General features: G+C 45.7%; 2 protein-coding genes across 3 annotated transcripts; both read right to left on the bottom strand.

Moving 5' to 3' along the window:
• Positions 1–35,499: 35,499 nt before the first annotated feature.
• On the bottom strand, positions 35,500–39,932 carry SOX7 (SRY-box transcription factor 7). The gene is made up of 2 exons (XM_059469243.1): positions 39,701–39,932; positions 35,500–37,751 (listed from the first exon to the last, which is right to left on the bottom strand). Exons 1-2 carry the CDS (start codon positions 39,924–39,926, stop codon positions 36,835–36,837), a joined length of 1,143 nt encoding a protein of 380 aa, XP_059325226.1. The 5' UTR covers positions 39,927–39,932; the 3' UTR covers positions 35,500–36,834.
• A 6,434-nt stretch (positions 39,933–46,366) lies between these two features.
• Positions 46,367–107,952, bottom strand: PINX1 (PIN2 (TERF1) interacting telomerase inhibitor 1). 2 transcript variants are annotated; one of them, XM_059469104.1, is made up of 7 exons: positions 107,927–107,952; positions 101,514–101,623; positions 99,690–99,782; positions 99,292–99,370; positions 95,502–95,594; positions 92,932–93,008; positions 46,367–48,760 (listed from the first exon to the last, which is right to left on the bottom strand). In XM_059469104.1, exons 1-7 carry the CDS (start codon positions 107,943–107,945, stop codon positions 48,158–48,160), a joined length of 1,074 nt encoding a protein of 357 aa, XP_059325087.1. In that variant the 5' UTR covers positions 107,946–107,952; the 3' UTR covers positions 46,367–48,157. The 2 variants fall into 2 exon arrangements, with proteins under 2 accessions (XP_059325087.1, XP_059325088.1); XM_059469105.1 differs by lacking the exon at positions 107,927–107,952 and adding an exon at positions 107,836–107,855.
• Between the last annotated feature and the right edge of the window lie 214 nt (positions 107,953–108,166).

Raw genomic sequence — 108,166 nt, 5'->3', positions numbered from 1 at the left:
CAATTCTGATTTTTATTAATGTGTCTTTTACATTCTTAAAAAAAAGTTATTTTACAATATATTAAATCAAATCAGCTCCCTTCACAATCCAACACATATATCCTTTCTCTCTCACTTTTTCAATGTGTATTATTGAATCCATGGACAGCATTTATTCATCCAACAATATCTCTTTCTAAAAATGCTTTTAAATAATTTTCCAAGCCAAATCCAGCACTGCATAAAATCTGATAAACAGTAGAAAGAGTCAAATTTCTCTAGAATAATTTGTTTATCTGGCCTTTTGTCTGGAATTCTTCTGCCATGCAGCTGTACTCTTATTTGGGCCTCAACATTAGCTCCATTGTATTATAGGACACAATTTCTCACCTGGAGTGACTCCTTTTGGTTTTGGGTAATAGGAAGAAAAAAATTATCAGGGAAATTATCCCAGTTTTTTCTCCTTTATTCATCCCAGTTCACATCAGCTGCCTTTGGGAAGTGAGAGTTGGTTTCTCAGTTCATTTTCTAACATCCAACTTGTCAAGATCAGCAAATCTGATCTGTCTTCTTTCCATTTTTTTTTTTTCCAAGGATTCCTCCATTTGTTCTTTACCAATTGCATTTTTTATAGTGATTTTTTTCCTTACTTCAAATCCTGTCCAAATCACTCTCTTATAGTTTTCTTCTTCAGGGGATTTTTTTTAAGGTGTTCAATGACTCAGCCCTTTTGAATTATTGTCCTCCTTATTAATTTATTATTAGTCCTGCTTTTTCTGCTACTTTTCCTCTACCCCCAAGATTTATATCCTTCCAGTTCTTACTTATCCTCGATTTTAGTTCATGTCAGCAAAACTCTGACCTCTCATGCAGAGTAGCATTGCTAATACTGGTACCCTGGCCAAAACCTAAATGTGGTGTTTTCTGCGATTTTTGCTTGCCTACACTTTCAGCACAATTAAACTGTTCTTAATTTCCCCCATCTATTGAATCCCAGTGCCAGACTCTCTGATCAGATGAGACAGCAAGAGCTCAGGGGATCCCTTGGGGTTGAACACCTGCTCTGCTCGGGCACTGTGCAGGAGCAGAAGGGACAATGCTTCCCCTCCGCTGCCAGCTGTGGGACAATGGGGGGTATTTCTGACACAAACACTCCTTTCCAGATGTTTTGGAGAGAACAAAGTGTCCTGGTGGGGTTGTCATTTTCTGGGAGAACAAAATGTCCTGGTGGGGTTGTACAGTCCGATGGTCCCATGTCACAGACATCTTTTATGAAAAATCCTTTCTTTAGGATTTTTCCTCCTGAGAAGCTGGGAGGCCTCAGGAACAAAATGTAAACATTGATTATCTGCTGCTGTGGAATGCAACAGGTGCATCTGTGATGGGTCTCATGTAGTTGTTTCTAATTAATGGCCAATCACAGTGAGCTGGCTTGGACTTTCTGTTCGAGCCACAAGCCTTTGTTATCATTCTCTCTTTTTCTATTCTTAGCTGGCCTTCTGATGAAATCCTTTCTTCTATTCTTTTAGTATAGTTTTAATGTAATATATATCATAAAATAATAAATCAAACCTTCTGAAACATGGAGCCAACATTCTTGTCTCTTTCGTCAACCTGAAACCCCTGTGAACACTGTCACTGTCCCACAACTGCTCAAACCCTAAACAGGGTCAGGGGGATCCTGTGCATCCAGGGAACTGGGACAAGGATCAGCCTGTGCATGGATAATGTGAGGCAAATAAATCCTGCTGGGCAGGGTACTCGAGGCTGGATGTGGATGTGACCAGGAATGTCACTGCAGCTCTCCTTGAGAGTCACCAGAATGATAGAATGTCCTTCAGGCTGTGTTCAACCCATGGAATGGTTTGGGTTGGAAGGGATCTTGAAGCTCATCCAGTCCCACCCCCTGCCATGGGCAGGGACAGCTCCCACTATCCCAGGTTGTTCCAAGCCCTGTCCAACCTGGCCTTGGACACTTCCAGGGATCCAGGGGCAGCCACAGCTTCTCTGGGCACCCTGTGCCAGGGCCTCACCACCCTCACAGCCAGGAATTCCTTCCCAATATCCCATCCATCCCTGCCCTCTGGCAGTGGGAGCCATTCCCTGTGTCCTGTCCCTCCATCCCTTGTCCCCAGTCCCTCTCCAGCTCTCCTGGAGCCCCTTTAGGCTCTGGAAGGGGCTCTGAGCTCTCCCTGGATCCTTTTCTTCTCCAGGTGAGCACCCCGAGCTCTCCCAGCCTGGCTCCACTCCCTGGAGCAACTCTGTGGCCTCCTCTGGACTCATTCCAGCAGCTCCACATCCTTAATCCTTCCCTGGAAGTTTCAAATTAACTCTATCTTAGAACTGTTGTTTCTCTCCACTGTCTGGAGAAGAAGTTCAAGGTGATGAACACAGAGGGTTACAATAAGGTTGCTTCATCTGTTGAGTCTCTTTCCCTATGTCCTGGATCTAAATTATGAGAAATGAGTGCTTGAATGGCTCCTTGTTAACCCTTCAAAGAACATGTTTAAAATATTTTTTAAATTGAATTGAAAAGGACTACTGAGAGTGAACACCTGAAGTACTGAGAAGGAAGGGGGAAAAAGCCCCCCAAAAGCACTGTATTTCCTCCTGAGCTGACCCTTCAAATTCCTTTGATATTCTTGAGAGATGAGAAAGTAAAACAAAATACATTACATTAAATTAAAAGTTTTGTTTCCCCTTAATTACTCTTTCAAAGCATTTGAAAGAATGCTTGAAAAAGAATAGAAATGTAATATTGAGACATGGTTTGGGGTCTTTAAAAGATTCCACATTTGAACTTGTGATTTAAAACCAAAACAGCTAAAAAAGGCATCTCCTGCTCCTGCTCCTCCATGTTAGCTGTAGTTGAAATCCATTTCTCCTACATAGCAATGGACACTGTGTTTTTGACACTTGTTCTGTGTAGCCATGATATTTTCTGAAAAATCCCTTTGCCAGGTTTTTTCTCCTGAGAAGCTGAGAGGCCTCAGGAACAAAATGTAAACAGTGATTATCTGCTCCTGTGGAACGCAGGAGATGCATCTGTGATTGGTCTCATGTGGTTGTTTCTAATTAATGGCCAATCACACTCAGCTGTCTTGGACTGTCTGGTCAGTCACAAGATTTTCTTGTCATTCCATTCCATTCCATTCCATTCCATTCCATTCCATTATTTTCTATTCCTTCCCTTGCTTGCTTTCTTATGAAATCCTTTCTCCTATTCTTTTAGTATAGATAATATAATATAATATAATATAACATAACATTATATAATATAATATAAATCATAAAATAATAAATCAGCCTTCTGAAACATGGAGCCAAGATTCTCATTTCTTCCCTCATCCTGGGACCCGTATGAACACCACCACAGTTCTGCTTTGCTGCCTTCACCCCAGGGTAGGATCTGAATGTCCTGGTGCTTCTTCCTCATCCTCATTCCCTCTTTTCTGACATTGTGATCCCTGTGATGTCATCTGGTGACCACAGCCTTGATATTCACGGTGTCTGGAGCAACCCTCCACTGCTGGGTCTCTCCTTTCCTTCCTGAGCTTCCCCAGATGTGGCCCTGTCAACGCTTTTCACAGAATCACGGAATAATCTGGGTTGGAAGGGACCTCTGGAGATGCTCCAGTCCAACCACACCACCAGGGCAAGGTCACCTGGAGCAGGTGACACAGGAACTCATCCAGGTGGGTTTGGATGAAATCCCTGGGCATCCTTTTATCACAGCTAAAGGAACAGCTCCTTATCTCCCAGCACAGCCCCTCTCTCCCTGCTGGAATAACCCTCACTCACACAACACCCAAGCTCACGACCTCCATGTCATATTCAACACCTTCATCTGCTTCACACACAACACTCCCATCTAGAATGTTGCCAAATCTTACAGATTCCTGGCTGAAATTGCTCCCAAACTCCCTGCCATCTCTTCTGGTATAACACCTGTTTCTGAGTAACTTAAGCTTACATAAACTTATATCAGTTTTCACAATATTATACTAGATCCATTCAAAATCCTGCCTATAAAATTCTTCACTTCTGCAGTCACAGAATCCCAGAATCAGTTAGGTTGGAAAAGACCTCTCCAAGATCATTAAGACCTGTCACCAAACACCATTTCATCACGGAGACCACAGCACTGAGTGTCACATCCAGTGGTTCATTGAACATTATCAGGGTTGGGGAGTTCACCACCTGCCTGGGCAGCCCCTTCCAGGGCTTAACCTCCTGCTTTTTTCCATGTTTTCACCTTTGCCCTTACCATGCTCAGCTGATCTGAAGATTTTTTTCTTCTCTTCCTGTCCTGAGGACTGCAAGTGTTGGCCAGTCCCACTCACACCTCTCAATCCATGGAGCAGGAATTGTTTTCATACCATGGGAATGGGCAGCAAGTGAAGGTCTAGGGAGAGATACAGTCCTTGCTGTCATTCACCTCTTTTCCCTGGCCCCAAACTCATCCCAAAATCACGGATCTTCTAAAACATGTTGGAGTTAAAGCAAAGCTTATATAACACTGCAGTGATCACTCAGCTCCTCAACTCCACCATTTCCCAGCTGATATCTGATCCTGACCTGGATTCAGATGGGAATGCTGTTCCATTGGTCCTGCCTCTCACTCAAAAGCAAATGTGATAAGGAATAGCAAGATTCTTTATTAAGAGGCTTTGCATGTCTTTGAGGAAGCCTGAAAGTGATAGTGTGTTGAAATTGGTGAGTGGATTGCCAGCAGTATGGGAACAGATCTGGAAAAGTACAGCAAAAAAATACCTGGGATTATCTGTGCTGATTTCTTTTTTTTTTCCCATGGGTTGGCCAAGGGCCACGTTTTCCTGACTTCAGTGTTCACTTTGCCTGAACTTTAAATGGCAAGGGCACCTGCCAAATGTGCTCATGGGCTTGCTGAGGTGTTCGTGGAGGGCAAGTCAGAACTCCCTCCCTGCCAGGCCTCATGGCCACATCTCAGTGACACGAGATTGGCTTGTGCAGTCAAGAATCCAGGATGACACCTGGTGAATAAGTCTGGTCCTCTAATGCAGAAAGAATGCGAAATGCAAGAGAAACCTGGGAGCAGTTGGTATGGGACAACTTTAAACAAACTTTGGTGCAGCTGGGAATGTTCCCAGAAGTAGGACAAAATGTTCTACCAGAGTGCTGTAACTTATTGAAGCAGCTGTGGTGGCCTCATTATTCTTAGGTGCAGTTTTAGCACCAAAAGTTGCTGCAAATGTGTTTCTTCCTAGTACCTCTTGATTAAATATTCTACATTTAGGTCACAGAATCGTTTAGGTTGGAAAAAGCCCTCAAATATCATCCGGTCCAACCATTCCTTCAGCACTGCCAAGGCCACCACTGACCCATGTCCCCAGGTGCCACATCCACACAGCTTTTAAGTCCCTGCAGGGATGGGGACTCCAGCATTGCCCTGGGCAGCTGTGCCAGGGCTTGACAACCCTGTGGGGAGAAGAAATTGTTCCTATTCTCTGACCTAAACCTCTCCTGGCACAGCTTGAGGCTGCTCCCTCTCATTCAGGAGCAGAACCTGACCCCCACTTGGCTACAATCTGTTTTCAGGGGGTTGTGCAGAGCCAGAAGGTGCCCCCTGAACCTCCTTTACTCCAGATTTAACCTTTCCCAGCTCCCTCAGCCACTCCTGGGGCTGCAGCCCCTTACTCAGTTTACAGCTTTGCAGGTTATTTTTGTTACCTGCCAGAGCCGCACTGCGCTCTGGGCTCTGAGGCAGGGTCTCCTCTGCTGTCACTCCCAGAATCACCCAGCATCACGGACGTATTTTATGAAAAATCCTTTCCTTAGGATTTTTTCTCCTGAGAAGCTGAGAGACGTCAGGAACAAAATTTAAAGAATAATTATCTGCTGCTGTGGAATGCAACAAGTGCATCTGTGATTGGTCTCATGTAGTTGTTTTTAATTAATAACCAATGACAGTCCAGCTGTCTCAGACTCTCTAGTCAGTCACAAGATTTTATTATCATTCCAGTCTATTCCTTTCTAGCTTTCTAATTAAATCCTTTCTTCTATTCTTTAATATAGTTTTAGTATATAATTTCCTTTTAATATATACTTTTAGTATATAATTTTCTTTTAATATAATATATATCATAAAATAATAAATCAGCCTTCTGAAACATAAAGTCAACATTCTCATCTCTTCTCATGTCAGAGTGACCTGCAAATTCAACAACCCAGTTCAACCCAGCACAGAAACTGGAGGTTAACTGGCATCTGTACACACGATTCCATCAGGCAGCAAAGAGTCCTTTTCTAATTCTGACAGCTTTACTAGCTACACCTGGGTAAAAAAAATAAAAAAATAAAAATAAAAAAAATCCATGTTTGTTTAAAGAGAAGAGCTGGCACAACATGGCTCTGGGATGAGCACCGTATCTGTTGAGCAAGCAGGCACAATTTCCACAGATTTATTGGTCGGTTGGGTTCCAGCAGTGCTCCAAGGCTGGATGGGGAGTGCACACACTGGGACATGGACACAGCCAGGCAGCACAGGCCCAGGCCTGCTGGCAGGAGCAGACTTGCTGTGATCAGGCCTGAGCACACACAGAGTCACCTCTGCTCCCCAGGTGCCACAGCGTGAGCAAACCTCCCTCTGCTGGCTAACATCCAGGTCTTGCTTGGAAGGACCCATGGATACAGGGAGAATGGAGAACTTGGAGAAGAGAAAGCTCCAGGGAGATCTTAGAGCCCCTTCCAGTACCTAAAGGGGCTGCAGGAGAGCTGGGGAAGGACTTGAGACAAGGGCCTGGAGGGACAGCTGGAGGAAAGTAGATTTAGATTAGATGTTAGGACAAAACTTTTGGCTGTGCTGATCAAGAGCTGGCTCAGGTTTCTCAGAGAAGCTGTGGCTGCCCCTGGATCTCTGGAAGTCTTCAAGGCCAGGTTGGACATGACCTTCAAGGTCCAGTCCAACTATCAGCCCAGCACTGCCACTGCAACACCTAAACCACTAAACCACATCAGTGCCACCAGTTCAGATGCCTCTTAAACACCCCCAGTGATGGTGACTCTGGACAGCCCCTTTCAACATCTGACCAGCCAAACAGTGAAAATATTGTTTTCTCTGATATCCAATCTGAATCTCCCCTGTCTCAGCTTTAGGCCATTTGTTCTGGTCCTCTCAGCGCAGTCATGGTAGGAGAACCTGACCCCACCTCACTGCAACCTCCTGTCAGGGAGTTGGAGGGAGTGATGAGGCGCCCTCTGAACCTCCTGTTCAGACTGTGGAATCAGAATGGTTTGTGTAGGAAGGGACCTAAAAGATCATCCTGTTCCACCCCGTGCCATGGGCAGGGATACCTCCCACCATCCCAGGCTGCTCCAAGCCCCATCCAACCTTGCCTTGGACACTTCCAAGGATCCAGGGGCAGCCACAGCTTCTCTGGGCACCGGTGCCAGTTCTTGATCATCACTTCTAAAAGTTTCTTCCTAACATCTACTCTAAATCTATTTTCCTTCAGTTGTCCCTCCAGGCCCTTGTCCCAAGTCTCTCTCCAGCTCTCCTGGAGCCCCTTTAGGTTCTGGAAGGGGCTCTAACATCTCCTTGGAGCTTTCTCTTCTCCAAGTTCCTGCATGGATCCTTCCAAGGACATGGTGGATGCTGAGACCCAGCTGAGATCCAGCACATACTGCAAAAAACTTGGGGAGCCTGAAGGGCTCTGGGCCTCCCCATCTCGGAGCTGTGGAGACAGAAACTTAAGAGATAGTCATAAAATCCTGGAACGGGTTGGGTGGGAAGGGACCTTAAAGGTTATCCCATTCCACCCCCTGCCATGGGCAGGGACACCTTCCACTATCCCAGGCTGATCCAAGCCCTGTTAAACCAGGCCTTGGACACTTCCAGGATTGGGTATCCACATTTTCTCAGAGCATGATACAGAAGACACAGACAGGTTGAAGGGAAAATTGAGGTTCTGGTGGATCAACTAATGTGGTCAGTACCAGTTGCTTGGTCATTGGGACAGCAATAGGAACATGACCTTTGTCCCCTTGGCTGCAATATTTTGATTTACATTTCTGCATAAAAGCAAAGAGTGACACAAACCCAATATCTGACACAATTCCACTGTCTCCAGGTGAGCTGCTTGGAAACAGCCATGGGATGATTTGCTCTCCCTTCTCCATAGCCCACTTTTCCCTCTGAGCACACCATCCAGGGCACCAGCATCAGTGGAAACACTGAAAAAAGCCAGGCAACAAACTCAATTTCTATGCCCTGCAGGAGGAGGAAGACTGAGGGAAGTGCTGGACAACCACAAGCCTGCAGGATGCCGCCAGTTTTGGGAGGTTTTGGGGAAAACCAGCAGAGTGATTGAGGGGTTGGTGAGATGAAGGAGGGAGAAAACAAAATGTTGAAAGAACTAAATATACACTGCTTGGCCAGCTAATGCCCAAGGGAAAATTCAAGAGCCGGCAGGCAGGAGGGAGCCAAGAGCCAAGGAAGAAGTAGGATCTCCATTGTTGAGAGCTCACAGCCCTTGGAAGTGAACAATGAGGAGTGACTGGGAGCCAGGAGATAAGTTAGGCTGAGGGGAAGCTGAGGAATGGAGGCACTGCACAGAGAGATGAAATCAAGTCTCTTCTGGAATATTTCTGGCAGCAGCCAGGCACCTGGGTCTTGATTTTTCTCCTGTATTTTTTTTATTCTCTAAGTAGTCAAAAATGTTAAGGCTCTAATTCTTCCTCTTCCCAGGCGTGCAGAGGAGCAAGAGGGTAAAAATAGATGTGATGGGATAAAACTGAGAAAAGGGCAAGTGAGGTCATTGAGATTGGAATAATCTTCAAATGAGGGAGCGGAAGCCCCTTCCCACAGGTTATTTAAAACTAGACTAAATGGGGAAAAAAGAGATTGTTTTGTTTTCTGGCGGGGGGGAAAGAATCACACTGTGACGGGAAGAGATTAAAAGATGCCTTGTTTATCTCTCAAAAATTATTTAAAATATATTTATACCACAAAGACTTACAAATGTCATTTTATACTTAAATGTGCAGTCTGTCCCTCTTCTAAATTAATTGGCACAAATTACAGTTACAATAACAACTGATAGCAATAAAACTCACCTCTTGGCCAAAGGTTTGTGTTTCTTCAAAGCAAAATAAGAAGACAGCCAGCATTACAGGGAAATAAATTAAAAGAGAGGAGAAAAAGACCTATTGAAGTTCCAAAGGAGAGCCAAGGGAGATCCAATGAAGCAGGGGGGAAAAACCCAAAATCAAAAAAGCAGTAAGAGATGTAAATGCCATCTTGTGCCCTCAGTTGCTGTAAGGAGCAATTTGGGGGGAGTAGAAGATGTGGAAGATGAAGAGAAAACAATCACCAGCACAACAAATAGTTCATAGTGATTGCAGCCAGGCCAAGAACCTACTCAAGTTTCACATTTTCAAAAGCAAATCTTGATCCAAACCCTAGAAGAGTCACAGAGGTGCAGAAATTCCCAGATGAGGGGCATGGCCACCAGAAAACATCCTCCCATAACAGGCAGGTGGAACCAGCTGGGTTTTCAGCAGAAACATCCATGGATTGCCAGGTTCTTCTCTTCAAAGCTCAGTGGGATGCTGACCTGTGGCCCCCTGGTGAATTTATATCAGTTCTCCCTTCCCCTTCTGTATTAATTCAGTTAATGTAGTCCTGCCATGTGTTTCTCCACACAATGTGAAGAGATTAGAAAGCAAAAGAGCTACAGGATGAAATTCAATGCCATTTTCTATACAAATAGTCATGTCTGATGATCTAAATTACCCTTATGTGACCAACAGTATGAATCTCTCTTCAGCCCAAGAAATCAATTCATTTTTTAATAGTAATTCATTAAAGAACTGTCAAGGGTTAATGACCTGAGACTCACATTAGCCAGAAAAACACAAGGCCCCCCTTTTAGTTTGTGCTTAGAGAGACTGAGGGGCTGCCAAGAAAAGAAAAAGAGAAGAGGGGAAAAATGGCCTTGTGGTTATTCAGTTCTTACAGAGAAAATCAGAGCAAAAATTCTGGTTTAGACTCCAGCTGGGGCTGTGGTGACAGTGACATCTCTCCCATCAGGGCCTGGAGCAAACCTGGCTCCCTGCCTGGGCAGCACTGCTTAAAATTGTCAGGAGTCCCCTCTTTGTGCACAGGAGCATGGATCTTCTTATGGGATTGATCCACTCAATCTCCTGCTGTCCCTAAATAGCAGCAGAGGCTTTAAGTGGCCGCCGCAAGTTCCATCAGGAAAACCAGAATCCAGCTCTGGTCAGAAAGGAGACCTGTTTGCCTGGGAAATGCCTCAAAAAGGATGGACCCAGAGTCCTGCAAAGCCTCCCAGGAAAACACAAACACAGCCCTTGGAGGCTTTCCAGGAATAACATCTGCATTGCTCAACAGAGCAAAGCACAGCCACCAGCTATGGCTTGTTCCCATCAGAACCTTTCCCTGCATGCAGAATTCCTGTTGATCACAGGCACCTATGTCTCCCATGTAACCAACAACACCTCAGTTTCCTAGTAAGAAACAGATTAAAAAGGATGACAGAGCTGCTGAAAAAAGACAAGTAGTACTAACATCACTCCTCCAGCACGTCCCTCGTCACTCCTTTCCCCAGTGTTGGTTTAAAAGCTCGTAGAGGCACAGATTGAAGCAGGTTCCACTCACCACAACAAATGTAATCCAGGTACATAGCTTTGCTCAGGTCAATAATCCATCCCAGGCCAGGCCTTCCTCGAGCACTGACTGTGGAGATCAAAAGCCAAGCAGAGAATTCCTCTGACTGCTGCTCCTCTGCAAGTGAAGGGTGGGATGCTTCTGCTCAGTCCCTGCCTGCACAGGGAGATGGGCCCCCACCTCCCTTCCTAAATCTTTACATCTCTCCCCTTCCTGCAGCTCTCCCCAGTGCCAGGTGCTCCCATGCTCAGCCACTTCTGCAGATAACAAAGCCAGCAGGCTCCTCTGCCAAGGGGAGCTGCTTGGAATGGGATTAGGATGAGCAGAAAGGAGCTTACAGCTGGGCACCATCTGTGGTGACGATGATTAGCTAATGAGGTTTTAAAGTTGTGGGGGGTTTTTTTTCTCCCTGTTCCCCATGCAGGTTTGGTGATGGAGAATTTTGCATCACTGTGAGCAGCAGCCTGACCCAGTGCCTCCTCCTCCTCCTCCTCCTCCTCTGTCCATGTGTATTCCAGCCAGGAGCTGGAGCACAGGGAAAAGCTGGCTCCTGCTGGCAAAGGCTTTCTTGCCTTCTCTGATCACCAAGCCCATGTTTTAAGTCTCCAGCCTCTGATATGCAATAATTAAATCAGATTAAGTGAATGCAAAAGCCTTTCCCGACCTGAAAAACTCTCATGGATGACAAAAAGGAAAATTCAGTGCCCAGGACAAAGTTTCAAATATTTCATCAGGGACTCTAAAATTGTATTATAAGCCATGAGGAATGACAAAAACAACACTGGAGAGGTGAGGGTGAGTGTTTTTCTTCCTTCATTGGTTTCATCCTTTCAATGGAGAAGAGGCATCTTCACATTCTTGTATTTTTCCCCACAGTAAGGCCAAGTGCAGACTCCAATGTCCTAATGCCAGGCTCAACATCCCCATCCCAGATTATGCCTCCACGCCAAAATTCTTGTGTTTTCTTAGGCTTCATTCTCACCTGGGCACTGATCAGGCTCCCCAAGGAATGGTGACATTCCCAGGGCTGCCAGAGCTCCAGGAGTGTTTGGACAATGCTCTCAGGAATGCACAGGATGGGATTTTTGGGGTGTCTGTGCAGGGTCAGGTTGGTCCGAGTGATCCTGGTGGGTCCTGTCTAACTCAGGATATTCTGTGATTCCATGATTCACCCTAAAGAATGACTTCATCAGTTCAGGGAATAAGTGAAATTTGAGATTTTTGCTCAGATACTGACCTCTGGAATGGACAGCTGGAATTACATGAGATGGGCGCATCCTCCCATCATGCCCAGTCATTTAGGAGGATAAGCACTTTGCAAAATCTTTCTTCATCCTAGAGGGAAAACTGACTGTAGCACAGAACAGCCATCACAGAATCCAAGAAGAGTTTTGATTGGGAAAGACCTTAAAATTCATCTTGTTCCACCCCCTGCTATGGTCAGGGACACCTTCCACCATCCCAGGTTACTCCAAGCCAGGTAACAAGTGGTAATATTCCTTCCAGGGCAGGACAGACAGCCCTGGAATCCCTACTTTAGAAAGAGCTTAACCATTTTCCAGGCCCTGTTGACCATCTCTCATCCAGGAGGAATATCATCAGATGCAAAACACATGCAGTGGAAGCACAAACAGTTCAATGTTTGAGTTTATTCAATGAATCCTATAATCCTAAATGAGGTGTGGCTGTAAATAAAAAGTCTCAGAAGTTCTTACCTACATTCAGATGCTTCTGTTTCTTCTAGGGGGAAACAGGGAAAGCTCAGCCAGCTCTGAATTACAGTAATTCTTGCCCCACTAATGACAGGCCAGAGGCTACTTGCAATTATTCAATAGTTGTAAAAATCTAAATTCCATCAGAGAAAAATCTGAAATTCTGCATGATTGGCCCAAAATTACACCCCAAAAGACAAGGCCACAAGAACTGTGGTGTAAAATGATTCTCCCTTGGTGCGTTGCACTCCCACCTCCTTCCTCACCCCATCCCTTCTGAGACCCAAAAAATGGAGCTGATTTCAGCCATGTGCGAGGATTCTACACATTGCAGGCTGTAACTGCAGGCAGGTGTCATGTTAAATCTCCCCAGGGATTGGTGGCTGTTTATCATCAGAACAGAGGGAATCTCTCCAGCTTTACCCCGTGCAATGTCTTCATCACCTAAAGCTACACATGATCAGCTTGACCTCACACTGCTGTGGTTGACTGGGGTTTTTTCCAAAAGGAGATTACACAGAGTTGCTCAGAGTGGGATTTCCAGCACTTTTCTCCTCCGAGACCGTCTCAATAATTAATTGTTTATTATAATTAATTACATTTTGGCAACCTCCCTGGACTATTTTACCTGCAAATCTCTGTGTAACTTCAAGGCATTAATGAAAATAGACTCACCCACGAAGGTGGCTGAGGAGCTTTTATTAAGTGTTAAGGGAGAATGCAGGGGGGGAAAAGGCATTTTGGAAAATGTGTTAGGCTTGAAAAAAAACTCCTGCAGGGACCACTGCTCAAATTCAAGGCTGAACCCCAGTAAAATCTACAGGGGAGAGAAGAACCAGAGTGCATAACTGCTAACCTAGATTCCAGCCTTTTTAATAAATTAAAGCTGTAGGTCCCAGCTCCTCACCACAGTGGCTGTTCTGACCCTATTTCCTCCCCAGATAAAAAATTCTGTAAGATTTTGAGCTCAAACACCCAGTGAACATGACAACAGCAGCAACAAACCCAGGGGTCCCCTTTTCTAATCCCCTCCTCCCCTACTAAACACCTCCTGCCCCTCGAGGAGCAATTTAGCAGAAGACAGGAGAAATTTGCTGACTGACACACAGGGAGAACCTAATCCCTTTGACTCCCATAAACCCCTCCTTATGTTTGGCTATGATTAGCACCTGTTTCTAATCCATTATTGAAAGGCTTTACACTTAACAGTGAAATTACCAAGGCTGTTGGGTCTCACTCAGAAAAACTGAGTGTGCTACTACTGGGATTATTTTGGGGAAATCACTTAGCCCCTTAGTTCCCATAGGAATATGAGCCAGCACCTCATTTCCAGGCAGTATTTAACCTCCTCCTGTGTTTTTCTGTTCTGAAAGGGCCTCACTTTCTCCCCATGGAGTTATTTTCCATGTAGTGAAAGGACCTCAACCTCCCAGAGGTGTTCATCAAGAGGTGACTGTGCTGCCCAGGAAAAGAGAACAAGCCTAGACCTCCCTGTGCCAGTTATCAGTTTCTGCTCTCTAAAAAATAATTTCCAGAAAAAATTAAATTCTCACAGTGTGCATGGTGACACATGAGAATTGTACCATATTAGGCAGACTGCACTTAAGGACTGCTTTGCTCAGATGGTCTCAATGGTGTGGGACCAACTTCTAGGGGATCTAAAAGCATGAGTGTTACCAAGACTGTCCTGATCTAGTTGAAAATGTGCCTGTTTGTTGCAGGGGGTTCGACTTGATGAACTTTAAAAGTCCTTTCCAACCCAAACCATCCCATGGTTCTATTGTATAGGACTGCATGAGGAGAATCAAGAAACTTGAGAAATGCAGCTGCAGGCAGACTCCTCTTTGCCATTGAGACTGAAGTTATTTCTTTGCCAAGTCTCCGCTCTTTCCTCACCAAACACACATCCTGCTTCAGCAGACTGAAATTTCTTTGCCAAATCTCTCCTCTTTCCTCACCAAACACAGATCCTGCTTCAGCCTTGCAGGGTCACTTGAGAGAGCTCTTAATTTGCTCTGGAATTTTATAAAAATAGAAACACCTGAAAGCCGAACAAGCCTGAAAATTGTGTTTTGTCCTGAAATGCAGCTGTATGAAAGCATTAAGCTATGAAAGAAGGGTGGTTGGGCACTGACCAGGCTCCCCAGTGAATGGCCAGGGCCCCAAGGCTGCCAGAGCTCTGGGAGGGTTTGGACAATGCTCTGGGGCACAGGGTGGGATTGTTGGGATGGATCAGGAGTAAGAGGCCAAAAGCACTGGTCTCAAAACACAGATTGTGGGGAGGTTTGACTGGCAGGACAGTGCTATTATCTTGTTTTGGCCAATCACAGATGTAAGAGACAACTGTGAAATGCTCAAGCATCTTCCAGACCTCACCTCCTGCCTGGGCCCCTCTTTAAAAGCACCCCCAGGCTCCTCACAGTGGTCTGAGCAGAACCCTCCATCAGCAACAGCTCTTCTGGGTGAGCCTGAAGGAGATCTGGAGCTTTGCTAACCTTGGCTGCACTCATCTCACCTGGAGATCATCATCTGCCATCTCCTCAGGCCTCCATCTCTGGGTGCTGGGACAGGAGCAGCAGATGCAACCTGACCATGCTCTCAATGTGGGGGACTCTGAGATCAGGGTCTCACCTTGCTTTGGGAGCCATCTGAGGATAAATGTCTGGCCTTGCCACAGTTGCACATGCAATGGGCAATGCAGTTTCAGAACTGCATTTTTTCACCTTCCAAGGTGCAGCAAGATGCAAGGGTGTGCTGCACAACACAAACATAGGAGATGAGAGACCTTCTATCCTAATCCCCTTGGGCCCAAAATTGGTCTAAGAGAGGAGTAACTGCTTTATATGCTGAGGCATTAATGGATTAGCACTAAGAGCATTAGGGACTTGATTAATGATGCAACATCCACGCCCCCGGCCTTTAAAGGGCTCCATCCTTGCCTGCTCCTTGTGCCTTCCAGCACTCATTTCCCATCTTGTAGAGCTTCAGAATCATGGAATGATGTGGGTTGGAAGGGATCTTCAAGTTCATCTCTTTCCAAACCCCTGCCATGGGCAGGGACACCTTCCACCATCCCAGGCTGATCCAAGCCCTGTCCAGCCTGGCCTTGGACACTTCCAGGGATCCAGGGGCAGCCACAGCTTCTCTGGGCACCCTGTGCCAGGGCCTCACCACCCTCACAGGGAAGAATTTCTTCCCAATATCCCGTCTAATCCTGCCCTCTGGCAGTTTGAAGCCATTCTTCCTCGCCCTGTTACTCCATGCATTTGTAAAAATTCCTTCTCCATCTTTCCTGTTGGCTCCCTTCATGTTCTGGAAGGCCTCAACTGGATCACCCCCAATCTGCAGCTGCACTCAAATACAGCCATGGGCCAGCCTAGTATTTCCCATTCTCCTCAGGTGATACAATTTTCCAGCAGGAATCAGCTGCTTTGTTTCGTTGCTGTAGCCATAACCCAACACTTCCACTCTGAGGCCTTGCCTTCAATCCAAAGGGAATTTCTGCAAAGCAGAGCTTTTCATGGCTCTTTTTTTCCCACAATTTCAGCTGCATCAGCCTGAATTCACCCAACCAAGCTGTAGGTACTTAAAGAGTAGATGGAGATCTTTCTTAGGCGAGATATTTGCTGGGAAAAATCTCAGGCCATGCAGGGGAGGTGGAGGTGGGAGAAATGTGGAAATCTCTGTATTCTGAGGAATGATGCAACTTCCTTAAATCTTAAACTGAAGATCTGGCCTGTCATGTCAGCACATGGGAAAACCTCTCCCACTCATCCAGGAGCTGTTTGTTTGAACACTTTAATGTCCAAAATACAGTGATGGAAATGATGAGGAGGAAGTTTAAAGCTCTGGTGCTCTCCTGGCTGTGCCACAGGCTGGGAATGCTTTAGCAAATCCTCTAAACCTGGGACACAGACTCTTATTTCATCTCACCTGATCAGCTGCCATGGTTAACCAGAGGACATAGGAGTTGAAGATACCTTTGGGGAATGCTGGAGCATGTCCTGTGTTCTCTGGGATTGTCCCACAAATGACCACAGGAGGCTGGGAAGGGAGAGGTGGGTAATAATCTCAGAATTCAGCTAAAACCACAACAGATTTGTTTCGTTTAGAGAGGATGGGTGATGACAACCACAATTTGCTCACTCTAGAATTTTCATACCTCAGTTTTTAGGATTGAGATGCTGATACAGGACAGGAAGGTGACGTCTCTACCAGGAAACCAACCAGTGCTTGTAGAAATTTTCTGGTCCTGTCAACAATTGTCAAGGCTGGCAATGCCCACAGTGTTGAACTTCCTCCAAAATGAAGTGAATGCTTCCTGTCTGGGATCAGGGATGGGTTTTGGTACCAGTTTGGGCCAGACCTGGGATTGTGGTCAAACAGCTTTTACAGACCTGTTAACCCACTGCTTGTCCCTGACTGTTCTTCTCAGCATCATGACTTTGCTGGATTCAGAGAGCAGAAAAAGCTGGAGATTAAAGGAAAGCCAGGAGCATGATGGAGAGGGTGGAGAACCGTGAGGAAAAGGAAATCTGGCTCTGCTCAGGCCCTCAAGTGCTGGAGGGGATGTGAATCAGGGCAGAAACGCTTCCCCAAGGAAATGACACTGTGTGCAAAGTGGAAGTTCCTTCCCTACCCACCACCCAACTCTGGTCCTCTTGGAAAAACTTTCAGGGGATGAGATTTAGAGATTTAATCACAACTGTGGGACATGACAGCTCCAGGGAAAGTGGCTTGGATTTCTCCTGGCTTTGCTGAAAAGGGAAATGTCTTAAAACTTCCTAACATGACAATGTTACAGGATGGGCCATGTGTTCTTTTGAGATTCAAAATCCACTCTCCCAGCTAATTCACTCTGCTCTTCCCAGGCATTCTTTCCTCTTTTTTCCCCTCCCTTTCACTTTTCTTTCACCTTCAGGAATGAATTTATTTTCTTTTTCCTTGGAAGTACTCAAGAGTGGCTACTCTGGATCATCTACTGTAATTTATGAAATACATTGGGATAAATAAAATACATTGGGATCATCTACTATAATTTTCTAATGGGGTTCCAGATCTTTGCTGCACCTTCTCCAAAGCCTCTTGCAGAGCCTGAAGACCCCTCCCAAGCACAAAAGGTGCCACTGCAAACAGAATTGGCATCTTCAGTGCTGTCCTTTGCTACAGCAGTGAGGAAGATGTAAAGCTCCTCAAGCCTATAGAGGACTGAATTGTGTGGTCCAGCATGAGCTGTTTGCTCATTGTGTCTCCTGAGGTGAGGGGAAGTGGGGAGAGCAGACAGGAAAGATGCCTCCAGAGAGGTTTTACATAAAGAATGTGGGGTGTTCAGCCCAAAATCCAGGCCATAGCAGGTGGAGGGGGTGTGGAATGAGATGGTCTTGAAGGCTCCTTCAAATCCAGAATTAACCAGGCTGGAAAACACCTTTGATATCATCGAGTTCCTCCTGCGACCAAACACCACCTTGTCAACCAGATCATGGCACTGAGTGCCACATCCAGTCTTTTCTTAAACACCTCCAGGGTCTGTGACTCCACCACCTCCCAGTGCAGCCCATTCCAATGCCCAGTCACAATTTCCATGAAGAAATTCCTGATGTCCAACCTAAACCTTCCCTGATGCACATTAAATCTGTGTCCTCTTGTCCTAACCCCAAACCATCCAGTGTTGCTTCAGAGAGGAAGTGTAAACACAGGCAGAAAGGCTCCATGGCAGGCTGAGAGTGGCCCCAGGCTGGGATAAGCCCAGGAGGGAAGGGTTTGTTGGATCTGTGGTTGCTGGGGACACCAGGAGCAGTCATGCTCTGGGTGAAGCGTCTGGGAGCGCAGCCCAGCAGAACGAGTCTGGTGGGGTTGCTGCTGTGCTCACACTGGCATGAAATCCTGCCTGCCCTCACCCTACCTCCCAGTGAGCTGTGAAGAGCTTCCCTGTGTTGTAACAGGGATGACAACATCCATCTGTGCCCTGCCAAGCAGGGATCTGAGAGTGGCAGGGAAAACAACCCCGTGGTGCTGGGCTGGTGGGGTCCTGCCCACGGCCCCTGCACAACTCTGGGTACCTGTGGGGCTCTACTCAACACACACAAACCTCCCAGACAGAGCTCTGTGGGGATTCCTGGCTAAACTGGCTCTTTAACTCCAGTTTTGCACTCAGGTCTTGGGTTTTATCCAGCTCCTTTCCTTGTCCCAGCCTTTTCAGAGCACATTCACAAGGTGCAGCAAATGCAAGGGTGCGCTGCACAACACAAACACAGGAGATGAGAGACCTTCTGTCTCTTTCATTTCATTGTCTCTTTCATTTCATTGTTTCTTTCATTTCATCAGAAATGAAAAATTAATTAAAAACCCTGAGACTTTAGCCCCCTGTATGGCAGTAAAAAATATTGCTACTGATTTTACTTGTATCTTGTATTGCTTTGGACTTATAGATATGCTTGGGCATCAGGTCTGGATACAGATTCTCCATCACAGCAGCATTGATCTGATCAGAGTGAAGATGAAGGAGCTACTGTGGGTTTACATCACTAAAATAAATCCAGAATTCAACCCCTCACTTGATGCTGATCATTATATTCATGTTGGGCATTACAGTCTGTCCAGAGGAGAGAAATTGGCTCTGCTGGGGGGAGTTTGCAGATGCCCGGCTATTCCATTGCTCCAAATTTCAGTGCAGATGGATTCTTCCCAGAGAACAAGGCTTGCATTTGCATTTTTTACTCAGAGAACAAAGGCTTGCCTTTGCACTTTTTCTCTTCCAAACCCCATGTCTTGATCTGCTGGGCCTCCACCCCTGGTGCTGTACAAATGTCACCACCTTGCCCAGCTCTGGCTCTCCACTGAAGTGGTCCCAACTCTTTAATGAGAGGTGGGATGACTCTTAATGGAGCATTTTCTACTCCCTTCCAGTGGTGATCCCTGAGGATCATCAGGAATGCACTGGTAATTTTAAGGAATTAATTAGCCCTGCAGTGTGTCCTGCCTGTGCATGGATAACCTGACTGCTGACTTGAGTCATGGGAACTTTGGCTACCTCCAAACCCAGTGTCAAATCCCTGGCAGGGTTTCAGCATGACCTTGCACCACTCTCAGGAACAAATCCCAGGTGTGGATCAGGAGTCAGCACAGGTCCACCCTGTTTTGAAGGCTGAACTTGACAGGATGGACATGTCCAAACCATGTCAGGTGGATGAAGTCCCAGAGAATGGAAGAGGCACTGTTTGATCTATAGATATTGCAATGAAGGTTTTTTATGCTGCCTCTGTTGGTTTGTGGGTTGTTGAATAAGAGTATCTTAGATACAGACAGAGAAGAGTATCCTGAGGGCTTCCCCCTGCAAGAGCCTCAGTTTTCTTGTGTTAATGGCTTCAGGCTGAACCCACTCAGTCCTTCAGTGCCTTGAAGTATCTGCATTATTGGGCCATTTAAAACCATCATCAGTTTGATTCTTTCTCTCCTGCACACTCTGCCAAGAAATAATCCCAAGTTAACACTTCCCTTGTTTGCCTGTGAGATAACAGAGCAGCTTCACAGCACAGGGTGTGCCCCAACTTGGCTCTCTGTGGTCATGGGGACATCATCACCAGTGACCATGGAGCCTGGTGGGAGCTTTAGTAGAGCTTCCCTCACCTGGGGACATCACCTGTGACCGTGGAGCCTGGTGGGAGTTCCTTGGAGCTTCCCTCACCTGGGGACATCACCTGTGACCGTGGAGCCTGGTGGGAGCTTCCTTAGAGCTTCCCTCACCTCCAGGACTGGGCAGGACAGCTCAGCTGCAGCTGGAGCCATGTCCAGGCTCCTCACAGACAGGAGGTGTCTGATCCAAAACCCAGTTCCAAGTTAGATGCAAGTTCAAAATTAGACTGCTCAGGGTCATACTCAGCAATATTTTATCTCCAAGGATGGAGACCCCCTGTAGCATCTCTGGATCACCCCTCCCAATTTTTATTCTCTTCAATCCCCTAATGTCTAACTGGGATTTCTGCTCTTGCTATTAAAGCCAATTGTCTCTTCTCCTTTTACTCTGGATATCCAAGGAAAATCTGACTCTATATTCTCTATACCCTCCAATGGCTGAACAAACTCAGATCCCTCAGCCTCTGCTTCTAAATCCTGCTCTTTGTTTCCCTAAACATGGCAGTATATATAAAAAACAAAAACAAAAATACAAATATAAATATAATTTATAATTATAAATAATATATATAAATATATTCATATAAATATAAATATATAAATTATAAATATAATGTATAGCACAAATATACATATAACTATAAATACAATTATAAATAATATGAATACAAATATATGTAAATGCCCTGACCTTCTGTCTGACTCTCTTCAGTTTGTCAATCCCCTCCTTGTGGAAAAGCTCAAAACTGGGAAGTCTCCAACCAGGCACAGTATTTCTGGACGTGTCCCACCTGTACCAAAGCCTCCTATAAAAAGGAGAAAAGTCCTCTCTGACACACTGGTGTTGTTCTGTTACACCCCACTGCACTCCAGAAGGAGTAATAAGGATTGTCCTCCTCTTGGACTCTTCCATATCCATATTTTTGGTATTTTTGATTTGTTTTCTTATTTGAATTGAAGCATGTAAGGCAGGAATCAGATCTAAGCTAAGAGAAGGATGAGGATGATCCATTTTCCCTTTGTGCCTCCATGGAGAATGAGAAGAGAGCAAATGATGAGAGGAACCAGTGAGGCTCCATCAATCAACTCAAAAGATTTCCACAAAACAGCTGGGTGAGAAAACATCTCCAGCACTCAATGCAGAGAAAAAAGGGACTTGTGCTACACTACCATGGAATTTTGCACAATATTCTGGTTTTCTTCCCACCTCACCCACGTTTGGGAGGTGGTCACGGCTAAAGAGGGATAACAGGGGGTTGTGCTGATGCTGGTTAAACCTTTGCCCGCCAGGCTTTTAGGGCTCCTCCAAAATAAAATTAAGATGCCACTCATTTATAACTTTACCCAGAATTGGTTCCTCTCCCTAAAAAAAGTGCTGGGACCTTCTAAGCCCTAAGGATCAGGCTGGAGGTGCAGAGCAGAGCTGAAGGGAAGATCCTGTCCTGGATCAGACCCTGCTCAGGGAAGCCAGGTGAGATATTTTGATGCTTACAAAGCGGTTTAATCATAAGATAACATACACAGCCTGTTCACACAAATTAGGGTGGGTCCCGTTTGCATAATGTTGATTCCAGAGACAAATTAATCCCACAGACAACTTGTTGCTGCTGCAGATTTTATCCATTCAGCACATTCGATACGGGGATCAGCTCTCCGGCTGAGGAAATCGTCACAGGCTGAATTTTGAGAGGGAGGAAAGAGGAAAATGGAAAAGCAGCTGGATTTCACTGTGGTATTTGCTGGGTTTAGGGGAACTTTATCCCAGGCTTTATAACTTGGAGGGGATCTTTGCTTCTTGGTGATGTTCCTAATCAGAAGATGCTAAATAATCATTCATCCGTTATTTATTTTGCAAATAACACAAATTCAGCCATGGATCAAACATCCAACCCTCCTTTAGGTTGCTTTTTGCCCCACTGATCTCCCAGTCCTAATAAAAAAGTGTCCATTCAGTACTTTCCCAGCACTACACAGGATCAGGGCACCAATTCTCAAGCATTCCCTTTGAAATAGAAATCTATTCAGGACATCCACTGCTTCTTCACAAATTAATTAAATTTTAATTAAACGTCACTAAGAAATTACATCTCCCTCTGCAGCCAGCTGGGTCAGGAAGGGCCATGGGGCATTCTGACAGAGCTGCAGCTTTTCTCAGCCTTCCGAGGGGAGGGATCTATGCTGATTCATTCATAATCAGCTCACTGAATAATGCATGAGATGCTAATGACAATCCAAAGTCCTGCAGAGGAGCCAGGATGTACTTCCACAACTCCTTTTGGAGAGGAGGTGGGGAGATGGCAATTTAAAAAAAAATAATTTCGGTTTAAGAAATGAGGATAGAAAGCACAGCCTTGAGGGGTTTGTAAGTTCCTGATGAATTTCTGGAGGTGCATTTTTTGAGGGGGTAATTTCAGAAACTGCCTTCTGGGCTCTCACACTGGTCCTGCACTTCTCCTGTAACAGAAAAATTAATACTCAAAAATAAATCCTGAGGCAAATCTTGTTCTCACACATCCCCACAAACACAGGGACCAGTGGAGGGGGCAATGGGGGACTGAGAGAAGCTCTGGTGGGTGAGGAGCAATGAAAATTGGGGGTTGGAGAGCTCCCAATACCCAATACTTGCTTGGGTATTCCCTCTGCAAGCCTTGAAATTATCCCTTTCTAGAAGGGTTTTTTAACAGAAATCCTGAGGTTAATGGCTGTAACCACAGTGTATGGCTTTGATTAGATGGGAATTTTAAGCCACCCTAAATTATTTCATATTTAGAGAGCACAAAGGCTCTTCCTGCTTTGCTCCAGTGAGGGAAATCTCCAGCGAGAGGCTGGAAGAGCAAAGTCAGCTGGAGCACAAGAAGCTCAAAGCTTCCAGCAGCCAACGTTCAGATGAACTTGGACGAAAAAGGAAATTAGTGAGAAGTAGAAAAACAACATTTCTGGTTCATTCCCTGATCTGTCATGTTTTCCTGCAAGGAAAAGGCAGGATAGTCAGTCTCTGGGTTGAGGCTCATTAAACTGTGTCCAGTTCTGGGGTTCTCAGCACAGGAGAGATGTGGAGCAGCTGGAGAGAGTCCAGAGGATCCACAGAGATGCTCCAAGAGCTGGAGCCAGGCTGGGAGAGCTGGGGGTGCTCCCCTGGAGAGGAAAAGGATCCAGGAAGAGCTCAGAGCCCCTTCCAGGGCCTAATGGGGCTCCAGGAGAGCTGGAGAGGGACTGGGGACAAGGGATGGAGGGACAGGACACAGGGAATGGCTGCACACTGCCAGAGTGCAGGGATGGATGGGATATTGGGAAGAAAGGAGGTTTAGATTGGGTATTAGGAAAATGTGCCCCCTGAGAGGGTTGTCAAGCCCTGGCACAGGCTGCCAGGCTCTTTGTGTGTTGTTGGGATTGACTGAACTGCAGGAAACAGCCTGGAGCTGGAGAAATCCAAGCTCTTGTTTCCCTTTATACTTTCCGGAGAATAAAATTGAAAAATAGAGTAAGGACAACATTCTTAGTTTTTGCTTTTCAAAAGGACAAGTTGTTTTATTTTAAAATAGCTGTATAAAATACCCTTATCATATCTGGAGGTTGTCAGTCCTCCTCTTGGACTAGAGGCAAATTAAATTAGCTGAGACCTGGATTTTTTGCTTATTCATCTTCCAGCAAACCAGGAAGTCCCAAGGCCACAGTGCTGGAGCACTCCTGTCCTGTCTGATACAGAGCAAAGGCACTGAAATGTTTTTTTCTTGGAAAACCAGCACAAATCCAGTGTATTCCTGTGCAGATTTTGGGAGTTTGCATTTCCTAGGTTGATTCCCAACAGGCAAAATATGTGTACCATCCTAAAATCTTTAATATTATGATTTTTTTGGGGGCAGGAAATAATCATATTAAACTCATAGAATCATAAAAGAGTTTGGGTTGGAAGAAACTATAAAGACCATAGGTAGGGATACTTTTCCCTAGAATATTTAGATGACTAATGGAGATTAAGTTCTGAGTTTCCATAGTTTAGGTGGGAAAAACAGCACCCTGCATTTATTCTGTGCTCACAGAATCCATAGCATCCTTAAGGTTGGAAAAGACCTCCAAAATTGTGATCAATAGACATATGCTGAGGGTTATCCTGCCATTTTCACTGCAGGGGCATTCAGCAATGCTGTGCACAAATCAGAAGCAGGGGGTGGCTCTCTGGCCTTCAGTTCCCCAGAAATAATATTGTTCCTTGTCTGCTGGGAGATGTGCTCAAAGCTGCAGGATTTGGGGACTTCATTCCTGCAAGTTTTTCCTGTAGAAACTCACAAATGATGCAGACTCCACTTTTACTCTTTTGCACACTTTTACTGAACCTATAATTGCAAAAGGCTGCAGAGAGGTAGCCAGGCACTTTGCACAACAATAACCTGTTCCTCTTCATCCCACAGGATCCCTGAAAGATTTTTCATGCCTAGGCAGGACGAGGCGTACCCAGTCAATTCCTGGTCTCACCCCCTAACCCCATTCCTGGGACATGACTCATTTTTGGACATCCAGCCTGAAAAAAAAGCCCAGGAATGAGCCTCCAAGTGGAATCAGTGGGCATCAGGCTCCTCCAGCCTCCTCTAATTAAGCTGTCTCAGATATTCCCCACCAAAAAGGCATCGAGGGAATGTTGGGCTTAATCATCACATCAGTTTATCCAACACTTCCCCAGTGGGCTGGGCTGGGCTTTTGCCAGGGTTTTGCCATGGATTTGCCTTTCCAGACAAATGTTTCCATGCTCAGCCTCATCTCCCAGGGCTCAGCCTATTCCTACAATCATCTCTCCCTCAAGACACCGAGCTCTCTCCAACTCATTCGTGTCACCTTGGAGCCTGTGCTCGCTTTAGGGTCTTGCAGGGAATAAAAGATGTTCCCAGGTCCCTTAAGAGAGGAATTATCATCCCAGCACTGCTCACAGGTTAGACAGAGCTCACTGGGGTTAAGGGACATGGCAGAGGGTGTGGAATGATTTGCTGGCAGGAGCAAAACCATGTAAATGCAGAGATCTGGTTCCATTGCTAATTATTCTCTTCCATTAATATAATGCAGGCTGCAGAGTTAGGAAGCAGATCCCTGTTTCCCTTCAACTTCCAAACATACTTTTTATGAATATTCCCTATTTCTAGAAAATAGGGAATGTTCATAATAATATTTTTTATCCTATTTGACTGAAGGGACGGACAAAATCAGCAACAAATAACTGGAAAATCCCAGTTGTTTTCCCAGCTGAGATTCTCATCTTTAAATGCTCAATAAAAAAAATTGCCTTTTGTAAAAAAAAAAAAAAGTTCTTATTAAAATCTTTTTTTATAGTGAAAATCATCTTCTTTATTTCAGTTTTATCTTTGTTTAATTGAGAGTAATAATATTTCAATTTTATTGAAAAATCTCTTGTTTTTACTCACAGTTATACACCTGAATATAGTTAATATTAAAGTAGAAAGGGTTTAAATTACAGAATTACTGGGCTGCAAGGGATTTTTGAAGATCATCTATTCTGACCCTTAAAACTAAATAGGTCTTCAGACTGGTAGAATCTGGTGATGAGGATGAAACTTGACCAAGAAACTGGTAAATACAGCTAATGGAAAAGAAAAAGCACAGAACATGAAAAAAAAAGGTCTGTTTTCTATGGATGTTTTGGGAGAGTTTGCATATTGCTATGAAAAACACTAAAAAAATATACATCTTGTCATTTTGAAAAAATCAAACAATCTCACTCTGACTCATCCCTCATCACTTTTATTTTTATTTTCTACGAGAAAAACCTGAAAAGTTGCATAAAATGCACTTTCTTTTTAAGTGTGCTTAAGGGAAACAAATCTAAACTCTAAGTTTTCTTTAAGTTACAGGGCCTTTTTTTTTCCTTAGAAGGATGTTTTCTGCAAGGAAATCATCAATGGAAAATGTTTGACCAGCTGTACCCTTATCTGCAGATCTGGAAGCACAGGCAATACATGGAAATCCCCACCTCACTCCAAGTTTCAAGGGGGTGACTGGGTTTTGTGCTCGTGCCTCTTTCGATGGGAATAAGTGCTCCAGTATTTGCTTTTGTTTGCTATCCATCCACTCCAGCCCAAGGAAAAACACAGGGAAATTTCACCTTGTGCAGGATCCCAGCACAGGGACCTGTGGAGTTGGTGCTGGGTCAGTTTTGTGCAGTCCCCTGAACACAGCCTTGGGTTTGGCTCCTGCTGGAGCCTTCAGGGAATTTGAATCTGGAGATCAACTTGCAGCTCGCAGGAAATGACAGAGACAACCTGGATATGTCTGGATGTGGACTGGACGTCGCTTGTTTGCGCTCCTGGCTTGGGTTTGAGTCTGCTGGAGTGAGCCCAAATGATCCCAGGAGTCAGCATGGCCCAAGGGCCATTCCTGGGGTGTTCAGGTGCAGCCACCTTGCTCTGGAAAGAGTTTTGACCAGACCAGGCCAGCTGGTCACAAAGGCGGAGGATGGGCACAGGTTCATGTGAGAAGCTGTGGCTGCCCCTGGATCCCTGGAAGTGTCCAAGGCCAGGCTGGACAGGGCTTGGAGCACCCTGGGATAGTGGAAGATGTCCCTGCCCATGGCAGGGGTTGGAAATGGATGGTCTTTAAGGTCCCTTCTAACTCTCACCCTTTGATCCTAAGACTTGTCATTGATAGAAAGAGATTTAGTTTTGTTTTCCATCCATTTCAAATTTGGAATTCCTTTCTCCCTCTGGTTTTTCACCAAGCTTTGATAGAAAGAGATCTAGTTTTGTTTTCCATCCATTTCAACTTTGGAATTCTTTCATCCCTCTGTTTTTTTGCCAAGCTTTGATTGTGGGAACTGATCTGAGGCTGAATTCTAATTCCTGACCTTTCTATCTCCTGTCTCTATATCCTACAAAAGGACTGTAGTGCAAAATCTTCCTGGTCTTCCAGGAGAACAGCAGGGAAAGTTAAAATTGTTCAGCCAGGAGAAGAGAAGGCCCTGGAGACTCTCCTTCCAGGAGATCAGCACTCAGCAGGAGTGGCAGGAGCAGAATGTCTGTTCAGTTTGGCTTTTCTCCCTAGTCTGACCTGGATTTTCACCTCTGGCCTGCATTTCCACCTCTGGCTTTATTCCATACCCCAGCCATGAGATGTTGATAACATTTTGGGGAAAAAAAAAAGACCAAAAAAGACCCCAAAAGCCCAGACTCACACACTCACACACATGTACACACACACACAGAGACTTGCTTGGGCTTGCCTTGCAGGTTCTCCGCCCGGGAGCAAATCACTTGGGAAATTTAATTAAAGTTTAATGAGGCACTTTGATTGCTGGGCCGTACGCCTGCTGGAATTAATGTACAGTGAAGGGGTGTCTCGTCACGCTGCTGGCAAGAGCTAGCAATAGCTGGTAAGTTCATGCAGAGCAGAGCATGTCATCCCAAATCACCTTTTGAACCCAGGAAGGCAGCAGGGAAGAGCAACGAGGAAGGTCTGATGGGTCATTTAGTACAGCAGGTCCTTTACAGGGGAGCCCCATGCCTTGGGGAAATTCCCTTGGAGTGGATTTTGGTGCTTTTCAGGAGGTTGGGGATGGAGGACAGGCAGGGTGGTGTGGGTTTCCTTCTCTTCTTTCCCTTGAGTAAAAAAAGGGAAGAGGAGCCTGGATTGGGAGGAGCTCTGGCATGGGAGATGCTGGGAGAGTTGGGACCTCCATGGATCCTCTATGGGACCATGGTACTGAGATACCCAATCTGTGTGTTGTTAGTGGAGATGTGGGTTCTGTTTCAAGTGAAGGGTCTCCAGGCCACCAGGAAAAGGCATTTTGGAATGCCATGCTCGTTCGGAGAGGGACAGCCAACCCCAGGAGACTCCCACCTCCTTCTGCCTCCAAGCCAGGCCTCCATCTAGGAAAAGATCATCAGAGATCCCATATGGGATCTCCAGAGGTGCTTTAGAACCTCAGCATTTCTGTGAGAATCACAGAATCACAGAATATTCTGAGGTGAAAGGGACCCACAAGCATCGTCAAGTCCAAGTTTTAAGGGAATTTCCCACAGAGGGATCACACCCACAACCATGGCAGTATTGGCATCATGCTCGAACCAATTGAGAAAACTGCACCAGGATGGATTTGACCTCCAAATCAGAGTGGAGACAGCTGGGCACACCTGAGAGTTAAATCCCACCTTTAATCACTGATCAGGCTTTCCCAGTGCAGTCACTGGGAAAGAACCTGGCAGAAATTTAAATGTTGAGTGGATGCACCCAAATCTGCCTGAGCTGAGAGTTGTCCAAGGGGGGAGAAAAGTTCATTGTGGTCCTGCAACCACAAGATCCACCAGTGCCTTCCAATGCACTGTCACATCCTGGGAACTCCTGCAACTCCAGCTCTCCTGCAATTCCTGGCACCTGGAAGGAGCAGGGAGGTTGCACAAAGGGCCTTTCCTAGTCCTGGAGCACACAGTTCTGCAACTGCAACACACCTTCCATCTCCCTGGGCATGAGGGAGGGAAGCAGAAATGTTATCTAAGGCAGTAAAAGCCCAGCAGACAAATCCATGCTCCAGAAGAGCCCATCAAGGAACAGGAACAGGATCAGAGGCTTCCCAATGACATTCCAGTTGTTGGGGGTGATCTTGGCCCAGACCAAGTGGCAGAGGTTCAAGGTGAGCAAAGGCCAGAGATCATTCCCAGGACACTTTTTGGGTGCTGCCATCCTCTTTTGGGAGGCTGAGAGGATGGACCAGTGGGGTTCAGAGCTGATCCTTTCATTTTCCTGCATAGGTGCATCCATGAAGGGCGTTGGAGCCTCTGGAACCACCAGGCCATCGGGGCACAACCAGAGGCTGTCACCTCTCCCTGGCCAGCACAGAAGAGGGTGAAAATCACAGAATCCTGGAATAATGAAAGATCCTGATTTAGAAGGGACACACAAAGATCATCCAGTCCAACTCCTGGTCCTGCACAGACATCCCAACGATCCCACCCTGTGAGCATTGTTCAAATGCTCTTGGAGCTCTGGCAGCCTTGGGGCTGTGCCCATTCCCTGGGGAGCCTGGGCAGTGCCCAAACACCTTTTGGGGAAGAACCTTTCCCTGATATCCACCCGGATAGGGCACATGAGACATGGACTCTACTGAGAGTTCCACCAGACTGTGCTGAGAGATATTGCAAAGGAGACCAAGGGATGCTGCTGTCTCTAGGCCATGTGTCCTATGTCCTCTGTGTGAACATGCATAAATATTTATAAAATCATAAAATCATGGAATGCAAGAATGGCTTGAGTTGGAAGAGAACTCAAAACTCCTCTCATTCCACCCCCTGCCATGGGCAGGGACTCCTTCTACTAGACCAGGTTTCTTTCTGATATTTAATCTAAATCTACCTTCTCTTAGTTTAAAACAATTACACTTTAACCTATCATGACTGGCCTTGCTAAAAAGTTTGAACTAGTTTTTCTAATATATATATATAGACAAGGATCTCTTATACATGTATATATGTACATGTATGTAATATCTCCTGTATGTGTTTATATTTATATATTTATGCATAGTTATATTTAGCTATATATAATTTTATATATTTATATTTATCTGTATATTTATGTTTATCCATATATTTATATTATATTATATTATATTATATTATATTATATTATATTATATTATGTTTGGTATCTCCAGTAAATGAGAGGCATAGAGTTGGGAGTATTCATCATTAATATATATATATATATATATATATATATATATATATATATATATACATATTAGGTATATATATACACACATATTATATATATTATATATATACACACATATTATATATATTATATATATACACATATGTGTGTGTGTGTGTGTGTGTGCGCGCGTGTGTGTGTGTGTGTATTTTGAATTATTTTTAATTTTTTTTTAAATCTACATTAATCTGAGGGGGAGAGTTGGAAATGTCTGAGTGGTGTCAATCACAGCCATGTGAAGCTCTAGACATGAAGTCTGGCCCTGAGAGGAGAAAATCACCTAGCTGGTCCCAGGTCAGGGATGCTGAGGAGCCTCTTTTAAACTCAGCTTTTTGGCAGCCTCCCTGAATTTTGGCCGGGGCCCAAATGGGCAGTGTGGAGACTTTTCCCTCAAAAGGGAAGCAAATCCAGCCTTTCCCACTGCAACTTAATGGAAAAAAAGCCCACAAGCCATTCTTTATTTATCAAAACAAACAGAGCAGGGTGATGGTGATGGTGCTGCAGGAGGATTTTTGGTGCCCCAGCCGGTCAGGGGTCGGTGGGACCTGGCATCCCTTGATCCCCGATCCCAATCCCGCTCCCTGGGATGCCGGGAGGAGCAGCGGGATCGTGACTCAGCCCCACATGAGCCAGTTTCCTTCCTGCACCGCCAGGCCTGCCCTTCTGATGTTTTGTTTGCCGTGGAGCTCTGGGGGCCGAGTGGGAGCTCCTGGAAATCAAAGGGAAAAGAAACAACATCTCGGGCCTGGCTGAGGCGGTGTCCTGGCTGGATGGGACTAGGGGGAATTCCAGGGCCTCAGGGAAGAGGGGCACTGGAGGAGGGCACAGGTCAGGGCTCCAGCACCAGGCTTCTTGTCCCAAAATTCTCCCTGAAGGCAGCAGCCCTCCCTGGATGCCCTTCAGATATCAGTGGGAGCCCTCATGGGCTCCTCAAGCTCAGAGGAGGAAAAACAGGGCTTTTCCCTGAGCTCCTCAAGCTCTACTTTCTTCTCAGTTTGTCCTCCAGTCCTCTCTTGGATCCACTGGGTGTGGAATGGGACCTCCAGCAGTCCCTCTTGGATTGAGATGGGAGTAGGAGGCAGCTCAGCTCTTGTTAATCATCCTGGACAGGAGATTGCCAGATTTTGTCTAATTTCTCCTTTTTGGTGATGAAGACAAAACGCCGTGAAAGGCTGTTCAATGTCAGGACCCATCCAAATATTGATCACATCCAAACCCTCACCAGGAATGTTCTCACTTCCCCTGTCCTGGGCCTGGGGCAGGATTTGTGGCCTGGGCACGGCTGTGCTGGAATCTGGCTTAATTTCAGTGGAAATGGTAATGCCTGGGGGCTGAGAGTCTTCCCTATCCTAATTTTTTCATCAATCTAAGTCTAGTGCAGGTGTTTCCATGTTCCTTTTATCATCCAGAGGTGGCCCTGGACATGCACCAGCCCTCAGGCAGTGCACAGAGCACAGGCTTGAGCCTTGGGGATGTTCCCAGAAAGGTGTTAAGATAGCACAGATACAAGTCAAAGAGGAGGCTCTGGCCAGCATTGGATTATTCCACTTATTCATTACGAAAAATATGGAGAAAATCCGTGTTTTCCCTCCATACCCACTGCACAGACCCAACTCTGCCTCCCTCTGCCAGCATCTCTGATTCCCTGGATGTCAGGATAACCCTGGTCTCTGGCCATGGGGACTGCCTTGGCTCTGGCCTCGAAGGGGCTCACCTGAAGGATGAGGAGAAATTCTGATTGGGCCTGGATCTGCTCCAGATGGACACTGGGGTGACACGTGGGGGTCAGCCCCGGTGACTCTGGATTGATGATGAGCCTGACCCCACAGTGCTGACCATGCACTATCCATCCTCAGGCTCTTCTCCCCACATCCATCCTCTCTTTGGCACATTCCCAAGCAGGGAGAGACCCACAGCCTGCCCACATCCCTCCTTGCTCCCCATCACCCTCCTCCTCGCCCGTTTTCCTATTCCCAGCATTTACCCTGCCGCACGTAGCCCTGGGGGAGCCAGAGGATTGTACACAGAGGGAGAAGTTATTTTTCCTTGACATAAACATCCAAGCCTTTCCTCGGCCCCTTCTCTTGAAACGTGGAGGTAGGACCTGGACTCATAACATCCGGCAGGAGGGGTTGGCCTTATCTGCCAGGAAACACTCAGCTCCGGATACATCCTCCCCTGCTCCCGGCACCCCAAGCAGCTCCCATTGGCAGTGCTGGGCAGGAAACCACTCAGCAGCTTGTCTCATTCCCTCCTCGGGAGAGAGAGACAGGAGGGAGGGTCTGATCCTGCCCTCCCCGCTGTGGGGTGCAGCAGGATTCGGAGTTGGGGTGGGGTGGGGGGAAAAAAAGGGATGGAGGGGGAAGGTGAGCAAAAAAGGGGGGAAAAAAGGGATTTAGGATGTGGGGGTTTGGGGGAGTTGGATGTGTCTCTCAAGGCTCTGTTGCTGATTTGAAGTGTGAGCCCCGTCCAGTCACCTCCCCCCCTTCTCTGCCTCTGCTTCCCTCACCTGGTTCTGCTTTGAAAAATCAGGGAAAATTAACTCCCAGCTGATTTCATAGCAGAATCCAGACCTCTCAAATAGGGCAGGGATGCCTTGTGCTAAAGGCAGCACAAGCACATGGTCCTGTTCAAATTCTGGGGAAGAGACGGGTCATGTCCTGACACTGGTTGGAAGAAGGGTGGGAGGGAAGGAAGACTTATCTCTGTTTTACAGACAGGGAAACTGAGGCATGGAGCATCCATGTGGCTGTTTGTCACCACAGCCCACCCCTGTCCAGTGGCACTGGGACAAGCAGAGAGAGCACAGAGGAGTCAACACCTGCTTAAGGGATGCAAGGGAAATTACCCAGGGCATGACACACAGGGCAGGCAGCTCCTGACCAGCCCAAATTCCATATCTCCAGGAAGGTGACCTCATCCCTGCTCCCCATGCCTCCCACCATGACCTGCACAGCCACAGGGGCCAAGGACTGGCCAAGGCCACTGGACAGCAGGGGCAGAGGGAGCCACACCTTGCTCACCTCATGGCAGTGAGGTACCCCTGTCCTGGCCCAAGCTGACACCCCTGAGCAGGAGCCCAGTGTGGTGTGAGGCTGTTTTATCCCTTCCTGCAGCCCTGATTTGATTTTCCTGTTCGTTCCCAGGTTGGGGACAGCAGGCCATAAACCACAATACTCCTCAGCAAGCACAGAGACAGCCATGGCTCCTGGATTTGGGATGGGGAGGGAGGAGAAACATGCCCAGGACTGATGCAGAACAAGTCCTGCTTGAGGTCTAGACACCCTCCAACATCCATAAACGGTGATGGCCAGCAGTCTTTCATATGGATGCCCACTCTCCAAGAAAAACCACTCCTTCCCACCTCTGCCAGCCACTTATTTTCCATCTGCTCCCTGCAGCAATGCCCTGCATCCCAAAAAATTGCTGTGGCTAGAGGGGATTGACCCACAGAATCTCATTTTCCATCCTCCTAGAGGGATGGAAAGCTCCTGAATCTGATCTCAGCTGCAGTGTCCTGGAGGTGGGAGCTGGCTGCTCTGGGTGCTGGGTGTGTGCCTGGATCCAGGGAAAAATTTGCTATGGGTAGAGGGGATTGACCCATAGCACCTCATTTTACATCCCCCCGGAGATGGAAAGAAGGGGTGGTGCTCCTGAATCTGCTCTCAGCTGCAGTGTCCTGGCAGTGGGAACCAGCTGCTCCAGGCACTGGGTGCATGACTGGATCCAGATGTGGCTCCCAGGGAAAAAATTGCTGTGGGTAGAGGGGGTTGACCCATAGCACCTCATTTTACATCCCCCCAGAGAAGGGTTGGTGCTCCTGAATCTCATCTCAGCTGCAGTGTCCTGTAGGTGGGAACCAGCTGCTCTGGGTGCTGGGTGCGTGCCTGGATCCAGGGAAAAAATTGCTGTGGGTAGAGGGGGGATTGACCCATAGTACCTCATTTTCCATCTCCCCAGAGGGATGGAAAGCTCCTGAATCTGCTCTCAGCTGCAGTGTCCTGGAGGTGGGAGCCGGCTGCTCCGGGCGCTGGGCGTGTGCCTGGATCCGGCCGTGGCTCCCAGGGAGCCGCACCTCGCCTTGGCTGCGGCTCCCAACGCCCTCGGGGGGCCCCAGCTCCTGGTTGGGGCCTGTAGCTTTTCCTGGCATGCAGAGAGCACAGGGACAAGCTCCCAGCTCTCCTCACGTGGCTCTGGGTTGAGCAAGTGGGGACAGGCTTGGCTGGCGGGGATCTCCGTTCATCCGGGCGTGATGGGTTCCTTGGGGATGGGGTGTGTGGAGAAACCCCTTTTCCTGGGGAAATCAGACCCTGGGTTCGTTTCCAGCAGCCCTGCATGGGATGAAAGCAAGGAGGGAAAAGGCCCATAGGATTGTGTATTTGATCCCATCGTTGCTCAGAGCATGGGAATAAGGAGAAGGACCAGAAGGAGAAGCCAATGTCCTGGAGAAAGGGTCCTATAGGATAAGAATGTGACATACCACATCAGGCTGGTGGCAATACCCAGAGCTGAATTTCTGAGGAAGCTGGGACAGCTGAGCCTCCTTCCCAGGGCAGTTTCACCATTCTCTGCTGTCTCTCAGGCCTGGGGCACCACAGGGATTGCAGGGAGAGATGGAGAAGGGCAAAGCAGCCCCACTCCTGCTCCTGGCATGGTCCCATGTGAATCAACGCTGCTGGGCAGAGAGGCCAAACAGGATCCTGGTACCTTCCTCCCTCCAGCTCCAAAATCCTCTTGGAAGAGTCACATTTGGGCTGAGCCTACCCAATCAGGGAGCCACCACAGCACCCGGGGCTGGCAGGACACCCCAAGGCATCCATTTCCTTTCTGAAAGGAAAGACCAAGGGTGAATTTGGATGCCTCAGAGATGGAAGAAGGAAGAGGCAGGATGGGAGAGCTGAATCCAGGGGATACAAGTGGGGGATGAAGGAGAACAGGACAGGGTCATGTTGTGCCTCCTCAAATACTCACACAGCCTCCACCTTCTGGGATCATGGGCTTTGTGGATCAGTGACGTAATTTATGGGAGACAAGGGACAGGATTGGGTTGGATTGGGGTGGGTGACCTCTGAAGACCCCTCCCAGCCACCAAACAGAGGTGGCATCACCATAAAGTGCACTAAGAAACGTGCTCCTCCACTTTTTGGGGCCAAGCAGGAGGACCCAGCCTGGGAGGACACTGCTTTGAGAGATGTTTACCCTGGCTTGGATCTCCAGAGGTCCCTTCCAGCCCTGACAACTCTGGGATTCTCTGTGCCTGGCTTAACCTCAAGGACAGCAGGGACACAGCCTGATTTAATGTCTGGCAAGAGCAGGCTGTGATGCTTTTCCACAACAACATGGGTTAAGTTTTCTCTTTGCTGGCCAGGCCTGAAGACCATCATTCAACATCATCTTCATGTGCCTCCCCAAATTTGACCCCCACATATTTCTGAGGCCTCACTGCCTTGATCTACACCTGAAATGAGGACTCTTTTCAAGGTCCCCACACTGTGGAGCACCTTAAAAGGTGAATTACCCAAACTGTGAAAGAAAAGAGAACTTAAATGCAGCTAAAACCCACGCTCCAGGCACTGGCACTCACTCCATAAATTGGCAACATCATCTGTGCTCACCAAGACACCAAAGGCAAAGCTCCTCACTTCACTGTAATATGGAAACAGGATTACAAAGATCACATCAGAGAGATGGCAAAAGCAGGATCAAGGCCAGCACAGTGACCTGAGCTCCAAGACACTCCATGAAAAGTGAGGGTAAGCACTCATCATGCCCTGAGTCTGTTTGTTAGAAAGCAATCCACAATTTGTAAAGATAACCACAGATCTTTGTTTTATTTATAAAAAAATGGAAGTAGAAAAATTTGGCTGAAAATACCAACAACAACGATGACAACAAAAATATAAAAAAATAGCACTTGCACGGGAAATGTTTCTGTTTTGAAAACTGTTGTCAATAGCGACAGCAATTTAAATCATTGAACAATCATCATATAAAAACATTTATTTAAATTAAATATTTTATGCAAACTCGTATCTACACTCATTCAAAATGCATAGAGTCACACAAAAGAGATGCAATGTATTAGCTTAAAAACCAGTGAACTTTTGGGGGTTTTTTAAAAGTTTTCTTTGCAATTAATATTAATACATTTTGGGGACTGAAACCAGGAAATCATAACCATGTTACTAACTAATCATTACCAAGTGCCATACAGTAAACACTAAGATTAATCATGTCATATAACTGATTTAAAATAAAGCTTCATTTTTATGGAAAGGAAGAGAACTCGAGCAATACAAAATCCGAGGTGGGGGGGTGGGAGGAGTAATGGAAGGAATAAATCAATGTACAGCTTTATTACAAGCAATAAAACGCCAGAGTTAGGAGAGGCATTGGGCACTGTGGCTCCAAATACGGAGCCTTCCCCTTCAAAGGATGTTTGATTAAAAAAGTGTCTGCTACATCATCACCTCTTGGCCAAAATGTTCATCCCAGGACCTGCTCCCATCCGGGGTGGATGCCGACTGGATCCTGCCTTTCCAAGCCCTGATCTTACCCCACTCCAGAGCAGGCTCAACCCTCTCCTGGCTGGTGTCCCATCCTCTCTGGGGTTTCCCAAGGGATGAAACCCCCAGTCCATGCTTTGGGACAGGGGATGTGGGCTTTAATCCCCATTGGAGTGCTCAGGCAGGTCAGGGTGGTCAGGCAGCAATGCCACCACCAGAACCCAAACACAGCTCATGGACCTTCACCAAAATCTTCCCTTCTCCCATCCCTGCCTTTCCCCCTTCCAGGGGGAATTCAGACCTGATGTTTGTGGGGTGCTGCAGCACTCCTGACTCCAAAGCAGAGCTGGGGATACCCCAAAATGAAGGGCAGCCTTCCAGTGCTCCCAGGAGCATCCCTGCTTTGGAAGAGGGACTTGGCCAAAGGGCTTTGGCATCGGGAAGTGCCCCCTGGCCATGGTGGGAGCAGAGCACTCCAGGCTTTGCACGGTGGTGACCCAACAACCCAAATCCTTTACCTACAGCACCGAGGAGACTCCAGGGCCCTGTGCTTCGGTCACCCTGAGGGAGCAACGCCTCGGAACAGTGTCGGGTCCTTCCTGGGCCGCTCCAGGCGGCCCCGGCTGGGCTCCTAAGACACGCTGTAGTTATTGTAGTAGGTGGCTGTGGCATCAGCCAGGACGGAGATGAGGCTGTTCTCAGAGCTGTGGGAGCTGCCAGAGCTTGGGATATGCCCATTGGCCAAGGCCCCTCCGTGGTGGTGGTGGTCACCGTGGCCGGGGTTGTTGAGATATTGGTCAAACTCATTACGGTCCATCTCCCCCAGCAGCTCCGCTTGGCTCAGCTGGTCCAAGGTGTCAAAGCCGTGGTGGTCGGGCGGTGGGGAGAGCTGGCCCAGGTGGGCATGGAGGTTGGGAGGGGGCAGGGAGGGGAAGGCGGGTGTGTAGTAGCTGGGAGGAGGAGGAGGAAGGGAAGGGCAGCTGGAGGCCGGGGGGATCATGCAGGTGGCCGGCTGTGGTGGCATGGGGCTGAGTGCGTGGTGGCCGCAGGGCAGGGAACCACCTGCAAACTCCGGTGGGGAGAAGGTGGCACCGGCCAGGTGGGAGCGGTGATGCTCCTCGGGGCAGGGCGAGGAGAAGAAGCTCTGCTCGGGGTCTATGGCATCCAGAGGGGACATCTCCGGCGGGGTGGGCAGCCCGTAGGGGTAGGTGTCCACGCTGGTGCTGCTGCCGCCGCTGCTGCCTGGAGGCTCCCGGTACGCCCGCACTGCCGGCAGCCCCGGGCGGGGGGGGTACTCACCCGGGCCCTCTTTGTCCCCCCCAGCCCGGCTGCAGGTCCGCTTTTCCGGCACAGAGTTCTGGTCGCCCCGTGTGAGGCTGCCCAGCAGAAAGCCGGGATCCACCCGCTTCCCGATGCGCTTGACCTGCTTCTTCCGACGGGGCCGGTACTTGTAGTTGGGATAATCTTGCATGTGCTTCACCCGCAGCCGCTCGGCCTCCTCCACGTAGGGACGCTTCTGCGACAGGCTCAGCGCCTTCCAGGACTTCCCTGAAACGGAGGACACGCTCCCTTAGCACCCACAGCCTCCCAAGGGTGCCCAGTGTCCCACCTGGCACATGCAGAGGACACATCCCAAAAACCCCCGCAGAGGGATGTGGTGGGAGTGGGTGGGAGAAGAAGGAGGGAATCGAGGCTGCTAAAGGGTCTCTGACTCCCTTCATCCCAAGTCCCCACACAAGGTGGGTTTGGAGTTAGTAAATAAATCCAGGCAGACGAACTTTCCCAGCTCCCTGTGGAGCAGGGACAGCCAAGGCTGTGCTTGGCTGAGCAGAGGGTCAGGACGTGCTGTCCTTTAAGGTGCCCCAGTTTGTGCCCTGCCAGGGCTTGCAGCAGGGCACAAGGAGACCTGGGCACTGTGACAGCTGGTCTTGATGGTGGAAGGTGTCTCTGCCTACGGATTAGATGTTTTTTAAGGTCCCTTCCAACCCAAACCATTCCATGATTCTGTAATCCTATGACCTCGTGCCTCCCTGTTTGAAATAAAATGTCCCCAAGACACAGCACAGAGAAGCAGCATTGGGTAGGGGGGTTTTATCCCACAGTGAGGCTGTCCCAGGCTGCTCCTCAGGGTAAGGGGGAGAAATGAGGATACACATCGAAGCCTTTGATGCCTTCCCATGGCCTGAGACAGCAAAAATAACACTAGTAAGCTGAGATGCTGCATGGCAAAGCAGAGAGGAGAAAACCCAAACCACCAAAGAAAACACCACAGAACTGTCCAGGGAAACACAAACTTTGGATAAGAGGTTGGGCAGCAAAGCTCTGTTGCAATTCGGGCAGCTCTTTCTCAGGCTGCCTGGGCTGATAATTTTGGTTTGCCCTCTCAGTTTCACATCAAAATGGGGATTGGGAGGAAGGGAGAAATAGTAGATGGGGAGTGGGAAACAAATGTGTGCTCAAAATGTGATCCCCCAAAAGTAACAGCAGACATATACACACACCCCCTCCAGCCATGTAATACAAAGTGGCACAGCAAGGACAGGCCAGGAAAATTGGGGGGGGGTCCCTCTTTGCAGAGCAGGGCAGCACCCTCAGGGCTTGCAGCAGAGGGGTGGCAGGGTGCCTGTGCCCTGGGGTGCAGGACACCATCGGGCTGTGCACCCTGAGGAGAGGCTGCACACCTGGAGTGTGGGACCCCGTGGGTGACAGAGTGGGTGCATGGTGCTGCTAAACTCCATCAGGTATTGCAGCCCCAGAGTGCTGCACCCGGGCTGGCTTTGCACCCCAAAACCACCCAGAAAGGTGCAGGCGTGCCCTCCTGCTGCGTGCCAGACCGGGTCCCCACCTGGGCAGGGTTGGCACCCCCAGGGATGGCCAGTGGAGCTAGCATTCCCAATCCGGGGCGCTGGATCTGGGTAGGATTTGCACCCCGGGATGACCGGGTGGGCGCATGGTGACCAACATGGGGCGCTGGATCTGGGTGGGATTTGCACCCCAGGAATGGCCAGAGAGTGCCTGGATCCCCACCTCAATGCACTGAATTCGGGTTTTCACTCCCAGGACCGCAGGTGGGTGCCTGGGGACCAAGCCCGGAGCGCTGGATCCCAGCAGGGTGTGCATCCCAATCCCGGGTGGGTGTCGGATCCCCCGTGCCACCGGATCCGGGCAGGATTTGCACCCCCGGGAATGCCCTGCTGGGCTCATGGGCACCGAATCCGAACAAGGTTTGCACACGCAGGGATCTCCGGTGTCACCGAATCCCGTCAGGGTTTGCACCCCCGGGAATGTCCTGCCGGACTCACTGGCACCAAATCCGGACAAGGTTTGCACCCGCAGGGATCTCCGCTGGGTGCCCCTGGGCACTGAATCCCCCCTGGATTGCCGAGTGGGTGCCCGTGTGCTCCCACCGGATCCGGGCAGGGTTTGCACCCCTGGGGATGCCCGGCTGGGTCCCCGATTTCCCCCCTCCCCAACCCCGCGCCCCCCGCGCTGCTCACCGAGCATCTTGCTGAGCTCCGCGTTGTGCAGGTCGGGGTTCTGCACCGCCAGCCTCTTCCTCTCGTCCTTCGCCCACACCATGAACGCGTTCATGGGCCGGCGGATGCGGCTCTCGGAGCCCTTCTCGCCCTGCGACGCTCGGGGGGGTGGCCCTGGGGACAGCCCCTCGCCCGTGTCGCCCTCCAGCCGCTCCGGCCAGGGGAATGTGCTGAGCAGCGCAGCCATGGCCCCCCCGGCCCCCCCGGCCCCGCCGCGCTGCCCTCGGGGTCCCCGCGCAGTCCCAGCCTCCTGCCCGGCCTCTCCCGTATTTATGAGCTCCTTGGAAAAAGCCTCCTCCAATGACACCGAAGGGACTCGCTGCTCCTCCTTGTTTGCAAACTCCTCAGCCCCGGCCGGGATGGTGCTGCGAGGAAAGTTCTCCCCACCCCTTCTGCCCGGCACCCCCCCCGGGGAAGCAGCACCCCCTGCACCCCCCTTTTCTCCTTCCCACTCCCCCCTCCACCTCTTTTATTACTATTTTTTCTTTATTTTGCTCGCTGAAAGGGAGTGAGGAGAGAGCTGGAGATGTCCCGCCCACAAACAGCCCCGCTGCCCTCCTGCACCTCAGAGAGCTTCAAACTTTAAAGGCTGGGGGGTAACACAGAGAGAGAGGAGATAAAGGCACTGAAAACTGGGGGGAAAAAGGAAAATGGCACTGAAAGGAAGATCCCATTGGGGTGCAAAAGTCCCCTCTCCAGGCTTTGACAAGCTGCAGGAACCCTGTTTGCCAAGGGAAATCGAGGCACAGATACCACAAGCAGAGACAACTTTTCCCCACTTCTGCTTAAACCACCGGGCCAGGCTGTGCTTTGCCCACCCCATGTGGGTTTTCACCCCAAATTTCCAGATCCCTTTGTATGGGATGGAAACTGGGACACAGTGAACATGCTGGTGGGTGCTTGTCCAGCCTGGCCAGACTCCTAAGGGAGCTTTTAGGGGAAAACAAGGCAGGGATGGAGCTCAAAGAGGATGAAACATCTCCAGTCGGTCCCCGCTGGACACTGGGAGACAAAGGATCTTTTCCTTGCTGCTGCGTTTTATGGAATGCTGCTCCAACCCAAAAAGGCAGGATGGGATGGAAGTCCCAAAGCCACACAACGGTGTTCCCCACTAACCCCAACTGGGTGGGAAAATCATCCAAGCAGCATTCCTCTCACTAGGACAAAGGATCTCCAGGAAGGTGATGGCACCGAAAATGCCCTTGGGGATTTGCGCTGGGGAATGCATTTGGTGCCTGGATTCCTGTATGATTTTGATCCGCAGATATGGGGCTGCAGGGAAACCGTGGGTTTCCTCTCTGTGCTGCCATAAAAGCAGCGGGACGGAGTTTTGGGATGGGCAGGATGGGGCTGGCTGAGGCTGCCCCATCTGACCCCAAGGCAGGGGGGAAAACCCCGGCGCGGATCCCAGGCCGGGGCGTTCGGGCAGGTTTCCCACGTGCCTGGGTGTTCCTATTGACTCTTGTCAGATTAGGAGTGATGGAGAGAGCTCATGTAAATGTGAGCCGGGCAGGATCCGCCTGGGCTTCCTGGTCTCTCCCTTTCCCTCTGCACAGGAGCGGGATGGTTCTGGTTTCTTGTGGGTAGCAGCGATTTTGGGGTCAGGAGAGCTGGAATCCGCCAGCTTCGCTCGCAGCAGAAGCAGCGGCTGCCCTGCCCGAGCTTTTCCCCGGGACTGAACTAAAACCCTACGGAAGCAGCAACATTTTCCAAAGGAACTGATTAAATCTATTAAGCTATTTACAAGTGGGCTCCATCAGAGCTGCTGTTATCTGGGAATACAACAGGAAGGCAACTTCTCTTAAATCTAAAAGGCGCAGGAGATTTCCTGGTCTCGGGACAGATTTATAAACCCTTTCCACACACACACACACACACACACACACACACATATGGAGGAGCTGCCTTTTATCTGGGGTTTGGAGCTGGGCACGCTCCTGGGGACAGCCTGTTCTGTCCCAGCAGCTCCAGATCTCTCCTAAAATCCTGTCTCACGCCTTGAAGTGCCGGGATGGGACAGGGAGGGAGGATGTCAAACTCCCCACCCTGCCCTGCACAGGTCAACCGGGTGCATTTTGCAGGCTGGAGCTGCTGCAGAGGTTGGCAGTGATATTTTGGGAAGAAAACCTTAATTCTGTTTAGCTCCCTTTAGGAAGGGTGGAAGTGCTCTGTAAAGGAGGCTGCCAGGGTTGCAAAGGTTTCATTTTGAACAGGATGGTACTTTGGGTATGGTGAATATGTTGCATGGCTCACTTTAACTTTTTAACCCTCAGGATGCTCAGGACCTGGCTATCATGAATATAAAAACACCTCTGTGGAGGCCCCAGAGGCCAGGAATTTTTAGTAGTAGCAGCAGAATTTCCCTCTCTGGGAAAAGGAAAGAGATGGATGGATTCCACTTGAGGCCTTTTACAGGATTGCTTCCAGCTTGCACTGTGTTTCCACGTTTTGCAGGATGGGTGGATAGGTTTGGGAGAGGAAAAACCCTGAGCAAGGACAGGACCTGCACCCTCTCCTGCCTCTGCTGCCAAAGCCTGGAAGCTCTCAGAGCACCTCTCTGGGTGTTCCCGATCCTCATTATTCCCTCCACATCCTGGGAGTAACATTTGACCTCTCAAAGGCATCACAGGGGTCAACTCTGTGGCTTTTCAGACCCTCCTGAGACCCAATCTGGGGCTCCTGTGTGCTTACAGCACAAAGAAATCCAGCAGAATATTCCTCATTTGGATTTCCTCCCTTCCCAGGGCCCCCACACAGAATTTTAAGTGCAAACACTGCTACTATTATTAATAACCAATTTTTTTCCCTTCTCCCCCTTTCCTGCAGCACCTGGCATTCTGATGGCATTAGTAAGGAGGGTTTCATTCTGCACCCTGCCTAAAATGCTGGTCAAACCTGTCCTGTCAGAAGCTCCCACGTTACATAAAGGAGGCTGGGGCCATGTGAAAATGCCACCTCTTAATTACCACCGGATCGGGGTAATTAGTCTGGAAAAACTGCGGGATTACCATTTTTTTTCTTGTTTTTGTGTGTGTGTGCTCACCTTCCCCTCTCTGCTGCGAGGCTTCACCTGTATCTGGGGCACAGGAAGCAGCAGAGCTCTCCCAGGGCTTTGGGAACAGGGAAATTACGGCGAAAAAGCCGCGAGCAAAAATAGATGGAGCAGACAAAGGGGGGAAGAAAGCTTTGTTCTCCCCCATTTTCATGGATGGGGAACAGTGGCAACAACTCCCATGGGCCAGGCAGAAAATGAGTGGCTGAACCCTATATGGAACGACCACCTCTTTAAAAATATCCCTCTTTTTTTTTTTTTTTTTTTTGGGGGGGTGGATCCGACATCTGGAATTTTATCCCTGCAAAGGGAGGGTTTAGTTTTACTCCCCCCCTCCATCTCACACCCCACCAACCTTCAGGGACATTAAAATATGTGAGAAAGTGCAAATCCTAAATTAGCTCAATATTCACATGTTCCTTAATTATTGATGAAACTCTTGGCTCCCAAGGGAAGTTTCTGCAGAGAGAGCTGGGGGTTCCCAGCAGAAGATTCCCTCAGTGCTGCAGTTCCCAACTCTGCCCACTGCCCATCCTCCTTGATTCCACCAGGTTTTCCCCAGGGATTGCTACCTGGACCATTTATTTTCTAGGTAAAAATCCCAGAGCTTTCCCATTATACAAAAAAATGCAGAAAAGCTCCCTCCCCTACCCCTTGAAATGCTAAATTTTTCAACATTGTGCTGAATAGTTCTGCCCTTACTACTTTTAAAATGCAGTGTAAAGGTTACAAAAATATATATTTTAGTGCCTTTAGGTTAAAAGGAACTAGGAGGAGTTTCCCTCTTACACTTTTAAATTTATGAAGATGGATAAAGATAAAAAAATGTATTTGTGTGATTCAGAAGCAGATTTTGACTTGCTGAGAAATGAAGCTTCCATTTGTTTTACAATATTCCCACTTCTGCCACCACAAATTATGTATTTGTGCTGCATTTCCCAGTCCTACCTCACTAAAGTTTGCTGATCCAAGACAAAGTTGGTTTATTATTGGATGGAATGGGTACATAAACAAAAGTCTTGGTTATTGCCCCAAGTTCTCTGAGCTCAGATCCTTCCTGGGGGTTCCTGCCCAGGAGTGAGGGGGAATTAGGAAAGGATGGCTTTGGATGCCCACAATCCTCACCCTGTATCCAAAACTATTCCCAGATCTTTTTTTCCAGCCAGGTGTGATGCTGGGCAGTGCTTCCAGCAGACTTTGTGTGGTTTCCCTCTCTTCTTGGAGCTTCCTTCCTTCTCTTGGTGTTGGCAGGTTTGGAGGTTTCGTGACGTAACTTGTGTCTTTTCAAGGTGGATGCTGCAACACCTTCAGTCTCGTGTATTTAAACAGGAGAAAATTGGTTAATTCCACTGATGAATGCAGCTAATTGTCCTTGCTGAGAGCTGAGGAGCTGGAGGCAGAGAGCACCAGGGCAGCTGAAAGGAGAACTGCAGCCATGGGCACGATGCTGAGCTGTCCCCAAACACTCCACAGAGCCACAGAATGGTTTAGGATGGAAAATCCCTCAGAGATCATCGAGTCCAACCATTCCCCAGCACTGCCAAGGCCACCTCTGACCATGTCCCCAAGTGCCACATCCACAGGGCTTTGAAATCCCTGCAGGCATGGGGACTCCAACACTGCCCTGGGAAGCTCCTTCCAAACAAATTCCTCCTGATGTCCAACCTGAGCCTCTCCAGGCACAATTTGAGGCTGTTCCCTCTCATCCTGTCCCTGTTCCCTGGGAGCAGAGCCTGACCCCCCTGGCTGTCCCCTCCTGTCAGGGAGTTGTGCAGAGCCACAAGGTCCCCCCTGAGCCTCCTTTTCTCCAGGCTGAGGCCCTTTCCCAGCTCCCTCAGATGCTCCTGGTGCTCCAGCCCCTTCCCCAGCTCTGCTCCCTTCCCTGGACAGCCTTCAGCCTCTTCAATTCACAAAAGTCACAAAGCAGCTGCATCCCAATGCACTCAAATTCACTTAAACACAAGCACAGGTGGTTCTGAAATCTTTAATGGTGTCTTGCATTTATGCCTTAAAAAACCCTGGTTGTTACTACGGGGCACTTGGGGAGATGGGTCAGTGGTGGCCTTGGCAGTGCTGAGGGAATGGTTGGACTCGATGGTCTTAGAGGGCTCTTCCAACCTTAATGATTCCATGATTTTACAATTCTACCTCTGCTTTACAGCAGCTGTGTGAAGCATCAAAGCTGGAACATCTTGGGAGGAAATTCAAGGAATTCTGCTTTTTCCACATGTCTGGGCTGTCACTTGAGGTACTCCAGTGCCATCTCCCATCCCTGGCTCCAAGGAAAGCTCCACAGTCAGACAAAACTCCAAAAGCCCACAAAGTTCATGCAGATTTGGGTCCAACAGTGGTACCAAGACTATTTTTCCATGGTCTCTACTTCCCAGGGTGGTTTGGTGCCTGCAGGTGCTTACAAGCACAATTCAACCTCCATTATTGCTGCTCTAACACTCCACTTGCCAATCATGTCCTTGGCTGTGGATCCCGCAGTGAATTCCGAGCCTCAAAGCCAAGAACAGCCCTATCCCTGCAAAGAATGGAAGAGCTCAGGAGAACCAGTGTTGGAACGTTCCCAAAGCAAAAAGGAAAATTTCCTCCAGTCACTGCTGACCCGGGGTTACCAAAACTGAAAACATTTTAATATCTGTGCTGCAAGCGCCTCATTCCCCGTTGTGGAGCGACAGCAGAGCAGGGGATTCTCATTTTCCATGGTGTCCAGGTAATTTCACTGGGAGCCACCTCATTCTGTGAGGACAATGGATGAATTTATAACAAAAGGCCTCGGAGTTTCAAAGTCTGATTTTCGCGGAAATGAAACCAAGTCGCTCCTTTGTGCTTGCATTCTGCTAATTCCACCATCTGGGCACTGACGTAATTCTTTTTCTTGTGCTTTCTAAAAAAGGCCTTCTTGCCAAACCCAGAGTTGGGTTAAAACAGAACTCAAAACCCACTAGAAGCAAACAAACAAAAAATATATATGTAATTTATTACTCTGAGACATGTTTCTCTTGTTCCAATCATCCATTTCACTGGACAGTATCTGGTAAGAAGAGCTTTTCACTGAGTAATGTTGACCACAAACACAGAGCAGAGCAGTTAAATCAATTGTTTCTGTCAAATACAAGCAATTTATGATTTATGATTATTTATTTATTATGATTTTCCCCTCCTACAACCACATGCAGAGCTTGGGGCACATTAAAATTCCACATTTCCCAGGGTAAAGTGCTGTGTATTTATTGCAGAAATAGAGAATCTTCCATTGGTAGCTGATACTTCCATCTGAACCAGATTTAAGTCTTGGGTATCCTGAATTTAATAGGAGCAACAGCACAAATTTAAAGGTTTATTCCTGGTTTTATTCTTCCTGTAACTGACACTGGAATGTGGCCAAGCACCCACAAGAATTAGCACACAGAAACACATGAAAATTCACAGAGGGAACAAACAAACTAGCCCAGCAGTATTTGGGGAAGGAAACCTTATTCCTTGAGTAGCACCTTTTTAAAATGAAATCCCAGAGAGGCTGTAAAGTTTCGTTGGCTTAAGAGTTAAAAAATAATAATTGGAAACAATCAGGCTTTTGGATTTTAATAACAAAAATTCCAACTTGTGGTGAGCAAGAAATCAGGAGGGATGCTTCAGTTTAACATAAAACATTATTTTGCTGTCTTCTTTCACTGAGAAGATGATTTTTTTCACCTCAAGCATGGAGTTTCCTCCCAGTTTGACAATAACTGATGGTATTTGGTGGTATTTCATTTAAGGCAGCCAGGGACAAGCAGATTATGGTGAATAATAATTGTACAGCCTGAAAAGGAGATGCAACAAGGGTTAAAATCCCTGGCATGTGAAATCCAGGGAAAGGCATCTTGTTCTCCTATACAAGAAATGAAATTTCATTTTGCTGCAGTGAATGAGCATGTCCTGAAGGCAGCGGGAAAAAAAGGTGCTTTGGAAACCAAGAGATCTTAAAAAACCAGAGTTGAGCTGCAACCAAACCATCCATGTGGTCTGGGTGCTGCAGATGGAGCTTCCTCCACTGCACAATGAAGGCAGCTTAAGGAAATTTTTTCCCTATTAACATCTGCATCTTGACAATGTTCCTCAGACCGTGTTAAGCAACTCCACTGAGCTGAGACAATATAAAAATGTACCCATTTTCTTCAGCAGAGCAGCCAATGGGATGTTTTATATTTACACTGATGAAACCCAGCCAGGCCTGGATGAAATGAGCAGCTCATGGATTTGGATTCTGGATTCTGCCAGGATAACTCTCTGGTCTTCAGGGTTGTGCTGTCAGTTTGCTGTGGCCAAAGAAATATCAGAACAGGACACCAGGAAGGGGAATCCTTCTTCCCATTCCACCACTTCCAAGCCCACCCATCTCTCATGACAGCTCTAAATGACATTAAAATGCCAAAATTCATGCTGAATGCTTCAGATCTCCCACAAAACTGCTTGTGGCAGTGCCCAGTTCCAGCATTCCTTATTTCCAGGCTTACAATGAGAAACAAGCTCTAGTTTGGTTATAAATCCAAATTGCAAGTTTTCAATGTGTGAATGGCAACAGCAATCTGACAGTGCTTTTAAAATCTATTGGTCTCCCAGTTTCAGGAAAAAGCCTTGCTTTATCCAAGGCAGCTTTCTGGATTTCAGAGGTACCAGTGAAGAGATCCTGAATATTGCCTGGAAATCAAAGATTTAGGTATGGTTACTAAATGATAAGGTAAATACATGTTTCCTTTAGCTTTGGTGCAAAGTTACAACTGTTTGACAATAGTTTGGAGGCACAGGGAGGTCTTTTTATTTCACCCTTACGTGCTGACACTTTTTTGAGCAAACTTTTAATCAGAGTAAGCACTTTGGGAAGAAACAACATTCATTTTATATGTAAAAAGAGATAAATGTAAAAATTAGACACCACTTTTCAAAAATCAAGGAAAAAACACAAACAGCTTTGCAAACCCCCTCCTGCTTCCAGAAGCAGAGCTGGGCTCTCACAAGTGAAAACAATTTTAATAAAAAAGGCAGTACTAGGGTGATTTTTAATTTTTTTTTCATGGATTGAGAAAAACACAGTCAGGTGAAGCAGCAGAAAGTCATTCCCTGCCTTTCACAGTCTTGATGTGTTGATCCTCCATGTGGATCCCTTTTGAACATGGACTGAAGCTCCTGTTGGCCCATCACCAGGTTTTCCCTTGGAAAAGGTGGGTTTAGATAGAGTCTGAGTTTAAATCCAGTCTGAGTTTAGATCCAGACTGTGCTTAGATCCACCTGGAGCTGGAGCAGTGTCCAAGCCTGGATTGGTGCTGTGTTTACACAGAGCCTCCTACAACACAGACTCACCCCTGAGCCTGAAAGGGTTAAATGTTCTTGCAGTGCTTCTTTTTCTTTCTGGGTGCTCCTTCCCCACACTCCCCTGTCTCCTCTTTTTGCTTTTTGTGCTTCTTCTTGTGGCGTTTCTTCTGCCTTTCCTCCTGCTCCTCTGTGCTGAGTTCCTCCCCCTCAGACATTCCCACAGAAATTTCTCCATTGCCTGTATTCTCATCACAACTGATGTTTTCTCCTTCGTTCTCCTCTTTATGTTTCCTCTTTTTTTTCCTTTTGTGACATTCATCTAGTGGATCATCCAGTTCTTTTCCATTCAAGCTCCCTGTCTTAGGCTTTTTCCCTGGTTTCTCACAGTCCTCTGTCCTTTCTGCCTCATCATCTCTCTTCTGCTTCTTCTTTTTCTTTTTGACTTTGGTTTCCAGCTCTTCTGAAGGCTCCACAGCTTCTTCAGCTGCTGGGCTGGAATGATCCACCTTTGGTTCTGTTTCCTGCTGGGATCCCTTCAGCTTTGCCATGCGCTTGGCAAAATATTCCTGGACAGTGAGAGCACTCTTCACTGTGTTGGAACCATCTCCAGGGCTGGAGAGACACTTGTTCCTCTCCTCTTCTTGGGAGTCAGGATCAGCAATATCCTCCTGCAAGAGAACACAGAGGAGCAGGAGTGAGTCCAGGAGTCATGGCTTTAAACATAATGCTGGTTTTTTGCACACTAATAAGGAAAATACTGAAAAGCAATGTGGTGCTTTGAAAATTAACTATGAAAGTACAGATTTGGGTGGAAGTGAGGCAGCCCTTAATGTGAAAGATGCTGTAGGTTTAGGGAAAAGAGGTGGAAGGAGGGAAGGCAGCAAGAGAACACAAACCAAGCCAATTTTCAGTTGTTTTGAGTTCCTTAGTTTACCTACTCCTACATAACTCATGTCTACCACTGCCATACTCAGTGCATTACACAGACTTTACAAAGTACATGTCTCTGCAAGACATAAACCAGCATGAAAAATGATCCACTGCAACCCATTAGCCTGTGGCACAAAGGAAATCCCATGCCTGGAATAACTCTTCAGCAAAGAACTTGTAATCCAGGGAGCAATCCAGCATTGAGGCATCTCTCCCATCTTATCTGATCTTTGGAAATGTTTGTTTCAGAGCTGCTCTGCTGTCAGGGTGTCCCAGATGTTGTTATTTAAACAGGCTCCATTTGATCACACGTTATCAGATGGCACAAACAACATCACAGGTTACATCTTACAAGGTTTCTACAGATATGAAATAAAGAGCTGCTCATCTCCAGCTGCAGGTGAAGAGTCTCCTTTCTAGAAAGGAAATATCAAACTAAGAAATACCAAACTGAAAGCAAAGTACAGCTCTGGAGCTGGATGTTATGGATGGCATGAAGAGAATTGACTGAGAAAGCAACAAATGCCACAAGATGGAAATGTATAATTTGTTAAATTATCTGACATTTACAAAAGAAACAAACCAGAAAGGCAGCTGAAATTAAGGCTTGTTCACATACATACCAAAGCACTCAAAACAAAGCCTTTGTGGTATAGCCTTTTGCTTGGCAAAAGTCACAAATGACTCTTGGAAATGTCCCAAATTTTCATAGAATCACAGAATCATTCAGGTTGCAAAAGAGCTCCAAGACTATAGAGTCCAAGCTGTGACTGATCCCCACTTTGTCACCAGCCCAGAGCACTGAGTGCCACATCCAGTCACACCTTGGACACCTCCAGGGGTGGGGACTCCAAACCTTCTTGGGCAGCTCCTTCCAATGCCTGACCACCCTTTCCATGCAGAAATTCCTCCTGATGTCCAACCTGAACCTCCCCTGGCACAATTTGAGGCTGTTCCCTCTCATCCTGGGATCAGAGCCTGATCTCTCTGGCTGTCCCCTCCTGTCAGGAGTTGTGCAGAGCCACAAGGTCCCCCCTGAGCCTCCTTTTCTCCAGGCTGAGCCCCTTTCCAGCTCCCTCAGCTCATTAATTGTTTTTTAAAGCCTTGTACAAACCACAGGGAACCAGGTACCTCCTGTGGATGGGAAAAGCTGGGAAGGATCCTCAAAAGCTGATGTAGAATCCTCACCAACATCTGCCCTACAACCCCTTCCTGAAGGAAAGGGGATCCACAGAGATTACAGTCAGAGATAATTCCCTGATTTCCCATTCATAAATGCACAGATGGGTAAGAGCATCCACTCTGCCCACACATCCTGAATCCTGCCTGCCCAAATCAGAGCAGTCAGATTTCACAGCCACTTTGCCATAACCTGATACTCAGGGAAGGCCAGCAAAGAGCTGGGAGATAAAACCCCACTTATCTCAACATTTTATAGTTATTGTGTGATGCTGCAGATAAGGGACCTGGCTCTCTTGAGGGCATCATTAAACTTGCTGGCTGAAGCTGGGTTTATTAGGGTTTGTGAGTAAGGTTTTCCAGATCTGGTTCCTTATGCATCCATAACCTTTACTCCCATGAGCAAGAATGCAAAAATTGGTGTCATTAGTGATGCATTATGAGTGGTGATTTCCTCATCCATCTGCTTTCAAGAGAGCTATTCCAGTGGAACGAAAGTAAGGCAGCACTTGAGATTCCAGTGATGTTTGTGTGGGCACTTATCAAAATTAGGGACTTTTCTTGTAGGGATATGTTGTAGTGTTCCTGAAGGGTTATGAAGTAACTGAAACTATTTGACTTCTGGCAAAGAAGCCTGAAAAGGGATGTGGAACATGGGGAAAAACAGGATGTATCCACACAGGTTACCTTTGAAAGGGGAGCTGCAGCAGAAGTTTAACAAGACAGAATTACAAGGATAAATGGGTTGAGCTATATTTATATTAATTTTTTTTTTAGTAAGACCTAACCCAACAAGCAGAGAATCCCATGTCATCACATTGGATCATTTAGGTTGGAAAAGAGCTCAAACACCATCAACTCCATCCTGGGACCATCCCTGTCACCCAGCCCAAAGCACTGAGAGCCATGTACAGGTCTTCATTGGACACCTCCAGGCATGGGGACTCCAAACCTCCCTGGGCAGCCCCTTCCAATGTTTAACAACTTTTTTCCATGAAGAAATTCCTCCTGATGTCCAACCTGGTGCAATTTGAGGTTCTGTCCTCTCCTCCTGTCCCTGTTCCCTGGGAGCAGAGCCTGACCCCCCTGGCTGTCCCCTCCTGTCAGGAGTTGTGCAGAGCCACAAGGTCCCCCCTGAGCCTCCTTTTCTCCAGGCTGAGCCCCTTTCCCAGCTCCCTCAGCCCCTCCTGGTGCTCCAGCCCCTTCCCCAGCTCCGTTCCCTTCCCTGGACATGCTCCAGTCCCTCCAGGTCTCTCTTGCTGGGAGGGTCCCAGAGCTGTCCCCAGCACTGGAGGTGCCCCAGCAGTGCCAGCACAGAGGGACAATCACTTCCCTGGTCCTGCTGAAGCCCAGGCAAACAGGGTCATTTTCCTTCCCCCCACAGCAGGACTTTGACAGCCTGGATTGCAAAAGGACAAACAGACTCCCAGGTTTTCAGCCAGGACCGTTTCCCTCCCCACCCCAATGTGTAAAACACACTCGGGTCCAGAACACCCATTGCTCCCTGGCCAACCAGGAAAGGATTTTCTCATTGCCTTGGTGACTTCAAGTCCTGACAACTTAATTACTGTAATTGAAGGCAAATATTACTTGAACTCTACACATTTCTTTCTTTTCATGAAGTACATTAGGCATAAAAACAAATGTTCCTTTGGTTAAGCAGAGGAGTTCCAAAAGTATGTACGAGTTTAGAAAATAAGAACCTTGCTCAGAAACTCCTTTATTGATAAGAATTTTAATAACCACGGGCCACTGAGCACAGAATTAACAGGGCATGGAGACAAGCAAAGAGGTGCCAACCCTAGAAAACCTCTGAGTTTAGGAAAAGCTTATGTAAAACCATAAATCACCTGGAAGGGCTGTTAAATGCCAAGGTACTCCTGCTTCTGTGGTGTACCTGTCCCAGTAGCCATGGGAACACTGTTGAACTCTAACCAGGGGTTTTCTCTAACCCCTCAAAGTTTATGTAATTCCTCCCCTGCTTGACCCAACACAGAGAAAAAATTCAAAGAAAAATAAGGCAGATATCCCTGAAAGTGGATTGTGCTGCCAAATATTCTGAAAGACAAAATTTTCACCAGATAAAAGACAGAAAGAAATATTCTTCCTCCAGAGAACAGATGATCAAGTAAAAGGAAAAGAGCAATTGGGCTGGAACTGGAGGGAAACCTGAAGACTGGGCTTTGGAAATTATGTTTGTCCATGCCATGAGTTCCAAAATTGCCTGAGATGAAGTTAAAAGGAATGGGGAATAGAGAATTGGTAGGATGGTCCCAAGCAAAACAAAAGGACTGCTTGAAACGTGGTGTTAAATGTGGAATGAGTAAGAGGAAACAATAGGAAAATTCAAGGAGAGGTTGGGAAGTGCACAGGAAGAGATGAAGGTCAATTACAGGCAGAAGTTCCCTGTAAATATCATCTGTTTATGTAATTAGTGAAATGTATGGAAAATAATCTAAAGGACATAAAGCACTCCATGTACCACCATGTTTTTCTCTGCCTTTCTTTGCTTGCTGATTAAATCATTAAGGGAGTACACTAAACTTACAAAGGGAAATCCTGGTTCCCTTGAATCCTGCAGGATCAGGATTGCATCTCCAGGGCATCCCACTCTCAGAGCACCTTTCAGTTATTTGGTGAAAGGAAAAAACAGGGAGATATGGACAATTATCAAAGGAATTCACATCAGTGAAAACAAGAAGAGAAGAAGCCAAAAGTGGGAAGGATTTACACACATCATGAAATCAAATGGGTTTGAAACCCAACCTGGTCTAGTGGACGGTGTCCATGGCAGAGATAGGAATGGGATGAGCTTTAAGGTCTGTTCCAACCAAAACCATTCTGGGATTATTATAATTAATATTCAAAAATAAGAGCTGCACCTGCATGTTACCCTGGGAGGGAAAGTGAGACAGAACTCATGTGCAAAGCAAAGGGTTCTTTGGCAACATATAGGAGCAAGAGAAGAAGCCTGGATTAATTCAGAGAAGTTTCCCTCCTCTTCAGAATTCAAGTATTTCCTTTTTCACACTTAAAATCATAAAACAGGGGAATAAAATAATCTCTTATACCATCTCTGTCTGCTACATATGAACTACTATTACTCAAGCCCAGTAATTTCACACGACTCTGCTTTGTTGGTACTAATTCACAATGATTTTGTGAAATCTGATTCACAAAAAATACACAAAAGGCAAAGTCCAGAAGGGATGAGCAAAAAGGCAGAATAAAGCTAAACTATTTCAGTAGGCTCTCACTTAAATGACAAAAAGTGGGCTGGATGAAGCACATGGAGCCTGAGTTCCATGGAAAACACAGGATCACTCAGCTTTAAACTGCAGCCACCGCTGTTCCGCCTTTCTTACCAACTTCCTTGCTGAGAAACTGTAACAATAAGATTAAAATAATCCTGTTCTGTTCCTGCTGCTTCAGATCCTCACTGAGAGGTTGGTAGGACCCTCATGCAGTGCACAAAACTTGAGAGGCAAGAGCTGAGGGCATCCCTGTATCTCTCCATCCCAGGAATGGCTGCAGATGATTCCTGAAGAGTCACTCTGGAGCTTTGCAGACATCAAGGATGACAGAGTTTGGCTTTAAGGAGCTGACAACTTCGAGCTAAGTACAAGCATTAACATTTGGACTGGGATCAAACAGGCGAGAGGGTGAACAAAGACCTGTAGCCTGATGAGTTTAAGCAGGATTAAAATAAATACATGCATAAATAAGGCCACATACCAGCAGTTCTGCAGTTGATTCTGGCATCAGAACAGGTACCCAGGAGGCTCTAATGCTTTTAATTTACCTGATTAAAATTGGTTTATTGCAGACAGCATCTTGTGAAGAGGTGATGAGAACAGACTCCCAATACAGAAAAGGCTGATGCAGAGGGAACACAGGACAATTGCCCTGGTGCTCATGAGGAAAAGGACAAGCAGCAGGTGGAAATTACCCACAGGAAAACTTTGCCAGTAGGAGAAATCAGTATCTTTGTGAAGCCTTAACAATCATTGGGAGTCTCAACCACTGAAAACAACTCAGCTACCAGGGAAGTGTTAGGGGGAATTAATTTTTGCTTGGAATGGAAAATGCAAGATCTGGACTCCAGAAGCATCTTTCAGTCCTGTAATACTTCAAAAACCTGAACAGGGATGCAATTTGACCTCCTGGGGATCACGGAATTGTTAAGGTTGGAAAATCCATCCCAGACCATTGAGTCCAAAAATTCCCCAGCACTGCCAAGGCCATCACCAACCCATGTCCCCAAGTGCCATAACCACACATATTTTAAATTACTCCTGGAATGATGTTTCCACCACTTCCATAGGCAGCCTGTTAAAATAAATGATGTTTCCACCACTTCCATAGGCAGCCTGTTAAAATAAATGAGGGTTTAATGAAAGAGATGAGAAGCAGGGATTCTCAACCTGGACAAAAGTGGTAAAAATTCAGATCTCCTGCAACTTCTGTTTTTTGTTGGCCATGGTGGTGTAATCACCAGGACATGCCACATATTCATTCGATTTTACTGTGATTTATCCTGAGTACCAATAGAACAATGAATCCACTGATGGGAAATGGAATGAGAATCCTGAATGTCCAATACCTGGATGACATGACACTTGTTAAAAGGACAAGTTCCAATAACTACAGAGAAGCACTTTCCTGTTTGACTGTTAAAATAAATTCTGTGCCAGAATATATTGAAACATCAGCTGTGTTGATATTAACTTGCAGTTGATATTAACTTCTACACTCCACATGAGCCATTGGCTGTCTCTAACCCAGCAAGGACAAGAAGAGAGGTAAGGAAGTAATTAATGGAAAGGGGACAAGGAAAAATGTTTTCCATGGAATTATGAAGATCCATTTTTGCTACACTTGCAACTACAAAAGAGCAGATTGTTTCTCTAGCAATCAAAAGGCTGAGGAATTTTATTATAGTATATTTATGCCTAAAATAATCTGGAGGTTATTAATAGGATCATTGACCTCTGGAGCAGAACTACTGTGAGTGCTAGACCAGCTCCACTTTTTTTAGTGGAGTTAAACCTTTTTTTTGGAATTAAATCTCCAAAGACAGAGGCTTTACCATCCTTCAGGATATCCCTGTTGTGATTACAGGATCATGGAATGGTTTGGGTGGGAAGGGACCTTAAAGCCCATCCCAATTCCACCTTCCTGCCATGGGCAGGGACACTTTCCACTATCCCAGACTGTTCCAAGCTCCATCCAGCCTGGCCTTGGATGTGGCAACACATCCTAATGAGGAGGTTTTATCACCACTTAATAACACCCATTTCACCCCACTGCAGCAATCTACAGGTGCTTGATTTTCATTTGCATTGTATTTGCTGATTCCATTTTTATTTCAGTTTTAAATTCTGTGGTGATGCGTTTCTATTAAAACCGCATCCAAATTCTCCCAGCCTGTCTCGTCCTTCTGTTTTATATTTTTGTCAAAAGCTCATCCTGTACCTCAGCAAGTGGCCAATTTTAGCAATTTTCATTCATTCTTACAATTCACACACCAGAAAACCCCTATCTCTCTTGCTGAATAGTCCTGGTATGCAAAATGCCATTTGTTTGTGACACAAACAATCCATTTCCAGGGGTGCAGGATGAGCTGGAGCCCAGCCTGATCCCATCAGTGAAACAGGAGCTTCACAATCAAGCTGTGACACTCAGCCAGGTTTTGCCTCCAGCCTGCAAACACCAGAGGAACAGGAAACAACAGGGTTGCAAAAGTGCAACGGATTAAATTTTGGCCAGGGACGTGATTGCAAGGATAGTCCTGGGGATTCATTCCAGCTGTCCTGAGCAGATCCTGGTCAGGCCACAGCACCTGTATTTCCAAGGGCAGCTTGGGAATCCTGGCACTGTGTCCCACAGGGCACACACATACACTTCCTCCTACTGTTCTTACACTTTTCAGGAAAAAGAACACAATTTATTGAAGTTATTGCACAACAAAGGCAGAGAGAAAAGTCCAGGAGCTGAGGCTAAGGGGGAATACACACCATGGGATAGTTCCCAAGAGGTGCAGAAGGCTGAAAGCACATAAGGAATGAGTTAAAAAACCTCAGCACATGGCAGAGAAAATCTTTTTCATATCTTGAGAGACACTTAGATATCCCTGTGACATCTCATTCCACTCCAGCTCCTCTGCTGAGGCCAGCACAGCCTCTCTTCCTTCACATTTCCCTGCAAATTACATCTGTGCCTAAGACTGGATATAAACAAAACTACTAGGAGAGATTTCCCTTAGGATCTCTCTATTGGCACGAAGCAGAGATCCAAACACAGTGACTTCATCTCCCCAAAAAGCACCTAAATCAATTCTAACTGTTCTGTTCTCACCTTGAATAACAGAGGAAGTGCAGTCCAGCAAAGCAAGCACAGGACTGGGAAGGTCACGTTTCCCAAGTTCTCTTCCCAGCTGCTGGGAAACCCTGGAGAAGTTATTCCCTCCAGCTCTGGCACAGGTTATCAAAGCACAGAACATGCCTGATCAACTGCATGAAACTCAGAGCAGGGCTGAGAGCTTCATAAAGTGTTTGTATGGTGCTCTGAGATCCTTCACAGAGGTATCCCAGATGAACAAGGATGGAAATAACCCTGGAATTCCACTCATGTGCAGCTGGGGCTGGGACACTGAACACAGCCCCGACCCAGCACTTTTGTGACAGATGTGTGAGGAATCAAACCACCAGGAGTCTCAGATACTGTATTTTAAAGGAGTGGGCAGAGAAAAATCATGGAATGGTTTGGGTTGGGTGGGAACCTAAGGCTCATCCAGTTTCACCCCCTGCCATGGGCAGGGACACCTTCCACTATCCCAGGGTGATCCAAGCCCTGTCCAACCTGGCTGTGAAAACTTCCAGGGATGCAGGGGCAGCCACAGCTTCTCTGGGCAACTTGTGCCAGGCCCTCATCACCCTCAAAGCTAAGAATTCCTTCCCAATATCCCATCCATCCCTGCCCTCTGGCAGTGTGCAGCCATTCCCTGTGTCCTGTCCCTCCATCCCTTGTCCCCAGTCCCTCTCCAGCTCTCCTGGACCCCCTTTAGGCCCTGGAAGGGGCTCTGAGCTCTCCCTGGATCCTTTTCCTCTCCAGGTGAGCACCCCCAGCTCTCCCAGCCTGGCTCCAGAGCAGAGGGGCTCCAGCCCTTGGAGCATCTCTGTGGCCTCCTCTGGACTCTCTCTAGCAGCTCCACATCCTTCTGCTGTTGGCCCCTGGGCTGGAGGCAGCTCTGCAGGTGGGGTCTCACCTGAGCAGGGCAGAGCAGCAGAATCCTCCCTTCCCCTGCTGCCCACACTGGGGATCAGCCCAGGATGCAAATCAGTGCAGATTGTTTTGTTAATCCTGAATCCAGACTCTAAATGTCTAAAAAATTCTTCAAGAGTCCAGGACAGTCATCTCTATCCCTGTCCCCAGTTCTGTGGTTACTGTGTCATGCCCAGAAGCAATCCAAGCCTTCTCCACATGTCCTGGGCACTTTTTATTATCCCTTTGCAATGTGTGTGGAATGGGCAACTGCTATTAAGAATTCAGGAGACCAAACCCTTGCTGATTCTCGAGTTCAGGATTTCTTCCTGTGCTCTACAGATAGAGAAGAACCCCAAAACAAGCAACAAGTGGGCTTGGCCAGCCAGACTGTGAATACAAGCAAAGGTATCAATGAGGGCTCTGAAGATTTGCGATGCTGAGAGCAAGAATGGAATAAAAACCATTGGAAGCACCCAGAGGAGAGAAAGGAGTTCTGGTAGCAATTCCAAGAGCAAGCACAGTCACAGCAGCACAGCTTTGGCTTCTGGCAGAGGAAACTGCATGTGCTTTGAAATCTGAAAACAACACCTGCCTATGTCAAACTCCTCTTCTGGCTCTTTTCTAATAATAAATTTAGAAAAGCAGATCTGTGTACAAATAAAGTGCTTCCAGGAGCATTTGAAGCAGGTAACTTAAACCAAAGCTTTGCTCCTTTCCCCTTCCCCTCAGAAAATGCTTCTCAAAAGGAAAATCAACACTTGAGCCTCTTCTGTTCCTCTGATGTGAGAGTGATTTGTGGGAGAGCTGATCCATGGATCCAAACCAGCTCAGATCTCTGGGGAAGCAGAAAGACATTTCCTGTTTTTCATCACCAGCAGTGGCCCAGGAGCCTGAGAAATACCTTGTGTCACTTTGTTGTCACTTTTTAGTGTGCCTTCCTCAGGCTTGGTTCCTTTCCTCTAAGCAGGTGCAAAGGGGGACTCAGAGCACAGGGAAATGAATCAGAACTTCCCAATTTGGGGCAGGACAGACCAGAAATACCTTAAATACCATAAATACCCTCCTGTGAAGGATAAAAGAAAGATGCAGAAACAAAACCAGCAAGAATGAGACTTAAATTTGAAATACAACAGCAGGGCTGTATATGCAGGTTTTTTTCCTTCTTTCCCATCTATAATGGTCTGAAGAAAAGAGTTGGTCTGAGGAATGGGATTTATTTTTTAAGGAAGATCACTCATGCAGTGTGGCTACTGCTCATAAAGATCTTATCCTTGTTTTCAAGGATTCACTACAACCCAGACAGGTACAACCTCTCTGCAGCCTTTTTCTTTTCTTTGATAAATTCTTGCATTTCTTCTTCATTTCTGCCTTTAGTTTCGATGCTTCCTTAAACAACTCTTCTGACAATCAGCTCCTCAGATCAGTTCCAACTGGGACTCATCCTCCCCTCCAAAAACCAACACAACTCTTCTCCTCTCAGCTTCAAAATGCTGCTCCAAGTGTTTCCCTACCCATCTTGCCCGTGTCCTACCTTACCCTCTTCGCTATCTGAGATGTGTAACATCCTGCCCTTGTTCTGTCCATCATTTCCTTGCAAGCTCTCTGGGGAAGCAATTAGCCCACTTGTGAGCACTCTACAACATAATTAACAAATAATAACCACTGAGAAATGTAGGCCAAAAAAGCCAAGTTATCACAGCCCCATTTCTGCAGAGACTTGCATTGTTCCGTGCTCGCTTGCAGCTTCCAAGTTCCTGGAGGCACAAATTCTCCTCCAAGGCAGCACAAAAGCAAAGGTGAACTCTGTGTTTTAAAGGAGATATAAAATGTTCTGACTTTATTTGGATTTCCAGGTTTTGCTGCTTTTCCCTGCTCATTAACACGACCAGTTGTGAGTATTTACACAGTTTGGTTCTAAATTAACTCTGGCAACGGGAGCACCGAAGGAAGGAAAGACAGGATGACTGTAACCATGAGCAAGATGCAACACCAACATCATGACATCATTCAGGATGAAAAAAAAACTGCTGGAGGAGACAAGGACAGAACCTATTCTTGGGTTTCCATCCACACATCCCACAACAGCCTGTAGGGAATGGTAACAATTATCAGGGAAAGCCTAAAAACTCGCTCTTATTTCAGCAGCAAATAAAATATTTCCAACTCCTGAGGCTTCCTACTGTAAGACAGCTCTTCTAGGCCCCTGCACACTTCCTAAGGAGTGTTATGAATCCTGGGTATCCCTTCAATACTGAAAAATAAGGTCCCAAAGCAATTACACAAAGGTTTCTAATAAGGCTGAAGCAGAATGCTGCTGGGGAGCCAAGGAAGCATAAAGGAAGATGAAGAAGGGGAAGAAAAGGATAAATGATCAGTTTGGAATGGTTATTGGGATGGAGAAAGATGGCATTTGGAATGTACAGAGAAGGAATAATGTTGAGGAAAGGAGAGGGGGGAAGTATGTGGTTAAATCTCTACATTTTACAGCCTTGAGTAGGTCAACAATGATGACCACACTCTGAAATTCTGATTTTAGATCCACCCACCACTGATCCTGTCCAGAAACACCAAACTGAGAGGTGATCCCCACTGAGAACAGGAAAGTGAACAGCACATTTGAGCCACAAAGCAGCTGGAAAACCTGTAATGGAGCAGCTGGCACAAACTAATGGATAATCCCTGGAGCCTGAGAGTGCCAGAATGTCTCACCCAGCCCTGCAGCCTGAGCAAGACAGAGCACGTCTGCTGTGACCTGGGACAAAGGATCCTCATGGTCACTTGGTGAAATCTGCCATCCCTGGCACAACTTTGGCTCTGCCAACCTGCAAAACAACTCACCTGCTTTAACCTTAGGTCATTTGAGGAGAGAACAGCTCAGATCAGCACATACAGGATAGAAATTTCCCAGGTCTGCTTTAGTGGTAAAGGAAGTCTTAAATGTCCAAGAGGAGAGGTCTTGTCCTTCAAAACTGATAAAAAGCCATGGAATGGCTGTAACTCGGCGATCTTTAGGGATCTTTTCAACCCAAGCCCTTCTGTGATTCTCTGATCCTATAATGTTGAGCCACTTTGTAGCCTCACAATCAGGATCTTATCTCAGCTTTTTTGCTCATGGGAAATAGAGTCCTGATCTCCCAGGCATTAAAGGTAAAAATATTTGATTTATTATTGTTTCACATCCATATCTGTCTAACCTGCTCTTGGGTTTACACTGAATTCTTCTCCTGACAGTAAGTAGCCTCATTTTCCACCTTCAAATCCACCCTTGGACTTCTTTGCCTTTGGGCTGCTTTCCATGGCCAACCTTTGTGTTTCTGTTCTGCTTTTCATGGAATCACAGAATGGTTTGGGCTGGGTGGAAACCTAAAGCTCATCCAATCCCATCCCGTGACAGGGCAGGGACACCTTCCACTATCCCAGGTTGCTCCAAGCCCCATCCAACCTGGCTGTGAACACTTCCAGGGATCCAGAGGCAGCCACAGTTTCTCCGGGCAACCTGTGCCAGGGCCTCACCACCCTCACAGGGAAGGATTCCTTCCCAATATCCCATCCATCCTTGCCCTATGGCAGTGGGAAGCCATTCCCTGTGTCCTGTCTCTCCATGCCTTGTCTCAAGTCCCTCTCCAGCTCCCCTGGAGCCATTTAGGCTCTGGAAGGGGCTCTGAGTTCTCCCTGGATCCTTCTCTTCTCCAGGTGAACATTCCCAGCTCTTTCAGCCTGGCTCCAGAGCAGAGGTGTCTTCCCTTTTTTTTTTTATTGTTTTGGTGATGACTGCATCCCTGGTTTTGACCTGGCTGAGTTTTAAAGGCTCACTTCTCTTTCATTCCAGCTTTATGGAACTGCATAAAGATTCTGCAGCAATGCAAAAAACCGCCAACGAGAAAATCCCCGTGCCCGCAATTCCAGATAGATTTCCTAGGATTTTATTATTAACACTTTGTGTAATGCCCTGAGGGGAGTGAAGAGCTCTCTGGTTGCCCAGTGAACCACACAAAACACAGAATCTGTGCCCTAAGGGACTTGCAGGTTAAAGGCTCTGAGTGGGTACAAAGCAATACAAATAATTGCCAGGTAGGCGACCCTGCAGGCAGCGCGCGCATTCCAAGCTGGAAAGTCTCCTGGCACAGGAGCTCTGGAAAAGGAGTGGGAATGGGATGCTTATCACAGATCAGCAGCAAACTGCTCCAGGAATAAGCAGCAAAATGAAGACTCAAGAGGAAACGTCAGATTAAAGGGAAAACCAATTTGTTCCCAACGTCTCGTTTGCTCCTAATGCTCTGCGGTCTGAGGAATCACTGAGGTTAGAAAAGCCCTCAGAGATCACCAAGTCCAGACATCCCCCAGCACTGCCAAAGCCACCAGTGACCCATGTCCCCAAGTGCCACATCCACACAGCTTTTAAATCCCTGCAGGGATGGGAATTCCACCACTGCCTTGGGCAGCTGTGTCAGGGCTGGACAACCCTTTCCATTTTTGCTAATATCCAATCTAAACCTCCCCTGGTGCAGCTTGTGGCCATTTCCTCTGGTCACTTGTCACCTGGGAGAAGAACCTGACCCCACGTGGCTGCACCCTCCTGTCAGGGATGTATCAGCCCAACATGGAGCTGGCTGTCCCCAGACCGCTCCTGTTCCTCAGCTGTGAGAAGCTGTTCTGTTGAGAGGGAAGTGCTGTTGGTTGGGGTCTCAAATCCATCATGGAAGGCTCAGGAGAGCTCAGCAAGAAGTTCTAAGTGTCCTGAAGCAGAGAAAAAAACCAGATGCCAGCAAAGAAAGAGAAGAGCAAAGAGCAAATTTCTTTGCAAAGAGCAAAGAAATTCTTGCTCGATGCTGAGCACTAAAACAGTGTAGAAAAAAGGGAAATAAAGAATCACAGAATGGTTTGGGTTGGCAGGGACCTTAAAAATCATGGGCAGGGACACCTTCCACTATCCTAGGTTGCTCCAAGCCTCGTCCAACCTGAGCTAAGACACTTCCAGGGATGGGGAGCGTTCCCTCATCCAGCAGACCTGAGTGGCCCCACGTTTAGCAGGAACACAGAAGCTTCAAGAGATGTTGCTTACCCCCAGTTACACTCTAAAATCCACCTTAAATCTGCTTGCTAATTTTGCTTTGCCTCCTTCCAATTAATCCTCCACTGCCCTGCTCTTTCCTTGGTTTTGCTCTCAGCTGATCCCTCCTGCTGCCTCCAGAGCTGGGTGGTCCCAACACCACCAAGTCATCCCATCTCAGATCCCTGCAGTGACTGAGCAATGCCAGCTCAGGTTCATTCCCTTCATTACCCCACACTTAATGCCCTGAGAAAAGCAGGAGGGTGGAGCCATGGAGTTCTCCAAGAACTCATTCGAAGCACAGGTGAAGGTCATGGCTGATCCAAGGTGGGAGCCCTGTTTTTCATTTAGGAAAGGATGGTTGTGTTTTGGATATTGTGGCTGGATAATCCTGGACCTGATAAAGCTTCTAACAGGTTTTGATAGAAGATGTAACTGTGGTTATGGAGTTTTTAACACTTTAATCCACCTCCATGTGGATTCTCTGATGTCGAATGACACAGTTGAACCCAGCTGGGAAAATGCTTTGTCTTTCCTTTTCATGCAATAATTTATTTTCACAAAGAGTAGGAACATCAGATTTGTCTGCCTGTGGATTGTGCCTCAAATCAGTGAGAGAGGATGGAATAGAACAAAAAAAATTACAGAATCATGGAATGATTAAGGTTGGAAAATTCAATCCAGCAGTGCCACCATGTTCACCCATAAACCACATCCTCAAGTGCCACATCCATGTCTTCCAAACACTTCCAAGGACAGTAAGTGTTAAAAAAAAAAAAAAAAAAAAACATCTATTCTTTAACTGACCTGAAAGTCAGGCTAAAAATGACGCAGTCCTTTAAACAGCTGAAATAAAACCAAAATAATTCAGTGTTCATAAATAAAAAAAATGCACATGGGTAAAATAGAACCTACTATGAAACAGTATAAAATTAAAAAGTCAGGATGTATTTCAGCAGTTCATCCACCCTGTTGCTGGATGTTATTGATGCTTCTTGCATGCCTAAAATATCATATCTAAAAGAAGCTGGACAATTTTAAAAACAAGACATCACACAGATAGAGGTTAAAAAGAAATCCCTATAATGCCAATTGGTCCAAAGCTCCCCAAAATCAAGTGTGCCAGAACTATTTACCTTTAATTCCAACTACCCTTAATCTGATTTCTCAGACATTTTTCACCACCTTCATGCAAACAGGACTTGTGCTAAAAGGAGGTGTTGATTTAAGGTGGAAGTGAGGCTCAATGAGAAACAGGAAAACAGTAACAACAGTATAAATGACCACTAAAGACCATTTAGAATAATATTTGGTGCTGAAGCAGACAAGAAACAGCCACAGACCCTCTTCCAGATAGGAAATCACCTCTGGAAAAGTGGAAACATCCAAATGGAAGCAGTGAGAGTAAGGTGAGGATGGCAACCATTAACATGACTATTTTTGCAGCAATCAACACCTCCTGAAGAAAAAAAAACAAGAATCCATGCTAAGTCATAGGTGGTAAGAAGCCAGCACAGCACTAAAGAGGAGGAATTGTTCAATGATTATCCTGGGTATGAGCATTGCAAATGCAGGCACTGACATCCGTGTTACAACCTGTTGGGGACCGCAGCATGTTGAAGGGATTAAAAGCTAATGACAGGCCACCATCCTCTTAAAATGCAGTGGCAGGCCAGGGGCTTCCACTTTCTCAGCTGAAATATCCACAGTTGCAACATCAGCCCTGTGTCGTTTGTTCCTAATGAAAGAGGTGATTCACTTTCTTTCCAGGAGCTGCACTGTAAAATGTTGATTAGAGTGAGAACCGCCCCCAAAATTTAAAGCAGAGTGGAAAAAAGAATACAAAGTGAGGTGTAAAAGGAGATGGGAGTCGAGGGGGAAATCAAAGCAGGGAATTCACCAGGAGGTAGAGATTTTATCAAAGCGATTGGTTCATTAGGCAGAAAATTTCACTGTCATTAAGACGGTGCTGCAGTGCTTTTTGTTAGTGAGTTCTTCAGGGCAGACACCTTTGTATTTCTACTTGTAAAACACCAATTAGTACCTCGGGCAGACTACAAACAAATCAACATTAAAACAAAGCAGTGAAACAGAACCATTTGTATCTCCTGCTAAGCCTGGAGTCACCAGGGCAGATTAAACTCCCTGGAGAGAGACCACATTCTTCATTCCCTAATAGTCTTCCCCTTGTTTGCTGCACATCTCTAGGAGTTAAAAAGCACAAATTTGGATTTATCTCTCTGCGCGGGCTCAGAGGGAGTTCACCATGGGATGATGCTGTGGGAATTCTTGTTACAAATTCTGTGTGTGTGTATTCAAGCTGGTTTTCAATTAATAACAGTGTAATTGTTGCAAAGCCCACCCAGCACAGCCGGGCATCACTGCTTCCCCAACGTGGAAGTGAAGGTACCTGCTCAACATCCTCTGAAAGGCCACGTTTGGGAATTAAAGAACAGCTGGAAGGGTGGAAGGAGCCAGACTTGGTTCAGTCTAGTCCATATAGCTGGAATGGGATGGGTTCCTGACACTGTCTCCAGAAATTCAGAGGGGGTTTCCTCATTCACTTCCAAGCGGAATTAGGGAGGGAATTTACTTCTATGGAGGATCCATTTCCTCTGATCCTGGTTCTTGTTCCCTGGGAGAAGAGCCTGACCCCCACCTGGCTACAATCTGTTTTCAGGGAGTTGTGCAGAGCCACAAGGTCCCCCCTGAGCCTCCTTTTCTCCAGGCTGAGCCCCTTTCCCAGCTCCCCAAGCTGCTCCTGGTGCTCCAGCACCTTCATCTTTCAACCTGCCCTACCCACCTTCTCCCCCACCTTCTTCCCTCACACACTTTCTAAACAATATTAAATGTCTTTTCCGGTTTAACTCCCTAAAATATGTTCAGAAGAAAGGTCAGACACAGCAACAATCTGCTGGTTCAGGGTCACAGTAATGGTTAAGATGCCAGACTACAGATTCAGAGTCTGAGCCTGCCATGATTCACACTGAGGGCTGGTCAGGTTATACTCACTGTAAGGAGAAAAATGGTAATTTAGCCTTGATGATTGAGAAAACCTGAAAATCTGCCAGCCTCATCTCTGCCTGGAGTGCCAGCAGCTATTAAACCCTTAACCAGGGACACAGGCAGGAATGCATGATTTGGGGTTTATGATACCTGGAGCAACATGAATGTCAAAGGTTGGGAGAGAACGATGGTCTCACCTCCATGTTCTACTCCCTGTGGTAAAGAAATAATGATTGTAAACAGAAGCAGCAGAGATGCATTTTTTATAGAGCTGGAGAAGCTTTTCCCAGTTTAGTCAGGCACACAACAGCCTGTGCAAAGCCTGTGGGGTTGATGTAAAAGAGCACCATAGTGGGATTTTTCAATACATCTGTCAAGACTCACATGAGCAGAGCTGATCCCTCTCAGAGGAAAGGTGATGGATTTCATGAACTCTTAGATCCTTTCCCAAATTACCTCCTATGTAAAGAAACCAGCTTGGAAAAGGATTGAGAGCTCTCCTGAAGGAGTTAACCATTCAAACAGGTAATCTCTGAATTTTGAAAGAATTTGGCCACCAGAGCTACTTCCCTGCAACAGTTCCGAGGAGCTGCTGCCAACGTTAACATCGGGAGGCAGCTACTGACAGGTTTCATTTTGCCCAGTCTGATGCTGCTATTGACACTCATGCAGACAAGCCAGCACAAACAGGAATAAAAGGCCACCTTCCATGGCAACACTTCTCCAGGAACTAAGGAATTTACTGACAGCCCTGAAATCCCTGGCAGGTGGTGGGATTTGCTTCCCAAATGTCCCGGGGCACGGAAAAGCTGATGGGACTCACGTAACAACGGCTCCTACCACGCTGCTGGGCAGCTCCAGAGATGAGTGACAGCCTCTGCAATATCCAGCAGGAATTACTGGGTAATGTAGCCTTTCAGGCGGAGGCCAAGTGATGTGGAAGGTTGGGGATAAATTCCAGTTGCAGGTCAGGGTCCTTCTAAAAGGACAGAAATTTTTGCAGAACCAACAGCTACAGAATTTTTCTTCAGGCTTGACAGCAAATGGCAAATTTCTTACACAAGAGTTACTGGATGGGGCTTGGAGCAACCTGGGATAGTAGAAGATGTCCCTGCCCGTGGCAGGGATTTGGAATTAGATCATCTTTAAGATCCCTTCCAATCTAAACTTTCCATAATTCTAATTTCTGCCTCTGCATCTTCTACCCCAGTTCACCACCTAACCAGGCAACTCTGTGCCAGTGCAGAAGGTAAAAGTGATTCAGAGGGAGGAAGCTGAGCTCATTTTGCCAAGTCCAGGGGAAGGGTGAGCTGTGTACAAGAATGTTCCCTCCCAGACTGGGATCTTCACACTCTGTGCTCAAACCAGTTCCCAGTTTTCCTGCCTTGGAGAAAAGGGGATGTGGGTGTAAGCTGGGAGCTGAACTCCCAGCTCCAGCTCCTCTGCTTCTCAGAAAACTCAGCATCTCTATATTTGGGTTTTGAATCTAAAATTTTGGCCTTTAGTCCATCACTAGTTTGAAGACTGCAGAAAAGCCTAAATCTCAGCAAATTTAACCTGGTCTCAGATTCACAGCACTTTAGGAAAAGCTTTTACAACATTCCCCAGAAGTTGTGCTTTGTCTTTAAAGCAGAGCTGACAATAATGTGAATCCTGGAGAGCAGAAAGTTGTGGAAGAACAGCAGTGTAAAGGTTTGAGGATGATTTTGGAAATACCAAAAGACCTGCAGAGGCAGCTGGGAGCCTGCTATTGATGAAAGATTAGCCAACCCCACAGGGTACAATTTGCATCTGATTCACAGGGACTGGAAGAGAACTAGGAAGTTTGGATTATAATGGGATTAATCACACAACTCCAGGGATCCCATTCATCCCAATGCTGAAGGGTCCTAGAGCTGCTCTGCACTGCCTGAGCTGCATTTGGGAAGTCATTTGAGGTTTTCTGGGACAGGAATATCAGACTGCAAGGAGGGAAGAGATAAAAGTTAACTGGTTTTCCACTCAAAGCCAGCCTTTATCAAAGTTATGTGACCACGAGCTGAGATTAAGGACTGTAGTAAACCTCAAATCCCAGCCTAGAGCTGAAAACCTTTGAGATTTAACACTACTAATTCCTCCAGTCCTCACATTTACTAGAAGTGACTGTTAAAAAAAATACAACAAATCAATCATTCTGGAGGAACTGCTGTGAATCCTGAAACAAAGGGAAAGGATGAGATCATCGCTGTTTCTTCAGCCTTGGTGAGGTCTCCAAGTGAACATATGAAGCAGATGAGACTTGCCTCAGCAAGGCCTGCCAATGTCAGAGAGCAATAAATAAATGTTCAGAGAATGAGGCTGCACCTTCAGCTGATGGGAGCTGCTGTCAGAGCTGGGAAACCTGCAGAGTCCCAGGATTTCTGGGAAAATGAAGATTTGGTGCTGAGCTCCCCTGAAGGGAGACTCCAGAGCAAGCCACTCTGGAAAGGGTCAGGCTGCCAGGCAGGCACTTAATGAAAAGAAAAACACTTCCAAAGATTCTTTGCCATTGTGATCCTCTGTGTTGAACTTGGCATTGCCATGGAGTTCTTGGGCTGTCCTACAGCAGGGACACCAAGGCCTGGGAAGCACTGAAGCAGCTTGTCCCAAACTGTTCAGCACCAATATTTGATTGGGGACTCCTGGTTTTCTTCCCGCATTTCTCTTCCTGGGCTTTGGCCACTGAGGAAGATTTTCACATGGAGCCAGAAGAGCTGGAACTTTCTGTGCCTCTCTTAATGGTGAAAATTAGGAATGAACCCAAACTGTTATTAAGTGTAAAAATAAGTTGCTCTAGCCAATTCTTAACTGTGTTTACAGTTTTCCAAGAATTGGTTCCCAACCTGGAGTCACAGCCCAGGCTTGGCACAGCTCCAGGCACACCGAGACATTCCTGGTGGAAGGTTCTCTTTGCTCCAATTCCCACTCCCTCTGCTCAGACCCTTCAGTTTTAGGTCACTTTGTTATCAAAAAGACAATGCATAAAAGAATGTTCATCTGTGACAACACTGTCCAAATAAACCCTTCTGTGAGGACAATTTCTGTCTGACCTTTGTTCCAAATCTGACAGCAAAATTCTGATTTTACAAAACTCTTTTGGAGTACATTTTTTTCTTTCCCTACTTTTAAACTTAATTTACCTTCTGGTGAAAGTCTAAACAAACAATTAGAAGTCAGGCTGAATTTATGCCCTTTGGGGGAAAAAAAATCACCACAATATCTACAGAGATGGCTATTGACCCAGCAGTTATCAGAACTGTGGTGGGGTTTTTTTTTTATTTTTATTCTTTTTGGCACTAACCCAGCTTTCTAAACAGCCAGTGACCCACTTTCACCTAGCTGGCCTCTGAAGTTGAGAGAAGATTCCTACCCTGTGGACGCTGGAGGCTCTGTTTGAAGTCCCTGCTGTCAGGAGATGGTCAGTTTACGTCTCCTGTCCTAGGACAGGAAAAGGATGCACTCTCAACTCCATGTGTTGCAGGGAGATAAGCACAAAGATTTCTGTCCTATGCCCTTATCAGCTTTTCCTGCTACTCTCCAGAACAGACACCACCAAGGCTGGCAGTAAAAATTAAACTTAAGCAAGAGGAGGACAAAAAAAAAAAAAAAAAAAGAAAAAAAAAAAAGAGAATTAGTTCTCATAACTGTAATTCAAAAGGCTGAAGTTTTGGGAAAAAAACTGTGCTAGGATTTTTAAGAGTACTGAAAACTACCTAAAATCTTCTGTATTCTCAGTGTAAACTGACCTACTGTGACACACCCAGGATGACTTAGGGTTTAAAAGATATCTGAGAACTTAAATAATCTTTACTACATGAGAATTCTTCCCCTTGCAAATAAAACCAATTAGCTGGCAAAAGGACATTCCCTTCATATGGAAATGATAATGGAATTACAGAATAGTTTGGGTTGGAAGAGACCTTAAAGATCAACCTGTTCCACCCCTTGCCATGTGCAGGGACACCTTTCACTAGACCAGGTTGCTCCAAGCCCCATTCTATAAATTTAATATTTTTATTTCATGGTTTCCTTTGCTCCAAAGCCCATTCTATAAATTAATAGTTTTATTTCATGGTTTCTTCTGCTTTTCCTTCTCTTTTTTCTGCTCCCTCCTTCTCTTTATGCTCCTTCATTCCTGCCACCTCATTTTCTTAGTGTGCAGAGGACAGGCTAGACAGAGCCTCCAAGGATTTTGGGTTATCTCCCATCTTTCCATCTCCTGCCCACATAGGATTTAATTTATGGGTGCCTCAGCCTCCACCCTCTATAAACTGGAGTTACTTCTTGTTGAAACACCATCAGGCATAAGTGAGATGGACTCAACATCATTTTAGGAGGCACCTTCAAGTAAGACTTGAACATAAAGGTGATAAATAAATGTTCCAGATGGAAACCAAGTGTCCAGCTCTCCACAAAGCCCCACCTGGATCTACTGATGTAGAAAAAACCAAAAACCATCTAGCAAATACCCACATATAATTCCCAAATGGCTGTTTTAGAAACATCAAGAATTGCTCCTGTGTTCCTTCCCAGCCCTCAATATCATTATTGAAATCATGTCTGCACTGTCAATTTATAAATTGAAACAATTTTAGAAAACACCTCCCATGTAACTGCAGCAGCTGTTAAATCCATGTCACAGATGTCACAGGGTGCCAAAAAATTGGGGGAGGACTTCATGGATGTGACAGGGCAGAGAAAGTTCTTGAGCACTTCAAGATTCCCAAATTCTGGACTTATTTCTGCTATCAGTTCATTCTAGGACAAGGTGTTTGGGGAGACATTTAAAAGAACAGTCTAGTTTCATTTCTAAAAGCACACAAGATCCAAAAATATACTAGTTTTCCAGATGATTGAAAGAGTTTACTCTGTATCTATACAGAAGAACATATGGAGACCCAAAATGAACAGAGGTCAATGAAGAAATAATCAATTTATTGGCATTTTAGGCAAAGTAGAACGTTCCTCTTAGAAGTTCCTGCTCCCTCTCCTCCTTAAAAGAAGCTTCTAAAGTTTTGCTTTAAAATAATTGTGTTGGTGATACATTTTACCCTTAAACATGACTTAGCGTCTCCAATAAATGAAAAACACTTTTCTGTATACATGGCACACCAAAATTTATGTTACTCCTACTGCTATTGAGTAAAAAAATTCAAAAGGCAAATCATGAGATCTCAGCATTTCTCCAACTTTGTTCTGCCATTTCTCTTTAAGTTCTACCACAATAAAGAAAAAATTCCTCACTCAAACCTCCTGAAATAATACAAAAATAAGGAAATTATGATATAATGCTCTTTGGGCAAAACAGGAATTATAGTGATGGCATCAAAAATGTCAAATATTCCTTCAAATTGGAATGAAAGAAGTATTTTAAGACTCTAATCACATGAAAGCAGCACTGAGTCCAGGATTCAGGATAAACCAGCATGTGTGTGTGTGTGTGTTTGTGTGTCTGGGTGTGTTTATCCCTGGATATCAGACAGGACAGGAAAGGAAGAGTTGAAACACTTGTCCAGAAAATGCTCAAAAAGAAAACACAGCCAGGACAAATTTAGCAGCTTTACTTAGCTGGGATATCAAAGGCAGAGCTGACTGGAAAAGCAACCACCTCTCAAGAATGGCAAAATAAACTCAGCACAGTCTCGGGAGGAAAACCCGGATCAGAGGCTGGATTTTGTTAACTGCTGCTGCTTTGGGTAAGTCAGGTCCTTTCTGACACTGCTGAGATAATCTTGTCAAAGAACAACAAGAATGAAAAGCCAAAATAAAAAAAAAAAGGACAAAAAGACAGGCAAGACAGATACCAGCTATTTCAGGGGGAATCTGTTTGGTAAAGTGGCTTTGAGGTGTTGTCTGAAGAAGCAAAACTTGGAATGAACTTCCTAAAACATTTTTTTTAAATTTTCTTTTGGTCTCCTTTGGAAAAGTGAATTTCAATAGGCTGATTGGCAAGTTATTTGTTGATCAAAGGAAAAGTCTGAAACACATCTGAAACAGATTTTCTGAATAAAAAAAAAGCATTTCATGCTCAATTCAGAAGAAAGCTTCCCCAGCAGAAACTAGGCTATTTGAATTTTTTTTTAAAGGAAGCTTCCATCAACTAAAATGAGCCAAAAGTGACATGTTTTAATAAATTCTGTCTTGAAGACATGCAGACCTATTACCTGAATATGATACTGAAATCATGGCTTAGAAATGTGATTTTCTATCCAAAATTCATTAATTTGCTTGTGTTACGCAGAAGAGGTTTTACCTCAGACTGGGAAAACCATCTGGAACTTACAGTGACCAGAATCAAAATTTGATGCTCAGAAATAGTCAGGGGTTAGATGGGAGAGGAGTGGCATCTGCCCACCTCTGGCAAAAAAAAAAAAAACAAACAGAGGAGGAAAAAGGGGTAAAAAAGAGAAAATTCTCAATTTTTCAAGCTGCTGCAACTTCACCTGGGGAAGTGTTCCTGGAAGATTTAGTACAAGGAGCAAAGGAAGTGTGTCAACATGATCTGTACCATCCAATGGATAAAACTGGCTTTGGAATTCACCTTCCCAGTGCCAAACTGAGATTCAGAAATTGAAGTGATGTCAAGCAATTTCCCTTGGCTCCCAGTCATGCCAGAGACAGACACTCTGACGCCGAGGGAGGATGATGGGGAGATAGCAGGTCCCTCTCATTTTCACAAGAACTCCAGGGAACTGCTCCCATATCTGCTGCAGAATTAATCAAGATAAGTTAATGTGTGATAACATGTATCTGAAGTGGAGAAAGCCTGGACAGCTCCTGCCTCTCCAGGAGTCAATTTAATGGCTCTCCAAGAAACACAAAGTTGTCCTTTTCTGCCCTGATCCACCCCAAAAGCAGAGCTCAGGCTGGAGAGCTGGAAAAAAGGACAAGGTATGGCACAGGAATGTGACACAGTAGAGAATACTGAATCTCATAATACTGACAAATCATTGATGCTTTTGCACCCTGGCACAAGAAACTTCCACCTGACCCACAGATACTCCTCCTTCTGCTATTCTTAAAATACTCCACACTCATAACAAGAAAATGGTTTGTGCATCCACAAAAATGGGTATTTTGAGGTATTTCAGTGAAGTCTCTGTATGATTGTTACATTGCCACTGGGACATGTTTCATATTAAATGAGAACATCAACAATGATTGGAATGCTAGAAATGTGGGTAAGGTGGGAAATTCGAAAAAGGTTTGGGTTGCAACCATGGAAACCAGAGTAGGAAGAGACCACTGAGCAAACACACAGAGATGCTTTTCTCTGTGCAACCCAAGTGCATCAAGCAAAGTGCTTTGCTTGATCACAGGATCAATCCCAGAATCACAGTATCCCAGAATGGACTGGGTTGGAAGTGACTTTGAAAACCATTCGGTTCCCCTCTGCCATCAGAAGTTCTCAGCACAGCCCTGAATAGTCAAAAAATGGAATCAAAACTTATCATGGAATGGTTTGGGTGGGAAGGGACCTTAAAGATCACCCAGTGCCACACCCTGCCATGGACAGAGACACCTTCCACCATCCCAGGCTGCTCCAAGCCCCATCCAACCTGGCCTGGAACATTTTAAGAGATGGGGCAGCCACAGCTTCTCTGGGGAACTTGTGTCAGGCCCTCCCCACCCTCACAGGGAAGAATTCCTTCTCATTATCCCATCCATCCCTGTTCTTTGCTAGTAGAAGCCATTCCCTCTGTCCCATTCATCCATGCCATTGTCCAAAGTCTCTCTCCATCTTTCCTGTAGCCTCTCTTCAGGGACTGAAAGGGACAATCAGGTGACCTTGAATCTTTCTCTTCTCCTGATCAAGCCCAATTCCCTTAGCCTTTCCCACATCAGATCTGCTCCATCCCTCTAAATATTTTGGTGTCTCCTCTGGACTTGTTCCAGCAGCTCCAGGTCCTTCCTGTGCTGGGCCCCAGGGCTGGAGGCAGCTCTGCAGGTGAGGTCTCACCTGAGTGGGGCAGAGGGACAGAATCCCTCTGTACCTGAGCACCTTTGTCCATCCCAAATGAGGAACTCTGCAGACCCCAGAAACCTTCAGGCCACACCACCACATGGGATGCACCAGGAATCACACACACAATTCCAGCCTGATGAAAGTATAAGCAATTCAAATCTGTGCATGGAGCACTCTGAAATGCTCACAGAGAATTCCCAGTGAGTGCCATCAATTGGATCTAACTAATAAAACATGCCAGCAAGGCACAAGCTGTGAATTTGTGCTCACAAGCACTTCCAGGCACACAGACAAGCACCAGGCTTGTGTGTATTACACACAAGGACTTATGCTCAGGTAGCCAAAGGCCTCTGAAAATATCACCTGGTATTTTTACAGGAAACTCTGTCTGGGAAGCTCTCATGCTCCATTTTCCCACCTGCATTGTTCACAAGGTGACATCCATCAGCAGCATCCCAGATGGATGGCATGAATTAATAGAGCAACTCCAGAGGCTGAGATCCCAGCCAGGTATTTATATCCCTTCCCTTGTGAGCCAGCTGACTCTACTGATCTAAGAAACTGTAATCCCTCCCAAAAAAGGCAGAAGTGTCAATACATTAAAAAAATTGATTTTAATAGTGGAAAAAAAATCCAAATTTGTCTGTTTTGTTTGCAGACATGTCAGATATGCAGTAGCCTTCTAAATGGAAGGTGATATGACCAGAATATTTCCCTGAGGTATAATTTGCTTCTCTAATAAAACAATAACTTCCCACTGTGCTGTCATGAATAATATCACCTGAAGTAATGCTTATTCCTTTAATCCAGGAGTATGTGGAAGGATGAGAAAAGCATCCCCATGTATGACAAACGAACAGCAAAACAGCAGGGCTGACATCAGCAACTGTCTCTTTAGTACTTCAGTTATCTCACCAGAGATTGATAGTGAAAATAAAAAATTTTCAGTTCCAGATGTGTGAATTTGGGCTCAAACTCAAACATTTGAAGAAAGAGCTGAGTTCTCAGCCATCTCAACCTGCAAACCTAAAATCAGTAAACATCTACATTGTCTTGTGGGGCAGCTGGACCCAAATTCCAGATTTTGATTTGTTCTTCAGCACTTAACAAACTGTCCTCTACAAGTACCTGATACCACCCCCAGACCAGAAAGGATGAAGATAAAACTGCAGTAAACAACATAGAAAGAATATTCCCAAACTCCTAGCAAGAATATTCCAAATCCTGTCTTCTAAACAGCATTTGAATTGAATGTAGTAAATAAAGACCAAGGGCACACCCAAAATGAAAAAAACCCCAAAAAACTCAATAGCTGTTCATGATGTGAGTACCATTTCCAGAGAAATGAACAGCATATAATTATGTAATTAACAATTATGATTGTCTAAATAATCTCATCGTAGGGTTGGAGAGAGTCGAGTTACACGATCAAGCTCAGATTCAGCATTTCTAGGGGACTTTTTGTTTGGTGTTTTTTTCTTTTTTTTTTTTTTTTACACAAATTGGTATTTGAATGAGGTTCAGTATAATATGTGGAATAGTGACATTACAGAGAGGAGAAAAATTGATGAAATAAACCTTAAACTCCTGACTGTACAAGAAGGGCATTGTATAAAGGCCTCTAGGAGACATGGCCTGATCCACTCAACCAACTCCAGCACAAGCAGCCCAAAACCTCTCTGGGGGAACTTGCAATTCCAGCCTGAAGGAAGTACAAGCACTGAAAACCTCAGAGGTTTAAATATTCTTTGTATGGGATCCTTATGAAAGGAAAATCCCCCAAAATTTTGATGGATTTTATTAATTGGTATCCAAGGCCCAGCTTGATGAGGCCCTGAGCAACCTGGGATAGCAGAAGGTGTCCCTGTTCACAGCAGAGGGGTGGAACTGGAGGAGCTTTAAGGTCCCTGCAATCCAAACCATTCCAGGACTCCAGAATTGTATTTATCAAGTATTTTCAAGACAGCCCAAAGGCATATTTAGAGAGATATGTCTATCAAAAATTTGCCATAAAAACCCAAGGGCAACATCCTCTCCCTCAAACAAATAATTTTCAAATACAGTGCTTATGATACCAGGCAGAAACTGTGAAACAATCCAGAATTTTGAGTTCAACCAAAACTCAAACATACACTTTACTAAAAATTAGTAATTTTCCAGTTAGGAGGAAATTTATATCCAAGGCCAAGTTGGATGGGGCTTGGAGCAACCTGAGATAGTGGGAGGTGTCCCTGCCCATGGGGGGTGGAACTGGTTAACTTAAGGTCCCTTCCAACCCAAACCTTCCTGTGATTCCATGATTTTATGTAAAAGCAATAATGGCTTTTTTCATTTAACTATTTCATTGTTTGCTTTTCAAATGGATTATTTTCTTCAAATGCTCCTTTAAGAACTTTCTGAAGGAAATAACATTTTTACTCTCATGGTTTAAGAGTGGAAAACCCCCAAGTTTTCCTTCAGACAGAGCTCCAACTATTCCTCCAGGAGCTGACATTTCCTCTGCCCCAGCCAGGCAGTGCTGAAATCAGTATTGCAGGGCTTGCAAAAAAAAAAGGAAAGAAAAAAAAAATAAAGTCCCTTCCCACTCAGACGGTTCAAACCTGTCTGCAGCCTGTTGGACTCCTTGGAGCCACTGGATGCTCCAATAGTTTTGGCAATGCAAGTTCCCATTTTCACTGGGGTCAGCCAGAACAAGATCAGACCACATTCCTGGTGGCCAGCAGGTGATCTGTGCTTGTGTAAGCTCAGGCACAAAGGCACAAGTTTATCTCTGTGTCCAAATGCAGCCAGCTCTCTCTGCAGAACCACCTGCAGTGAAAAGAGCAGCTCAAAAAAAAAGATTACAAAAACCAGCAGCCCACTGAGACAAGGTTTGTATGGCAGCAAGATCCTGGCAATGGAATTCATCCACCCTGGCTGCAGAGCCAAGGAAACCACTTGCACCTCCAAAGAGCTCAATGGTTTGATCACACATCACCAGGTGAAACAGGAGAGTTAAGTTATTCCTACTCATTTAATATGAAAGGATTAAAAATATATTAAAATTAAAACGTGTCCCAAGAATGATTTTAGCAAGAATTAGGGGAAGCACGCCAATTTCTTGGAGTTGATCTGCCCTTCAACCAGAGAACAGCTGCCTGGAAGGTATCAACCCCAATAATGTTGTGACTAAAAAGTTAACCAATAACAGAATCCCAGAATGGTTTGGGTTGGAAGGGACCTTAAAAATGATCCATTTCCAGCCCCATACCATGGCCATGGACATCTTCCACTATCCCAAGTTGTTCCAAGCCCTATCCAACCTTGGACACTTCCAGGGATGGGGCAGCCACAGCTGCTCTGGGCAACCTGTGCCAGGGCCTCAGCACCCTCTGAGTGACATTATTAGGTAACCTTGAATAAGATAATAATATTAGAATAAAGTGTAGCAAATCCTTTAAATGCTTTTGAATGTGCCTTTTTGCTTCTGTACTTGAAAGATGACTGAACGGCTCAGGTCCCTCCCACCCAGCTATAGGGCAGAGGTACAGTATAGAGCAAGAGTCATCAGAAATTAAATTAAAAAAAAAAACAACAACAACAAAAAAAAGAAAACATATTTTGCTTCCAGTTAAAGCCAGAATGAACATCTTTGTAATCAATTAATTTGGTGAGGCTTTTTTTGGTTTAGAAACCACAGTCTTCTGTTACAAGCTCTGAATCAGTCTTTCTATTCTCTAATGCTGTTCAGGACAGCCTTGGGCAGCCCCAGGGGATTCATCCAGCATTCCTTACTTTCCCTGGTGGAGGGAACTGGCAAGTGTATTCCAGGGCTATTAAAGAGTTAATTAGGTTGTGCTTTATGCAGCTTCACTGTTTCAGCAAGTCTCGGGTGACACCTAATTAACAAATCTCTGATGAGCTGTTTCTTAGAGAGCTCAGCACAGTGCTCCACGAAAATCTCCTTTGGCATTCCAGCCACGAAGCCCCGATGTCCTCCTGCCCCTCTACCCCTCAGTGAGGGGATATCTGTGATTCTCCTGGCTGGCTCTAAGCTGTCAATCCTGCCCCCTCTCAATAAAAGTTTATTTACTAAACTTGGGAGCATTTCGTACAAAGCAAAAACCAGGCAGCTACATCAAAGCCTCCCTATTATCACTCCCTAGTGAACTGTGAAAATATAAATTCAAAGCTGACAAGCTAGTTAGACTTTTAACTAAAATCTGAGGGCAATTAACTTTAACCATGCCACTCTGCTACTGTATTCCTGGCACCAACTTTGAGAAGTGGCCCAAATTCCTCTGAGGAACAGAAAGACCATTTATCTCCTCTATTTATTCAGGGCAAACCTCCTCCTTGGTGTCAAGCTGGGAATGCAGCATTGCTGACTGTGACTGGCAGTGATAAAGGAGCTGGTATGATTTTCAAATGAGCAGCATGTCCTGTTTTCCCAAATATTGGAGGAAAGTGAATAATATGCCCTCCTAAATAAGAGCCAGGTACCGATTTAGAGCTGCACACTGGGGAAAAGGTGCCTATAAATTCCTGGACACATAAAACTCCTGCCTCAAAAAGGATTTCTGCTTGTATCTCCTACAGAAAGGTATTTTTATTTGCAGAACTTGGGAAAGGAAAGCAATCAGAAGTGACAGAAAGATCATTTATCTAAGCATAAGTTAGGAAGTGGCATTAATCTACAGAATAATTTCTGTACATGTGATCCCTTCCAATGTTCCTTAAGTCCTAGCCATGTTCTGGGACTGAATCCTTTTAGAAGCAATAAAAATGTGAACCCCTGGCTGTGACAGGGGGTTGGTTGGGATGATTTTTTAAGGTCCCTTCTAACCCAAATCATTCTGCTCTATCAAAAATATAAGACAGAAACTGTCAAAAGCATATTGTCTTGCTAAGTATCTATACGGAAATAAAAATAATATAAAGCTTTTATATATTTGCAATATATGATTATAAACCAAGAGCTTTGTACCTAAAGCTCAAAACAAATATTTAATATTTAGTGGAAGCTTTACATGTGGAGTCTCAAATCTTCATATCCAATGGAGAGAGGTGACCCTCAAATGCACAGCTCACACCTTAAGCAGGTTAAATGGCCATTCACTGGAGCTTTTCTCTTCCCCTGCTTCTTAGATGTTACATCACTGTATTTAACCTCTCAGTGGGGATTAATCTCCCTCTCCTTCAGGCATTTAGCTTAACTCTGAAACAATTGGAGAATATTGCCTTGAATCAATCAGGATCAGCAAATCTCCACAGCAACAAGGTATCCTGAAGGACAAAACAAGAAGCCAAGTGGGCATCTCCTGCATCACATGAAGGTGCTTTTTTTCAGGGCTCTTAAGTGGTGTCAAACCCCACAACTCCCCCTTGGCTGCAACCTCATCTTTTCTTTTAAGGACTTCAGACCCAGGAAAATAGAGTCTGACAGCCTGACAATCTAGGTTCCAGAAAAATCAGTTACTAATTAGGACAAAAGAGTTTTGTAGCTTTCAGTCCAAAACTTTCAACAATAAAAACTTATTGGAAAATTAGTACCAAAAGTGCTTTACAGATGTCATGGCAAAATTCTAATATTTTGTTGCCTGACATGAACTTGAGATAACTTTTCCTACTTCCCAAGCTTCCTCTGAGAGCGTGAACAGTTCCCATCCCTTCAGACACTCTGTAAAGGTGAAGGGCAATTTGTTCTGCTGATACAGGAAAGAAAGGAGTTCAAGACTCAAAATTCTGTGATTGGAAGAGGATCTGCCACAGCCCTGAAAGGTTTTATGTCTGAGAATTTGGGAGCAGAAGGGCCCTACAAAAACCCACTGTGGGTTAAAACAGAGGGGCAGCATCTCCTCTAAGCTGGAAGATTCCCAGAAAGCAAGAGCAAGCCTGGCCTGGGCAGGGAGCCCTTTATTGTTATCAGTGTTTTTGTAGAGCCAGTTGCCAGGAGTGACAAAGCTCTGTTTTCCAGGAGCAAGGGCTCAGATCAGAAGCCCCGGGCCGGCGGAGCTGCGGAGCGAGGGCTCAGCGCTGGGCGTCTCTTGGAGACGCCCATTTCCCTACGACAACGCCGGAAAAAGGAACGGGCCACGCTCCCTGCCTTTGGACCACATCCATCACAGTTGCTACACACAGCATTCCTTTGCCATTTGGTAACTGACAAACACCAGGCTTATGAAAAAAAAAAGGGAAAAAAACTTGACCCTGCTGTTGGGGAAAAATCCCTGAGCCTGCAGTGCTGCAGGTGGGAAAGGCTGGGCAGAGGGGACTGCTGGAATGAGAGGAGGGCAGGGAATCAGCAGCACAAGGGACACAGAAAGTCCTGGCTGTCCAAAAATGCTGCTGCTCCACTTGACCACTTACACAAACACTCCTGCAGGTGAGATGCTTCTGCACTTCTTGCCTGAGCTCAGCTTCCCAAGATCCACAAATCTCTGGGGTTACACACCCTCACCCTCAGCGGTGCCCTCAGGGAATGCTCTGGAGCACAGCACCCCTCTCCCACCCAGATTCTATGTAAACAGCCCTGCTTCTGCAGGGATTTCAGGAAAGCTGGAGACAGTCACGCTCCAGGACTCTCTGAAAGTTTAATTAAGCTGCAATGTCTTAAAACCACAATATGGGCGCCGTGGCTGTAAAGTTCAAAAGGTAAATAGGGAAGCACAGAACACTTCCAACAGCTGTGCCAGAAATAACCATTGGGAGAAACTTAGATGCTGCACTTTGCACTTCAAAATTCTCAGTTATCATCTCAGTATTTCAATGCACTTCATGAAGAACCACACACAACACAAATTAGGCTGATACCATGTGAATTATCCCCAGGAGAAACCTGAGTGATGCACTTGGCACTTCAAAATTCTCAATTATCATCTCACTATTTCAATGCACTTCATGAAGAACCACACACAACACAAATTAGGCTGATACCATGAGAATAATCCCTGGGTTTAATGGTTGGGAAATTGGGATGCAAACTTGACCCAAGGCTGCACAGCAGGTGGTGAAAAGGAACCAACTCCTGAGCCAGATTCCTGGGATCCACTACAGACAAATCCCATCCTCCAAATCCAGAGGGGCTGGCAGAGAGGAGTTCTAAAGCAGTGATTAATAGGAGGCTTAGCAAGGCAGAATTTAAAATAGGGAACCACTGAACATTTCTAACAGCTCTGCCAGAAATAACCATTGGGAGAAACCTGGGTGATACACTTGGCATTTCAATATTCTCAGTTATCATCTCAGGATTTCAATGCACTTCATGAAGAACCACACACAACACAAATTAGGCTGATACCATGTGAATAATCCTCAGGTTTAATGGCTGGGAAATTGGGATGCAAACTTGACCCAAGGCTGCACAGCAAGTGGTGAAAGGGAACCAACTCCTGAGCCAGATTCCTGGGATCCACTACAGACAAATCCCATCCTCCAAATCCAGAGGGGCTGACAGAGAGGAGTTCAAAAGCAGTGATTAATAGGAGGCTTAGCAAGCAGAAGTTAAAACAGGGACATTGTGCCTTCTCAGTGTGCAAGTTCCAACAAAAAACTTCCTCTTCCAGCTGCTTGCTGACGTGTAGGATTACCCAATTTTCTCTCATCACCTCAAAGCTTGGCCCAGCATTCTCATTGCTCTTAAGATGAAATGTAAATGAATGCTTAAGCTCCCAGCATCAGCACAGACACAGATATTGAAAGGCTGAATTTAGGTCACTTTGGCCATTCACTCCTTAAGTCAGGAGGAGAAATATTTTTAGGGGAAAGCAATTTGAGAGTTGGATAACTCAACAGTCACGTGTTTTGTTATATCACTGCCCCAGACTAGAGCTGAGCAGCACCTGGAAGTTTATATAATTTATGTCATTTATATATTAGGGTGGTCTTCATGGAACAAATGGAGTTTTGAGCTGGTGCTACACAGCACTGAGTCCTTAGAAAAGGGAGATATTTAGAAAACTTAATAATCCACTGGGCTAAATGTGGTGTTTACAAACTGATTAAGGAGCTGATACTGGGATGAGCTGAGCCAGGCAAGTCAATAAAGATCTGAAGCTCTATAATAATTTGGGAATTGTTGGAGGAACAGTTTTTGCTTGGATGTGACAGCAGAGACATGGACAATCAGCCACCCCAAAATGCACCAAGACAGAATTTGGGATGTTGTCTTTGACATATTTCATATTAAATTTCCTAGTGGTTTAAGCCATTAGTAGTTGGAGAGAAATTCCACATCCACTGACACTCAGAGGACTTCACAAATATTTCATGAAACCTGAGAATTTTTCCAGGCACTTGGAGTGTTTGGCGCTTTTTCAATATTTTTAAGTTTAAGCAGTAGATGAGATTTGGAGAGAACCAACAAAAACCTTGTGTTTATTTACCTAAACTGTTCCTCTTTTTCTCCACAAAACATAAACCCCATATCCATATTATGAGACATCAAAGAATAAATATATAAATAAAGGGTTTCCTAAAATAATAAAATTGCTTGATTTCTTCCCTCATCTAAGATTTTTTACTCCCTTATGAGATATAATGGTTTAATGAATAATAAAAAAGCACCTTCAAGCTTGCACTTGACCACAGCAAGATGTTTGTAGCAATTACTATTTTTGTAACTGCAAATATCCATTGCAAAATACACAAGCTGACAATTTGAAATTAAAATATATTCTTTTAGAAATTTTAAGAAAAAGAAATTGTGTTTTCTGTGAACTAGAAAACATTTCCTAATTAGCATTAGCCTTTGACTACCTTGTACTACAGAAACTTTCTTCTGCTCCCAAGCTCAGATATTTCTTTGTAAAAAATATTGAGAATAAATAATTTTCTTTCAAGTATTGAAACACTGAGTGACATTTAAATTCTTCAATATTCTGGAAAACAGGATTTTAGGGCATGCAATATTTTTGATCTTCCCTTCATTTGTTAAAAAAAAACCTGTACCACACAGGTGACACAGGATCAGTGTTACCCTGAGCTGGGCTGGATTCTGCTGTCAAAAACACTTCCTAGTACTTGGAAAAAGTCAGCTCCTGGTGAAACAGAGCAGGTTTAAAATAAATCCCAGAAAATAAAAAATGAAAAATTGAATGCTGTGGGCAGGCACACTTCTCAGCCTCTGTCCACTCTACTATTATGGTAAAATCATCTTTGATCCTGACTTTTTGTGGGAGCTGAAAGTTTATCCAACACATGATGGTTTTTAACTCCAGATGCCACCAAGCCACCCTGTGAATTCTGGATCCTGAGGGACTCCAGAACTTTCCACCAGGATCATCAAAGCAGAACCTTCTGGAGGTCCATCCCCAGACTACAACCAAAAATTTCTGAGGAATTAATGATCACAGACAGCAGCACCTCGTGCTCCAAAGCCAGACCAAGTTCCAGCCTCTACTCCCCACACCCACTGGGTTTGTAGGGCTGTGAGTCTGCAAATCCAAACACCCTTGGGCACAACCAACTGTCCCCAAAGAGAAGGGACAAACTACACACCAGAGATGGATCACATCCCTTAATCCATGCAGGGAAGACTTCAGACCCTGCTGCATGCATGGAAATTTTGGGATCTTTTCAGCAGAGTATCCAAACTCTGTCCAACTCAGCAAAACTCTGGAGTTTTCTGTGGCTGATTTCAGTTGTTATCATGGAATGGGTTGGGTGGGAAAGGACCTTAAAACACCCAGTTGCACCCCCTGCCATGGGCAGGGACACATCCCACTGTCCCAGGTTGCTCCAACCTGGCCTTGGACACTTCCAGGGATCCACGGGCAGCCACAGCTTCTCTGGACCTCCCCATCCTCACAGGGAACAATTCTTTCCCAATATCCCATCCATCCCTGCCCTCTGGCAGTGGGAAGCCATTCCCTGTGTCCTGTCCCTCCATCCCTTGTCCCCAGTCCCTCTCCAGCTCTCCTGGAGCCCTTTAGGCCCTGGAAGGGGCTCTGAGCTCTCCCTGGATCCTTCTCCTCTCCAGGTGAGCACCCCCAGCTCTCCCAGCCTGGCTCCAGAGCAGAGGGGCTCCAGCCCTTGGAGCATCCTTGTGACTTTAACATTCTAACAGGTCCATAAGTCCCTGCTGTCTCCTCTCAACAAATCAAACCAGGACAATATTCATCCTTAATTCCAAATCTGAGACCTTTCCCACAGCATATCCCATGAGGGAGAACAGCAAGTTCTCATCACCAGGATCCTGACATGGGACACATCTTTCAAAGCTGATGCTGAAGCCACCTGAGCACAGAAGGCACCACCTTCCCCCTGCATGATTTGTCTTCCCCATCATCCTCTTCCTCTTTCCTTAGCTGAGGGTTATGCACAATTATTAACAGAAGGTCAAATTAATGACATTAATCATCACTTTTGTCACATTTGTCCCTCTCTCTATGGCAACACCATCATTGCCATAGAGAGGAATGGCAAGGAAACACACTGGGATTGATGGTGGTTTGCAGAGGGAGGCTGTAGATTTAGTGAAAAACATACAATGGATTTCTTAACCTTGTCCTAATCTTGGGAAAACTCAAATAAACCCAAACTAAATTCAAATGGCCAAGTTTGCAAACATGCCAGGGAGCTGGAGAGAGCTCAGAGAGACAAAGGACCAGTTTGGACACTGGTGGGGAATATTACCACCAAGTTACTGTCCTGCACCAGATATTTCTCCTAACTAGAGAGTTAAAAAAGCAAATTTTCACAGCTGAAGAAAGAATGATCCAGCAGAGAAGCTGAAATACTGGATTGGGAGTGGAAAAGCTTGTTTCTTTAGATTTTAAGCACTTTGTCAGGCTGAATAATTTCCTTTGCTCCAGCTTCTGGTTTGTTTAACCCATCTGAACCAACCAGCAGTTTCATAACCAGTTTGATGAGGCAAAAATCAGAAGACACCCTTGGAGGAAGGTTAGACACCATTTAATGACACTAAGTCAGCAAAAATCAGATTGCTGTGAACACCCAGTCCTTGCAGGCTGCTTGAATAGATGGAGGTAATAAAATGTATCCTAATCCCTGAGTTTTGAGAGAGACCAAGCTGCTGTTTCCTTCTCATTCCCACAGCAGCATTATCCCCACAAATTGTCAGCCCAAATTCCACTCCTCCAGACACAGGAATAAGTAAATTCCTACTTATAGGAGAGGGCAGGGAGGGAGAACAACTCATCATCAAGAACTTGCCCACCTGGCTTAAAAATCAACAGGAAGCCACCTGCTTACTTCACACTTCCATATACAAATCCTGTTATGATAGGATCAAAAAAAGGTACTTTTCCTTGTTTTCAACTGCTGCACTGCAATTTTTTTTCAATTTTTTTTTTTATTTTTAAGGAAAGCTCTTTGATCAGACAAATATTTTTAAAAGGAAAAACAAAACAAAGCTGGTCTATAAAGCTCAGGCTCATGGCAAGGGCTGCTTGGGGGGAAGGGATTACATAGGACAAAAAATAAGGTGAGGTTTATTCCCTAGAAGCCAAACCCATATTCTTAGGTACTGGTGTGTTACTTTCTCACATAATACACAGTTAAAAAAAGAAAAAAAAAGGAAAAAAAGAGACAATTGCAAGAAAAAAAAGCACAATTAGGATTTGTTTTGAGCACCCAGTTAAGTAGCTAAGCCAAACATTGTTTTGTGGTCCCTTACACGATTCCACTGCTTTAACCCTATTTACCTCATGGATAAAAGTGTTTCTAAATCACATTTTTATGCAATTTAATTTAGAGCTGGATTTCCTTCCTCCCCTTTTAATTTTTTTTTTTTCCCTCATTTTTTCTCTAAATCTCAGTGAAGAATCCCACTGGAGAACCACCTTTGCAGGATAAAGTGTTATAAAATATACAGATGACAAGGTCCAGCACAGAAATGCCAAAAGCCAATAGGAAATCAGCTCAGTTAAAGCCTTCTACCAACACAGATCTGCCTCTTACACCACAGATTTTCCCCAATTATTTCATCAGATCCATTTATGGATATATTTATTTGTCCATGCAGTGCCTGAGGACTGGATATGACCAACTGAGCAACCTCAGGATATTTAAATGACAAAAGCAACTGAGCCATCCTGATTTCAGACCCACTCAATCTCAACACAAAGCCATGTCAATGATTTCCTCTTTTGGAGAGGGGAAAAAAAATTACTGATTTTTTTTTTTCTTCCAAAAAGAAAAAGAAAAAAAAAAAAAAAAAAAAAAAAAAACCAAAAAAACACCCAGAAGTACTCCAATTGTGACAAAGTTCTGATTGGCCTTTTCCTCTCACAAACTCCCACAGCCTAAAAGCTTCCAAGATGCAAAAAAAAAGCAAAGGCAGCAAAAATCCACCTCCAAGAAACACACAGCACAGCTTTCACACCAAGTGTAGTTAAAAAATGACTAAGTTTTCTTGATATATGAATTTGTGGGTAAACCATTTATCAATGACCTGTTTACCTGTGCAGCAGAGTCCCTCAAGCAGAGGGCCATGTCATTCCCCTTTGACTGATTAATTAGCCAATCAAGGGATATTTTTCACTGTGAGGCAGGATGGGTTATTCCAGCTAATGCCTGGTCTCTAATGGTAACACATTAAAGCCAACTTGGCTCTTTAAGCCTCTGGAAGTGACCAAAAGGGAAGGAGAGAAGATAAATCAAAAAGAGCTCCCCCCAGTTTTGTTTCTGTTCCTTAACAACCCCCCCAAGGAACAAATGTGGAGGCACGACTTCTCCAATGAAGAGAGGAGGAAAAAGCACCCTTAATTCCAGATTGGAAGATATCTCCTCCTCTCCCTCTCTCCTGATATCTGGACAGCAATAATTTATCCTCCAGTTGATTAACAAGGTGCTTATAGAATAGGCAACAAAATATCAATACTTTGCTCTTCCTCTTTTTTTTATCAAAAGCACAACTAGGACAGAATGCTGGGTAAAAGAAATTCTTCCTGGTGTTCCTGAAACACTCTCATCTGCATGGAAAAATATTAAATATATGGCCCAAATTAACACCTTGAGCCTAATTAATTTTCTGATTTGCTATGTAGGATGTTGCAAGTTACCAACTCAAAGCAACAGGGCTTTAGATCAGCTTTCCACTGGTCTGTGCTGCCAGATTTGCTCTATCTATACCACCTGTGCAGGGGGTTGGAACTGGATGAGCTCTAAGGTTCCATCCAACCCAAACCATTCTGTGGTTCTGTGATTTAGCCCTTCAGCTGTACTGTCCTGTTGTCCTCCTTGTCACTTTGTGTCACCAGCCTGTCCTGGCTGCTCCTCAGGCACCCGAAAATGACTGGCACTGCTCAGTGCTGGCAGAATCTGGTTTGGAGTTGTTTTTTTCTCCTCTTTTTGACCCTTTTGGCTGTTAAAGAGTCCATGGTGGGGTGCATTTCCATGGGTAGGGACACTTCCCACTATCGCAGGGTGCTCAAGCCCTGTCCAGCCTGGCCTTGGACACTTCCAAGGATCCAGGGGCAGCCACAGCTTCTCTGGGTACCCTGTGTCAGGGCCTCCCTACCCTCACAGGGAACAATTTTTCCTCATATCTCATCTGAACCTCCCCTGCCTCAACTCAAGACCATTCCCCCTTGTCCTACCACTTGGGACTAAAATTCTGAAGCAAGTAAAACATGCTGGTTGAAGCAGCAGAGGTTTCAAAGATATTAAGACTAAAATATTTCATGACTGAACAGGGAAGGCCAAGAGATCCACATGCACAAGGACAGGGATTCCTGCATGAGCTCAACTCCTTTACCCACAAAGAATCCAAACACAACCACAGGAATCCAACTTCAGTACTGGAGCCACTCACAGAACAGCTTCTGGGAGCTCTTTTACTTAAACTGATCCATCTCTGCCCATCCCAACGGGTCTAAAAGTGTTAAACTCATCTTTTTTCTTGGCGTCACTCACTGAGGTGCTGGGATTTCCCTCAGGAGACTCCTCCAGTGCCCTGCTGACATCACTGTGAGGAAGCCTGCTCAAGAGTAAGTCTGAGTCTTCCTTTTTCTAATTGAAGTTCTCACCCCCCAGTCCCATTCCTGGCTTTTGCCTACTCTGATTACTGTCCCTTCCCTTCCTCTGCTCCTCCCTCCCCGTGACCCCCAGGTATTTATAGGCAGAGAGGTCATCTTTTTTCTGCCTCTTTTCTGAGATGAACGTATCCAGTTCCTCCACTCTCTCCTTCTAGGACATGCCCTCTAACCCTGTCTCCCATTTTACTAAATCCTTTTGGACTGTCTCCAGGTTTTTGATGTATTTTTTTTTTCTGTTCTGCTTCTCAGTCCCAAATACCTCATGCTAACTGTGGTCTCCAAAGCAGAACAGTGAAAAATCTGTGTTAATTTGTAACTCATTTTCCTCTTCTGCAGGTTTTTTCTTCCCTTCCCTGGCATTGCCAAAGAAGGGTGCAGCTAATTAATTTATGTGCTAACCCTGCAACAAATTTGGTCACAGATTAAAAAAAAAAAAAAAAAGATTTAACTTGCAACTTGCCTAAAACTCACAATTGTGAAACCCCACAAATACCAATATCATGATTGGTATTTTGCAGAGAAAAAGTTGAGGTGCAAGGAATGGTATCAGTTCACCCATAACTTCAGGGAGCCCAGGGCAAAGCCAGACTTTAATGGATTTTCAGCTATGTCCCTTAAGATTAGCCAACATGCTTTTCTGATAAGTGCTGGGAAATATAAATCAGTTGAGGAAGTTCTGCAAAATGTGTCAGAAGACAATTTCCTGATTAAAAAAAAAAAAAAGTGAAAAAGCACCAGGGGTGGACAGTTTCATTTCTAATGCCTAACAAGGAAGAAATCACTGCAAGCCTGAGACTTTCGGGCTACTTGGATTGGGTGGCTGAAGGGAACTTACGCAGGTTTCCATCCAAGTTACACAAACTTGGAGGAAGCAGATTACTCATAGAATGGCCTGAGCCATGCATGTGTGAGATGGATGCAAAACACTCAGGTTTTTATGCATCTCCAACAGGGGTTTGAGCAAATCAGAGCTGCTCCCCCCAGCCCCCAGAGTGAAATCAGTGCCAGAATCATGTTGTTCAGCAACCAAGTTGGGACCGTCTGCAACTCATTCCCAAATCCTCAGCTTCACTCAGGAGCATTTTCTCCAGTGATAAGGCTCCATCAGGAAACACAGCTGGATGGAGGAAGGAAATTCTGAGAAGAAAAAAAAAAAAAATAGTGGGGGTTCCAGGAAGTTCAACCAGATAGGAACTAATGGAATTTGTTTTTCTGTCTCCCCAGCTCCAAGTTGTTCCTAAGCAAGTGAGAAAATCATGGGGAAAAGTGGTGGCAAAAAAACAAGTCTGGCAGATCGTAGCCTGCAAAACAGGTCCTCACTGCAGGTCTCCAGAGAGCATCATAATTACAATTCAATATTTTCAATCATTTGCTCTCCCTGGGAAAAACTGCAGACGTTTTCAATTTAGGTCCACTCTGAAGCCCAGCCATTGTTTTCTTCCCCACCTCGTTTTTTTGACTTGTATTTTTTTTTCTGTTTTAAACAAAGGTCCCTGTGTAGTTTATTAAGGAGGTTTGAGTTGGACACATGATTTATCAAAAATAATTTTTAAAAAAACGACTGTTACATTGAACATTCAGGAGAATTAAAGGTTGCAATTGCCTCTGATTAGTAACACATATCCCAGAACCATCAAAACAACAGCACTGTAGTTTTATTACTTCTAGAGAAACTCTTTTGACCCTCAGGGGCAAACAGCTTTTCCTTCCACATCCTTTGCAATTCCCCTCTTTTGCAATCTTTACAGTCCTCTGGCCAACTCCCTCTTCCTTTGATAAGGTAGATAATCCAAGTTTCAGCATTCCCCACTCACTGCTGCAGAGCTGGTGTGGAACCAGAGAAATGATCCATTACCAGACCAATCCTTGGCCACTGAGACAGATAAAAAGGGAGTCTGAGATCAGCCCCACAGCTCAGAGAGCTCAGACTCAGCTCACACAGAGCATCTCCTGCCAAAGGCTCCTTGCACAGTCAAGATCATAGAAGGATTGCTAATGACCACACTGAAAAGAGTGGACAGGAATGACTGGAACAATGACATCTCATTTGCTGAGACCCTGTTTATCACTGCAGTGGTTCAGGGGTGATAGATTTTGGACAAGATTTTCTTCAGAAGAGGATTATCCTGCTGGTCCAGAGACCATCACTGAGCCTTGAGTTCTCCCACTAATTCCCCTTGGGGCATAAGCACAGATGGAATTCCCTCTGTTTTGCTTTTTTCTTCTCTTTTCCTAACTTCTAAAGGCAGTTTGGTGTGACAGCAGCCAACCAGCCAGACCTAGTGCAACAGTGGGGAGGCTTAGATTGGAGTTAGGAAAAATTTCTTAATGAAAAGCGTTGTCTAGCACTGGAACTGGCTGCTCAGGAAAGTGGAAGAGTCACCATCCCTGGAAGTGTTCAAGAAACACATGGCTATAGCACATGAAGACATAGCAAAGTGGTGAACAGGCTCGGAACTGAGGATTGTAAAGGTCTTTTCCAGCCTTAACAATTCCATGATCTCTTCTGCCCCTTAAGTGACCTCTTTTATCCACCCACTGAAATTTTGTCATAGGTTTAAACTGGAGGCTTTAGGGAAGGCTGATAATCAAAAGTCTGAACAAACTCCTGAAAAAGTTGCCATGGCTGATCCTGCTCTGAGAAGGTGACTCCTCTGGAGACCTCCAGGTCTCCTCCAGTCTCAGCAATTCTGTAATTCTGTAAAAAGCAGCTTCTGCATTTTCCTGCGAAGTTACACTCCAGTTTTTGTGATCCCAGACTGAAACAAATAGAAATAGGGGAAAAAGAATTAAGATGAAAATCTCTGTCAAAAGATCAAGAGTGAAATGGTAGCTCTGTTGGGGTCATTCAGTGCACATCAAATGTGTGCTGAAACTGCATCTCTGAGAACAGAGGAGGGAGATGGTGCCTCAGAAAGAGGCTCAGAGACAGAACTTCAAGCTAAAAAATCATGGAATGGGTTGGGTTGGGTGGGACCTTGGAGATCATCCAGATCCACCCTCTGCCATGGGCAGGGACACCTTCCACCACCCCAGGTTGCTCCAAGCCCCATCCTACCTGGCCTTGGACACTTCCAGGGATCCAGGGACAGTCACAGCTTCTCTGGGCCCCCTGTGCCAGGGCCTCCCCACCCTTGCAGAGAAGAATTTCTCCACAATATCCCATCCAACTCAGTCTTATGTAAGTTTGAAGCCATTCCCTGTATCCTGTCCCTCCAGGTCCTTGTAAATGGTCTCTCTCTATCTTTCTTGTAGCTCCTTTCAGGTACTGGGGGGACACAATTAGCTCACCCCAAAGCTTCTCTTCTCCAGGCTGAACAATCCCAATTCCCTCAGCCTTTCCCACAGCAGAGCTGCTCCATCCGTCTCATCATCCTGGTGCCTCCTCTGGACTCTCTCCAACAGCTCCAGGGGTTTCTGGGCTGGGGCATGTCCAGCTCTCACCCACCAGCACCCCAAGTCCTTCTTCCAGGGCTGCCCCATTCCTTCATCCCCAGCCTGGATTGATCCCAGGGGTTGCCCTGATCCAGATGCAGCACCAGCACTTGGTCATTTTAAATCCATGAGATTCCTGTGGCCACTGCTCCAGCTTTTCCAGGATCAACAGGGGAACTTCCATGGATCATCTCCATTGCACCCACAGCTGGGAACCTGCAATCAGATTCATGGATAGGAGCAGCTCTGGCTCCTCTGGAAGTGTGGAAATCCTTATCCTGTCACCAGGGAAAGCAGCCCAGGGTTGTAGGAGCTGAAATTTGAAGGGAACTGGAGCCCACTACAACCTGCAGGAAAACCCAGGGCTCTGCTGGGCATCAGGGCCCTTCCTACCGCATCTCCATGTAGGAACAACTCAATTCCAGGAGAATGGCAGCACCTTCCTGCTCCTGCAGGAAGGAAATTCCTCAGGAATTTCAAACCAGAAGGCAAACAGAGAATTCCTGCAAAGCCTCACAGGGCACTTCCCTCAGTGCCACCTTAAGGAGCAGGCCCCAGCACATGATGGGAAGGGATCATAAGAGTTCATGGGTGCAGTGCAATGAAACTGCTCAGAGCTGGAGGGCCTGAGCAATGCATTTCTGTTCTGTGCAAACTCCACAGATCTCTGATCCATGAAGAGAAGGAGAAGGGGCAGCTGGGGGAAGCAATTGTGCTGCCTCTGGCTTCCTCCCCAGAAGACAACAATGCAGCTCCAAATTCTGTGCCCTCCTGCCTGGATTTGCATGAGGAAATTTGGGTGCTAAGGAGGGAACAGTCTGTGACTTTTCTGCCAGAATGTTGAACCATTTCAGGAAATCTGCACAGCCAACCGCTGCATCTGTCAAGGGATTGGCAAAAACATGCACAAGCTTCGACACCCTTCATAAAATCAATGTGAATTGCAGTGTTTATCCACAAAAGAGCAAATGATCTGCAGGAAAAAGTCCCAGAAGAAGCAACTTTCCAACTCTGAATTTCAAAAGATGTAGAACATAGAGAGAAAACAATACCAACTACTTGAGACAACTCATGAGTGGGCAAAATCTGCTCCCTCAACCCCAGCAGTGCTGAGCTGCTTTAAATCCCAGTTTGTCCCTTTAAATCCCAGCTCCAACAGCTCTCACAGACAAATTCCCAAATCCTTATTTCAGCTCCCAGTGACCTGCAGTGAAGTTCCACAACAACTTCCAAGAGCACAAGGAGCAAGGTGTCACACACTACAGGGTATTCCAGAAATTTCCACTCCATTTCAAGCCCCATCTTTCCCTTAAAACCAGAGATTTTCAAGAACTTGGAACTAACTGGGTAATTCCTGCAATATATTCATTTGTGCTTTTCCAGATGTTATTTTTTCCAAAGAATTTTTCTGGATATGTTGGTCATGTCACAGTTATTTTATCCACTGATAGAGCTGGTCTGTGCTCTGCAAGTGAAAATGCTAATTAACACATAAATAAAATAAAAACTGGTCCAAACTTGGATCTCATTATCCAAAGTCCAGGGAAAGGTCTTCTAATCAAATATTTATCACTTTTCAGGCCACTTCTGAATCTTTTGCAGCTACTCAGCCTTTCCCAATTTTTGTGAAAAAAGAGCAGTTTGTGGAGATTTCCCAGTTGCTACTGAATGTCAATTTTTATTTTGGAGATTCATGGATCTTTCACAAAATCATTTAGGTTGGAAAAGACCTCTGAGAGCATCAAGTCCAACCTTTGACTTTCAGGTCAAGCAAAATTCTTCTTTGTGATGTATATTTCCAACTAAAAAATTAAAATACTGGAGTTCTCCACCTCCAAAGAAGTTATATCATGGTAATCCACAAAAACAGGGATTAAATTTACTCTTATTTCCTTAGTATTCAAGCACAGCACTTCAAGTACAAAAAACAAATTGGCATAAGACATTTGGACATTTTGTTATTGGGATAATAAACAAGGAAATAAGAGAAAGGTGAAGATTCTTGTCTACCTGGGTCTTGGCACTCTTCTGCCTTCTCCCAAAAATGCAGGACAGGTCCTGTTCAGTGCGAGATGAGAGATCCTTACCTGGAAGGGGGAAAGAGAGGGAAAAAACCCAAAACCTTCACACCTGAGGATGCATTTTGGTAACAGTGTGACCCACAGACAGAGAGGAACTGCTCTTGGACATAAACAAAAATCAGGAAGTCCAGGTTGGATGGGGCTTGGAGTAACCTGGGATAGTGGAAGGTGTCCCTGCCATGGCAGGGGGGTGGAATTAGATGAACTGTAAGGTCCCTGCAGACCCAAATCATGCTGTGGTTCTATGCCAAGGCCACTAAATGAAGGTACACAAGAGAAAATGTGTGTATGCATTGGGATCTTTGAATTCTCATGAGGATTCCCCATTTCTGACAGAACTAGGGAGTTACAACTTCTCAATCCTATGAAAAAAAAATCCATTTTTACTCAGTGGGGACCTTTCTCTGATTTCTGATGTTGCTCCTGTAAAGCAAAACCTCCACCTCTGCCACCCACTGTTATTCCAACTCAAAAGTGTTTCAAGGGTGAAGCAAAGATTTCCAGGAGGGCCATTATTGCCATCTGATTGTGGTGAGCTGGATATCAGACATGGAGCAAGGAGAGGGTGATGTGATTGAGAGATGCAAAGATTTAGCCAATTGCACAGTGCATGAGTTGTTGAGTTGTCCACTGACTCTGTCAGAAAATTCTTTTGGAAAAGGTCAGCAAAAGTTGAAGAAAATTAACCCAGACAGGTCAATTTGTTAAGACTCTGCTGGGGTCTCAATCACTTGAAAATCAGTGACCTCAAAATGAATCTTGTAATGGCCAAAAAAACCCAAAACAAAACAAAACAAAAACAACAACAAAAAAATACACAAAAAAAAACAAACCAAAAAATTCCCAAATCTGACTTCTTCTTTTTTCTGGGATCCTTAACTGTCCCTGGAGGGTAAAGAGACACATCAGCTTAGAGGAGCAAGTGTTCCCCAGCTTCCTGCTGCCTCACTGCACTGCCTCAACATGGCCTTGTCCAAGCAAGCTGGAAGCGACTGGGGCTGCTCTCAGCTTTCTCTTGGCCAAGGCTTGGAATGTGACACCTAAACTCCTCCTGCTCCCATTTTCAAGCTATGTTTCCTTTCCGTGCCTCCCCCTGAACGTATCCCCCATTTTTCCTCTAACAGAAAACCAGCTCAGCTCACAGCCCCAATCTCCTGCAGCATCGCAGGGGAGCAGCTACTGGAAAAGCAGCTGATTTAATCTGAGCTTGGGGTGTATTTCCCAGACCCAGGGGTGGCTGTTCCTCCAGCAGAGAGGCTCCAAACCAGCCCCGGGAGCGGAAGCCGCGTTCGGTGCCGTCGCTGTTCCCTTCTCCCCCTTTTGTGTGAGCTTGTCTTGTTTAGTCTGAAAGGAAGCAGGACTGGATTCAACAACAAGGGCCATGACACCATGAGCCTTTCTCAAATAACTTTTCCTCTTTCCCTGAAAAAGGACAATTTCCCTGTGTCAGCCACAGAAGGTACAAGCAAATGAGAAGCTGCCTTGTGGAAATGTGACCAAATAAATTGGGGATATTGTGAATATGAAAGCCTTGAGCTGTATTTTACATGCTCAAAAGACAGTTCTTTTTTTTCCTCTATAATTAGTAAAAGGTTAAATCCAAATCAAAATAAATCCTCTTTGCTCACACAGGCCATGGCCTTTGTACTTGCAAGCCCTGAACCAATTTAATTGTTTAATGTCATAAAGTGGCAGGCTCATGTTAACAGCTTGGACTTCAAGGTCGAATTATTTCACCAAAAATCTCAAAGCCTGATATGAAAATTTGGCCTCCATTCAGGTATCAATTAGCTCTGTTTTAGCAGAGGCATTTGCTGTCAGAAAACATTACACAGGGCTTTCAGTTTAATAAATCAGCCATTAGTGGAAACTGATCCTATCCATGCCCTGAAATGGGAACACACCGTGTGAAAGGGGAACAGAGCAAAAGGGAAAGGACTCAAAACTGTCAAGGGCCAGAACCTGGGCTGACTGAAATAATCTCATCACTCTAAGAAAAAAAGAAATTACTAAACTCTACAAATTCTTGACAGTTTTTCTGGCTGCCCTAATTTATCCCATGAAGTACCTGGTTGATGTAAGAGGGCTTTCCTCTTCCTTCACGCAGGTTTAATCTGATCCCTGATCCCATCCACATGATCTCTGAGCAGGGGTTACTGGGGATTGCAGGGTTAGTGCCACACAGATGCCCAAGTCACTCCCATCTCACCTTTGCCTTCTGCTCCCATCCCTGCCCACTTGGAATATTTGCTGCTCCTTTATTCAGTTCCTTCACCAGGGAATTGTTTTATTCCCAACATCAGCAGCCTAAGGCCACCCAAAATTGCCCAAAATAAAGAGGAACAGCAACATTAGAGCTTTAAGCAAGTAGCTGCAGGGGAGTGTTTCTAAACCCAGGTTTTACTTGCCAAATTTAGACTGCACAAGGCAACAGATCACCTTGAGCAGGGTTTGTTCTAATCTTGGCCAGGGCTTATGAAACAACAAAACTCCTCTTACCTTTGGCAAACTTCATATAATGGACACGTTTCTTGGAAGATTTGGATTTTTCTTCGAGGCTGAATGTCTTTTTCTGCTTTTTCACTGAGGACTCTAAAAAAAAAAACAAATCCCAAGCAAAGAAGGTCCAGTTCTGTTAGAGGCACTTAAGCACTAAATTCAAACATCAGTGTAATTAACTTTCTCACAGAATCAAAGAATAATGAGGTTGGAAGAGACCCCAAAGATCATCAAGTCCACCCTATGCCCTCTCTCAAAATCCAGTCAACAACATATCATAAAGTATTACTGAAGAAAGCACTCTAAGTTTTGTCTGAAATATGTCAATGCTTGATTTTTTTTTGCCCCATCCCCTTTCTTTCCCATTTCCAATAAATGTAATTTGAAAAGGCAGATACAGGTACTCCAGGTCAAAGGAAAATCCATCTCTGTGGTATGAAAATAATAATAGCGATGTTTTTCATAGAGTACCTCCAGCATCAGAGTCTGAGAAAGATGTAAGAAACATTAGAAATATTGACTGAGCAGAAATAAAAAGGGGGGAAGCACAGGATTTTCATTTCTAACCCTACACAAAATACCTTTATTTGGACATAAGCTGATGCATCTGTGTAAGGAAACTGAATGGTGACAAAGCTTTTCTGTCCCTAAGGCCAGCTAGAACAAATTGCCACATCCCTATTATCTCATTTTCCAGGCTTCCAGAAGAGGGACTGCATCTAAACTGTCCTCTAGGAATGGTTTCTGGGGCTGGCTCAGTCCCAGAGTCACTCAGCACTACTCTGGGAGACTGTGAGCAGGTTAAGGCCACGTGAAGGATTAAGCTCACTATTAAACAGCACAGAGATCACGTTCCTCTGCTGTGGCAGGTTATTTTGGGGGTACAAATGTTCTCTTTGCAGCCACAAAACCTGCTAATTTACAAAACATTGCCAGAAAGAGAGAACTAACCTGTTGTACAGTTAATTACTGCCTTACTAGTCCTGAAAAGAGGCACCACAGGAGTCTCTGCTCTGTAACTCCACAGAGGGTTACTATGGTGAGGTGGTTTTTTTCCTGCCTGTGGGATGGGTAGGGAAATCAACCCATACCCTGAGGGCCAAGTTGAGTCACCTTTTTCACATGATCCCACCCCGGAAAGCTCTGCTGCCCAAGCTTTTCTGACACTGGAACTCCAGCATTTCCCTGTTTGAAAGGCAGTGCCAGCTGATAAATCCCTGAACTAAAACTAAAATCCCCAGCTTGCAGTGGGAGAGGTGAGGGCCAGCAGGCTGAAACCCACTCTCCCACAATAATGGGAAGAGAAAGGACCAGCAAATCCAGTTTGTAACAAAAAAATCCTCAATAAAAAGGGTCTGTGGGAAAAGCAAGGATCACAACTAAAATATCCTGACAGCCATGCAGCACTTTGAGCCTGGTTTCCAATCTCCTGGTAGCAAAAGGAGCATTACACAGCAAAAGGTTTCCACAGAGCTTTCCTCCTCCACGTTATTCCTACAGGGAAAGGGGCAGCAGCACCGCCTGCTGCCTGCAGGGAGGAACTTCACTACAGAACGTGCTGGCACTTGCAGTGGGCAGGGAAATACATCCCTGTCTTCCAGGCACTGGAAAATCCTCTGACAAACTGAGCAAGTGCTGCAGGAGTATTAATGTGCTTTTTAAAGCAATTTAGTGGGGGCAACAAAGCCACCAAAGTGGCATTTCTGCAGGAAATGTGATCGAGGTGGATGTGCCAAAGCACTGCAGGGTCCTGTTCCCACTTTTTATCCATGGGAAAGGGACAGTCACCACCACAGAGGATCCCAGCAAAAAAGCCAGGAATTATAGAATGGTTTGGGTGGGAAAAGACCACGGAGTCCCAAATATCTTCCACTTTTCCAGGTTGCTCCAAGCCCTGTCCTTTGACACTTCCAGGGATCCACAGCTTCTCTGGGCAATCTGTGTCAGGGCCTCACCACCAGCTGATTAACTTCTTCCTAATATTTAATCTAATCTAAACCTGCCCTGACTCAGTGCCCAGCTAGGGGAAAAAAAAAAAGGAAAGGACAGCTAAAGCTACAGACACTGAGGGTATCTGAATGTTGGCATCAACCCCCACGGGGCCCTTCCTTTCCAACCTCTAATTGCAATCCAGCTCTGGCAACTGCACCGGTTCTTTAAGAACAATGAAGTTTTTCAGCTGACTTTTAATGCAGTTTGAAACTGGAGGGTGGCCAATAATGTTACATTTGCTCCTGCAGCACAGCTGCAGGGAGAGTCTTTTCCTGGATGAGTTTTGCCAGCTTCAACAATTGCCAAAAAAACAAGTTTCAGAGCGATGCCTTTCTGTAAATCACCGAATGTGACTCTGACCTGGAATTTCCAAGGTGCACCCAAATTTGTTCTCAGTGTTTGAAAACTTGTCCCACCTCCTAAAAGAACCAAAAGAACTGAGTGAAACAGGGAGAAATTAGAGTTCTCAAGGGTCACTTTGCATGAGGTGACCCAGGGAAGGGAGCAGAGCTCAGGGCCAAGCCTTGCTCCCTGAACCTGCCTCTGCTGACTCACTGCGGCCCTGGGCATTTTGGCTCCCTGCTCATCTGCAGGTTTCCCACCAGTTCCACCTCCCTGATCTTCCCAGGGCTCAAGTTGCAACTTGGGCAGGATTTATTTCTCCAGGGAGACAGGAACTTGTGGAATTTCCCCATGAAATGCTCTCCTACCTCTCCAGGAGCTGAGTGACAGCACTGAGTCCTGGGTGGCCTCATGATTTCACAAGGACAGCTTGCACAGCAAGTTCAAGAAGATGTCTTGAGGCATCAGGCTCAAAATTTTAATCCTATTACTCCAGGATTAGAAAGCTTCCTTGCTAACTGGTTTTCCTCCTCTTCCTTCTACATTTTTCTCTCGTAGAAAAGTCAGTGCTCAAAGGTTAAGAATGAAAGAATGAAGAGTTACTAAATTCACTAATCTGGCAATTCTGCCCCAGCAGCACAAGGACAAGCTGTGTCCAAACAGGAGCCTTTGGTTTAACAACACTCCAGAGAGGTGTTCAGACACAAACCCAGAGTTTAAACTGCATTTAACTAAAGGAGAGATGATAAATCATGTGATAAACCAATTCCTTCTCTAAGCTCACACCCACCACAACTTCCTAACTTCATTTGCACAAAGCAAGGTCAGTTTGTAAGAAGCTTTTCAAAAATAGAAGATTTTAAAAATAGCCCTTTTGGGAAAGTTTTCCCACTTGTGTGCTCAACACCAGGGCTACAAAAATCACTTTATGCCACACTCAAAGCAGAGACGTAGAACTCTGAGGCAAAAGCTACAGAGCAGCTCTCCAAAGACAGGAAAAGGAGGTATTTAAGAAGCCACTGGAGCATGGAAGCCAAGTGTGACAGTCCATCAGCAAAAGGAAGGCAAAACATTGCAGTGCTGAGTGATTGTGAGCCCTCAGACAGATTTTGGGTGCTTTATAAAGAAGGAAATGTTCCTCTAGGTACAGCCCAGGGAAAGCATCCCAAATATTGTGATCCTGGATGAAATAAACAGGTTAAACATGTTATGTTTTCTTTCCTCAAGAAAAAGCCTTTCTTTGAGTGCTGAGAGCAAAAGTGATCCAATGAGATCCATGAATCCATGCTCATGGATGGCAACACATCCTTTGTTTCCCAGTGATTTGGGGAAGGAGTTTTCAACCTTATCCAAAATATTATTTGCATCACAAACTGGGCCTCAGGAACTTTTTTAAGATACAGAATGGAAACACTGCTGAGCTTCCAGCATCTGACTGAGCCAAGCATGAACCTACCTGTTTCACCCTGTCCATGGCAGTTATTCAGCTCAGCCAGAAGCTGGTTGAAGTCATCCTGATGAGCAATCCAGTTGTCCTGTAAATATCACCCACATGAATACAAGGCAGAAGTCTTCAGGACTAACACAAGTTTTACAAAACAGATATTAAGACTCTTAGAACTAAATTAATTGGCTATATCCAATCCTTGTTGGTGGGAGTGGTAACACCAACCACAGCCCCTACGGTCACCCCAAAGTGAAATGAAATTAAAAGGGTTGTCTTGGAAATCCTAAACGATCCTGTTTGGTACATGCTACCAGCAGCTGTGACTACAGTTTTCACTAATATTCCATTCAAATAATTGTGCTTTTGCTGAAATGGGATCCATTCCCTGCCCTGGGTGCAGTGCTCACCTCGTGATTGATGGTAGCTCCTAATCCCAGCACGTCGTTTTTCACCTTAACCCTGATGTGTTCTGGATTTCCTTGCTCCTGAGCCCCGAGACCCTAAGGAGGATTTGAGGGTAAAAATGTAAGGATTTCACAGCAGCAATTAGAGCTTCTGGATTGTGAGACAGTTCACAAGGAAATACAGCAAAAAAATAACAACTTCCTGTTAATTTGTCTGCTTGTAGCTGAATTCATTCACAGGCATCACCACACAACACACAAAGTTTTTTTAAATTTACTACTTAAGCCTCCAGCAAAGCATTATAAACACTAAAATAGCAACAACATTAAGTGGCTGGGTGATTAATCAGGAAGCCACCTGACATTCCTATGCAAGCCCAAATTGTTTACAGTTTTCAAACAAGACTCTACATAAGGAGAACCTGCCTCACCCCAAAAATGTGTCTGTCACTGGGAAGGGTAATGGGAACGAGGCAGATCTACATAGAGCACACAATCCAAACCAAATTTATATGGAAGGAGAGCAGGCAGAGGAGAAGCAGGGCATTCACAACTCCTTCCACCTCATAAGTGGATGAAAATATTGGAGCAAACAACTTTGGGGTTGTTTAATATTCAGCAATATTCAGGTCCAGGGTTATCTTTCTCAACTGTATGGTCAAGGCTAAAAAATTAAAAGGCAAAGCTTTGGGTTTAAAACTTTGTTCCTGGTATTGATCTGCTTTTTGCCTCATCTGTCACAAATCATCACCAAATGTGTTGGAATTAATAAATATTTTTATGGTGCTGCAGTGGAAAGAAGCCCTGCAGACACACCCTGGAAGATTTGCAGGGATGAGGCCTATTTGGAAAAGGCTGTTGCTGTTACAAACAAAAAAGAGTTTATTTGGTCAATAGAGTGGAAAATTTGCCTTGAAACTTCTGCTGACCAAAAAGTATGGAAGCAAACAGGACACTTGGCCACACATTCTTTCCTAACCCAATTCCCCATTTACAGGATTGGTGCTAAGCAGCCTAATTTCACTGCTCAGATGGGCTTTTGCCCCTTAATTTGATCAAGGGAAAGTTCCATTTGTCCAAGTTTGTAATGGAATGGAGACATAAATCCTTCTTGTACAACTGTTGGCCAGGAAGATCCAGTACCTTGAGTGGGAAACATTGTGAGATAACTGAGGCAACAGTTTAAATACAAAAATAGGTTTTAAGGCATTTACAGAATTGAGAATGATCCTAATTTTATGCCTTTTAAGGAAAATCTGGAAGAGGAAATTTAGAAGAATAATTAAAGGTAGTGGGGGTTTTGTGGGGATTCTTGTCACTAAACACCCTGATGTGCAGCCCCAAGTTTTGCTGAGGCACCTCTGTGGAATTAAACCTGCAGTTTGCAGGTGTTTGTGCTGATCTGGAGGTCTTTATTAGTGCCAGAAACCAGCCCCCTCACCCACAGGTCCTGGCTGGAGCTGGGAAGGGACACAGCTCAAGGCATTTTGGGGGTTCAAGGAACAGATCAGAAAAAAAATCTTAAAACTGAAAGACTAAAGTAGGTCCTGGAGTTAAAGAGTATCAAAAGCAGGGAGAGAATTGAGGGTTTAAAGGCAGCTTAAAACCTTTAACCTGATTAAATGTTCCAATTCCTGCTCTCACTTGGGAATTCAGATTGTCAAAGAATGGAGAGAAACTGGAAAGCAGGACAGGCACAAACAAGACTGTTACAAAGTGCAGAAATCTATCACTGCTCAAATTTCCTGTGCACTTAAGAGAATAAATCAAAACTGTCCCTTGGCAGTTTTAGACCCTTCAGCTACACTGTTCTCCTTTAGACCCTACCTTTCCTTTGGACCAGCCCATCTTTTCCAGCATCTTCTGGCCAAATTTGGAATCATCGTTGCTCCAAGCGCTGTTCCGTGGATCCACAGACCACTTCTGCTTTCTCCTGGCTGCAGCAGGAAAGGAAAATTCAAACAGGCTTTAGTGGCATTCCCAGAGAGTTCTGGGTGTTGAATCAGTCCAATTTTTGCCCTTCATTGTAAAAAAAACACCACCCAGAACTTATGTCAGACTCGTTATATTTTGGGGGTTAATTTTACTAAATGAAACAACACAACAACAACAACAATAAAAGTCCAGTGAAAATATTAATTATTAATGGAAAGATGCCAAAGTGGGATTGCTGTGGAAGTTGCTGTCCCTCAGGATGAGCTGCAGTTCAGGGAAGCTTTAAGGATTAACATTTAGGTGTGAATTCCATATTGATTCCAATTTTGTTTTACATCTGGCTTCAACATGGAGACTACAGAGGAGGAAATGATGAAGCTGCTTTCCCAGTTCTGAACAAAATCAATTCTCCAGGACTCCCTTTAACCAGAACCCAGAAATTTTAATATTTAGTTTTGTAATAAAAGCCAAATTAAAAAATCTATGTAAATGATCAGAGAAAGGGAATGACAGAACAGAAAACTCTGGGATTTCAGCTTTTGGATTTCTCAAAAATGATTTATGGGGAAACTGAAAAGCTGCCAGAAATTATTGCAGGAGTTAAGAGATCCAAAGAAGAATCAAAGCTCCTTTGTCCCATGTGGATTCCTATAGAAATGACAGATTCCCAGACCCACATGTTGCCTTTCCCACCAGGAACAGCTTCCTTGAAATCAAGGAAGAGCAGCCAGCCCAGTTAAACAGTCACTCCACGTGTGCACCTAAGCCCAGGCAGGAAGAGAACCTAAATAAACAAGACAAACAAAGAATGGGACACAGGAAGATCACAAACTTCATTAAACACCATGGGAAATGCTGGATCAAAAATGACTTTTTAACCCAAGGCCACACAAGGCAGGGAGAAGCCAAATCCAACGAGGTGTTTTCAATGCAATCAGGAAGTCATCGTTCCCTAAAAGACAAGATTTGGGATTTGGGCCAGAGGGATTGAATATTACAGGGATGTTTGACTCATTTTTTGCCCAGTTTTGTTTCATTTTTAAGGAACTGAGACTGTCAGAATTCAAGATGGGGCCTTTTTTTATCCCACTTCCGAAACTTTGAAGCTCCAAATGGTCCCTAAACAGTTTTTAACTGGGTTAAAGGCCCGAGGGCTGTGAGGGGAATCCAACCTTTGCCTGGTTCACTTCTGTACAGGAAACAACTTATTAACCTCAGGGGCTGGGGCTGCTCCTGGATCCCTGCAAGTGTCCAAGTCCAGGCTGGATGGGGTTTGGAGCAGCCTGGGATAGTGGGAGGTGTTCCTGTCCATGGCAGGGGGTGGAATGGGATGAGCTTTAAGGTCCCTTCCACCCCAAACCATCCTGGGATTCTGTGATTATTCCCACCAGGAAACCTTGAGAGCAGCAGCTCCTCCAAGCCCAGCCCGTGGTGCCAAGAAAAGATGGGGAACCAGCAGTGTGGTCTGTGATTTTAAACTCCCAAATAAACTGGGATTCCCTGCTGCCCCATGGAGAACCACAGGGCTCAGCCTGGAGAAAAGGAGGCTCAGGGGGACCTTGTGGCTCTGCACAACTCCCTGACAGGAGGGGACAGCTGGGGGGGGGGGGGCTCAGGCTCTGCTCCCAGAGAAAAGGGACAGGAGGAGAGGAAATGGCCTCAAACTGTGCCAGGGGAGGTTTAGATTGAACATGAGGGAAAAAATTCTTCATGAAAAAGGTGGTCAGACATTGAAACAGATGCTCAGGGCAGTGGTGGAGTCCCCATCCCTGGAGGGACTTCAGAGCCCTGAGGATGTGGCACTTGGGGACATGGGGGACATGGCTCAGTGGTGGCCTTGGCAGTGCTGGGGGATGCTTGGACTTGGTGATCTTGGAGACCTTTTCCAGCCTCAGTGACTCTGGTTCAAGGCTTCCAGCAGATCTTACATTCCCCAGCTGAGCAGCTGCCCTTCTTTTCAACCACAGCTTCAGAAGTGAATTTCTATGGTTTTTCCTGAATATTTCTCCCTATGGACAAGCCCCTGAGATGTTTTACTCCCGGGAGGTTGCTGGTAACAAAGCACAAGGGCATCAAACTTGAAATTAAGAGACATTTACTTTCCCAGCACTTTCAATCTAAGCATTGCAACCTTCTTAGCTACACTGTGGGATTAATCCTCATGCTTCTGCCAGGTTAACATGCTCTGATTTTTAAATAGGGTGAAAAAACCCCAAACAAACTTGCTTTCATCTTTAGAGAAGTATTTAAGAAAGCCAGGAACAGCTCCATGCTGTGTACAGAAAACATAAAATCATCTCTCCTTTCCAAACAAACAACAAAATCCACTAATTAGTCAATAATTTATCAGAAACGTAAATTTGTTCACTGATGTCTTTAGAGTAGGAGAGGAAAGCGGGTACAAGATTCAGCTCCTAATTCAACACACATTTTCTGGGCTGCTTCAAAAATGATGCCACAGACAGTGATGGAACTCTGGGAGAGCAGCACCATCCAGTGGAGAAAATCCACATTTCTTTAGGGAATCACAGAATCACTGAGGTTGGAAAATATCTCTGAGATCACCAGGTCCAAGCATCCCCCAGCACTGCCAAGGCCATCACTGAGCCATGTCCCCAAGTGCCACATCCACATGGATTTTAAATCCCTCCAGAGATGGGGAATCCTCACTGCTCTGGGCAGCTGTGCCAGGGCTGGACAACTCCTTCACTCAGATATTCTATGATCTGGAAAAGATCCATTACTAATCCCTTTTCCAAGATGAATTCTACACCAGGAGCATGTTTTTAATTTTAATTTATGAAATTTCCCATCCAAGCCCCTGTTGTGTGCCCAGAGATGGTCTGGGGGGCACAGGAAGGACAAAGCTCTGGAGCCAGGCTGGGAGAGCTGGGGGTGCTCACCTGGAGAAGAGAAGGATCCAGGGTGACCTGAGAGTGCCTAAAGGGGCTCCAGGAGAGCTGGAGACGGACTTGGGACAAGGGATGGAGGGACAGGACACAGGGAATGGCTCCCACTGCCAGAGGGCAGGGATGGATGGGATATTGGGAAGGAATTCTTGGCTGTGAGGGTGGTGAAGCCCTGGCACAGGGTGCCCAGAGAAGCTGTGGCTGCCCCTGGATCCCTGGAAGTGTCCAAGACTGGGTTGGACAGGGCTTGGGGCAACCTGGGACAGTGGAAGGTGTCCCTGCCCATGGCAGGGGGTAGAATGGGTGAGCTTTAAGGTTCCCTTCCGTTACAAATAGCTCTATCATTGATATGTCCAATAAAAAATAATTAACAAATTGTGAAAAAATTACACTAAAGTTTGCACTGAAAATACCTTTAAGAGTCCATGTGCAAATGCAGATTTGTTTCCCTAAAATCACACCTTTATTTCCCACTGTACACCAGATTTGTTATTTGTATTGTCCATATTTCCTGCAGCTCAGCAAAGAAATTCACCAGACCCTGAGCTCTTGGTCAAGGGTGTCCTGTCAGAAATGGGGAGCCCAAATTCTCAATCCCCTCAGAGGCAAAACTGAAGCTCTTTGTTTCCAATATCAGGGAAATTTCAACAAAATTCCCAGAATTATGGAATATCCTGAGCTGGAAGGGACCCACAAGGATCACCCAGTCCAACCCCTGGTCCTGCACAGACACCTCAATAATCCCCCCTGGGAGCATTGCCCAAACTCTCCTGGAGCCTTGGCAATGCCACCATTCCCTGGGGAGCTGTTCCAGTGCCCCACATCCTCCCTTCCCTGATCTCCAACCCAAACCTGACACAGCCCCAGCCATTGCTGGCCCCGTCCCTGTCCCAGGGAACAGAAATTGGAGCTGTCCCTCAGAAGCTGCAGCCCTGGGGAGCTCTGAGGCTCAGATATGGACACAGAGTTTGATTTAAGGCCTTGGACAAGGTTTAAAGCTTCAGAGTAGTGAAACAGACCCAAAATAAGAATAAAGATTTGTAGTTTAAGCAGAAATATGTTTTCAGCAAGTAGATATAGGCTTCATATAAGTGAACAAATATGCTAAGCAGGATAGCAGAAAAAAATCAAATTTAACAATAGAACTTGTTGAAGAGTTAATAAAAAGTAGAAGATACAGCAGTAAGTTTCTGTAGTTATATGATAGAAATAAATGATATTTATGATATCTATAATGACAGATATTATATTTATCTTTTTCCATGGATAGAAAAAGATAAATTGGGGTAAATCATGTAAAATGTAGCAATTGGTTATGAAGATGCTAACGAATCAGAAATCAGAAATCTGGATAACTAAAGCTTTATAAAAGTCTTATAAAAAGCCTTATAAAAGAAATCAGAAATGTGGATAATGAATGCCTTATAAAAGGCATTATAACTAGAATTATAATGGTTTCTGATGTGATGGGTTTGGATGTAAGAACCTCACAGTCCCACCCTCCCATGACTGATTTTGCAATAAATCATCTTTTAAACTCTTCAGTCCACCCCCTCTTTCTGCTAAGCAAGGTAGCAGAAAACAATTCAAATTTAACAATAGAACTTGTTGTAGACTTGATAAAAAGTAGAAGATACAGGAGTAAGTTTCTGTAGTTATGTGACAGAAATGATAGATAGATATTTCTGATATCTATAATGATAGATATGATATTTATCTTTTTCTATGGATAGAAAATGATAAATTGGGGGAAATCATGTAAAATGATTAGCCAATTAGCAATTGGTTATGAAGATGTTAATGAACTTTGTGGAAGCAGCTGATTGGATAAGAAATCAGAAATGTGGATAATAAATGCCTTATAAAAGGCATTGTAACTAGAATTATGGTTTCTGATGTGATGGCTTTGGATGTAACAGCCTCACAGTCTCACCCTTCCATGACTGATTTTGAAATAAATCATCTTTTAAACTCTTCAGTCAACCCCCTCTTTCTGCACCCCCAACATCTGATCTTTGTCCCCTCCTGGACAAACCCAGTGTCCTTGGTCACTGCTCATTTGGTCCCTCCAGACCCTTCCCCAACTCAAATCCTCCTCTGGAGAGTTCCCAAAAGCTGGAGATTGGCACAGGGGGAGCTCAGCTCCAGCTCTGCCCCAGAAATGACACAAGCACTGAACCCAGCACCCACACCTGGCCTGCCACCACCCCTCAGAGTCCCCAGCACCAACACACAGCCCTGCTGCATCCCCTGGGTGTCCCCAGCAGCCACACCTGGCCCTGCCACGTCCCCTCAGTGTCATCAACATCTGGCCCTGACACATCCCCTAAGCGTCCCCAGCACCCACAATCAGCTCTGCCATGTCCCCTGTGTGTCCCAGCACCCAATACACAGCTCTGCCACCTCCCCTGGGTGTCCCCAGCACCCACACCCGGCCCTGCCATATGTCCTGGGTGTCTCCAGCACCCAACACACAGCCCTAACATGTCCCTTCAGTGTCACTCACACCCGGCCCTGCCACCTCCCTTCAGTGTCCTCAGCACCCACACCTGGCCCTGCCACCTCCCCTGGGTGTCCCCAGCACCCACACCCCGTGCTGGAGGTGTCTCCCCTCAAACACACAGCCAGAGATGGCCCCAAGCACTGACAGGACAACCTGTCCCTAAAGGTGTCCAAGGGACATTCCCACTGCTCCTGCCCTGCCTGGGACACACAGACCCCACAGAGAACCCCCCACGCACCCCCAATTCTGCACCAATGCTCTCCTGTAACGCTTTTCCACCCTCCCATCCTCCAGGCCCCACCTTTTCCTTACCCTGGGACTCTGTGGATGTCCCTTCCTGCCTTTCCAGCCCCCAGATCCTCCATTTCCCTCCTCTGCCTCAGCCCCCCAGCCCCCCTTTTCCTCTGGGATCCCCCACACTCCCATCCCGCCTTTCCCAGACCCCAATTCCCTCGTTCTCCAACATCGGGGACCTCCTGAGCCCCTTTTGCCACCCCAGCCTGGGTCTGCCGCTCCCAGACCCCCAGATATCCCACACCGAGCCCCTCCGGACCCCCATTCCCGCCTTTCTTCAACATCGGGAGCTCCTGAACCATTTCCCCGCCATCCCGGGGTCTCCCCTCGCCATGACGCCGTTCCCCTGACACAGGGAACCCCATTTCCCGGATAGAGGGACCCCTCATCCCACCTCCCCCAGTCCCTGCACGCTCCTTGCATTAACTCCGGAACCCCCCGAACCCCTTTATCCGGCCCTGGGACCCCCCCCCCGCAGCCACCGGGAGGGGCAGCGCGGCCCGGAGACCTCAGGCAGGGCTGTGGGGAGGGGCTGAGGACGCTCCCGAGGCACCGGCTCGTCCCATTCCCGCACCATTCCCACCCGGATGGGCACTCACGCTCTGCCAGCATCGCCATCTTGGGGGCCTTCCTACGTGCAGGGGACTTTCGTGACTGCCGGCGCATAAAAAGGGCGGCGAGAGTAGCGCCTGATTAAAAAAAAGTTTTAAAACAGGCGAGCGCAGCGGCCACCATAGGGAAATTTTTTTTAAAAGAAGGAACATAAAGTTTGCAAATTTGCTACAATTCTAATTGTGAAAAATGCGTATTTTATTATTGGCTTTTCGCAAATATTAAAA

The sequence above is a fragment of the Ammospiza nelsoni genome, chromosome 3 (assembly GCF_027579445.1).
Source record: "Ammospiza nelsoni isolate bAmmNel1 chromosome 3, bAmmNel1.pri, whole genome shotgun sequence".
In the NCBI taxonomy this organism is placed as follows: Eukaryota; Metazoa; Chordata; class Aves; order Passeriformes; family Passerellidae; genus Ammospiza; species Ammospiza nelsoni.
The sequence above is the reverse complement of the archived record's forward strand: the minus strand, read 5'-3'. Positions and strand labels throughout refer to the sequence as shown.

Coding starts and splice junctions, on each gene's coding strand:
- SOX7 (XM_059469243.1), bottom strand. CDS start 39,926: ATGGCTGCGCTGCTCAGCACATTCCCCTGGCCGGAGCGGCTGGAGGGC. Junction 37,752..39,700: donor GGAGCTCAGCAAGATGCTCG/GTGAGCAGCGCG, acceptor CCTCCGTTTCAG/GGAAGTCCTGGAAGGCGCTG.
- PINX1 (XM_059469104.1), bottom strand. Junction 99,783..101,513: donor TGGGCTGGTCCAAAGGAAAG/GTAGGGTCTAAA, acceptor AATCCTCCTTAG/GGTCTCGGGGCTCAGGAGCA. Junction 95,595..99,291: donor CCATGGACAGGGTGAAACAG/GTAGGTTCATGC, acceptor TTTTTTTTTTAG/AGTCCTCAGTGAAAAAGCAG.